This window comes from Cnephaeus nilssonii (genome assembly GCF_951640355.1).
Source record: "Cnephaeus nilssonii genome assembly, chromosome: 10".
Classification (NCBI taxonomy): Eukaryota; Metazoa; Chordata; class Mammalia; order Chiroptera; family Vespertilionidae; genus Cnephaeus; species Cnephaeus nilssonii.
In genome coordinates, this window is record NC_137081.1 from 82,863,569 (window position 1) to 83,007,747 (window position 144,179).

Consider the following 144,179-nt stretch of genomic DNA (forward strand, 5'->3'; position numbering starts at 1 on the left):
GGTTAGGAGCTTCCTGTGCTGTAGATCCCAGCGCCCGAGCCGCCTGTTGCAGGTTTACACAGATTCCTGGAAAGCAGAGCCCATCCGTCTGGGAGGGGGCCCGGCCCCTCTCTTTGCTGAGATCTAACCATGCCCCCAGGCGCCTCCGAGGGGCCCAGGGCGGGGGCCACTAGGGTTCCTATGAGCCTGTGAGCCTCCTCCGGAGACCACCGCCGTTAGGGTGTCCTCCGCACCGGAGGCGGGGAGGCCCGGCCGCAGGGCCCAGACCTGGCTTCTCTTGGCAGCTTCTCCAGACACCCCCACCTCCACCCCCGCGGCCCGCCACCCCCGGGGAGCGGCTGGGAGCACCCCTCCAGCGTGGACAGCGGCTGCGTCCCGGGGTCCCAGCATCTGGAACGTGCGGCCGCAGCCCGGACCCCTGGAGGGCAGTGCCCGCTGCGCACCCGCGGCCTCCGCGCTCCGGCTCGCGCTTGCGGGGCGCCGCTGCTCCTGGGCAGGGGCCAGGGCTCGGGGTGCCAGGTGAGCCAGGCACCCTCCCACGGCCTTCTCACCTGCGGGGCGTTCTACCTGCCGCTCGGAGCGGGGCTGTTGGTCTGCCGGAAGGTCTGAAGGCGGCCAGGCTTCCCTCGCCGCTGCGGGAAGGGGCGCCCTGGCGAGAGGGAGGCGGCGGCGGAGCTCGCGCACGCGGGGCGCGCGCAGGAAGGCGGCCCCCCACACCTGGGCGCAGCGGGGTGGCCGTCTTCCCCGGGAAGTGCCCCCGAGGGGCTCACCCCGCACAGCGCCCCGCACCCGGCGCCTCGGGAAGGGCCTTCAGCACCTGCACGGGCTGCTGCGGACGCCGGGAGCGCGCGGCGAGGGGGCTCGCGAGGGCGGCGTTTGCAGGTAGCGGTGTCTGGGCAGCTGTGGCCCTGCTTTTCCCCTGGAGCGAGCGATGGGGTCCGCGCGAATCCTGCTGCGGCCGCCCCCCAGGTCCCGGCTAACCGAGCGGCCCCGCGGGGCCTCGGAGTTCCTCCCGCGGGGAGTGGATCCTGCGACCATTCCCCCTTACTTTCTGTCCCCCCACGGCCCAGTCCATCTGCTGCAGCCGAGACCAATCATCGTGTGGCTTTCCTTTCACCTCCCCGACCTCGGCGCTCTCCTCGAGTGACTTTGGCAGGAAGTGGTGCCCTGCGGTCAAGTCCCAGCCGGGGACACTGAGGCAGCTGCCTCCTCTCTGTGGGCCTCTTTGGTTCCTCGTCTTCAAACAAGTTGATCTCTGCTCCACGGGGCCCTGGGGAGGATGCCAGGAGATGACAATGTGAAGCCCCTAGCACGGGGCCTGCACGCGGGGGCAGAGCTGGCTGGAGGAAGGAGGTCACAGCGCCGCCCGCATTCTGCACGGGGCCTGGCATTACCCTGGAGATGAATGGGATGGCGGAACCTGCATGTGGCAGAACTTCTCTGTTGTATTTAAGGTCCAGGCGTTTTGCCTCTTGGCCAGGCCCTCATAGATGTCCACTCCTCCCTCACCCCAGAAGACCCACATTTCCCTTTTGGGGCGGGGATGGAAGAGGCGGTGTGTCTCAGACGCACAGTTTTGCATAGTTAACAGGACTCACTGCCCCTTTCCAAATACAATATAGGGACCAGGGAAGGGGGAAAGGGAACGTGAGGGAGGAAAGGAAAAGGGTTTTTGTTAGTTTTGTTTTAATTTTGGAAAGTTAACTCAGAGACTTAGGCTACTCAAAGATCATGTGTTTTAAAGGGCAGGCTTCCCTCCTCTCCTCTCCCCATCATTAAGTGGCCGAGGGATCTTGTAGCATAAAATAGGAATGTCACATTATAACTGAAAGTGTTGCTAGGGGAGTGCTTTATTCAGAATTAACGATGCTCTTTGAAAGGCCCCTTGGAAATGCCTGGCGCGATGGTAGCTTTTCTGCCTGGCTGCCGAGGTGGGACTGACTGTTAAAAGCTACCTCAGTCCACGTGCACCCAGAGAAATCATGGACATGGCGTCCGAAAGGCCGGCCTTGGTCCATTTTTGACGGCCCCCATTCAGGCAGGTGATGCAAAGATGTGACTGAACAGGAGCCTGGCCAGTCCCAGGGGCGGGGGGGGGGGGGGGGGGGGGGGCATTGGCGGGGAGAAGGAGCCCTGGTAGGCGGGGCAGAGTTGGGGTTCAGCAACTCACGGGAGTGGACGTGGGCAAGCCCCTTCCCCACTGCGGGCTGCAGTCCTCTTCGCTAACCACAGTCATGGCCGAGTCTTGGCTCACACGATGCTGAGAGGGTAGGTGAGATGGTGCTCGTGCGCACCCTGCTTCGTTAGGCTCCGGCAGCTCTCACCCAAACTCTGGGCGACCTGCTGTTTATGTCCCTCCCACCGGGCTCAGTGAGGCCTGCTGGCCCTCCGCTCGGCTCTCCGCTAGGGGTAGCTCGTGGATCTGGGCCACCTGCCACTTCTTAGCTCTGCCGCTTTGAACATGTGGCTTCCATGACTGCTGTGGAGAGTCAATAGTCTCCTCTCAGCCACAGTTTTACGTACCTGTGGGGTTTCAGTCACCTGAGGTCAACCGCAGTCTGAAAATATTAAGTGGAAAATTCCAGAAAGAAGCAATTCCTAAGTTTTAAATTGTGTGCCGTTCTTAGTAGCGTGAGGAAGTCTCAGGAGTCTGCTCCATCCTGCCTGGCTGTGACTCATTCCACCACACACACACACACACACACGCACACACACACACACACACACACACACGCACACACACACGCGCGCGCACACACACACACACACACACGCACACACACACACACACACACGCACACACACACACACACACACACACACACGCACACACACCGTCCAGCGTCCCAGCAGTAGGTGCATCCGCCCCTTGGTCACCGAGGAGCCGGCTCTCCGTGGTCAGAGGGACGGTCGCAGCATCGCAGGGCCTGTGGTCAGTCACGTTGTTTCGCTTCACAGCGTCCCGAAGCGCAGGAGCAGTGATGCCGACAATTCCGCTTTGCCAGAGGTGCCATAAAGCGCTTCCTTCAGGCGAAAGGTGAGTACGTGCATCCTCACTCAACGTCCTCAACAGGTTCTACGACTTTCCGTGAAATGACGTTCAAGGAAATCAGTTTACCACAAGCTAATTTATACAAACAGCAGTTAAGTTCCTGCACCTTCTAGTCAACATTATGATGAGAGGACATTGAACGAAACAGTGTTATTCCTGGGCCTGCTGTGAGGAAGACACAGTACTGCAGGGTCTGGTAGAGGTTACAGTAGATGAAACCGAGGCACAGAGGCGGTCCATCCAAGGCCGCACACGGTTGTCCGCTGGAGAAGCTGACGTTTGTGCCAGACCTAGAGCCACTCGCTGCTCCTTTCATCCCTTTGCAGGAGTCCATGCCATCTCCAGCGACGCAACTTCTGAGCGCTATGCCGTGCTCACGGGATCCCAGACTAGGAATGAGGCAGTCAGATCCCTGTGTGTGTGTGTGGGGGGATGGGGTAGCGGGGGAGGTGGGGGTCACAGGGAGCGGGATCTCAAGACCAGGCAAGCGAGCTCTCCCCTCCAGGAGAGCTGGGCACAGCGGTGCACCCAGGAGACGGCTGACCCCGCCCTGCGTCCTTCACCCCTCCCAGCTGAGCACCACACAGGCCAGACAGTGCTTTCCGCTGCCTCCCCAAAGCCTCCCCACGGGCTACACTGCTTCCTACTGCCCTGTGTCCTTCCTGGTGAAAGAAAACAAAGCCAGGTCAGTAGAGCTTATTTATTTGACTTTTAAAACAGGACTTGAAACAGTTTTTTCTTTCAGTTGTTTATCTGATGGCTGTGCCCAAGTCGATACCAGAGCCCACGTATGCCAATATTAGGCACAGTGGGCCCACTACTCAGCCGCAGCACTATAGGGGTCCAGGGGAATGGTTTAGTTTTCATTTCTTTTAAGACTAGGAGAAAAATGAATGTAATACTAACGAATGCATAAAAATGACCCCGGCCTTGGTTATGTTCATCTTTATAATAACACGATCATAGAATGTAACTTTAAGAGGTTGTAGTGGAGGAAGGGGCCCACAGCGGCAAAGAGGCCTGGGGCTCGTGGCTATCGCCCTGCGGCCCTGGGTGACGGCCTCCGTCCACTCACTCAGCCAGGAAACGTGTTGGGAGACAGGGTGCGCAGGGGTTAAGAGCCTGGGAGGTGGAAACGAGGAGACCTGGATTCAGCTCTTTTCGTGCCACTCATTAGCACATTAGCCGAGTGACTTCATCTAAGCCTGCATTTCCCTCTCGGAAAGGAGGAAATACTGCCATCTGCCTCCTAATATGTCGTGAAGAGTAAATGAAATGACAGTGTATGTGGAGTAGCTGCTGTATTCTTTTCATTATTTTTTAAAATCCCAATGCATAAAGTATTATTGTATTCCTCTTACTGCTGTCACTCACATCATAGGCGGGTCAGCTATTTATTGCTGGTGCTCACAGCTTGCCCCAAAGCTTACTGGCTTAAAACAACCAGCAGGCCTTAGCTCACAGCTCTGTGGATCAGGCTGGGAACGCCCAGCCGGAGGTTTCTGGCCCAAGGCCTCCTGTGGTCGGGGGGCAGCAGTCATTCCGAGGCTGGCCGGGGACTAGACTGCTTCCAAGACATCTCACGCACGTGGGCTGGGCAGGAGGTCTCCGCGGCCTGCCTGAGCCCGCTGGCACCCCAAACCCGACAGTGAAGCGAGGAGGACCCTGCAGGGCTGCGAATGCCCTGGCCTCAGGCGTTGCCTACGATCACTTCCCCATATTGTGTTCATTGGAAGTGCCTCCAGCCCACACTCACAGGAAGGGGTGTGGGCGCCACCTTTGGGAGAAGTGCCAGTGAACTCGTGGACAGATTTTCACACCACAACAAGACACACAGATGGTGTTCAGAATTACTTGGTTGACTTTTACTGACCTATGTATCAGGCAATGTGGGAGCCTCAGGTTTTCAAAGAGTGAGCCAGCAAGGCCGGTGCTCTCCAGGGATTAACTTTAGTAGCTCACAATTACAGGATTACAAGTGCAATGAAGTCTTACAGGTGCTCGGCTACAAGTCTGCCCGGAGTACAGTGGGCTGGAAGACTGCACAGTGAGCAGAAAGCACTCTGTGAACTGTAAAAGGCAAAACAGATGTGCCGGATTGACATGCAGGGCTTGTGGCAACGTGGATCTGATGCCACAGTATAAACTATTTGCCTCTCTAAGCCAGTCCTCTATGCTCACGTTGGCAAGTGCTGCCAGCAAGCAGCACAGAAGCCCGGAGCAACCAGAAACCTGGACGGAGCCCTTTGTTTTTTGTCACTTGCCCAGATGAGGTTGCTCAGGGTTAGAGGTGTAGAAATGGGGGCTCCGCTCCGATGGGAATCCTGTCTAATCACTAACTTGATCTGAGCCTGGGTTCCCCATTTCTTCCTCACACGGTTGCTATTATAACTAAGTCAGGGTGTGAGCCACTGAGACTTATATCAAAGGAGGAACTACTCAGGCTGGCTCCAGAGCTGGCTGCTGGAGGCCCTAGAAGTTGCTCAGGAAGCTACAGACATCTCTTCCGAAGGCATCCCAAGCATAAACATGACCCTCACAGCAGGTTCTGTGGGAACCCATTCAGATGGATCACTTTTACTTACGGTGCAGAATAACATGCAGGGTCTAGTTTGACTTCCAGCTCTAACAATAAGCAAACCTTGACCTTGGATAAGGCATCCAACCTCTCAGAGTGTTTTCTTAACAGTGAAATGGAGAAAGCACCTCAAAGGTTTGGTGAGGATGAATCAGTCACCTATGACAAGTATTTAGCATAGAGGCTGGTTTACAGTAGCTTCTTGGGCCATTGTTCTTCATGTTTTTGGTTTCTTATTGGATCTTGCATTTCAAAAAAACAAAAGCCAAACGAGCCAGCCTCCTCACAAACCAGCATCATTCCTGATTGGTTGATTTGGAGTCTGTTTCTGGAGACATTCCATTGTCTTCCTGCATCACTGCAGAGGGCATGGCAGGCTCAGGCGAAGAGCTGTGAGCACAGCTCCAGCAGGCCCCGGTGGAGCCCCGGTGGAGCCCCGGTGGGTGGGCGCTCTAAAGGCTGCTCTGGTGGGGGCCAGTGCGTTTGGGACTAGACTTCCTGTCTCTCTTCCCCCAGGATCCTCTGAAATGAATTTACCCCATTTCTTCGCTTCAGTAACATAACAAGGATTTGGGGTTTGCATTACCCAGTAGGGGAAATCCGGTGGAAAAGTGCCCATAATGAGCTTAGTGAAAACAAACAAATTATCTGCCACCTCCTCTCACATTCCGATACTGTTTTTCCCTCCGGACATCAGATGGCTAAATAGTCACAGGCGATTGATTTCCCGATGCCGGGTTTGGTCACGCAGACTCCTTTGGTGACTTGATGATGGTCTGCTATGAGGGAACTGGTTGGTGTTGTTTGGAAAAGGGGAAGGTGACAAGCAGCTCCCACCTGCCTGTGGGACAGCTCATTAGAGAGGGCTCTGATGGCCCGAGGGTGTGTGTTTGCCAGGCCAGGCCTCGGAGGCGCAGAGGGCAGGAGGAGGGAATGTGCTGCTTGTTCTATTGCTGGAACCATTTGCCTTTTCCTTCTCTCTCCAAGTGGCAGGCGCAGGGCGCTGGGTGGACACATGCCAAGGGAAGGACTTCTTTGTCCACATCTTTGTGACCTGTTTGCAGGCCGATTTAGTGATTTTCCAATAAACAGAGCCGGGTGGCGGGGGAAGGGGCAGGAGACACCCAATCTGAAAGTAGTGTTGAGAGTGAGGAGTCCTGGTTGGCCTGGCAGGCCTCCTGAAAACTCCTCCACCCACTCAGCTTTTGCCACCATGACCAGCGTGAGAAAAGACAATGGATGTGCGTGGACATGGTAAAGTGCCCACGGTCGTGTGGCTGTCCTCACAGCTGCTAACCAGGTGCCCTGGAGCCTCTGGCCTTTGTGTGTTTGGCAGCATTTAAGGCCATGCCTGACCACATTCCGGGGGGAAAAAAGATAAATGCAGGCGTGGGCCTCCTATTGTAATGCTCAGTCATTAATTCAGCAGCCATTTCCTGGGTACCTGACAGGTGCCTCGGTGCTGTTGCCAGACAGGTAGCATGCAGCTTGGACCAGACATCACACCCATCATCACAAAAATAGCTGAAAAGAGGAGAACATGGCACCAAACAGGGAAATGTGAGAGTTAAGAGGGTCAGGAAGGCCACGCAGAGGGGTGGTGGCCCTTAAGCTGAGACCCGAGAGGTAAATAGGAGTTAACTGAAGGACGGGGGTGAGGGGTGGAGTGTGTGCTGGAGGCTCCTTGAATGGAAGCTAATTGTTACCAAAAAAGCATTTACAGATTTTTAAAAGCTAGGCAATACAGAATTATCCCATGATTTACTCTGAATCCATTTAGCACAATAATTATACAATTTTTTTTCAATATTAATGTTTACAGGCTGCCTCTCAGCTGTGAACTTTGTGAGGAGCAGGCCTGTGTCTGTTCTATTTGGGGTCCTAGTCCCAGCCCCCAGCCCACTTCATGAGTGGTGGATGGGTGAGTGCATGGGCCAGGGGTGTGTCTATACCCAGCACCCAGTCCCAGTTCATCTCCGCGACAGCCTAGGTCAGGGGAGGGGCTCTGGGCACCCGGCTTCATAGACGGGAAGCAGTCTGCGGAGCTGGGACCCAGCCTGGGTCTGACGCCATGGTGTTCCTGCCCTTAGCTGCCTTGCTTCTTTTTATATCACATTTGACATTGTGGGACTGCCACTCTCTCTCCCTAGAGAGCCTTCAGACCTGATCTGAAGCTACAGTTTTAGGAACCCTTTCACTTAAATGCGGCTTGAGTGAGGCTGTGGGGAGGTGGTGGCCATGACACTGTACTCACCCAGTCGCTGTACTCCACACCCAATGTTATATTTTTGTGTCATTTTAATTGTTGTTTTTTTTTTAGAAAGGAGGGGGGGAGGGAGAGATATCACTGAAACCCATATCTATTTGTTGTTCCACTTATTTATGCATTCATTGGCTGCTTCTTGCATTCATTGGCTGCTTCGAGCCCTGACCAGGGATCGAACCTGCACCCTTCGTATATAAGGACGATGCTCTAACCAACTGAGCTACTAGCCAGGGCTACACTTTAATTCTGTGTTTGCTTTACTCCAGGTGAAGAAGGTGCCTCAGGAGCTTGAGATGGTGTTCGCCATGCCTCGCCCAGCGGTGGCCTTTCTGGCGAGCTGGGACTTGTGGCGGGAGCAGAAGAGGGCGGCCCTGATGCTGGGCCCCGCATTGGCATGTTTGTGCTGTGCTGGATCCCTTCTTCCTGACTGAGCCCATCAGCCCCTCTGTGCCTGCAGCCTGCCCCCCACCTGGAAGAGCGCATTCCTGGGCTTGGCGGCTCCAATTCTTTCTTCACCCCCCTGATTTACGTAGCATTTAACAAGAACTACAACAACACCCTAAAAGCCTCTTCACCAAGCAGAGCTCAACTGAGTGCCAGGACAGACGGAGGCTGGGGGAGGGCGCGTGTGTCGCTCCCATCACCAGTCCTGCCGGAGCCTCCCCACAGCCGAGCACGAATGGAGTGAATGGAGACGGCACCTCACCCGCCTGGCTTGGAGGAAAGCAGAGGTGTGGCACGTGCGCAGTCACCCTGCTCCCGTGCATGTGGCAGACACTGAGAATGGGCATGGCCCGCTTCCCCACTGAGCAGGAACTCTGCCTCAGAGCCCTGTGCTAACTGCTGGAATAGGCAGAGGGCTCGCCTTTCCTTTTCTACACCACGTTCCTCAGCACAGGACCCGGGCTGGCGGGCTTGCCTTGTGGCCCACTCAGAAAACTGTCTCCTTAATGAAACAGCCCTTCCCGACCCTTTAACCCTCTATCCATCCAATTCAACTCCTGTTCCCCAACTTCCAAGGCCGTATATTCCTATTTGCAAGATGAGGATCATCTGAAGTTTTAGTATTAAGTGTGTTCACTGAAACCTGCATCTACTGAATCAGACTTTCAGAGGAGAGGGCTGGTGGTCCGTGAGCTCCGTAAGGTTGGCGACCGCTGCTCTAGAGACTATTTTTGTCAGCGAGAGATTGCTGGATGCTTAGGCTGCTCTTCAGACCAAATAACTTGGCATTTCTGGCAGAGGGAGAGTGTGTGTGTGTGTGTGTGTGTGTGTTGGGGGGGGGGATCTTTTCTCTGCTTCTGTACCATAAGGGAGAGCAGCTGTGAGAGTTTCCCATTACTTCATTGTACTGACTTGTATGTGTAATAAAAATATTTTTGGAGCATTCGTTTCCAGGTTCAGAATCATTCATATGTGTGTGTATATTCATGCAAATCAATAAACCACTCTACCTACCTACCTACCTATTCAAAACACACACACACACACACACACACTCACACACACACACACACACACACACACACACACACACACACCCTACAGATGGGGAAAATGCCTGTTGTGGAACTAAAGAAAATACCACCACCAACCCTGCCCGCCCCCCAAAAAAAACCTGTCATGGCGAACCTTGGCCTTCCTGTCTTTATTTTTTTTATTATTATTATTTTTTAAGATTTATAAGAAGAAAGCTTTATTTATTTATTTATTTTAATTTCTTTATTGATTAAGGTATCACATATTTGTCCTCGTCCCCCATTCCCATCCCACACCCCTCCCCACACATGCCCCCACCCCCCTGTTGTCCTTAACCGCTGGTTAGGCTCATATGCCTGCACGCAAGTCCTTTGGTTGATCTCCCCCTTTACCCCCACCCTTCCCTACCCTCCCCCTGAGGCCCGACAGTCTGATCCATGCCTCCTTGTTTCTGGGTCTGTTCTTGTTCATCAGTCTATGTTGTTCATTATTTCCCCTAGATGAGTGAGATCATGTGCTATTAGAAATACACTTATAAGAACCGAAAATGAGACAAGCAATAATGGTTATGGTGACAGGCAAATGAATCAGTGTGTAGTGAGTTTCTTTCTGGGCCTTCCTGTCTTTATTAAATATATGTATGTGTGTAAGAATTCAGGGGCCAGGGCGAGCGGGCACCTGGACTAAATCATCTTGGCCACAGTCTACCTGATTTTGCAAGTGGGCTGGATGCCTACTAATTAGGCTTTCTATTTAGCCATTCTCTAAGCTGACAACCCGGAGGCAGTGGGGCAGGTAGGTATGTACTTCTCAATCATATGACCTTCTTAGTCACCCGTTGTATTTTAAGGGCTATAGCTCAAGCTACTGGGGATTTTCCCTTCCAGGTATGCTACTGATCTTAGTCCCTATACCTCCTTTCCTAAAATACACAATCAGGAAAACATTTTAAGAGGAATATTTATTGGTCAACATGTGCAGCTATACCAGGTATTGGCCATAAGTGGGTTAGATACCCATGTGTAAACCAATTCCTGGCAAAGAGAAATAGGATTCCCAGGACTGTTTTAGAACAGCTGTCATGATTCCTCTCCTGGGGCCAGACACAGTCACCTGAGCTGGACAAAATCAGAGCTGCTGAGAAGAGTCACCCACAGAGGTCTCCAGGCAGGACAGGCACGGCTTCTGGAGCACATTAACAGCTCCCCTTGGGCCATGGCTCAAGGTACCATCTCCACTTTTTTTTTTAATAGTTTTAAAAATTATTTTAGAGAGTGGAAGGGAGAGGGAGAGAAACACCAGTGAGAGAGAAAGACTGATGGGTTGTCTCCTATATGCTCTCTACTGGGGATCAAGCCCGAAACCCAGGCATGTGCCCTGACTGGGAATCGAACCAGTGACTTCTCTGTGCATGGGACAACGCTCAACCACTTGAGCCACACCAGTCAGCCCCATCTCTACTTTTTGAACCCCAAAAGCCAGAACTGTGCTATTATCCTCCTGAGAGACAAACCCGTGGAGCCTTAGTCTGTTCTCCAAGCACAGCCACTTCACAATGCATTCCCCGCTTCCCCCCTCTCCCCCAGCACATTCCCACACCATCAGAGCAGAACCATCCTCACTGCTTGTCTCCCCAAAGCTGTCCCACCAGAAGAGGACAGCCCTCTTTTCACGACCCTATTTCCTCCAAGAGGCAAGAAAAGGCGAGCTTAACTACTATTGGTTCAAGGGCTCTCTTAAGGAAAGCAGATTTATTAAATGAGAATGTCCTTATTTCTATTTTTTAAAAAGTAAGCCAAAATTTAAAAACTTTATTTTTTCAGATGATACATGTACATAGTACAAAATTCAAAAGGTACAAAAGGTACACAGTGAAAAGTAATTCCCACCTTTCTTCCCAGAAGCAACCAAGGCCACCAGGTTCCTGTGTCTCCCCAGCAATCTCCTAGGCTTATGCACACAGGTGTGTTTGATACACATTTGTGTGTTGTGTGTGGATACCGATGCACACATACACCCACAGGCTTACATTTTTCTCCACCCCCTTCCTCTTTTTATAAACTAGCACGAGGGGGTGTACTATGCACTTCTTCCCTCCTCTTAACCAGGCATCCTGGGGCTCATTCCATGGCAGTACATAGAGTGGCACTGTTCCTTTAATATTCCATTGTGTAGAGTCACCATAATTTATTTATTTATGATGGTGGTAGATTCCAACTCTTTGCTATTAGAAGCAATGCTGCAATAAAAACCCCTGTACACAGGAAAAATTCTTGGAAGTAGCACTGCTGGCTGGAGAGGTTTGTGCACTTGCACTTTTGAGAGAGACTGTGACTTGCCCTCCCGAGGTGGTATAATTCCTGCTCCTGCCAACACGGTTTCTCAGTGCTGCTCCAAGGCTTGTTTTTTGTGGCTGAGTCAGTTCAACCAGACAAGTTACCTTTAGATCCATGACACACTTTGAGCCAGAACACACTCCTGGTCTAATCTCTGACATGAGTGTGCTCCCCTTCTCTCCGCCTCCCCTCCCCACTTGCATGGGTAGAAAAAACATCTGTAACAGGTAAATATGAAACCTCTGGCACCTTTTTCTTCCCAACCTTCAAGGCGAGAATAAAACAAATATACTCTGAGATTCTCTAAAGCAGCTCAGTAAGTTGTCTACCTGTTTTCAAACTAAGCATAAATTAGATGGAAGGTTAAAATCTAAACTTTGCTAATGCAGGGATGCCAAGATGCAATTTGAAGAAGCTATTTTATCCAACCAAAACTTCCTGACTCTCCAGACTGGCCAGATGCTGGAAGACTGCAATGAGTGACGCAGGCCAGGTCCCTGCTTGTGTGGCTCTTACCCTCCAGAGGGAGGGGAGGCAACAGCTCTTACAAAAAGGACTATGATGCAAACACTGCCAGCAAGTGCCACCTAGACAGACAGCAGGGAAAGGACAGAATGTGATCAGGCCTGCAGCCTGACACTGAATAGATTTGTATGAGCATCAGGTGGTCAGGAAAAGCCGCTGCCCACAGCTTTGGAGGGAGAGCAGTCCAGGTGTGGCAAAATCAAGGTCAATACCATGGACAGGAATGAGTTTGGCTTGTTTGAGGCACTGATGTAGGCTGGCATGGAGAACCCACAGTATCCCCACGTCCAACAGGCTGCAGACCAGCTACTAAACCTCTGCCAATGTTCTTACACGTTTATTGTTATTCTAAGGACAGACCATGGTAACATATTTCATGTAGTATTCTTAGCTTATCACCATGTGCTGTATGAAGGAACGCTCTGGACGGGGGGGATCAGGAGGTGCATCACACAAGGCACTTGCCTTGTAATTGTTAGAACCTGTTGCTAGTGCAAGGAGGCAGGCGGGCGGGGCACAGGCTGCTCACCAACAGACCAACGGACCAACAGACGTGACTGGCGGATGCCCAGGCTGCGGGCCCGAAAGTGGCGGAGGCTGTGGTGACTCAGGGTGAACAGACTCTTAGAGGACTTTTTAGCAACTTCCATTATGTGATACCCAAGTGGGACCAGAGGCTTCCTATTGTCCCTTCGTTTTAGCCTTGGAGCAAACACCAACTAATTTCTGAACATGAAGAAGAAAGGAAACCTAAAAAGACTTCTGAAAGCAGCAATCTTGTGGACAAGAGTTCTGAAGTAGACGTTTTAAGGAGGCTTCCCAGCATACACCTGGCAATGACGACTCATGGCCCACATCAGAAATGAAGATTTCAATTTTGATAGCAAGAATGCTGTGAAACCAAGCTTAGCAAAACTAACTGCTATTCAGCAATTCAAGAAAAACACAGAAGCAAAATATGGCATGTGAGACCAGAGAACAGGCCCTCATATGAGGACAACAATTTTCATAATGAAAATGAAGATGTGGTTGGCAATGTTCCCAACACATTAAAAAAAAGCCCAGGGCTCTTCTCATCCTGCCTTTCCATGACTTGAACCTCTTCTAAAAGCTTCTTTCACGTCTTTGGCAGTTGTTGGTCTTACAAAGAAAGACGCGACTTTTGAGGAGGAACCAAGATGATGGCGTAGGTAAACGCCAGTACTCACTGCCTCCCAGAGCCACATCAAAATTACAGCTAAAATACAGAACAACCATCATTCACAGAACCGCCTGAAAGCTGGCTGAATGGAAGTCCTACAACTAGAGAAGAAGAAAGCACACTGAGACTGGTAGGAGGGGCAGAGGCACAGAACGGGCTGGTCCAGCACCCATGTGTGCTGCTTTTTTAATTGGGAGGAACATGGTATCTGTGGAGGCCACCCGTGAGGAGCAAGGGGTTCCAACCCCAAACCAGACCCCCCAGTCCAGGGATCAAAAGCTGGAAAGAGAGGTCCCCGAAACTTCGGGCTGTAAAAATCAGCAGGGATTTTGGCTGAGGGACACGAAGGCTGCTGGAGACCCAGGTGTTCCTCTTAAAGGGCTGGCGCACGAACTTACTTCGACTCCCAGCACTGGGCAGCTTTGAGGGACCCAGACACATACGGTACGGGGAGGAGCAGGATTGTTTGGCATTGGGGCAGGAACTCGGGAGTGGCTTTCTCCCAAGACTGGGGTGCTCACAAGGGGTCATTGTTCCTGTGCTGGGACTTCCCCTGTTGCAGAGCTGACTGGCAGTTGTGTCTGAGTTTCCAACAGCATGGCCCACACTGTTCCCTCTGCCCTGATGATTCCCTGAGACCCCACCCTATCCAATTTGCAGCCCCACCCAAGCTGTTTGCAGCAGGTTTTCCATATGAATGGCCTGTCTTGGCTCAGGCTTCAGACTTTCCTAAAATCTCTCAAACAAGTTGCAGCTGGTGTCAGTGTGCCCCAAACCTATCAATAAAAGGCCCAAGACTGGGCACTAGCACCAGCCTGCCTTGCTTCACAGCTGGGCCTTGACGGGGTATTTCCAAACCTAATACAAGTAGCAGCCATCTGCAGATCTCTCCGTAGCTCCTGCCGGGTGGCCCCAGGCAGTGGCTGACTTTGCACCTCCCTGGACGCCCTAGAGCCAGTGCACCTGGTGGACAACTTCAGACCATACCAGATTACAACTCTAATATCCACAAGTGACACACTCAAGGGGCAGACTCAGTAAGCACCAAGGCCCCATTGAAGCAAGTCCTGCTCCACAGGGGTGTCTCCTGCACAGCAGCTCTTCTGCTGTAGTCACAACTGGTCCTCACATCCAATTGGCCTGGAAGTCAATTCCTCCCAGTGACACCAACAGCAATCAATGCACAATTACAGAAAGACTATGCACACAACCCACACAGGGGCTTACCTAGAGTGCCCAGCTCAGGTGACTGGGGAGGCTGAGCACCTGGGACCTATAGGACACCTAATACACAAGGCCACTCTAGCAACTCCAGGAGACATAGCAGCTCTACCCAATACATAGAAACAAACACAGGGAAAACAGCCAAAATGAAGAGACAAAGAAACATGTCACAAATCAAAGAAATGGAAGCAAGCAAACTACTGGATACATAGTTCAAAACCACAGTTGTAATGTTACTCAAGGGACTCAGTGAGATTTTCAAGGCAGGATCTTAGTGAGAATGTCAAAGACATGAAAAGGGGCAGTCAGAAATTAAGCATACACTAACTGAAATAAAGAATAAATTATAGTTATTCAACAGTACAGTAGAGGATCCCGAGAATAAAATAAATGGTTTGGAATATGAGGAAGAAAAAAAAGCAAAAAACACCCAATCAGAAGAGCAAAAAGAAAAAAGAATCCAAAAATATGAAGTTAGTGTAAGGAGCCGCTGGGACAACTTCAAGCATACCAACATTCACATTATGGGGGTGCCAGAAGGAGAAGAGAGAGAGCAAGATATTGAAAACCTATTTGAAGAAATAATGACGGGAAACTTTTCCTACCTGGTGAAAGAAATAGACTTACAAGTCCAGGAAACACAGAGTCCCCCACACAAGAGGAGCCTAAAGAGATGCACACCAAAACATTATAATTAAAATGCCAAAAGTTAAAGACAAAGAGAGAATCTTAAAAACACCAAGAGAAAAGCAGTTAGTTAATTACAAGGGAGTACCCCATATGACTATCAGCTGATTTCTCAACAGAAGCTTTGCAGGCCAGAAGGGAGTGGCAAGAAATATTCCAAGTGATAATAGCAAGGACCTACAACCAAGATTACTCTACCCAGCAAAGCTATCATTTAGAATTGAAGGTCAGATAAAGAGCTTCACAGACAAGAAAAAGCTAAAGGAGTTCATCATCACCAAACCAGTATTACATGAAATATTGAAGAATATTCTTTAAGAAGAAGAAAAAAGATAAAATATATTAACAATAAAAAGGCAATAAATACATATCAACAATTGAATCTAAAAATCAAAATAAATGAACAAGAAATCTAATGAACAAAATAAACTGATGAATAAAATCAAATCAGAGACATGGAAACATGGAACAGACTGACGAATCTCAGAGGGAAGGGGGGAGAGGAGATGGGAAGAGATTAACCAAAGAACTTATATACATACTAGAGGCCCAGTGCACGAATTTGTGCACGGGTGGTGCCTGACTGGCTGGTGCAGCCCAATTAGGGCGGATCCAAACTGGGCCCGTCGGGAGGAGATGGCGGGAGGTTGGCCGGCTGGCCCACCCCGACTGGGGCCCAATCAGGGCCGGGTCCGCTGGGGGAAGGGGCCGTGGGCTCTGCCCCCAATTGGGTTTGCGGGGTGCCGATCGATCGGGGGCCAGTGGCCTGGGGATGGGACCACGGGTGGTTGGCCAGCCGGCCCTGCCCCTGATCGGGGTGGGGGCGCCGATCTGGGGTGGGGCTGGGTGGGGGGAGGGGCTGTGGGCCGATTAGGGCGGTGGGGGCCCATAGGGGGTGTGGCCAGCCAGGGGGAGGGACTGCAGGAGGTTGGCCGGCCAGCCCCACCCCCTATTGGGGTGGGGGGGTGCGATCAGGGGCGGGCCTGCCAGGGGGAGGGGCTGCAGGCCCACTGTGTTGGGGTGGGCTGATTGGGAGCGGAGCTGGGTGGGGGAAGAGAGAGGGCGTTTGGCCGGCCTTGCTCTTGATCGGGGTGGGAGAGTCTGATCAGGGGCAGGCCGGCAGCGGGGAGGGGCTGCGAGGTTGGCCGGCTGGCCCCACCCCCTGATCGGGCCGGTTCGCTGGCCACAGTGGGCGTCATAGCGACCAGGCGTTAGGTCATTATGGATGCTACAGTAGCTGGCTTCTTATATATATATAGACTAGAGGCCCAATGCACAAAGATTTGTGCAAGAATGGGCCTTCCTTCCCCTGGCTGCCAGCACTGCCTTCGCTCCGGCCTGGAGCCACCTTTCCACCTTCCCACAGGCCCTGGCCGCTCAGTGCCTGCATATGCAAATTAACCCGCCATATTTGTTGGGTTAATTTGCATACTCACTCCTGATTGGCTGGTGGGAGTCGCGAAGGTACGTTCAATTTGCATCTTTCTCTTTTATTAGTGTAGACTAGAGGCCTGGTGCATGAAAATTCGTGCACTGGGGGGGGGGTTCCTCAGCCCAGCCTGCCCCCCTCTCACAGTCCAAGAGCCCTCAGGGGATGTCCTACTGATGGCTTAGGCCCGCTCCTCAGGGGGAGCAGGCCTAAGCTGCAGTCTCGCCACCCTCTGTGGGAGGCCACCAGGTTGATCAGGGGAAGGCGCTACCCCTATCACCCCGCTGCTGCTGCTGCCACTGCCACTGCCAGCCGCTGCAGCTGCCGGCCCTCGGACCTCGCAGCTGCCAAGGTGTTTTCATCAAGGTGGACTCCAGTCCCTTCACCCCCCAAAAATGACAACTTTCTTTAGGCATTTTCAAGATGTCTTTTTCATAGAATATGACATTTCTTTCTTTCTTTTTTTAAATCCTCCCTGAGGATATTTTCCCATTGATTTTTAGAGTGAGGGAAAGACAAAGAGAAAGATCAATGTGAGAGGAACACATTGATTGGTTGCCTCCTGCATGAGCCCTGACCTGGGCCCACGGTACAGCAGCCACGGGGGCTGCTGATCAGGCCCTGCCTCTCTCTCTGGGCCTCGCCGCAATGGCAGCTGCTTATCAGGCCCTGCCTCTCGATCCGACCCTTGCAGCAGCCACGGCGGCTGCTGATCAGGCCCTGCCTCTCTCTCCGGGCCTCGTAGCAGCCCCCATGGCTGCTGATCAGGCCCTATCTCTCTGGCCCTCGCAGCAGCTGCAGAGGCTGCTGATCAGGCCCTCCCCGGCGCAGGCACATGGAGGCCCCCGCCAAGGCCCTGACCCAGGCCAGGCCGCGGTGGAAGCCTGTGGACCTCCGCATGCCTCAGGACCCCCGGCGCAGGCATGGGGGCCCCGACCCCAATGCTGCAAGTCCCTGCCCACCCGCGCCTGCTGTGTGCTCAGCCTGATCGGTTGTTACTGTGACGGCATCCCAGACAATTTGCCTATTCCTCTATTATTAGTATAAATATGCATTACCTATGGACACAGACAATAGGGTGGTGAAGGCATGGGGTGGGGCAGGAACTGGGTGGAGGGGGACCATAGAAAAAAGAGGAACATCTGTAATACTCTCAAAATAAATATTTAAAAAAGAAAGGCAGGAAGGAAGGAAGGAAAAAGAAAGGAAGGAAGCAAGGAAGGGACAACAAAGCCAGCAACTGGAAAACAAGATGGTACTGATACTATTGAAAGTGCTCCAATCCCTAACTGGTTTGGCTCAGTGGATAGAGCGTCGGCCTGCGGACTGAAAGGTCACAGGTTCGATTCCGGTCAAGGGCACGTACCTTGGTTGCAGGCACATCCCCAGTAGGAGGTGTGCAAGAGACAGCTGATCGATGTTTCTCTCTTATCGATGTTTCTAACTCTCTATCCCTCTCCCTTCCTCTCTGTAAAAAAATCAATAAACTATATTAAAAAAAAAAAAGTGCTCCATAAGAGCAAATAAATAATGACAATTTGACTTACGTTGATGGAGCACACAAAAATAATAGAAGTTGTAAAATGTCAGCATTAAGATTAGAGGAAGACACAGAATCACCTTGGGATTCTGACAGTTTGCTGCAAGTCTTCCACAGAAGTATAGCATGTTCAGCATTTATCTAAAGCTGCAGATAAAAGAGAAAAATATATACTAAATGTACAAGTAGAAGATGTGTTTTATATACAGAACCTCAGTTCTTGAACTTAATTCATTCCGGAAGGCTATTTGAAAATCAAATCAATTTTTCCCCATTAGAAATAATGTAAATTGAATTAATATGTTCCAAACCCCCATAGGATTCCCTGTTTTAACCTTTCTTATGTATAGTACATATCTAATGTACTGTTTAATCTATAAACACTTTGAAAACAAAAAGAACATTAAATGTAAATAAAAATTTAACAAAAAGGAAATAAAATGTATAGTAAAAATAAAAATGTAGTAAAAATAAAAGCAAACCCCCCCAAAAAAACACAAAAAACAATAACACCACAAAAATATTCACAGCACAGTTTCTGAGATGTTAATGTGAGGTTTATCTGTAAACTAACTCATACTCATTCTTTCTTCCCTTTGTCACCTGAGAGACATGTAACTGATCATACAGGTATCAGCATGAAAGGGTGGTCAGGTTGAGAAGTGAACTGTCTGAGATAGGAGATGTTCGAGAACCAAGGTTTGACTGTACCTTCTTGCATGAGTGCATCAAGAAACTTTAAGATGGCTAAACTAGAGGATACAAGAAATCCCCACATTCATTCTCTTGAAAAATATCATCACCTGAAAACAAAGAAACATGCCCCAAATGAAACAACAGGGGAAATCTCCATTAAAAGAACTAAATGAAATAGAGGCAAGAAATCCATCAGAAATAGAGTTTAAAACAATGGTTATAAACATGTGCAAGGAACTTAGGGGAAGAGTGGATGATCTCATTAAGAATTCAAAGAGAAGTAAGCATTAAAAAAGGACATAGAAACCAAAAAACAAAAACAAAAACAAAAAGTCAGAAAGAAGAATACAATATCTGAAATGAAGAACACACTAGAAGGAATCCAACACCAGGTTAGATGAAGCAGAGGACTGAATCAGCAATTTAGAAGTCAAGGTAGTAGAAAATACCCAATCAGAGCAGCAAAGAGAAAAACAATATTTTTAAAAATGAGGGTAGTTTAAGGGACCTCTGGGAAAACAAGTGCAACAACATCCACATCACAGAAGTACCAGAAAAAGAAGGAGGAGAGCAAGGGATTGTGAACCTATTTGAAGAAATAATAATCGAAAACTTCCCTCATCTGGTGAAAGAAAAAGAAACGCAAGTTCAGAAGCACAGAGAGTCCCCCCCAAAAATGGAAAGGCAACCTACTGAATGGAAGAAGATATTTGCTAATGATACATCTGAAAATGAGTTAATATCCGAAAGTTATAAAGAACTCATACCACTCAATACACACACAAAAAAATCTAATTAAAGAATGGGCAGAGGGTCTGAACAGACACTTCTCCCCGGAGGACATACAGATAACCAACAGACACGAAAAAAATGCTTGATGTCTCTAATCATCAGAGGATTGCAAATTAAAACCACAATGAGATATCATCAATAAATCAATAAACAAGTGTTGGCAAGGATCTGGAGAAAAGGGAATACTGTTGTTGGAAGGCAGATTGGTGCAGCCACTGTGGAAAACAGTATGACGTTTCTTCAAAAAATTAAAAACAAAGCTGCCTTATGACCTAACAATACCTCTTCTGGGTATATATCCAAAAAAATCCAAAACATTAATTCGAAATATATGCACCTCTATATGCACTGTAACGCTATTTAAAATAGCCAAGATACGAAGCAACCTAAGTGCCCATCAATAGATGAGTAGATAAAGAAGTTGTGGTATATTTCCACATGGGATATTACTCAGCCATAAAAAAATAAAATAAAATCTTACCATTTTCGACAGCATGGTAAGATTTCTTGGATGGACCTAGAAGGTATTGTGTTAAGTGAAATGTGTGTCAGAGAAAGACAAATACCACATGATTTCATTTATGTGTGGAATCTAAAACAAAATAAACAAAATTGAAACAGACTCATAGATACAGAGAACAGATTGACAGTTGTCAGAGAGGGAAACTGGGTGAAAAAGGTGAAGGGGAATTAAGAAGTACAAATTGGTAGTTACAAAGTAGTCACAGGGATGTAAAGTACAGTCAATACTACTGTTATAACTGTTTATGGTGCCAGGTGGGTACTGGAAATATCAGGGAAAATACTTTAAAGTATATGGTTGTTTAACCACCATGCTGTATACATGAAACTAATACAAGATAACATAGAATGCAAACTGTAATTTAAAAATCCTATATAATAAAAGGCTAATATGCAAATAGACTGAATGGCAGAATGACTGGTTGCTATGATGCGCACTGACCACCAGGGGGCAGACATTCAATGCAGGAGCTGCCCCCTGGTGGTCAGTGTGCTCCCATAGGGGGAGTGCCGCTCAGCCAGAAGCCGGGCTCATGGTTGGTGAGCGCAGGGGTGGTGGTGGGAGCCTCACCCGCCTCTGCGGCAGGTGGACATCCCCTGAAGGCTCCCGGACTGTGAGAGGGCGCAGGCCGGGCTGAAGAACCCCCCCCACCCCCCACTCTAGTAAAATTATAAAGATTTGTTTCTAGAATATCTAGTTACCTCTTACACTGATCATTAGTCACCTGCAGAGAGGACAAGATGGCCAGCTGAGGTGACAGAAATCAAGAAGGAACAGGTTTACAGACCACTCCTTACTGTCCAAAGTGGCCTTTCAAGCAAGTTTGCCTTGGTCACTAAATAAGTGAGGGCCCATCGATGTTACAGCCAAAGGGCACTTTGTGAGGTAGTAAGAGGGCTGCCTGAGGCCTTCTCCCAGGCTGCTCCTGGTTTCAGGAGGTCCCAAGAGCTAAGGTCTTTGCTAGAGATAACTTCCTCAGCCTGGGCCAGTCCCTCTGCCTCCTGGTTCAGCTGGCAGGACCCAGGTACCCAGAGAACAGGGGCTACAAACCAGAACCCAGTTAAAACCACATGCTCCCGACTCTAACAAGAGCTTAGTCCCGACAATCTTGGACTCTACGCTCCCTGTAAAAAAGAAGACCATTCATGTGTAACTGTAGCAGCTGCTCTCTAACGCTGGGAACCTTCCTTGAGAGTGCTAGTAGCTGAACCCAGTGACCCATGGGAGACTGAACCCAGGCCAAGAACAATATGTCCCAAGTGTCTCCCCAGATGCCTCTTCTAGTTTGTCCTGCTCACAGCAGCTTCAATTCTGGTTTAAACCAAAGCAGCTACCTGTATTGCATGAGACACATGTGGGAGTAGGGGAGCGCCCAGCCCAGAGGCTGGCTGAGAACCCTAGGGCATGGGTGGCCAGCCGTGTGAAGTCTGCCCTGGACAGTGCATGCTTGCTGAGGAAATTTCATTCATCCAATGCACATCTTACCTAAGAATAGACAAACATGTAAAATGACCGTACCTTCACTACGACCACAGCCAATCAGAGTGAGTATGCAAATTAGAAGGCCAAAGATGGCGGCAGCCCAGCTGCTCTAGGCGTGGAGTGGCCAGGCGGGGCAGGATGCCTGCTATGAGAGGTAGGGCGGGGGGCGAAGGGATCTACAGGAGCAGAGTGCCAGAGCGAAGACAAGACTGCAGATGAAGACGAAGATGGCAGAATCCGGCCGGAGCAGTGAAGACGAAGATGGCAGACTCCGGCCTGAGTCTGCAGCAAAGACGAAGAAGGCCGGAGCGAAGGCCTGGGTCCTGGGTGCCAGAGGAAAACCGGTGCTGGAAGCCAAGGGAACGAAGGCCTACTGCACGAATCTCTTCATGCAACGGGCCTCTAGTGTTTCATAAAAGCCACTTAAGGATGCTTCCCCTCTTCTTTCTTATCTCTGGGAAGCATGTGGGCTTGGCAGAACCCCCAGCCATACAGGGAAGGATATGGTCCTGAAGGAAACCCCTGCTGGCTTCTGAAATCATGGGCCTGGGGCACCTCCTCAGCCTGTAAGGCCTGAGTGTAAAGCACACGTAATGTCCCGTTATTCACAAAGGTATCATCTACTCTGTAGGTCAACTGTAGCAAACATGGAATTTTCTAGACTGGCTTCTGCTGATTCAAAATGTGTTCAAGGACTGGAAACTAATTTATTATTTGTATTAGGCCTTGTAGGTGACAAAAAAAGGGAAAAGATTCTACTGAGACCTCCCTGCACCAAAACCAAACCAAACCAAATAAAACTCTTTAGAAACATAGACCAACATAAATGCCCCACTTTGGATAGGTCATGCCATACCTTTCCCAATAACACAGAGAGGTGGCCTATAGTAACCCCAGAATGTCACCCACTATTCTTCCCTACCACCTTTGGACAAATATCCAAATAATCTCCCAACTCCTCAAAAAGTTGTCAATTAGGGAGGTCTACAAGCTTCTCAACAAGAATAATGATGTTCTCCTGAACCTAAAATAATTTTCAAACTAACAGCTGTTTCCTTCCTCTGCCCTCAAGTGCCACCTGCTCTTCAGCAATTTCTTTAACTTCACGGATATTGAAGTCCACAATGACCATGTCCAGGGACCAGCCTAAGTGGAGATGTCCACAGTTCAACACATGGAATACCATTTCAAATACTGCTTTCCACCCAGCTCTGGGAGCAGCCATCCCTGCCATGCAGGCCTTGCTGACCCTGGCACAGAAACCAGTGGCTGCTGTTAATTCAGCATGAGATTTCCTTCAGTCTAGACACATCAGCCCTGCTTCATCACATACATGCAGGAACTAAAAATGAACATGACCTTCCTGTGACTGCTCTGTGACCCATCCATTTGTCCACCACCTTTAAGCTCTTATGTTTTATGGTCCAAACCTACTGACTGGTATGTGTGCAAGGTTTATGCAGAATGAAGTGCAAACCTCACACTGGGGCTTCCTGAACTTGACTGAGCTGCCGATCGCTGGGGCCAGGGCAGGAGCAGTGTTTGGTTTGGACCGCTCATTTCCAGAGGTTCAAACAACTCTTCAGCCTTCCTTCCAAGGCCCTCCAAAGTCTGGTCCTAGCCCATATTTCTGGACTGGTCTCTAAAGCCTCCTGCACAGACCAGCATTGCTCTTCCAGCATGCCTTGTACTCTCTCACACCCTCTGGAATGTTTGTCAGAATCGCATCTTTATCCAAAATGGCCTTCCCTCCTATTTGTGCCTATTAAATGCTGTGACCCATTCATATGTAGCCCAAAGCCTGGCTCCGCCACGAGCTCCTGGATCTCTGCACACCTCACTGCTCTTTCTCCTGACATCTGCTCATCGCCTGTCACTCTGCGATTTATCACGTCCTGCCCTGGACTGCAGCGAACGGTGTGTCTCCTCTCAGGGCTCAGACCATGGCCCTTCCGCAGTGTAAGGCACGAGGAATGAGGGGATGCACAAGGCCATCCACATGTTGCTATGACTGAAATGAGAACTAGAGCATGACGAGGTGTCATTTCTCATTTAAGTCCTCAATGTGAGGCTAGTTTTCAATGAAATGAACTTGAGTAGTATGTAAGGATTAAACCAATAGCAGACACTGAGTTTTCTTTCTAGTTAACACACCAGGAAGCCTGCTGGCTGGCAATTTGAGGATCCAGGAACAAAAGGCACCACGGGCAAGTGAAGGGCTCAAGTGACCAACACTCACATGGGTTGCTCCCTAAGCTGTAAAAGCCTTTGTTTACTCAAGAAAATCCAAGGTGGCCAAGCTCTGGGGTCATGTAGCTGTATCTGTTCTCTGGCCCACTGGCTGGGTGCCCAACTGCAGGGACTGTGTTTGATACTTCCATCTCCCTCAATGCTTACTTGTCAATGGTTGTTCAATTAATATTTGCTGAACAAATGAATTTCTCTTTATTCAGAGAGTCCATACAGGTACCTTCATATGTGCAAAGTTACTGGAGAAATACAAGTTGAATCGACACAGAGAACAAATACTGCCCATACTTCTGCAGAGGATGAGTGTTATCTAAGCCACAATGTTTACACGGTCTGATTCCATCAACGACCATCACAGGGTTGGAATGGAAGCCAACAGGAGAGAGAAAATATCCAGGGTGTGGAAATCATTACACCTGCATCTCTCTACCGTAGCGTTCAGAACCATCTCATGATCCTGTAGCTGATACATGGTGTTCACAATAAATCAATGACGTCCGATGATGGCTGGGAGTTTTCAGGAGGCCTTGGCTTTCATCTTGGACAGCAGCACCTCGTTCCTGCGGCCCTCCTGGAGGGGAAGCAGAGAGAGTGTGTACAGAGAAGCGGTGGCTACATTAGTATCCATATGAGGCCCAGATGGTCTTGCTGTCCTTCCCCCAGTCCCACGGGACATAACTGCTGACCAACTAAACCAGCCTCCTACCACATTGCCACCAGCGTGGTAAAATTTCCCAGCGACATGCTGACCTTCAATACCAAAATAGCTATGATGACAACCACTGTCTGCACTGTCAGACTGAAAACTGGATGATAAGACTACCAGGGACCTCAAACTTTTTAAACAGGGGGCCAGTTCACTGTCCCTCAGACCGTTCGAGGGCCGGACTATAGTTTAAAAAAAACTATGAACAAATTCCTATGCACACTGCACATATCTTATTTTGAAGTAAAAAAACAAAACGGCAAAAACACCCGCATGTGGCCCCCGGGCCGTAGTTTGAGGACGCCTGGACTAGGAACGGTCACTCCAAAAGACTTCCTGAAGCCTCTAAAACCTTCAAGGGGACAGAAGCTGAAAGCTGCCAATCCTGGATACTATAGGCAGCAAGGAGAGGAAGGGAGGTCCTTGGAGACAGACTAAGGAGCACAGCAGGTGAAGCAGTAGGCAAGTTCTTACTCTGACAATAGTGAAGGTTCAGAATATCCTTAACTTTAAGAAAGACAGAAACTTACAGAAGATGAGAAATATGCATCAGGGGACACCTTCCCCCTTAAGAATGAGCTGTGTGAGATCTATTACTGTATGTGCTGAGGGACATTACTGAGGTCGGTCACTGGCCCCATCCCCTGCCTGTGTAACTGACATATAGTGGTATAAGGTCATCTCTGCATTATTTTATATTCCATTTTTCAGACATCTTCAAAGGCTTCTCACTGTGTCCTTCTGCCCTCTTGTTCCCACTGGCTTTCATAGCTCAGGACACATCCATCTGCTAGCAAAAATCTCCACCCCTTGCCCTGGCCAGTGTTTCTCAATGGTTAGAGCACCGGATGCGCAGAGAAGGGTCTTGGGTTCGACTCCCCGTCAAGGGCACGTATGCTCCCTTGACACAGAAATAGAGAAAAATACTGTAAAAATATGACTATCTACATGTTCTATCTGTGGTTCGCTCCTGCCCCCAGTGGGGCCCTTTTGGGAGGCAATTGTCCATGCTTCTCTCTCACATCATGTCTCCTCCCAGCCCCCACCCCCCCCCCCCCCCCGCCACCTCCCCCGCCTCCCCTCCACTCTCTCTGAAAAGCAATGGGAAAAATACCCTCAGGAGATGCTTAACAGCAACAGCAACAAAATCTCCATCCCTTCCCTGGGCCATGTCACAAGGAATTCTGCTTTAAACTGAGGTGAACGTAGCAGTGGGAAAAGCTTGGAGAGGTTGAGCTTGAGGGCCAGGCCTCTAGCAGCCATGCTTCCCTGGAAACCCATCAATGTGGAAGAAAAACTTCATTTCACCCTTGAACCCTCTGCATACAAGACCCCAATGTCAGTGTTTCCATCTCCTCCCTGCGCCTAAGTGCTCCCAGCTCTCTGGAGGCCCTTTGCTCTTTCTGGCAGCATCATGACTCATGGCCGCAACAACGCTGGTTTTATTAAGACAAATACCAGCTCACTGTAAGGTGTACACTCATCTTGCACTCAGTGCCGAGGCCTAGCCAGGCTCTTGGACTGGGCTAAGGCTGAACTATTCTGTCAGAAGCAAGGTGCTCTGACACTTTTTGAGCACATACTTTTGGAGAGGGAGGCAGTTAATTTTTCTTGGGTGTGGGAAGAGAAAAATGGTGAAGTTTTAAGAAGAAAGTTTTCCTTTCAAAAATTAGTTACTGAAGTTTGCTTGGGAGAAAAACCTTCCAATCTCCCCACCTCCCAAAGTAGGGAGGGATAGAGCTGGAACAAGAACAAGTAGATCGTCGTATTTTTATAGTACTTTCCTCTACTTCTGTGTCTTTTTTAAAATTCTCACAAAAGAGAAAACAAAATAATGAATAAAGAAATCAGCTTTAATTTTCACCCACCTCACCTTCTAAAAATGAGGCAAAAACACAGAAGCCTGAACCCACTGCTGTGGCAGAATCCCAGTAGGGGCGATTCTGAGCGTCATCCCACACGGAGCGAAGCCTGAGCTGTCAGGAGGGCCATCCAGGCTGTCACCCGTGGGTGTGTGTACTGAGGAAGTCCCATGCAATCTACTAGGAGCCTTGTGGGAGACCACAGAATGATACTGTTTGAACACAGAAAGGGTCCTTTAGGCATTTTTTTTCTAGAATGAAAGGGAAAATGTCTCCTTGCCTCTGTTTCTTTCCTACTTAAAACCATAGGGGCCTGCTATGGTGCCAGACACAGCACATCTGCTCACTCAAGATTATGTGTGCAAAGCCAGCTTCAGGCTTCAATGCTGGGCTACAATTTAAACCTTGGTTTGGTGATCCTGTGAGAGATGTGGTTTAGCAACAGAATTAGTTGATGTAATACTGTGATTAAGGTGATTTGTGATTTCAGAGTATGTGCTGTTTCCTGGCAGACTTTCCCAGGGTGAGGGCATGAATTAATGTGCTCAATTAATGTGGAACAAAACACATGCAATAAAGAGAAGCGAGGTTCTGGACAATAATACTGTGCTCTGCATGACGAGTCATTATTGGTGCTGGGACCAGGATGTGGTGGGAATTCAGAATTCAGGAGTAGAAGACCAAGCATGTGGGCAAGAGGCAGGTAAAGAAAGCAGGACAGAGAAGGTTCTGGGAGAAGACTCCACCCTGGGATGAAAGTCCAACTTTCAAACTAGTTTTCTACCCCAAATGAGATCTTATTTGGAACTGCAGCATGTAAAATATCAGAATTACTCTGGCTGAAGGTCTGAGGAGCAGCAAGCAAGCCACCATCGCCACCTCCTCCTTAACTCCTATGGTGGCCCCAAGTCACCTCAGAGGAGCTTGTGGAAGAAACTTTAAGGTTTGGGAACACTGATATATGGTTGCTAAATTAAAATTTTTGTAACAACAACAACAAAAGAGCAATGCACTATCATCATTATTTTATAAGAGGAAGGTAATTTTAACATAAACAAGAGGCCATGCTATTTTTTAAAGAGGTGAGGTCGTTAAATAAAAAACATTTAGCTGAAGAACATACTACATTTCTCCTCCCTCTGTTTCTAACTTGCTTTGGACGGAAGGGCATTTAAGCATGGCAAGGACCTGGTCTAGGGGCCTTCCCTGGCTCTGAAGGTCCCACCCGTGTCTCTGCTGGGAGAGAACTGTCTCAGGAGGCAGGAACACAGACGTCTTGATGTTTAATACACCTGAAGGAACCTTTGGTAGGAAGGAACATATGTCTTTGGAGGTCACCCTAAGTCTTCAGCCCCGAGCCTGTGGTGCAAGAAGGAACTTTTCCATTTCACTTTTATTTGCTTTGACTTTGACAACACATACTTATCCTCCCCAACTTACTTGTTTTTTGTTTCTGTAGGGCAGTGCTGGCATGTGCAAGCAACATTTGAAACGTAATTCTTATCCCAGGCCTTCTCTCTTTGTTACTTGAATTAAAGGGAAAAGAGTCCCTGTTTATTCCCTGCCAGTCTCTGTTTATTCACTCACTGGCCCTTCCGCAACTGCAGCTCCAGCCTGACCTGGAACACCTTGCCAGGTCATGTCTGATGCTGCCCAGCCTTAGGCCTTTGCAGGGCTGCTCCCTGGCTGAAGGACTCTTGTTCTGCTCATGGCCACGTCCTTCCAAACTGAGAGAGACCTTTCCTGACCACAACATGTATGTTAGTTCCCCTTCGGCAAAGACTGAAATTACTTATTATTACTAGTTTATTACGGCTTGTTTCCTTGCTTGTCATGTCTCCCTGAGATCATGACATAAGCTTCTTGACCGAATCTGTTTTATAACCTGATATATCCCCCGGGGCATGCATGGTAGGAGCTGGAAGAACCTTTAGTGAAAAGATGAAAGATTCTGAAATGCCCATAGCCCCCGAAAGCTAAACTACAAAAAGGGGAAGGAGAAGTAGGGAAAGAAAAAAATGAGGAAGGAGGAAAGGAAGGAAGGTCTTAAAACTGTACAAGAACAAAATTATCACTATGGAAAGATTGTATTTTTTTATTCTGTAGACCAAACACCAGGATACAACTTATCATTAGTGCCTCTGTATTTTCAGCAACCTTTAAACTCATTCAAACCACATGGATTTAGGTTAGAATGGGGGTAGATATTCCTGGAAATAAAGCTGCTGAGATCTGGGAAGTGACAAAGTAGTCTCCTTTCTGGAAGATCTCTTAAGTAAAGGGCATACACTTTTCTTTCTGGAACAATGGAGAGTAACCCTGCCCAAATGCAGGGAAGAAAAGACTGGGACAAATGAAATTCAGCGACTGGTGGGTGTCACAGGTGCTAGATACAGTGCCAGATGCAATCGTCTCTCATCTGACCCAACAGAACCCACCAATGATGAAATTAAGGCTAAGTAACTGCCCAAGGGCACAGCTGGTAGTGATAAAGGAAGGATTCCAACCCAAGCCTGGCACACTTCAAAGTTCACTCGTCCTACACGGCTTCTCAAGGTGCCCCCCACATCCTAAGGTTGAGGGGAGAAAAGCTCTAGGTCTAAATCCATAACAAACATAGTTTCTAGGTGGCCTGTGAGGTGGGCTGATGCTACCATTTTATAAATTTAACTAGAGACCCGGTGCATGAAATTCGTGCACAGGGGGGTGGGGGTGGGGGGAAACCCTCAGCCCAACCTGCACCCTCTCCAATCTGGGACCCCTTGGGGGGTGTCTGACTGCCGGTTTAGGCCAGATCCCTGGACATCTCTCTCATAATCCGGAACCGCTGGCTCCTAACTGCTCACCTGCCTGATCGCCCCTAACTGTGCCCTGCCCCCCCCCCGCTGCCGGCCTGGTTGCCCCCAACTGCCCCCCCCACCGCTGGCCTGGTTGCTCCCAACTTCCCCTCCCTGCCAGCCGGGTTGCCCCCAACTGCACCCCCCCTGCCAGCCTGGTCGCCCCTCACTGTCCCCCCCGTTGCTGCCAACTGCCCCCCTGCTGGCCTAGTGACCACTCACTGCCCCCCTCTGCAGGCCTTGTTGCCCCATGCAGCCTGCTGTTCGGTCATTTGGTCGCCCCTCACTGCCCCTGCTGCTGGCCTGGTCACCCCACACAGCCTGTTGTTCAGTCGTTTGGTCATCCCTCACTAATCCCCCTGCCAGCCTGGTCACCCCACGCAGCCTGCTGTTCAGTCGTTTGGTCGTCCCTTGTCCCTCACTAACCCCCCTGCCAGCCTGGTCACCCCACACAGCCTGTTCAGTTGTCCGTCTGGTTGTCTTGGTTGTGACAGCCCCTGTTTTTGTTTTTGTTTTTCTTTTTAAATATATTTTATTGATTTCTTACAGAGAGGAAGAAGAGGGATACAGAGTTAGAAACATCGATGAGAGAGAAACATTGATCAGCTGCCTCCTGCACACCGCCTACTGGGGATGTGCCCGCAACCAAGGTACGTGCCCTTGACCGGAATTGAACCTGGGACCCTTCAGTCCGCAGGCTGATGCTCTATCCGCTGAGCCAAACCGGTTAGGGCGCCCCTGGCTTTTTATATATATGGATGGATGGATGTGCTTGTTAAGTGTTAGGAAAATGAAAAAAGATGTTAAGTCTCCTGGAACATTCAATTAGAGCCTCAGGATGGCTTCAGAACAAGGTGATCCCGACCTACCCAGATGCCACCCTTCATGGTCAGATCTCACTGCCACCTTCTCTTTCCCATCACAGACTAATAGAAAACCAAGGAAGTGCTCTGGTTTCTAAAGGCTCATGTGGAAGTGAACATAAATCTCCCTCCAGCTATACAAGCCCGGCCAATCTCCCTCTTACCTCCTTGAACTCTTTCACAGTCTTAAAATATAGCCTCTGTTTTTCCAACAGTTCCAAGTACTGGTCATTCAACTGGTCTCTTCTCATTTTGTTCTCTTGCTTCTTCTTTTCCATCTGTTGAAATATTTTGGGAAATGGTAATGAAAAGACATGTTCTGACCAAGGGCTATTGGCAACATCCAAAAGGCAACTATTACTAATATTTTTATAGATTTCCTTCCAGTATTTTCCTTCTTTATATAATTTTTTAGGTTGGTTTATTTCTTTACATGATATTGCATAGAGGTTCTATTTATTCCTATCACTTCTCCTATCACTGGGCACTAACTGCTCTATTTTAATTGTTTTTGGGTGTGACTAAAAACAATTCACAATCAACCAGGGGTTATTTTGCCCCCAGAGGGTAGTTGGCAATGTCTGGAGACAGTTTAGATTGCCACGTCTTGAGAAAGCGGTGCTACTGTTATCTACTGGTAGAAGCCAGGGATGCTGCTAAACATCCTGCAATACACAGACAGCCCCTATACACCAAGAAATTATCCAGCACTGAGGGGCCAACAGCATGAAGCCTGGAGGAGGGGGGAGAGAATGAGGGGTCAGGATATACCTTCCCTAGGAAGGCATTGCCTAGTAAATAGCAAGGAGAAACCAAAGGGAAAAATTCCAGTAAGTTTCTGTTGTTCTTTACTCTTAGCAAGAGCAGCTAAGGAGGAGCATGGGGAGGTGGGAAGGTCCACCACACTGAGATGTGGGTTGAGACAGGCTCATGGTTAGCCAGATTCTCTGCTCTCCACCTACCTCATACCACAGGCCATCAAAAAGGGACTCCATTCATTCTCTGCAAGAGAGCCCATCACCTTGGTTAAGTATCTGTGTACAGGCAAGCGCTGCCTCACATCAGCTCTCATTTTTGTGGATAAAAAGTCTTGTCACTAGTGACACCTTTTTTTCTCCTTTGAGATTAATATTTTTCTACAGGGAAAATGATACGGAGGGATTTTGCCCTCAGATACTTCATCACTTGTGAGATGAGCATAGGCAGCCTGATGTCTGTCTTTTGTAAGTGTGTTTTTATGATGACAGGTCCCACAGGCAACCCTTTCTTCCATTTGTTTACGCTCTGGCATCCCTCACTGGACTACTCTGCCCCAAGATCATTAGAGGAGATACCCTAAGTCCCCAGGAGGTTCTACAGCCTTGCCTGAGGATCATTCTGGTGTGATACATTTTTTTTTTTTTTTAAACAGGAAACTGCAGCTGTGTCTGGCTTTTAGACAGTCAGCGAATCTGCTTAGCTACTGACAAAAGGGCCCATATGCAGAGCCACAAGGAGGAAAACTCCGTGCTACTGGGTGATTATCTGAAAAGCAACCTCTGGAGCTCCCACCCTTTTCAGTTCCTCTACTTTCTATTCTGACTTCTGAGGCATTCAATAGCCTCTCACTTTAGTAGCATTCAGTTCAGCAATTATTTGCATTTTTTTAAATAGGAGGTTCCTGAAAACTACAATGTGCCTGAGATCCTAAGGAATCAATTTTTAATGGCAGAATGTCAGGAACCAAAGATGCAGTGAGGAAGTGATGCTGATGAAGTTGATTTCTCATCTGTAAATGGGTATGACACCACTCACTTAGGAGGGCTTTAAGAGGATTAGCACAGTCCTCAGCACAAAGCAGGTGGTCAATCGTGGGAGATATTCCTAAGAGCTGCCTTTGGACCAGCAGTGCAGGAGGCCCTAGGAGCCGGCCCTGCCCCTGCAGAGGCATGAAGATATGTCTTCAGGACTGAGGGCACATGACCAAGAACAGCCAGAAGAAGCCTATTCTTCCCAGGGCCTTCTCTTCTCCATCACCAGTGTAAAACCCGCCTTCTAACCTTCATTCTACTTTGCTTTATTCCTTCGACAATCTGTTCCATCTGACGTAAAAACTGGTCCCGGGCAGCAGGGGAAGCCATGGCTCTGAAAGAAAAACGAGCATAGGTATGACTAGCACACAGGGCTCTGAATAAGGGGGAGGTACCACAGAGTCAGCCTGGTACCCAGACAATGTCCCAAGAGGCAACTAGGCTTTTGCAAGTGGACCCGTGGGAAGCCCAGAAAGTTAAGAACTCTAAACTCTGAAGGCATAAAAATGAACCTGATTTTATAATTGAATATTAACCTTTTTTCATTTTTCCTACAATTTTCTTCAGTAACATGTATTTTCTTTAATTAAAATTCCACTAAAATTAACAAAAACTTTTTTACTTTGAATGATAGTAGGTACTGCTTAAGGAATAAATTTTGAAAGATAAATATCGCATGATCTCACTCATTTGTGAAATATAATGAACAATATAAACTGATGAACTAAAATAGATCCAGAGACATAGAAGCATTGAACAGACCATCCAACCTCAGAGGGAAGGCAGGAGGGGAATGGGGGCGGGGGGCGGCGGTGAGAGATCAACCAAAGGACTTGTATGCATGTATATAAGCATAACCCATGGACACAGACAGTAAGGGGTGAGGGCATGTCCTCAGGGATGGGAATGACTGGGGAGAGGTCAATGGGAGAAGAAGGAGACATATGTAATACTTTCAGCAATAAAGAATTTAAAAAAATGCAAAAAAGAAAAGAAAAAAAGAAATGAATTTCGCCTGGCCAGTGTGGTTCAATGGTTGAGCTTCACCCCATGCACAGGAGGTCACTATCAGGGCATATGCCTGGGTTGTGGGCTCGATCGCATAGATGATTCTAGCTCTCTCTCCCTCTCCCTTCCTCTCTCTGAAATTAATAAAAACATTTAAAAATTTCATTTATTAGTTCTTAAAAATCTGAGGATTTGAGACACTGCTCAAGATTAGTAGACATAGTCTGAGATTTTCTTAAAACCAGGCTGGGAAACCTGGTATTTCTAGAAGCAGCAGCTAAATGAGTAGATTCCCTGATGTCCTAAAACATTCCCCTTCGCCTCCAGTTCCAGAGAGGAAGTGACATCAGAGGAGTCAGAGCACATGCATACCAGGATTAGAAATTCTTCCAAAAAATGTCAACAGTCACAAAAACACCCAAACTGCAGGCTCTCTCAATGGCCAGAAAGGAAAGATGAAGGCATCATTTTTAGAAATGTCACACAGTTGCAAGTCACTAACTGAGTTTTTATCAGGGAGCTATGGGTGTTTTCAATTAGAAATTAAGCTTAAAATCTATAGCTTGTAATCTATTAAGATCATAAGTTACTAGTCACCTGTCAAGGGACAGTAGAGATTTGTGCTGGAAGGAAAGGAAGCCTGTTATACAGAGAGCAGGCCCTGGAGCTGCCTGGAGGTGGGTGGGCCAATGGGCATGCATGCTCAAGGCTGGTATGATTTCAATGTATCAGGTTTGGTACATCCAGTTTTTGGAGAAAAAATTCATATCTGAATAAAGTACTTTAGAGGATGCACATTAACTTAAAACAAAGTCAACCACAAGATTTCTAAAAATCTTTTAAAAATTATATAGATTATACTCCATCCGGGTGGCTCAGCTGGTTGGAGCATCATCCTGTACATCAAAAGGTTGCTGGTTAAATCCCCAGTTGGGACGTGTACAGGACGCAACCAATTGATGTTTTGCTCACATCGATGCCTCTCTCTCTCTCTTTCCCTTCTTTTTTCTCTAAAATCAATAAAAACATACCCTTGGGTAAGGATTAAAAATATTATATAATTCATTACCTAAATTTTAAAACATCTCTATGTCCTCAAGAACAATTGGTATTAATCTAATCATAGCAAGACAAAAGTAATATACAGAGATTATAGTAGTTGGGCACAGTCAACTAATTTGAAAGTTAACTTTTTCCTAAGCTATTCCTTGTTTTTAAAATTCACTCTAATATCACTGTGTTTTTGCAAGAACTCAAGGGCTGAGCACATTTGCACTTAGCAGCAGGGGAGAAGTATCAGCATCACCCATGAGCACTAAGTCTTGCTCAGTCGCACTACTGCAGCACTAAGGTGAGCTGAGAAAAGTGGAGGGCACACCAAGTCTGACAGTACTCACTGTGAGAAGTTCTCATGAATTGAGTTCAGCAGGCTAATCTGAGGAAGAAAGAAAAAAAGAAAAGAAAAAACTATAAGCAAAAGACTGAAAGATCCTTGTCCTGCCTCAACCCCTGAAAGCCTGTCCTACTCTGGACAGCACTTCTGAAAGAGCACACCTTGTTCATGGTGATTAAAGTCACATGAAAAAAAACACAAATAGCAACATGATCTTAGCCCTACAGTTTTCCCCCAGAAAATCTACCTGGACACCCTATGGCCACAGGAATGTAGGAAGAGGGCTCCTTGAAGAAACCTAAATCCCCACAGAGAAGTTGCTGAGCTAACATTAGGGCTCTTTGGGCAAACTGCCACCACTGCCCTTTCTGTCTTGCAAACTTTGCAATTTATTTTGAAGGCTATCAGTGGAGCACAGGGTTAATCAGGGTGGGGAGTGAGAACTCTGTTCATCCTATTCCTTCCCACAAAATCTTTTTGCCAATGTGGCCAGCTGCTGGGGGGCTCTGAGAGGCTCCACAGAGAGTGCATCATTCAAGGCCTCCATTCCCAAGGGAACTGCCTTCAGCCACACAGTATGCCTCTTTATCTACCCCAATGATACAGTCCAGGGGAGAGTTCTGAGTCCGGAGAAACTAGAAACCTAGTTCCTCCTTTTTGCCGTGTCACTAACTTAACTTGTAAGCTCAGGACTTAGCCCTTACTATACTTGGACCTCAGGTTCAGTCTGTAACATGGAAATTATATTCTTGTCCTTATGATTCTACTGGGATGTTTGAAAGCTAAAATATCACAGGCATAAATAGATTTGGAATAAAATACATAATTTATTCAAATGCAAAGTTCTGTAATAATATGGATTAAAATTAAAAAGTCCTCACTCCCCTATATACTCCTAGTTTTTAAAAGAATGCAACAACTTCAGATACTGCTAATGAAGGAAGGTCAATGGGTTCAAGGTTTTTTCAGGAGCTGGCCCATCCCTATGTTAGGACTGGCAAGTCTTTCCCACGTCACACAGAAGACTCCAAGACCAGGATGTGCAGCACAGCTATCTCACCAAAGGCAATCTACTCATCTATCCAAACATTTATCAAATGCCCATTATGTGTAAGGCCCTGGATACAGGGAAAATGAGAGCTCAGTCCTCCTCAAGGAGAGCCCCTCTAGAAGAGAGATTTATCGCATTTGATTAGCAACAGGCAATAAAGGTGATAATTATAAATGCCTCCATGTGGGCTCAGGTAAAAGATACATCTGTAATATTGTTCTTATTAAAGTGGCAATCAGTGCAGGCTGCAAGGAGATAACATGAAAACAAATTCTGTCAAAGTGAGGGGGTAAGCAGGAACTATATGTATTGAAAACCACCATGTGCAAGGAACATCACATTTCCCCCATTCTGTTCCCATCATAATCATACGAAAAGTTGTGCTCCCATTTTCCTGGTAAGAAAAATAAGGCCAGGCTACAACCCAAATCTGTCTGACTCCAAAGCTCATGCTCTCTCCACCACACTGTGCTGCTACTGTGAAGACCAGTACATATTGTTCTTTTATATACGTAGTTGCACACCCCACCCCACTCATTTGTCATCCGACTTTGGGGAGCCCTGAATTACGAATGGATTTACCTGACAGTAATAGTGAGAGGCTGTCAGTGCCATGTGAAGCCCCTTTCACACATTGATGATCCTTTTAGTTCGTGCCTCTGTCTGCTACTAATAATTAAACAGACATTTCCCCATGTAAACGATGACAAGCCCACCATCCCCATTTCATTTAGCTGGTTCCTTCCTTTAAAACTCTAAAGTTTCACCAACTCCAGGATCCCTCCATATGCACCTCCTGAGCGCCCGCTGTGTTTCTCTTAAGAGGCATGTCTCCCATGCACTATAAGACAGTTGTCCACCTGCCTCACTTCACCCCAAACAAGGTGAGCTCCATGGAATCTTGCACTTTCCGACTCTGCATCCCAGCATTGGGCATACACCAGGCACTCCTTCGGCTGAAACTGAATGCATCCCAGACACCAAGTTCATTTGAACTTCTTGGGGTCAACAGCACTGGTGGCTGCTCATCAAAGGTTCTTACCTCTTTTTCCAAATAAACCTTTTTATCATCCAGGGTATTATATAAAGTGAAGAATTGCTTGGTTTCTTTATGCACTGCTGAAACTGCAAATGCAAAGAAATCAGCACATGAATAAGAAAATGTATCAAAACAACCCTAAGCACCCGCTCCCCTTAAGGCACCCCAAGAGTGGGACCTGTCAGGCTGGTACTCTGGACCTGCAGGCTGGGCAGAAGCCCACAGGGCACACAAGCCTGTGCACAGCTGCTACAGGCTGATGGCACGCAGCCAGTCGAAACTGCTCTGGCCAAGAGCAGGGGCTGGAGAAATCTCCTGGTCAGATGTGGGTTTCTCAGAAGTCCCTCAGGTGAGAAGCCCTGGGAGGAAGGTGACAAGGATGATGAAACGCCAAGAAAACTCTTTCTGGTTGTGTGGCTTCCTCCCTTCCCACACCGACATAGCTCAGAGCGTAGGTGACCTCCTCAGGGGTCTAAATTCCCATAATATACAGCCACCCAGAGAGAGATAAAACCCCAAGACCTGGGTTCACAGCCAGGCTTTGAGCCCAAGCTGAGCACACCAGTGTAGCTGTAGCTAACGATCTGAAGCCGCATGGTTATCAGGCACAGCCAAGACTACGTGGGGTCTGTGCCATGGGCTCTGGGTCCCTGAAATCAGGTTGCCTCTGGAGCAGCACACTGGGAGAGGAGAGAAGAGAAGCAGAGCAGGCCTGGGCAATTCTGGTTTCCTTGGGCAACTACCATTAACATTAACATCCAATTCTTTAAACCAGTCAACTTTTAACTTTTATATCCAGTAAGAGCTGTATTTTCCTCCAGCAGTGCAGCTCAAAGACAGGGAAGGTCAGGGAAATTTGCTGAACATATCTGGTAACAGAAGTTAATAATCTGATATAAGTGCTTTGATGGAACAGGAAAAAAAATGTTTCCAACATCAAAATGTATAATTTGTATAAAAATCACACTATGAACCAGTCAATATAGAGTATTATTATTCTTGCTAAAAGCTTTAGAACAGTGGTACTCCATCCTGCTTGAAAAGGGGAATCACCCGAGGAGCTTTTAAAGTCCATGACCAATTAAATAAGATATTCTGGGGATGGGACCCAGGTGATTACAATGGGTGGCCAAAGTTAACAGTCACTGTTGTAAATGCACCAGTCAACTTTTAGCTTAATTGCTCAGGAATGTAGCTGGCACCATTACTCCATCCAGCTCAAGGACTGGTTGGAGGATGCAAGTATCTGATGATAATTTAAAAAAAATGATGTAAATATTCTGATATAACTGATTAAAAAGTCTTTGGTATAAACATGTCCTATCAGCCCTGACTGGTTTAGCTCAGTGGATAGAGTGTCGGCCTGTGGACTGAAGGGTCCCAGGTTCGATTCCGGTCAAGGGCATGTACCTTGGTTGCGGGCACATCCCCAGAAGGGGATGTCCAGGAGGCAGCTGATTGATGTTTCTCTCTCATCGATGTTTCTAACTCTTTATCCCCCTCCCTTCCTCTCTGCAAAAATCAATAAAATATATATATTTTAAAAATGTCCTATCAAAATGACCTTAACATGTGAAATTTACTCTGTGAGCTATACAGATACAAGGTATTATCTATATATATAAAAGGCTAATATGCTAAGTGTCCCCGCGCGAGTTCAACTGGAACTTCTATCGTTTGCTATGACGTGCGCAGACCACCAGGGGGTGGTGCGGAAAGAAAAAAGGCCCCAGCCAGCAGCCAGAAGGCCCCAATCGGCCCTGATCGCCGGCCAGGCCTAGGGACCCTACCCGTGCACAAATTTTATTCACCAGGCCTCTAGTTACTTAATATTTTTAAAAGCTTTAAAGTAGGCAGGGTAGAAAATTAAGGGAAAAGATTTAACTTAAAGGCAGAAGCTATTTTCTGCCGAGAAACTGCCGTTGCTGCTACCTGCAGCCGAGGACCTGGGTCAAAGATGAAGACTGTGACCTTCAGGATGGTGGGGTAGAAATGGGAAAGGAAGCACAAGTCTGGACTCCAGCAGGTACAGTGCTCTAGACCAGTGGTCGGCAAACCGCAGCTCGTGAGCCACATGCGGCTCTTTGGCCCCTTGAGTGTTCTAACGCCACTTCTTCAAAATAGACTCACCCAGGCTGAAAACCGCATGGGTCACGAAGTTTCAATCGCACTGTACGTGTGCGCCAGCACGTGGTATTTTTTGGAAGAGCCACACTCAAGGGGCCAAAGAGCCGCATGTGGCTCGCAAGCCGCGGTTTGCCGACCACTGCTCTAGACCAAACCAGGAAGACTCTTCAGAGGCCAAGTTCTCAAGGCAAAATATGAGGTGGATTTTAAAGAAGAGTTGAAGTTTGCCAGGATCTGCAGGGCAGTGGCAAACTTCAACTGGATCTGGGGACCAGCTCACTGGCCAAGACTCGGATATCCTTCTGAGAGGGGAGAGGCACTGAAGGACTGTAGGGAAAGCCAATCAGTGACTCTAGCCTGGACGATGGAGGACTTTATCAGGGCATTTAGGATTTTGAAGATTATCCAACAAGTTATGGCGAATTACTAAATGCTAGAGCTATTAAAGCAAGAATGTAAATGATCAAATTTATGTTTGAGAAAGGTCTCCCAGCTAGGAGTGCAGAGAAGGGGTCAGACTCTAAAAGTGATGAGAAGGTGGCTATAGCACAAGTCCCGAAGGAATGGACTTGACCATGACTCAGAAATGGAGCAGAGCAGCATGAATCAGAGTGGACTAAGGGGGCCCAGCTTGGCTGAACAGTGACCCCAGTGACCAAGAGGAAAACCAGGACCAAGAGGCTATAGAGCGTGAGATGTCCAGTGGGAGCCTAGAGGAAGGGGCAATGGTCCAGGAGTCTTGAAGGATTTTGTCAGACAGAGGAGGAAGGGTCTGAGTCAGGTACAGGAGTCGAGGCCTCAGGTGTCCAAATGCATGGTGTGTTCAGAGGCAGTGTGTAGACTGGTGAGGCCAACTGTGGACTTAGAGCAAGAAAGGGCCCCCCAGCAGCCACTTAGGCTGGGGAGAACCCCGAAAAGAATAAGGAGAGGCTTTATTTAGAAGGCTCTGGGGAGCTCCTGAAGATTTTTCAGCAGTGGGAGAAGTGACATAGTCAGATGTGTGGATGAGAGACTTGCAGAAGGGGCTGCAGACCAGCCAACAGTCATTCAGCTGAGCTGTGATGCAAATAAGAACAGCTATGGCAGTAGCTCAGAAAGGCAATGACAGCTTTGAGGGCCACTCTGAGCCTGAGATGTGGTCACTGATCAGGCCTGGATTACTGGGTGAATACGATGCTGTAAAAGGCATGGATCACATAAGCCAGAAAGTCTGGAGAGAAGAAGGACAAGGAGTGAGAACTGATCTAGAGATAATGAGGTCATGATGTTCTGTGCAATGCTGGAAAGTGGATGGGGAGCTCAGTGGAGCCAAATGGCTGATTGAGATGAGGGCTGGTTCAAAATATTCTAAGAACTCAACTAGAGTAACTGTTTGTTGAGAAGGCAGTAAGAGCACCTCCGTGCTGCTTCGGGACTGTCAGTTACCCACCAGGGCTCCGTGGAACGAGTGCTGAGTGGGCCTGACGATAAAACGGAGCCCTTTGCAGACTGGTTTCATAGACTGTGCTATGGTGCATGCTCCACTACCCTAAAGTGGGACACAGACCCTTGCCTCCTGGCCCTCCCAGGATCAGCCTCCTGAGCTCATCAGTGGTTGATGCACCTACTCTGGCGGTAGAGTTCAATAAATCTCTTCTGATATTGTATTAGCTCGGCTCGGCTGGGCACTTCATCAATCTTGCGATGCAGAATTGCTATTTCTCGATTTCTTCGAGCCTAAACGCAAAAGGGAGGGAGAGACAACACTATTTGATAAAAGGCCTTGTGTGTTCTCTAGGAAGCCAAAACATTGCCCACCACCCACCCAGAGCACAGCCACATGTCCTGGAATGCAGGCCCCAAATTCTACTGTTGGCTTGAGGTCCCTGTCTCAGATTCTGATTTTGCAATACACGGAGAAGGTGTGATTGCGATTGGAACCCCAGAGGCATCAAATTAATGGACAAGGAAGGAGGATAAGGAATGGGATGGGCTGTGTGGCCAGAGCACCCAGCCAGCCTACTAGGCCCTAAAGGACTCTAGGGTAGCCAATTCCACTAGGTGACAAGGAACTGATGCCACCTTGCTGCCTCCATATAAATTCTAAATCCCTTCATCTGACTGAAAAACTCCCGCAATTAAAACCTAAAATACCTCTCCAGTATTTTCTCTCTACCATGGACTGGGGGTATATTGGCCAAAGTGCCTCTCTGACTGCATCTGGGGAGACACAGCAGTGTGGTGTGGTGCAGGGGAGCTCACAGGCTCCTGAGGCAGGCAGCTCTGAGCACCACCTTCCCCAGCAGGGCAGCTGCCTGGAGGAAGTAGCTCAGCTCCCCCTCCACATTTCCAGTCTCAGGACTAAGTGGCTCTTGGGGCTGCCTTTCCTCTGTGCCAACCTGTCCTCCACTCCCCAGGCCTGCTTCACTCACAACGGCAGAGGTGGAGCTCTGTATCACTGGGGAAATACAAGCCTCCAAATGAGAAGCCCATCATCCATTCTGGTACGAGGGGAAGCTGTATTTCTCCTTCTGGCCAAGGCTACATCCCCCATGGGTGCTCAGGCTCTGACTCCTGTTTTTATTTTAGGAATCTAAAGATACTCTCCATTCTTTTTCATATATCTCTAACCTCTCCCTTTCTACTGCCTCCCTCTCACCAGTACTTAAATATGTTCAAGTATCTCACTCTTAAAAATAAAAAAAGCCCTTTCCTGCCCGACTGGCGTGGCTCAGTGGTTGAGCAGTGGTTAAGCGTCGACCTATGAACCAGGAGGTCACGGTTTGATTCCTGGTCAGGGCACATGCCCGGGTTGTGGGCTTGTTTCCCAGTGTGGGGCGTGTAGGAGGCAGCCAATCAATGATTCTCTCTCATCATTGATGTTTCTCTCTCGCTCTCTCTTTCCTCTCTGAAAATCAATACAAATATATTAAATACTATTTAAAAAGCCCTTCCTTAAACCCTAACCATGTTTCAGTTGCCAACCTTTCTCCTTTGAACAGCCAAACTTCTTGAGAGCCACATACCCTCTGTTCCTCTAACTCTCCACTTCCCTCCAGTCATCCTTCACCCCACACTCCAGCTAGCTTCTTCAAAGACCCCCCTGAAACTGTTCTTGCCAATGTCATCTTTTTTGCAATACAGCCAGCGGGCAATTCTCAGCTTCTAGCTTTCTTGACTTCTAGCAACATTTACCATTCTCTCTACTGAGCTCTCTGCTCAGCTCCCATGAGACCTTGCGCTCATGTTTTCCTTGCCTTGGGCTGCCCACATGGTCTGAACAGCTGCCTGGAGGAAGTCGCTCAGCCCCTCCTCCCCCCAACATTTCCAGTCTCAGGACTAAGTGGGTTCTTGCTTTATGACTCCTGCTTTCCCTTAGTCTCTTCTTGGCCTACATTTCACAGCCTCGATAATTACCTACACAGCTGACACCTGATCTCCAGTCCAGACTATGCTGAGCATCAGACCCAATACCCATCACTTCTTGGAGATTTCTATATAGTTGAGTACCCCAACCTTTAAAAAGCCTCAAACGAATCTCACTTAACACTTAGTCAGACTCCCACCCGCTTTAGCCCTATTCTTTCTCCTTTAATGCTTTTTCTCAATGAATAACACAGGTATCCACCCAACTGCCCAAGTCAGAAACCAGAGCACCATCCTTGACTCCTCTTTTTCTCTCACCCACCAATCAGTTCCATCGGATACAGCTCCCCAATCTCTCCCCTGTGGTTCATTTCTGTCCATCCCACCAATCCTGCCCTGGTTCAGGCCCTTATGATTTTACTGCAGCTTCCCTCTAGCCAGTCTGAAGCTGTACAGTTTGCAATTTGCATATAAGCTCCCTTGTACTTTGATGTATGGACATATCTTGGTCCAGATGTTGGTCCTCAAAGAACCAGCCAGCTCCCAAAAATTGGGCCATCCCATTTTCTATTCCTGGGACCGAATGCAACACTAAATATACAGAAACCACACAGTAAAAAAGATTCCAAATACACAGCTGTACTGTCCTGATTTTATTTCTTTGTTTCTTTAAAGATTAGTATAGTGCCCTTATATCAAGGACAAATTTGACTCACCTGAATTTAACCAAACAGTTCAGCAAATAAGCAAGAGCCAGAGATAGGAAAAACAAGGTCCCACTGGCCCCCATAGCCCTTTGGCCATTCCTCCCAGAACCTGCCTTCCCTTCCCAGAGAACAGAAAGAAGGCCTGGGCCAGAGTACAACACAACTTGATCCTTGGATTCTGAGCTACTGTAAGCCAGGTCTTGGCAATGTAAGGGATTATACAATGTGATTTTGACTCTATGTGAATTCGGCTTCAGAGTCAACTTTAAAACCTACATCCCCCATATCCGATGTCCTCACAAACCTCCAAGGTTACCAACTAAGACAGATAAGCGGGCACTGAGTTTTAGAGGAAACTATTAGACAAGAACACGGGAACTTGAATGCTGGCTCTGGCACTTAGCAGATGCTTGGTCACGGTCAAGTACTTAATGGATTTGAGTCAATTTCTTCACATAGAAAATGAGGATAATACCTCCTCTCCACCCAGGGTGAGGGTCAAATCAAACAAGATGATGGTGAAAGTAACATACTCACATAAGGCCTTATTATCAACACCTTAAACCACTGAGTTACCCTCCAGAGAGAAGGGTAGCAACAGCAGCCTTAGTACCGAGTCTCTCTGGTTCTCAGAGACTGAAACTTTCGAGTTTTGCTATGGGACATTTGTACCTAGCTAGATGCATTTATGTAATTCTGTGCTCTTGTTTTTACTCACCTGTAGTAAACGGATCTTATAAAGCTTCTCTTTCTCCATATTATATCGTCTGTCTAGGTCTTCCTAAAAATTGAAAGAGGACAGTTATCTGGGAATAGAGAACTTTCATTCCTTGATGAAGTCTTTTGAAGTTGAATGCTTTTAACCTTTTCTCCCCAATCCTGAGGCCCCAAATTTCTTTTCTCAAATGGCCAAGAGTCTGTATCCTATGTCATGTGAGGCCTTTGACACGCTTTAACATCACTTTATAACAATTCTTCCTTCTTCTGGGATCCAGGCGGAATCCAGTGTTCTTAAGAGAAATATCCCCCATATCCATGTGCCCTTCCCTCCCCCACACCAAAACCAAACTATGAGGAGAGGATCATGACTTGAAGAACCTCTTGTGTCTGGAGGTGATGCTGGCTTGCTTTCTATGTTTCTATTTGGAGCTGCACTGTTCAATATAATAGCCACCAGCCACATGTGGTTATTTAAATTAACTGAAATAAAAAGTCAGTTTTTCAATTGCACTAGCCACATTTCAAGTGCTCAGTAGCCACATGAAGCTAGTGGCTACTGTACTGGACAGTGCAGATACAGAATATTCCCACCACTGTGGACAGTTCTTTTGGATAACAATGGATTAAGAGAGAAACTAGACAGTTCACTGAACCCAATGAGGTAAGAGACATTGCTAGATGGTTTGCTGAGTTAGAGGAAGCTACAAGGGGGCCACAAGTATCCCCTACCAAATGCACACACAGGCACACAGATAGATAGATAGATAGATAGAGAGAGAGAGAGAGAGAGAGAGAAAGAGAGAGAGAGAACACAGTTTCCTCCACAGGGCTCAGCTGCAAGCAAACCCCACAGACTTCACAGGAGTCCTGAAGCTCATGCTCTAAGGGCACAAAGGGAAAAGAATCCCCAAAGAAGGAAAATGATTAGAGGTTTTCCTGCTTCTCTCTTCCTCCTCCTCTCCCTTTTCTCTTTCTCCTGAAGGTTTCCTGGCGTGCTGGAGTCCTGGAAGCATTAGTTTAACTCAGCACAGAGGTCAGCAAACTGTAGCCCAAGAGCCAAATCTGACAGCCCTTGGACCAAATCTGCCTCTGCCTATTTCTGTAAGTAAAGCTCTATTGGAACACAGTCTCATCCTTTGATTTACCTACTGACTATGACCACTACAGTGGAGTGGCCCACAAAGCTAAAAATATTTACTGGCCCTTTATGGTTAGCTGACCCTGGAATGTAGTACAATGAAGAGAGGTGTTCTTCCCTCTCACCAACCCACCCCTTAGAGCCTAGGGGTTGTGACCAGCATGTACGGCCAATGCAGGCTTCCCCTTTCTCAGCAGAGATGCCAGAGTAAAGACAGCACTCCTGCACAAGGTGTTAGGAGAAACCCTCCCTAGAATGGTGGCCTTCAAGGCCAGCCCTGGTGAGATCCTGCCTCTATCTGAGGGACCAGGTGTGCAAAATGGGGCAATGCTCCCAACATTCCAGATGAGGAGATGCCGTAGAGAAAATGAAAGCAGGCATGAGAAAGGGCCACAGGAGAGTATAAAGCTGGCCACCACACCTGCAGAGAACACTGGCAGTCCTGGTAACGGGAAGGTACTTACATTATGAGTCATCACGGGGGTGAGGGCATCATTCGGCTCTCCACTGGAGAGGGTCTGAAACAGTAAACAGTAAGAAACAACTCTGAGGAAGGCAAATGGATAGAAGCTGAGGGTCTAGATGTAGGAAGGAGTGGTGTGGGGGACAGTTCACCGACCATGTCTGGTCAGGGAACAGAAAGGGAATAGTGCTACATGAGCCCCAGATTTTAAACTGTTCTTAAATATCTGTCAGTTACAAATAAGCTAACTTTGTCTTTGAATGTAATAATCCTTCTAAGGAGATGTGATTGATGAGAAGAGAAACGGGATCCTAAGAGTATGTGATGTATGCAAACTCAGAAGCTGACCGAGCTGATGATTTGAGCCTCAAAGGTTCAAAACTTTAGTAACAACTGGAGAGGCGACCGTGTGATGATGGTCCCAGACACCACTGCCCAGCACGGCCACACTCTGGTATTTCCCCTTCTCACAGGTGCGGAGAGTAGTGTGGTCTGGCTGAAATGACATGCCAGGCAGGCGGCATCTCCCCACTGATATGCAGTGTCCCTCTCAGTCCCTAAGCAAAAGGGCTGGAGAGCACTCCTGCCAATTGGCTTGCACAAGTTTCTTCCCCTCCCTGAGCCTCAAGTTCCTTATTTTTATGAGGGAGATGGTGCAATTGATGAGTCTGAGATCATGTCCAACTCTCACACCCAAGCACAGGGGTGCTCAGGAAATAAGTCTTGAATCAAGTGTGAGAAGGGAAACAAACACAGCAGTGCTTATACTGGTGAGACTTTTTTCTGTCCTTGTGCTATGCTTGATGGAAACCCATACTAGATCCTCAGGAGACCTAGTCTTTGTTCAGAGAGCCAGGCAGGCCCCTCAGTGCAGGAAGCCTCTGCTGCCGGAGCTGATAGTAACCCAGCACTGTTCCCCTGCTTCCGCTCAGTGCTGCCTTCTAAGGGTGGGGCATGTCCCTAGCAGGAATGGAGGGTGAAAGGAGTAAAGTGGTCCCAAATTTAGAGAAGAATAGGTTGAGTGGGAAGCAGAGCTCAGGCAACTCCTGAAAACACCCCTTCCCTGAAGGAAGAAGAAGACTTATAATCTGGCCATTCTCGTTTGGAGTAGCTGCCGTCCACACCCACTGCTGTCTTTCACCCACCAGAAAGAAGAGAAAGGAGAGGGATAGAAATCTAAATAAATCATGTGATGAAAACAGCTGATAAATGTGTACTCAGAGGACCAAGTTAAGGAAACTCGTCTTTCCAGCCAGTCCTTTCGCTGGTTAGTCCTCCAGGAAACTTTTCAGTCTGAGTCATAACAGCGCCTCACAGTTCGAGCACTCCTGCAGGGCCTTTACCTTTACTTCTCCATCTGGAGCTCTCTCCGCTTTCAGGTTTTCAATATCCTGCTGTAGCCGCGTCATTTCCTCCTTCAAAAGTGATACAAATGTTTATGAAACTTGGACAAGCTAGAAACTGGATGCACTTTTTAACTTGACCCAGAGTCTTATTTTCATATTTTGTGAGTTTATGCTAAGACAAAAAGTCTATTAGGAACTAGCTGCCCTGATCTCCAACTGTCAGTCTGGGACAGTTTTTTCAGGAGGCTACACAGAGCTTGCGGGGCTGCATCTCTTGCCTCCTGCTGTGGTCATGGGCACTTGTGCACCCATCACCCCCACTACTAGACATCAAGTCCTCAGACGGCAGAAACAAGGACTTATACACAGGATGAACAGATATCCCAGGTTTTCAGGACATCCCTGCTTTTATATAATATTATTCCTTTATATTTGGTAAGACTTTTCTTTTAAATACATTTGTAAATTAGAAAACATTGTTTGTAAGACTGTTTGGCACAGCCGGTGTCCTCAGAGGGTACCTACCACAGTACTCTATTCATCTTACACAACTGTTTGAGGAATTTCTTTCTTTCTTTCTTTCTTTCTTTCTTTTTGTTGTTGTTAATCCTTACCCAAGGATATTTTTTCCACTGATTTTTACAGAGTGGAAGAGACAGGGAGAGACAAGAAAGAGAGCAACATCATCAATGTGAGAGATACACATTTTTGGTTGCCTCCTGCACATGCCCTGTCTGGGGCCGGGGATCAAGCCTGCAACCAAGGTACGTGCCCTTGACCGGAATCGAACCCATGACCCTTTAGTCTGAGGGCCGAAGCTCTAACTGAGGAGCCAAACCCCAAACCGGCTAGGACAGGAATCTCCTTTTCTGACTGCACCTGGATAGGATGCCACATCAGGACAAGGGGAGGGAAAGCAAGAGATTTTACAAGATTCCTGGTTTAATGTCTGCTGACACCAAGCAACACTTACTCGACAATGTGCTTTAAACTCCTGTTCCTGGCTTTTTAGGTTTTCATTCATGGCTACAAGAGCTCTCAAGTTCTGCAGAATACTGAAAAGACAAAAAATGACATATGGCAAGCTATTATGATTTTATGAATCACAGCTAAAACCAAGTCCCCAGCTAAAAAAGGACTCCCTTTTAATTTCCTTCGTCTCTCCCAAGTGTCTAATGGGTTCTCCACAAGTGATTAAGACTGACATTATTATTCATTTATATGCCAGAGTCCATTAGCTACATCTAAACAAACATTACAGAAACCAGAATTAAAATGTCAACTGCAGAAATATCAACTAATTTCAAAATACTGGATATACTTAACGATACCAATTACTCAATCGTATTCAAAGCATATGGAAAACCATTTTTAATATCCATTCTGAAAAGGAAACACGTTGCTTAAGGTCATTAAACACACTAATCCTATATAATAAAAGGTTAATATGCAAATCAACCAAATGACTGGTCGCTATGACGTGCACTTACCACCAGGGGGCAGACGCTCAATGCAGGAGATGCCCCCTGGTGGTCAGTGCACTCTTACAGGGGGAGCTCTGCTCAGCCAGAAGCCGGGCTCACAACTGGAGAGCCTCTCCCGCCTCCATGGCAGTTGGACATCCCCCCGAGGGGACCCAGACTATGAGAGGGCATGGCCCGCGCAGAAGGACCCCCCCACCCAGTGCATGAATGTCACGCACGAGGCCTCTCGTTTGAATATAAGAATGTCAAGTATCTAATAGTAGTTTTTCTCCATATCATGAGAGGGCTTTCTAATTATAAAGCCAAGTAAGCTGTGGGCACTTCCTTGCTAAAATGTCCATCGAACCTAGAACTGCTCAATCTGGGCCTGAAACTTAATGATTTAACTATCTCATTCAAGTGAGTGACAGACACTTCGGAGATTTCACTACCCAAACAGCTTGGTGACAAAAACATCAAATGTAAGTGCTTTATCTGTATAATTTAAATAGCCTAAAGACATTTAATTTAAAGTGGGGGGAAAAAACCCACAAAAAAAACAGAGGCTGATTTTTGGCAGAAAAAATTGCATCTTTACTCCCAAGGAGACACGGCTGAAGTGAGTGCTGTTAAAAACTGGTAACAATGGTTGACTCCTGGGAGAACTGGGTGTCTGGGGGATGGGTGGGAGAAAGACTTTTCACCATATGCCTTTTTGTACTGTGAATGTATTACTTAGTTTTTAAAAACAGAAAAATGAAAAAATAATTAAAACTCCAAACATATTGCTTCTGATCTCCAGGGCAATTGGGAAGAACAGGCAGCCCAAGCACATCTCAGCATGTGCCTGAGCGACAGGCACATTTTGGGTAGCACATGAAATTAACTGACCTGTACAAGGACAAAAGCATGACCCCTGGCTCCTTAGTCCTGTGAGCCAACCAATTAAGCCAACAGGTACTGGCGAAGTCCCTTTCTTCAAAGAGAAAATAAACACATGCTGAAACCTCTTACCTTGGATCAGCTTTGGATTCTATCTTCTCAAGGGCTGCCTGTTCCTTGTCCAGTTTCTCACTATGACTCTTCAACTGCAAGAGAGAATGGAGGCCTTGTTGCTAGAGATTTGGTAACACAGAAGAGGGAGCGCTGCCATTCTCCTTCCCCGTGGTTCCACCTGAACTCCACTTCTGACAGGTGGCTGAGCCCACAGGATTTAGCTGTACATTGAGAAAACAGGTGAACAAGAAAAATAGGATGGGGGTAGAGGGAAAACATGGGCAGGTCAAAACCAAACCCTTCTTGACACATATTGCTTGCTGGTTAACAAAACCTTGGCAACAACTTTCAATCAAGAAGCAAATGGTTGTAAAAAGTCAAAAGTAATGTTGATAGCAGGTGCCTTTCAGTAGGAAGGGGGGAATAAAACGAGTGGCTGTGAAAGGCAGACCTGGGTTTAAATTTCAGAATGTTAATTAACAGGGAACAGGGTTAAATCTCCTATCTTCTTGAATTATTTCACCTCCATTTTGAGTCAGATTGTGAGGTTTTTAAAAAAGAAAATTTGAAAAATAAACTAAAGTGTACAACTATCTATACTAATAATAGAGGAGTATGCAAATTGGCTGGGATGCCATCATGTAACAACCAATCAGGACAGGGCGGGGCCATGGCAGAGAGCTCTCAGCACGCCTGTGACGGGTGCGGAGAGGAAGGGCACGGAGAGGAAGGGAGAGCAGATAGGCAGTTAGGAGGATCAGGCCAGGAGGGGAGAACAGATAGGCAGTTAGGGGAATCAGGCTAGCAGGGGAGAGCAGTTAGGGCCATTAGGCCAGCAGGGGAGGGCAGTTGTGGGCGATCAGGACAGCAGGGAGGGAAGTTAGGGGTGACGGGGCCAGCAGAGTAGGGTACTACTATCCCTATTAGTATAGATAGTTGTACACAGCCACTCCTTTTATTCCCCCCTTCCTACTGAAAGGCACCTGCTATCAACATTACTTTTGACTTTTTACAACATTTGCTTCTTGATTGAAAGTTGTTGCCAAGGTTTTGTTAACCAGCAAGCTCCTGCACCAGGAAACGGCCTGGATCCCAGCAGCCAGCGGCCTGACCCGTGAGATCCCTAACCTGGCAGGCAGGGGGGATTGGAGACAGGCTGAGGGTTGGGGTGCGGGAGGAGCTGGGCCTTTGGGCTGCACTGGGGGGAGACTGGAGTAGAGATGGTGTCAGCAGGAAGCCCTTGGCCCTGGGTTTCCCAGGAGGACAGGCAGGTGAGCAGTTAGGAGCCAGTGGTTCAGGATTGCAAGAGGGATCCCAGATTGGAGAGGGTGCAGGCCAGGCTGAGGGCCCACCACGCCCCCCCACTGCACGAATTTCGTGCACTGGACCTCTAGTTATTATATAATAGAATACTAACATGCTATTAAAAAGAATGCAGTTTTTATAATGAACTCTAATATCTACTGTTAAGAAAACAAGGTACAAAACCCTAAGTATAATATGCTTCCAATTAGTATAAAGAATGTATATACATTAAATGTATACATGTATAAAAGAATGTGCAGGTTACTTATATATTCACTAGAGGCCTCGTGCATGAAATTCGTGCATGGTGGGGGGGGGGGTGTCCCTCAGCCCAGCCTGCACCCTCTCGAATCTGGGACCCCTTGAGGGATGTCCGACTGCCCGTTTAGGCCCAATCCCTCTCACAATCCAGGACTGCTGGCTCCCAACCGCTCGCCTGCCTCTGCCTGATTGCCCCTAACCACTTCTGCCTGCCAGCCTGATCACCCCCTAACCACTCCCCTGCCAGCATGGTCGATGCCTAACTGCTCCCCGGCCGGCCCGATTGCCCCTAACTGCCCTCCCCTGCCGGCCTGGCCACCCCTAACTGCCCTACTCTGCTGGCCCCGTCACCCCTAACTGCCCTCCCTGCTGGCCTGATCGCCCACAACTACCCTCCCCTGCCGGCCTGGTCTCCCCCAACTGCCCTCCCCTGCCGGCCTGGGTCCCCCCCAACTGCCCTCCTCTGCTGGCCTGGTCACCTCCAACTGCCCTCCTCTGCTGGCCTGGTCACCCACAACTGCCTTCCCCTGTAGACAATCTTGTGGCGGCCATCTTGTGTCCACATGGGGGTGGCCATCTTTGACCACATGGGGGCGGCCATCTTTTGTCTTGGAGTGATGGTCAATTTGCATATTACTCTTTTATTAGATAGGATACATTACTTCCAGAAAGATTCATAAGAAGTTGGTCACACTATAGTCACTTCTGGAGAAGGTAACTGTGTGGCTGAGTTCCTGGAGTGAACCCTTTGTACTTTTTGAATTTTGAACCATGTAAATGTGTTACTTATTCAAAAGAACAATTAAAAAAAAAGTTCCAAGGATTTTAGTTGAAAATGAAGGACCAAGTACAAGTTGCAGCAACCCCTTCTTGCCTCAGGTCCTAAAAATCCAGACTATTATGCTGGAACAAGGGACAAGAAAAATGGCCAAGAGACAGAGATGGACTGAGGCGGCCTACTGTGTGGAATTAGCAAACACAGAAGGACTAATATGCATCAGGAACAGCCAGCTGGGTCAAGCATCATGGCTCTCAACCCATGAGCTAATTCAAGAGCTGGTGCTTGAGTCACAGAGGCAGGGCAAGGTACCCAGGAGAAAGGGTGAGTTCTCCTACCCCGAATATTAGTTACCACTGGCTGATCCCACCGAAGAGTAGGACCCATCCTTCCAGAATAATCACATGAAGCAAGCTGCATAAAATAGATACAGAGCCCTAACCGGTTTGGCTCAGTGGATAGAGTGCTGGCCTGCGGACTCAAGGGTCCCAGGTTCGATTCCGGTCAAGGGCATGTACCTTGGTTGCAGGCACATATCCAGTGGGGAGTGTGCAGGAGGCGGCTGATCGATGTTTCTCTCTCATCGATGTTTCTAACTCTCTATCCCTCTCCCTTCCTCTCTGTGAAAAATCAATAAAATATATATATTTTAAAAAAAGATACAGAATCCACATGATTCGTAAAAGGAAATTTGAGAATCAAAGATAGACATACCATAAAAAATTATCAAACATCTGAAGAAAGATAATGCCATAAAAAAGATGTATCAACTCAACATGAATTTTGATCTGAAGAAATAGTTTATAAGAAAAACTTCAGACAATTAATACCCCTAGAGAGAGAGGACAAGATACTGCTTACATTAGAAAGGCTCAAGCTCACATATAGGAAATTAAAGTTAGGATTACTGAAATTAAAAAGTGGACAGGCTAGAATCTGGCAGCCAATTCAGGGGCCAGCCAGCCTCAGGTCTTCTTACAATGGTGTGCAGCCTCCCCCACAAATTTTATTTTTATTTTTTAAAAATATTTTTATTGATTTCAGAGAGGAAGGAGGGAGAGGGAGAGAGATGGAAACATAAATGATGAGAGAGAATCACTGATTGGCTGCTTCCTGCACACCCCCTACTGGGGATCGAGCATGCAATCTGGGTATGTACCCTCCCTTAACTGGAATCGAACCCAGGACCCTTCAGTCCACAGGCTCAGACTCTATCCACTGAGCCAAACCAGCTAGGGCCCCCACAAATTTTATATAGTCACCTGTTCTCTATCCATCATGCTTTGCTTTACTTTCTCTGATTTACTGGAAAGATGGGTCTCCCCGTTTTTTTAGTGCCACTAGGTTATCCCGGAAGGGTAGCTTTTGCTGAAAAGGTAATGCCTGGGAATACTGGTTAAAAGGGTACAGAGTATTCACTTTGCCAATCTTTGCCTAGAATAGATAAGGAGACTGAGGCCCAAACATGAAGCTCATTATTAATGCAGGGGCCTGGTCTTTAGTACTCTGACCAAATCAGGCTCCTTCTTATGTAGTTCAGAACTAGGTTTTGTAGAGCTTCCCATTTTTGTGGATGGGAATTAGTTTGACTGTCCCACTAGTCTCCGAGAGGTCTTTGGTACCAGACTGCCAGCTGGCCCTGTGCATGACCTTTCTGCCTTAGTTTCCCTATCTACAGAACAAGGATGATAACAGTGTGTTGTTAGGGCTGTTGGGAAGATAAAATGGACTAATAAAAGTGACGTGCCCAGAGCACACCCAGCACACACTAATGCTGGCTGCATTATTTGAGGGTAGGAAGACTATCTCTTATTATTGACTTAAATCACACGTCTATCTTTCTGAAAGGGGCTCAACAAATACTTGATTTAATATTTAGTACAAAAAGCCACTTTATAGCCACTTAGGATTTATATCCTAAGGCATATATGTGTTTTAGGAAATTGATATCAAGATGTTTTGTCTTTAATCTTTCCCAGATTATTACATAAAGACTGATCCATGACTTTGCAAACTTCACGTTAGGGACTTTGCAGCATTAAAGGACAGCAGTAGAAATTCCACCCCAGGAGTTTGCCATCTAATCCATAAGGAATGTAGTCACAGAACAGTGGAAAGAAAGCTGATCCTAATGCAATGCAGGCATCTTTAGAAATAATTTTAAACAATTTACTCTAACTTCCCTTTTTAAGCATTCTGACAATAATCAAAGAGTTGAGTCCAGGTCAGAATTAAAAAGCTTTGTCAGGTTTTCAGGCTTACAAGTGCTGCATACTGCTATCTATAAGAATTTAAATGGGTAAATTTCATGTAAAATTTAAAAAAATAGGGGCACTGGTTTGGTTTCAGAAATGTCTTTGAACATCAGTCCAGTTTCCACCAAGTCCAAAAAGTAGTACGTGGGGCACTTGCAGTGAGGCCCTGTGGAGTACAGCCACAGCCTGAGCTCCCAAGTCCCAATAAGAGCTTTTCTGATCCAGATGAGGGTAGTTCCATGGGTATGCAAGGACATAAATATCTCACTCCCCTCACGACAGAGCTGGTGTCAGAGGTATTTGTTTCCTAGGATATCAGACATGGAGGCAAGCAACACTCTAATGATGATGTGAGGTGGTACACTTGTAACCTGGATTAGAAAATGAATCACATGCTTCAAAATATGCCAAAACCCTCTCTTCCTCCTGAGACACCTCCCCAACCCCAACCACCCCACCTAGGCTTACTCAGAAATTTTGAACAGCAAATTATATCACTGTGATTCTCTCGTATTACAAACAGAAACCACCTCTCTCTCATGGAATTCAGTATTTGGAACTATTCTACAACTTGCAGCTTGAGGAGCAGGGGCCACTTACTGTGAATGACCCCTCATGTTTTTCTATGTGGCCTGTCCCCACCTATGTGGCCTGCCTTCCTCAGCAAGCCAACTCAGTGATCTCTCCCACTTAAATCGTGGATGGGCTAGAACATGGAAGCATGGATAAACTAGTGGCATGGGTCAGGCACTGTCATATGATTGTCCTATGCCCCCAAATGGACCTGAGCCCTGAGAAGGGAATCATGACTCCTCCACACAGACAGATGATACACGGCATTCCATTAATAATGCAGGTCAACATGATTCTTAAAATGGCCCACGGAGGAAGGAAAATCTGCTCACCTGTGTCAGTGTTTTCTTCGTTTCATCGTATCTGGCTTGTAGAGTGGTATGATTTGCCTGCAGCTGTAAATGAAAGATAGAAGACATTGGCTCTCATTTGATCCTTACAACACACATATGGATGAAATCCCCATTTCACAGATGAAAAAATGGAAGCTTAGAAAGATTTAAACTGAGCAAACATGGGAATTTTAGAAAGGTTGCCAAGAACAAATGAAGAGAAAACTCATATATAATTAGTATCAAGTACACTCATAAGATATGCTAGATATTCTGCATAAATCCTATCACTGAACCTAATATTCAATGGGAGAAGACATTATCCTTATCTTACAGATAAGGAAATAGAGACTCAGAAGGGTGAAGTGACTTGCTTTATAGCTGATAACTGATAAAGCCTGGATTTACATTCAGGTCTAATTTTTCTATCTGGCTACAAATGATTCAGTTAACCAACTTGCCCATCACAGAATACACACTGCATTTCAGCACTCATGATTCTAGCACAGAATATGACTGGCTGGCAAATAACGCAAGATAGAAGAAAGGACTTAGGACTTCAACACTAACAGAAAGAAAATCAATTACCTTTACGTTCAAAGTTACATAAATTGTAAACTTGAATCTCAAAAATGTCATTTCTCTTTTTCTTACTGAAAAGGTATAGCCTTGTGCTGTCTATGAACTTGTAGAAATCTGAAAACGTTCCATTAAAAGTTCAAAGGGTTTGTACGTTTCTACTTTTGAAAAGGGGAAGTAGCAGACTGTTACCTGTGTACAAATTAACAATGAGAAATTTTATCCTATAGCTCAAAAATTATGACAAAATAACTTGCCCATCCTTGAACCTGTAAGCAACTTATTGAAAACACTACCATCTTCAGAAATCATGACTCCTCAATCATACTTCTAATTACCAGTCTTCAGACTGATGAATGGTTACACTTCAACAAAGCCTACCAGGAAGCCAACTCAAGCAGAGAGCAGAAGTGATGAAGGAGGGAAGCAGGTTTGCTCTGGCTTCTTCCTTTTCAAAGGGAGCCACCTGTGTAATGAGAGCTTTTACTAACCTGTTTGTGTAACTGGCAGATGAGAATATTTCTGGAGAAAGTGTTTTGTTTTTGTTTTTTCTCTTGAAATCCTAGTGATTTAACTCTTGATATTCTTTGGGGCTCCAGGAAGGGATCCTGGCATTTTCCCCACCTCCTTCACCCACCATCCTGCCCTCCTCTAATCCCTGCACCCATACACCTGACATTTACCCAAAGCTCTGCTCAAATGAGGTGAGTGGGAGGAGACTTGGAACATGACACAGCCCTTGCCCTCAAGGAGCTGGACTAGTAAACTGAGAAGAGCAGCAGCAGACAGGCCCAGGAGATGGATGCCCAAGGAAACAGTCACCTTACTCATCTGGGAGTACAAAGACGGACTCACACAGGCTGGATCTTGGCAGGGAAGTAGACGTGTGCTAAGAATGGAAGACTCACCTCTCCTCCAATTAATTTAACTACCAAGAGTTTTCCTCGTCGCATCGGACCATATTTATTTAAAAAGGAAATGTCTCCATAGCTAGGCTTAGTTTTCACCTTGCTCTAATCCTCCATGATTCTCCTATCTCCATTTTCTTCTTCATTAACCTTCATTGCCCCCAAATTCAGCTGCTGCTTAATACTTTCATTTCGTTTTTAAAAATGTTTCTTTTTTAAATATGTGTTTATTGATTTTATAGAGAGAACAAGGGAGAGGGAGAGAGAGATAGAAACATCAATGAAAGAGAATCATTGATCAGCTGCCTCCTGCACGCCCCCAACTGGGGATCAAGCCAGCAACCCAGGCATATGCCCTGACCGGGAATCAAACTGGCAACCTTTCAGTGCATGGGGCGATGCTCAACCAACTGAGCAACACCAGCCAGGGCCAATATTTTCTTTCTTTTCTTTAAAAAAAAATATTTTTATTGATTTCAGAGAGGAAGGGAGAGAAAGAGAGAGATAGAAACATCAATGATGAGAGGGTATCATTAATCGGCTGCCTCCTGCATACCCCCAACTGAGGATCAAGCCCGCAACCCCAGCATGTGCCCTTGACTGGAATTGAACCCGGGACCCTTCAGTCCATAGGCCTACACTTTATCCACTGAGTCAAACGGGCTAGCGCAATATTTTCTTTCTTGATTCCTCTTTCTTTCCTCAATCTCTGGTGTCTTCTGAGTTATCTACCAGCTGCACTGCAGTTCTGTGCCACTGCAAAATATTCTCTTGTTGGACCCTGTGATGTCCTCTACTCCTTTCTCCTGCTTTTACTCCTCTCCATTTCTCTGTTGGGCTAAAACCTTCTCCACAGGTGCATCTTGGTTGCTTTCCCCCTATATTACCGTGTAGGAGAGGTTCTTAGATGTCAAGTTTTGATTCTCTCACATACTATTGTTAGAACTGCAAATTGGTAAGCTAATTTATGAATAATTTGACAGTTTTTAGCAAAATTGAAAAGGCACATAGTTTTTGATCCAGTAATTCCACTTCCTAACATTTATCTTAAAGAAATATTTACATATAGAGGTCTGGTGCATGAATTTGTGCACTGGTGGGGTCCAGCCAGCCCTCCTGATAGGGGTCATTGGGGGCAGGCCAGCTGGGGCGAGGGGCTGTGGGTGGTTTGCCAGCTGGTCCCACCCCCGCTCGGGGTGGGGGGCCCTGCTCAGGGGCAGGGCCAGCTGGGGCGAGAAGCTGGGGGCATTCCAGTCGTTCCACCATTTGGTCAATTTGCATATTACCCTTTTATTATATAGGATTTGTACAAAGATGATGGCATGAAGGTATTCAAGGTAACATAAATTTGCAATTGGGAAAAAAATCTTGGAAAAACCTACATATCCATAAATGGGGAACAAGTTAAATAAATTATGGTACATATATCCTATGTCACATTAAACAGGCATTATAAAGGATGAGGTAGATCTATATGTTCACATCTTAGTTGCATTGCTAATAAGCTGTGAGACCACGGCAAAATTACCTCACTTCTGTGTGTCCATTTCCTTATTTGTAAATTGAGGATAATCTAAAGTCATACCACCCTGAACATGTCTGATTTTGTCTGATCTCAGCAGCTAAGCAAGGTCAGGACTGGTTAATAATTGGATGGGAGAGGACAGTAGCAGTAACTTCTTCATAAGGATGTTGTATGAACTGAAGGAGTTAATTTAAAAACACACACCTTGTAATTACTCAGTAAAAATGTTATTAGCCATTATTATTACTGAAAAAGAGATATTTGTGATAGAAGAGGTTAAAAAAAAATTCAATCTTGTAACCAGACAACCCAGTGTCCCCAGGTAAACGGACATATATGAGTGCTTGCAAAGGCCTAGAAAATAAAGGCTGGGCTAAGAAGTGGAGCATTTTTATCATTTTTTAAAAACTGATTTTAGAGAGAGAAAGGTAGAGGGATAGAGAGATAGAAACATCGATGAGAGAGAAACATTGATCGACTGCTTCCTGCATGCCTCTACTGGGGATTGAGCCCACAATCTGGGCATGTGCCCTGAGCAGGAATTTAATCGTGACCTACTGGTTCATAGGTTGACACTCAACTACTGAACCACACCAGCCGGGGCAACATTTTTATTTTTATACTAGAGGCCGGTGCATGAAATTCATGAAGGGGGGGGGTCCCCCTCAGCCCAGCCTGCACCCTCTCCAATCTGGGACCCCTTGGGGGATGTCCGACTGCCAGTTTCAGCCCGATCCCAAGGATTGGACATCCCTCTCACAATCCAGGACCGCTGGATCCTAACTGCATACCTGCCTGCCTGCCTGATCATCCCTAACTGGCCCCCCTGCCAGCCTGATCACCCCTAACCTCCTCTGCCTGCCAGCCTGATCGCCCCTAATTGCCCCTCCTGCCGGCCTGGTTGCCCCATGCAGCCTGTTGGTCAGTTGTTTGGTCATCCCTCGCTAACCCCCCTGCCGGCCTGGTTGCTCCACGCAGCCTGCTGCTCAGTCGTTTGGTCGTCCCTTGCTAACTCCTGCTGGCCTGGTTGCCCCACGCAGCCTGCTGGTCAGTAGTTTGGTCGTCCCTCGCTACCCCCCCTGCCAGCCTTGTCACCCCACGCAGCCTGCTGTTCGGTTGTTACTGTGAGGGTGTTGTGTCCAATTTGCATATTACCCTTTTATTAGTATAGATAGTTCTATACTATTCGGTTTATTTACAGTAAGCTTGTATGATCCCTATAATTAAAAAAACACACAAAAATGTGTTGGAAGCATTTACAAATTGATGAGACAGAAAAAAAATGTGTTTGTGTTTAGCACATTTACGCATGTGTGTGCGTGCGACACACACACACACACACACACACACACACACACACACACACACAGTATATACTCCCTCACTGTGGCTCTCTATTCAGTGTGAACCAAGAAATAAGTGTAAGATGGAAGTACAAGGCCAAATGAGGTGGCCAGAGAAGCAGTTGAGGAGACAATGGAAGGAACTAGGGTTGAAGCTCTAAAGACCTGGATTCTTACACAAAAGGCTTGCTGTTAGGATTGTTGTTTGTTGCCCTGTGACTTCTGACAGATACAATTAGACACTATTAGAAGATTAAACAATTCTGTAGACCAGCTAGCCTAGAGGTGAGCAATCTTTTGTAGCAGGGCAAATTTAGGGGCAGTAACAAAGTTTAAAAGCTTCAGATTTTTTTGATAGAACATTCCAAATTAAAATGGGTTTATTTAGCAAGTAACCTAGAAAAAATGTATATTCTTATAGCTCAAATAATTTTTTGGGAAAAAATGTTTATGAAAATTTTGATGTTGAATCTTTATAAAACATTCACATCTAGGCTTATTTTGAAACATTCTCATCTTTGGTGTCTTACATTTGCATAAAGCTTTGGTTCATTAAAAAGTGCATGCCTGTTTATATTTTTCATTTTGTCCTTAAAGCAACCTCTCTAGGCACATGTTTATCATCATTTGAGACCCCCTAACCTCATAAGTGCTATGTGATCCCGATTAAATGTCTATGTCCCTGCCTCATTTTCCTCATCCAGTTGGCCTAGATACATAGGCAGGGGTTATTGCACATGCTGGGTTATCTTTAGTAACACTAGCCACTGCAATAATGATCACTGTCCTTTACTGACTACATGTTAGGAAGTATTCAAAAAAATACCAGGCTCTTGGGAAACAGGTTCAGAGATGCTGCCCTTTCACCTGGACTGAGAATGTGCCAGGACTGCCCTGAAGGGCGCACAGCACTCCTTCTCTCCAAGTTTAGACAGGAGTTGAAAGAAAACATCTACTCATGCTGAGATAATCTGGTTCATGGGGTCTGCAATATCCCCCAAATCGTCCTTCCTCAGAAGACAAAGACATTCTGATGGATAAAGCCTCATCCTTGATTCATGCTCATTCAATTCTGTGCTGAGTCCTTTTTGAACCAATCACTTTCAGGTTCTTTTCACTGGCAAGGGTCAGAGGTAAAGATAATACTTTCTGTACTGTGAATTAAAATGCCTAAACAAATTATCAAATGAAAACCAAATCACAGTCCACCTTGGAATCCTTGTTTGTTTATGATACAGAGCATTTGGTAAATCCAGCCTACTGTTTTTTCAGCTGTGGTCGAACAAATTCAATCAAAGAAATGACTGGGTAGGACCATTTGATATACTATGTGGGATTTGAAAAGATGAAAAATATACAAGTTCATAATGCAAACTGGCAGCCATTTTTGGAAAATCAATTGTTACAGAAACTACTGGTGAACTGTTCTTTAGAAAGCCATATTCATTTCCATCTTCTGCTACATGTATTTTCCTAATTAAATATTATTGCCAATGCAACTGAAGCATGTAACATTTGTCTTCTAATGACTGTTCCTGAGTCAAACTCCCCAGCTTCCTCTTATGCCTTCTTTTCAAGAATATGTGAAGGTCTTTCTAAAACAGTTCCATCTATCATCAAGTATTACAGAACACCATCTCCTAAAGCTCTCTCAAAAATGATCTGGTTTCCTCCATTTCCCCTATTACCACTAGTCAACGCCACCAAAAGCTCATGTCTGGACCACTGGATCAACCTCCTAATGGTTCTTCCTAAACCCCTTCTCACCCAAATCCAATGAACTCATGCTCCTACAGCAAACAGAATGGTCTTTGAAACATGCAAACTGATCCTGCTACTCTCCTACTTAAAACCTCCAATGGCTTCCACTGTCCTTAACTTCACCTCAGAGATCTTGTCTGATCATGTTCTGCCAACCAGATGCCTCACTCACAATTCTCCAGCCACAAAAGAGATATTGGCTAAGACCTATCCTTTTTCAGGTCTTAGTTCATGTTATTGCATAAGTCCTCACCCAAGCCCCACACCTCCCATGCAGACTTCCTGCCCAGCCAGCACCTACTCAACAGGTCTCCCCTCAGGTGCTCTCTCAGCTCTCTAGACGCCTCCTTCAAGCACTTACCACAGATGTAACTAAATGAGGTGTGTGAATGATGTAGTGTATGTATCTCATTATTACTTGAAGATCCTTGAAAGCAGGATCATAACTTGTTCTTCATTCATCCACATAGCCTAGTTTAGTTCCCAGCACACAGAGGTACTGAGTATGTATTTGTGAATAAATGCTACTCTTGCTCTGTGATCTTCTAGAATAGAGGTTGGCAAACTTCTTCTGTAAGGGGCCAGATAATCAATATTTTAGGCTTTGTAGGCCATGTGGTCTCTGCTGCACGTAGTCAACTCTGCCACTGGAGCTTGAAAGTAGCCACAGAAAACATACAAACGTATGGGTGTACATGTATTCCAATAAAACTTTACTTACAAAAAGAAGTGGAGGCTGGATTGGCATAAGGACTAGAGTATGCTGACCCCTGTCCTGGAACCTCCTTCGACCATTCTACCACAACAATCTTAACTCCTTCCCCAATTTTTACCTTCATGAAGAATAGTTTCATTTTACATAAGTAAAATTATAAAAGGAAAACACCAACTTCTTCCAGATGTTTGGTCTTCTGGAGAATCTGCTTGTTCAAGGAAATGACTTTCCGATGATGAAGTTGGGAGGTTCCTATTTTTTCTGGACTTCCTTCAGCTGATAGCTCAGACTGCTGTGGAAAACAGGGAGGGCAAATCCAGAAGATTTAATTAGTCCACCTGAGTTCATGTAAGACAGCTCCATCCCTGCTCAGTCGGGGCAGAGCACCCGTGCAAACCCCAGGTCCAGAGAAGAAGACTGGTACAATGATCCATCCCTATCAATGGGATCTGCATCCCTGGCAGAGGCAAGCATGTACAGAAGCACAAGAATATGTAACAGTGGTTTGTTGATAACATATAGGCAATGGGGCATCATCAAAGGGTCTTAGAGGAATAACATCATCACATTAACATCTTTAGAATACAATTCTGGAATTGTCAAGAATGATGAATTGATTTAATTTCATAATGTATTATAAGCATACTAGAGGCCCAGTGCACAAAATTCGTGCACTGGTAGGGTCCCTAGTGGCTGCCGGCTGCCAGCTGGGTATTCCCTCCTTTCCCCTGGCCACCGGTTAGCCTTGCCCCCTGGTCGAACTCCTGGACGACCTCACTGTTGAGGGGACAATTTGCATACTACACTTTTATTATAGAGGATGGTTAAAAAAGTATAATCAGTCAGAAACACTTGTAATGAAAAGCAACATTCTCCCAACTTATTTCTCCCCCACCCATGGGCACTTTTAACCATTTCTTATTTCTCTTTTTCTGGTGTTCACAGAGCATAGATTTGAGAGGGATAAAAGTTGGTGATAGACGTCAGTAGGAAATTCCAGAAATTATATAGGGAAGGAATGAAGAAGAAGGGTTGGACAGACACAGAGACTGTCATAAGGGAGAGATTTCTGGATCAAGTGAGATAAATGTAGCAACATTACTGAGAAATCACACAAACAAGGAAGCAGCCTGGTGTAGATTCTGAATACAAATACATGCCTCAAGATACCAAAGAGAAGCCCCCCAAAAAGAAACAAAAAAGCTGACCTTGTTGCAATAGGTATACTTAGAATACTTGTTGGATGATCATAGATAACTTTATTAAACAGTAAATGCCCATGGAAGCATCCCAATTCCAAGCGAATCACTGACTTTAAACCTAAGCGCAACAAAACAATTTGGGTATTTGATTTTTAACAGTGATCATGAGCTTGAAAGTCTGGAAGACTTACCCATGGGGAAGAGATGGGAGAGTGAGGAGGAAGAGAAATTAGATGTCATAGTCATCATTTATTTTGGCTAAGGACTTCCCTGAATTATTCAGTAGTATTATTAACAGATGATGAGGTGTTTTTTTTGTTTTGTTTTTTTTTTGCTTCTTAACAACTCTGGAGGTAGGAAACAATCAGCAGGATATGGTTGCATAAAATAGTAAGAAACATCATTTTCTATTTTGTGGGCAGGCCATAAACGAAGCATTTGGTTTTGCAATATATCTAGCCTTGAAACCTGGGATTTTGGAAAATGTCAAGTAACATATTCCAGCTTATCTGGATTTATTGGAATTGGAGTTACCTTTTAAAGATGCAATTGGGCACAACAAGATATCCACAACCTGGAGTCTGGGGAAAAAGAATTGTTTCGAAAATCATTTGAGTACAAAAAAGGGGGGTGGGGGAGAAAGAGGAAAGACCAACCCTTCTCAATTTTCAAATCACTTGTCAGAAACAGAATTATAGTTAAATAATTATATCTGCTCTACTTTGACTGCATCACCCTAAACTGGGTGTTATATATTTAGTTGCTTTTCTCTTGTAGATAATTTCAGATTTGGGTTTTAACACCCAATTAGATTCCTTGACCTTGATTTCTAAAGTGTCACTGGAATATCCTCAAGGCATTTTACCTTACTAGCAGAATTACATAAGCCTTCTATCTCATGATTTATTGACATTTGAAATAGAATTAATTCCCCATTCACAGGAACTATCCCATATGGTATGTCTCTGTTTGCTTTTCGGATCCTCTTGAGTACCCTGATCCATCCAGCTGCCTGCCTGGCTTTGGAGCAGACCAAGCTGTGGGCAGACAGGCTCTGGGGGATCAGTTCATGTAAGCTCCTGTCTGCAGGGGTGAGCACACATTCATTCAGCACATTCTGCACTTGGGCTTGGGCTGGATGATGTCTTCAACTCTTAGCAGGTTTACCTGCCCATTAACTGACTTTATGGCCTAGGTTCCAAGAGAATGAAAACTGCATTTTCCACCAGGTTCCACACCATCTTATCAAGTATACCTGGTACACACAGCTTTGTTTTAACCCGTTAACTGCCATTTGTCCCAAACGGAAATCATCCCCTTTTCTTTCAGGTGCACTGGAATATTTATGAATTTTAAGTTAGCATAATTTTCTTTACAAACCCAGAGATGTCACTGACAAGTCCGATTTAAAAATTGGGTGACCTGAGTTGATATGCAAGGTTTGCAGCTATAGACGGTTATGGTGTACAAAGTGTTAGAACTATGACCTTTGACTTCACTTCTAAGAACTCTTCATGGAGGAAAACCAGTAGCTATCTTTATACCTGAAAGATTTCCAGGCTGGCCTTTCTTTTTCTCTCTCTGGCTGGCTATTTTCTTTCCTTCCTCCCTTCCTTCCTTCCCCCCTCCCTCCATCCCTTCCTTCCTTCTCTCTTTATCTGTTTCTCTCTCTCTCTCTCTCTCTCTCTCTCTCTCTCTCATGATTTTACAGTGAAATTTTCATGACATGTGATATCATTGCTTTGATGTTAATATGTAATGTATTTTTTTATTGTCATTTGTAAATGAATTAATACATAAGCTATTGGGATCTCAGTAATTTTTAAGAGTTCTAAAGGGTCCTAAAACAAAATTTTGAGAATCACTACTTTAATCTAAGGGTCCTGACGTACTCAGGAGTAATGTATTGGTCCCAATCATAGGAGTGGGCCCACCATCATTTATACAACATTCAGAGGAGAAAGTTCTTTTCTGATTCTACTTTTTTTACTAGACAGGTGATTCAAAAAATCATACAAAGGGAAAATACTTGCAGTGCACAGAAAGACTTGAAGTCTCTGTCCAAATGTACTATTATATCTCCTGAATGATAATATACTAGTGGCCCAGTGCAAAAGGGGATTAGAGGAAATATTTTAATATTGCTATTTGTCCTTTCTCTATAACAGAAGTGTCAGAGATGAAAGAAAATTAGTAAAATGGATATGAAAATCTTCCTCCTGTCAGAGTCTGGGGCACACCACAGGACCCAGAGTCAAGTCCCCGCCCACCGACATGGGCCTCAAAATTGCGCAAGACCCAGACCCAACTGGCCCCCTCCCCCATTGGGCTAGATCCAGACCCAGCCGGTCCCACCCTTGTCAAGCCCCGCCGGGCGAGGGGCACAGCCTCAGGTCCCCTGGCCCAGCGCTGGGGAAGGGGGGGCGCAGCCTGAGGGCCCCCAGCCTGGGTCGGGGCAGGGGGCATGCCTTGAGGTCCCCTGTCAAGCCCTGCCAGTTGGGGGACGCGGCCTAAGATCCCCTGTCAAGCCCCGCCAGGCGGGGGCATGGCCTGAGGTCCCTCGTCAAGCCCCGCTGGGTGGGGGGCGCAGCCTCAGGTCCCCTGTCAAGCCCCATTGGGGGGGAGGCACGGACTGAGGTCCCCCGGCCTGGCGCCGGGGCTGGGAACACAGCCTGAGGTCCCCTGTCAAGCCCTGCCGGGTGGGGGGCATGGCCTGAGGTCCCCCGGCCTGAGGTCCCCTGTCAAGCCCCCTGGGCTGGGGGGCATGGCCTGAGGTCCCTGTTGATTGCTCGTTAAGGCTCGTTACAGGAACTCAGCTTCTGCTGTGGGTGCAGCCATCCTGTGTTATGGAAACCCCGCCTCCGCTGTGGGCGCCGCCATCTTTGTGGTGGAGTGACGGTCAATTTGCATATTCCCTCTTTATTATATAGGATGTTCTCAGCAAACACAGGCTTTCAAAATCCTTTCTCTTATTGCTAGGTAGTAATTCTCATTGCTCTGTGGAGTCCCTTAAATTTGCACCTGCAAAGCTTTAATGTACACTAGTATCAGAAAAGTAAGTGTCATTTCCATATCTGACATTTCTCAAGCCCAATTAAAATGAATAATGTGCAATGAACAGGTCCATAGTACATATAAATTTGTGAGTTCCTTCATGTGCTTTTGAGTCTACAGATGGTGCTATGCAGCCCTAGCTGGTTTGGCTCAATGGATAGAGCATTGGCCTGAGGGCCTAAGGGTCCCAGGTTCGATTCCGGTCAAGGACATGAACTGCAGTTGTAGGCTCCTCCCCAGCCTAGACTCTGGTCAGGGGGTGTGCAAGAGGTAACCAATGGATGTCTCTCTCTCTCTCAGATTGATGTTTCTCTCTGTCTTTCCCTCTCTCTTCTACTCGTCTCTAAAAATCAATGGAAAAATATCCTCAGATGAGGATAAAAAATAAAAAAAATTAGAGATGGTGCTATGCAAACTGCCTTGTTTAATGGGAAATTATTTTTGCACAGAATGTCATTTATTCCAGAGCTAAACTGCGAAGAGCTCTTAACCTAGTCAGGGAAAAGCTGATTGCTCAATTTTTCAAACATACCTTTAATTAAGCAATCTAAGTTTTCATTTCTTTCAATAACCTCTACGCAACTAAAAGCATCAGACTGATGAAGGCAGAAGCATGTTTTTAAAACAGTATGTCTCATCTGACATTCTGTTCACTGAGAGTCACACTGGGAAGAACACTGAAGATGACCAAGTTAGATCTTGAAAGATGACATAAAATTGTCCAGGTGGAGAATAGGAAAGGGGGCTTTTCAATAATTCCTTGACAGAAAAAAATTTAAGTCCTGGGGCATCTTAACTAATTTCTATTTGAAAAGTACATCTCTCAAAAAATACCAGCCATGTACAAATATTCCATTTGTGTTTACACTGGAGTGAGGGCTATAGAACCAATCTAATTTTGTTCAACCATTTCAGATTAAGAACGTGCTTTCAAAACTACAACATGGATTAGATGACTTCTAGTGCAGATTCAATGTTTTCTAATAACTGACACACATTCACAACTTTCATTCGAGTGGAATCAGATATAAATGTGATTCAACAATATTAACCCAGTTCAAAATAGTAAATTCCTCAGATAAACAAAAATTATTACTTTAGCTAAAACTACATACTTTGATAATGAAAGAGACCTAAAAGGTTATTTATATAACAACCTTCTTGTTAATACAGGAATCTCTCCTATGTCACCCCCCTCCCTCCTAAAAATATGGTTAGTAAGCTGTCAATAATAAAGATCCCTATCGCAGGAGGGTGCCCAAAGTTCTCTACTGAACAGATGAACTTCAGTTTCTGACACCTTGATGAACCCTCCTATTAAAAACAAGTTAAAATATTTATTTTTAATCTTTTAAAAAATCTAAAGCTAGCTAGAATGTATGAAATCCTGGATGGCCAAAAAAAACTAGTGAAAATGGAAATATAGGAAGGTATGTATACCCACTGAAATTGGCTTTTTTCTTGAGCGTATTTGCCAAAACCAGGTGATCTCAACATTTGATTTTTACAATTCAACACCTGCTATGCATAAACCTTGACACAGGTGTAAAAAGGAAAATATCTGCATTGAGATTTTGTAACAACAGACTGGCCCACATTTGGATCTGCAATCTAAATTTACACACTAACGGGATGGTCCAAAAACCCACAAGTCAATACTGTAAGTACAAGCTTGGGCTGGGTGTCCCTAGGTGTCTGTCAAAAACAAAAGCAAATCTTCTATAGAAGAACAAAGCTTCAATTCTAAGCCTCAAAGAATTTCTACAGGTAAATTTCCAAGGAATATGAATTCACAGTCAAAAATCAAAAGCACACACCAAGTCAAAGTATCATGAGCAAGAGCTAGCAAAAGACAATAAAATCAGATGTGTAAAGACTCAAACAAGTACCCACCCATTCTTCCCTGAAGCAATGGAGATTAAATGTAATCATTCTTTCACAGTTCAATTTATCTCATCTAGAAGCATCCACAGCTCTTTCCTTTCTCCTTTTTATAACAAGACTAGAGGCCCCGGGGATCGGGACTAAGCCAGCAGTCAGACATCCCTTTTGCAATCAGGGGCTCTCGCAGTCTGGGGCTCTTACAGTCCAGGACCGCTCGCTTCTTACCACGGCAGAGGCTCCACCACCACCGCTGCGCTCACCAGCCATGAGCCCGGCTTCTGGCTGAGTGGCGCTCCCCCTGTAGGAGTGCACTGACCACCAGGAGGTAGCTCCTGTGTTGGGCGTCTGCCCCATGGTGGTCAGTGCGCATCATAGCGACCGGTTGTTCTGGTCATTCCACCATAACAGTCACTTAGGCTTTTATTATACAGACTAGAGGCCCAGTGCACGAAATTCATGCGGGGGCCGGGGGGGCTGCCTCAGCCCGGCCTGCACCCTCTTGCAATCCGGGACCCCTTGGGGGATGTCCGACTGCAGGTTACCTAGTAGGCCTGATCAGTCGGACATCCCTCTTGCAATCTGGGACTGCTGGCTCCTAACCGCTCACCTGCCTGATCACCCCTAACCACTCTGCCTGCTTGTCTGATCGCCCCTAACTGCTCGCCTGCATGCCTGATCGCCTCTAACCGCCTCTGCCTCGGCCCCCGCCACTGTGGCTTTGTCCGGAAGGACGTTTGGAATAACGTCCGGAAGATTGTTTGGCTGTCTGGTCTAATTAGCATATTATACTTTTATTATCATAGATGTCAGTATCCTTTGCCATCTTGGCTGTTATCCTCTGCAAATACCCTAGCTCATAAGTGATCTTTCCAAGTACTCCAGATGGAATCAGAACTGCAGACAGAATGGGATCATCCATCCACTTTCCCTGATCTATACTCTGCTTTCCATTAATAAAACCGGATACATAAACATTCTTTTTAAGATTCTTGACTCCTCCTAATGCAATCCCATACATTTCAAAGCCACATTCATGTAACATTGATGAATCTAAGGCACAGCTCTGGCCATAGAGCATCCCTGCCAGAATGCACTTAACATTTAGGAAATGTGAAAAAATCCAAAACCTCTCACTTTTATCTCCAGGAGCTGCTGTCAGGTTAGATGGTATCTTCATCAAATCCTGAATTTATATGACTAGTTTTTCTGAAACTAAATAAAATAGTTCACATTACCTTCTTTAAACAATGAATTTATTGGTTTGAGCTCATAATTTCAATCTAAGATATATATATTTTTCATAGCAATTTTTTAAATAATATATTTTTATTGATTTCAGAGAGGAAGAGAGAAACATCAGTGATGATAATCATTGATGGGTTGCCTCTTGCACACCCCCTACTGGGGAATCGAGCCTGCAACCTGGACATGTGCCCTTGACCAGAATCGAACCTGGGGCCCTTCAAGTCCACAAGCCAACGCTCTATCCACTGAGCCAAACCATCTAAGGCCTAAGATATTTTTTAATATTGATTCTATTCTCCAGTGTACTAGCCACCTTTTCTTTTCCAGCTTTAAATGATGATCAAATCTGATAAAACTAAATCCTATGTCTTTATCCAAATTGATAAGACCCTGAAAGGTATAGGCTGTGACATAAAGCTTGAGACAATTCCATCAGGTTGACAATTCATTAGAAATACCATTCTCCTTGCTGTTAGTTACAGTGTATCTCATTGGTCACTCAGAATTTAGGAAATTTTTAAGCAGTTTGTTAATGCAAACACATTTAGCATGATTCTCTCCAGATTTACTGGGTTCCTTAATCTTTAAATTCTGATTATAGTTTTAAATATCTCTCCCTAGCTTCCTTGGTTTAGTTCAACTAACTTTTACTCAGAACCTATTATGTGTGGGGCACAGTGGTAGGCAGTGTGAATGTGGAAAGAGACACAGACCTTACCCCTGGACCTTCACAGTCTAGTCAGGAAAAACTGATTCATCCTATATAATAAAAGGCTAACATGCAAATCGACCAAACGTGACAACTGGTCACTATGACGCATACTGACCACCAGGGGGCAGACGCTCAACATAGGAGCTGTCCCCTGGTAGTCAGTGTGCTCCCACAGGGGGAGCGCCGCTCAGCCAGAAGCCGGGCTCACGGCTGACGAGCGCAGCGGCAGTGGCGGGAGCCTCTCCTGCCTCCGTGGCAGCACTAAGGAGCAGCCAGCAGGCAGGCGGACATCCCCCAAGAGCTCCCGGATTGCGAGAGGGCGCAGGCTGGGCTGAGGGACCCCCCCCACCCGAGTGCCCGAATTTCGTGCACTGGGCCTCTAGTTTATAAATAAAGGGGCTGTATCCTCTACCTTATTTCTCTCCAAGCCTAAATTGTGCCACAGAGAGAGCATTTTGAAAGCTCTTCTTTTTCCTTCTTCTCCCTTCAACAAATGTTTATGATCTACAAAGATCCCAGTCCTTGTTGACAACCAACATTCTAGTCCTGGGAGACAGGCAAAGACAAATTAAATGGTGCATTGTTAGCAGTGCTGTGAAGGAGACAACAAGGAGCTGAACCACACATCATCACAGAGGAGCCTATCTTAAAAAGGGAAGTCACCTTTCATGGCTATTGGGTGAGTCTACAGTCTTCTACAGAACACCGCTTATATATTAGGCAACAGAGATGAAAGATGAACTTCTGGCCCTCCAGAAGTATATGGACTTAGGATATGACTTGTGTATCCCTGTGGCCTTATGTAAAGAAACAGTCTAGAAGAAAGGGGCAAAAATTTACTCTTGCTCTCACCCTTCTGATCCCAACCTGGGTTTTTCCATCCGGGGCCAGAATAGGAGGTTCCCAAAAGGCTAACTCCTCCTTTTCCCCATTCTACTTCCCCCACTCCATATACCAGTCCTGCTAGAAAATGTTAAAATGATCTTTGTAGTCAGATGATGGGATTAGAAATATTCACATTAAGCTTATTAGAAACCATCCTGGTTTCAGCTCAGGCCTGATTCTCTAATTAAGTAGCCAAGCTTCCCATGACCTTCTGGTCCAGGCAAGGTCCCTGGGGGACGGTTATCTTTACTCAGTCCCTAGACCAGATGGCTGAGGCGACCGCATGTCGAGGATGAAACATTTGCTGCTCCTGAGGATGAAACATTTGCGAAATAATGTTTTTTCCTCAAAGTGACACACTACCCGAGTTATGCTCAGTTTTTTGGCGAAGTTTGACACACCAAACTCAAAATGTTGCCCATCACTGCCCTAGACCCTCTTAAACTATTCTCTCCCATTTCACTTCAAGTGGGTACAATTTTAAAAAGTCATCTATTCTACCTAATTATTAATAGGAAAAAAGTTCAATATCAACTATACCAAACACTTTCTTTGGGCACATACTGACATTTCAATTGACAACACACACCAAGTAGCAAGTGATGTCTACTTAGATCACACAAATGATATTATCCTGTAATTTATCTCCTTACAGGCTGACTGACTCCTAACTGGGAGCTCCTCAGGACAGCATGCATGTCTTAGAACTCTATCCCTGCCCCTATACCTGACACTGCCTGGGACAAAGCACATGCTCAATAGATGTTTGCTGAAAGAAGAAATCACCCCATCTAGAGGACCAATTCTGCCAGTTCTTTGGCAGAAAAGAAATCAAGCTGGAGCCTGGACCGAGTGGCTCCGTTGGCTGGAGCATTGTCCCATACACCAAAAGGTTGCAGATTTGTTTTCTGGTCAGGGCACATACCTAGGTTTCGTGTTTGATCCCCAATCGGGGCACGTACAGGAGCTGACCTGTCAATGTCCCTCTTTCATATCTCTCTCTCTCTCTCTCTCTCTCTCTCTCTCTCTCTCTCTCTCTCTCTCTCTCTCTCTGACCCTTTCTCTAAAAACAAAACAAAAAAACAACAGCAGATCCTCAGGTGAGGAAAAAAAAAAAAAAGACATCAAGTTGAAGACTTAAAACACCCCCAAATTACACTAACTCTCTTTTTAAATGTCTGAGCAGTCTTCATAACACTAATTCAAAAAATTAAAACCAGGATAGAGAAAAACAACAACAACAACAAGGCAGCTACCTCAAGAGGGCAGATGACAGTTCCTAGACCTCAGTGGATGCTGAAACCATAGATAGTACCAAATCCTATATAATCCATGTTTTTCCTATACATACATATGTTTTAAATGTATAAATTAGGCACAGTAAGAGGTTAACAACAATAACTAATAATAAAACAAAACAATTATGACCACACAGTTATAATACTGTTTCAGGTAACTGAAACTATGGAAAGAGAAACCTTATAAAACAATAGATTCTTTTGGGTCAGTTTCATCCAATTTGGTTAGACAAATCTCCTGAGGACCTACTATGAACAAAGGCTTATGGAGGTGCTAGCTGTCATGAGTGTCCAGAATCCTTTGGTTTCACAACAGCAACCCCTTCCTTTGGGGAACCATCATCTTACACTCTCTTCCATTTTAGAGGAGCTGCCAATCAGGAGGCTGGTCACCTGGTCCCAACAACTGCCCCAGGGATAAATATGTGACCTGAGCCATGTCAAACACAGGAAGAGTCCTTACGTAGGATTTTACACACGGATGCCAGGTGGGTGCCTTAAGACTGAAAAAGTCTGTGGTGAGACCTCCCAGGTGCTAATAGAAAGTGAAGCAAGGGCAAAGAGATATGACAAGGCTGTTGGAGCATCCATGCTACTTCCAGTAATGAGAGCTGATATAGGCTCCCTTCTGCTTACACCGCCCCTCATGGAAGAGTTTCTATAAAGTATACTGTCCAGGTCAGTGAATGACAGATCTCTGATGGTTGCATCATAAAGTATAATAAAAATTATCATGGACGACAAAATCTACTCTAATCAAATATGGTTGTCTGCATTCTCCAGAGACTTTCTTTCCTTTCTGCTTTTATATGCACACTAGAGGCCAGGTGCACAAAATTCGTGCATGGAGGGGGGTTGTCCCTCAGCCCAGCCTGTACCCTCTCCAATCTGGGACCCCTCAAGGGATGTCCGACTGCCTGTTTAGGCCCGATCACAATACAGGACTACTGGCTCCCAACTGCTTGATTGCCTGCCTTCCTGATTGACCCTAACCACTTCTGCCTGCCAGCCTGATCGCCCCCTAACCACTCCGCTGCCAGCCTGTTTGCCCCCAACTTCCCGCCTCTGCCGGCCTGGTCACCCCTAACTGCCCCCTCCTGCAGGGTTGATCACCTCCAACCGCCCTGCCTTGCAGGCCTGGTCCTTCTTCACTGCCCTCCCTTGCAGGCTGGGTGCCTCCCAACTGCCCTCTCCTGCTGGCCATCTTGTGGTGGCCATCTTGTGTCCACATGGGGGCAGGATCTTTGACCACATGGGGGCAGCTATATTGTGTGTTGCAGTGATGATCAATCTGCATATTACTCTTTTATTAGATAGGATAGAGGCCTGGTACAGGGGTAGGGGCCAGCTGGTTTGCCCTGAAGGGTGTCCCTGATCAGGGTGGGGTTCCCTTGGGGCGTGGGGCGGCCTGAGCGAGGGACCTGTGGTGGTTTGCAGGCTGGCCACGCCCCCTGGCAACCCAAGGGGAGGCCCTGGTATCTGGAATTTGTTCTCCTTCTACAATTGAAACTTTGTAGCCTGGAGCGGAGCCAAGCCTGGGGCTCCCTCCGAGACCGGCAGCCATTTCTGTTGGGGTTATAATTGAAACTTTGTAGCCTTAAGCGGGTGAGCCCGGCCAGAGTGTGCGGAAAGCTTTGCTTCCCGTGTTGCTGGGGAAAACCCTGGCCTGCTCTCTCAAGCTCCATTCTGCCGCCATTTCTGTTTGAATTTGTTTACCTTCTATAATTGAAACTTTGTAGCTTGAGTAGAGGCTTAGGCCTGTCAAGGGCAGGTGGAAAGCTTGGCTTCTTCTGTTACCTAGGAAACTTTGCTCTCTGTGGCTGTAGCCATCTTGGTTGGGTTAATTTGCATACTCTCTCTGATTGGATGGTGGGCGTGGCTTGTGGGTGTGTCGGAGGTATGGTCAATTTGCATATTTGTCTATTATTAGGTAGGATTCCTGACCACAACCTCTCTGTGGTACACACCCAGCTCTAATTACCTGAGATGACCCAGATGCACCTGAAAGATATTATTTCAAGGCAAAGTATGGGCTTCCAATGAATTGCCATAAAATGGTCCTTAGAATAAAAAGGTGAAAAACAATGGTGCCAAAATGTCTTAATTGCTGGACAAGAAAACTTGTAAAATCCCTAAGAAAAAACAATTCCTCTCTCAAGTCTCTTGATGACCCAAAATTCATTTCACTATGATCAAGATGTTGACAGTCTTTTGGCTAAGATGTGACACTCTAGTTGCATGAGAGTATTTTAATGTGGTATTTTCCAGATATAAAAGCCACTCACACACCCCACATAGAAACTTCCACAGTTTGCAACACTGTAAGTGTGACTGTGTTTAAGTGCCTGGGCTACACCATTTTCATTTTTATTTATTTCTGTAGTTAGTTCCCAACATGATCTGGCCTCTTCTCTCCACTTAGCCCAAGGTATGCAGTTGCATGGTGGGAGAATCTAAAGAGGCCCTGAAGAATGGCAAAGGAGGCCTTCCCTGCTTCCCCCTAAGGATGCTTACCTCCCCAAAATATAGGTTTTATGTCAGACAGTCCTGTCTGCAAACCTGAAACTATTAGCTACATGGTGCTGAATAAGTAACCTAACATCTCTGACCTTCAGTATCTTCATCTGCTTATGTACTGAGTACCAACACTGTCAAGCCCTCAGTAAGGCTCGAAGTTATGGAGAAATGTGGTCCACATTCACATAAACAGATGGTTTCAGTTGCATATGAGTCAGTGTAATGATAGAGAAATGCAGAGGATTATAAACAAGGAGGCCGCACACTGTTCTGAGAATTAAATGAGATAATGGTATATAAAGTATCAGGCACAGAGAACGCACTCAGGGTAAATTCTCCTGATTCCCCAAGATAGATCTGTGCCTCTGGATCAACAAAATGTTCTAAGATCCTGTCTCAGGGAGATGTTGACTAAAGAATGATTTGTTTAAAATCAAAATGGTATAAGGTTGGTTAGTATGTGGCATTAGGGAAAGTCCCTTCCTGCTCTTCTAGGGACCCTGAACCTTCCCTGGCTCACCTTCTTTCCTTTTCTTCTGGCTCAAGTTAGTGGGGGATAGCAGACTAGAAGTTTTTTGGTCAGCCTTTTTTAAAAAATATATATATTTTTACTGATTTCAGAGAGGAAGGGAGAGGGAGAGAGATAGAAACATAAATGATGAGAATCACTGACTGGCTGCATCCTGCACACTCCCTACTGGGAATTGAACCCACAACCCGGGCATCAGAATCGAACCCAGAACCTTTTAGTCTAAAGGCCAATGCTTTATCCACTGAGCCAAACCAGCTAGGGGCAGTCAGGCTTTTTAGTTTTCTGCCAATCACAGTAATAACACTCTCCTTCCCTATAAAAACGAACACTAGGATGCAGTCGGTACATTAGACATCAACACCAAAAGGCAGTGGTGCCTCATCTAGCACATTCTGGGAAGGGTGCTACCCTGTGGAAACAAAGGGAGACGGTGCTCCCTGGCCAAGAGCCTACTGACACTCATGAATTATGTATCTGGAAGCTTCTTCACATTCCTCTTCCCTGATGCTTTGCAGGAACCATATTAAATTGAGTTACATTTCTCAGAGACTTGCTGTGAAAAGTGTATTTATCATGTTACACTGTTCTAAGAAACTCTGAACTTTACAAATGAAAGAGAAGTCTGCACATATACACTGAGTGGCCAGATTATTATGATCTCAAAACGCATAATAATCTGGCCACACAGTGTATATCCTATATAATAAAAGGCTAATATGCAAATTGTCCCCTTGACCAGGAGTTCAACCAGCAGGCAGGCCAGCCAACCGCCCATGTCCCCTCCCGCTGGCCAGGTTGGCCGGACTCCACCCATGCACGAATTCATGCACCGGGCCTCTAAAATATACACACACATTATATATATATATATATATATATATATATATATATATATATATATGTATATATATATGTATATGTATATATCCTACATAATAATAGACAAATATGCAAATTGACCGTACCTTCACTATGCCTGTGATTGGCCAGGAGGCGTGGGGGGGCGGGACTCGGGGTGGCCAATTGGGCCGGCGGGACGCTGAGCTCGCGTCACCAGCAGCGGCTCGAGCTCAGCGTCTGCGCCATGGCTGTGCTGCGGCACAGAAGGGGCCTCTGGGGCAGCGAGCTCACGTCCCACCATGGACCATCAAAAGTGGGGGAGCTGGGTGCCTGTCCACTCAGGCACCAGGCCTTTCAGAAGCTTCCGGCGGGGCGGAGGCTTCTGAAAGGCCTGGTGCACCAGCGGACAGGCACCCAGCTCCCCCGTGATTGAAAGCGAAAGCGTGTAGGGGAGCCTACACGTGCATGATTCAATCATGCTCTGGGCCTCTAGTATGTATGTATGTATATATATATATATATATATATATATATATATATATATATATACACACACACACACACACACACACATACATTATATATATATATATATATATATATATATATATGTACTAGAAGCCCGGTGCACGAAATTCGTGCACGGTGGGGGGTTGTCCCTCAGCCCAGCCTGTACCCTCTCCAATCTGGGACTCCTGGAGGGATGTCCGACTGCCCGTTTAGGCCCGATCCCACCAGGATCGGGCCTAAACGGGCAGTCGGACATCCCTCTCACAATCCAGGACTGCTGGCTCCCAACTGCTTGCCTGCCTGCCTTCCTGATTGCCCCTAACCACTTCTGCCTGCCAGCCTGATCACCCCCTAACCACTCCGCTGCCAGCCTGGTTGATGCTTAACTGCTCCCCTGCCAGCCTGTTTGCCCCCAACTTCCATCCTCTGCCGGCCTGGTCACCCCTAACTGCCCTCTCCTGCAGGGTTGATCACCTCCAAATGCCCTCCCTTGCAGGCCGGGTGCCTCACAACTGCCCTCCCTTGCTGGCCATCTTGTGGTGGCCATCTTGTATCCACATGGGGGCAGGATCTTTGACCACATGGGGGCAGCTATAGTGTGTGTTGCAGTGATGATCAATCTGCATATTACTCTTTTATTAGATAGGATAGAGGCCTGGTACAGGGGTGGGGGCCAGCTGGTTTGCCCTGAAGGGTGTCACAGATAAGGGTGGGGGTTCCCTTGGGGTGTGGGGCAGCCTGAGCGAGGGGCCTGTGGTGGTTTGCAGGCCGGCCACGCCCCCTGGCAACCCAAGGGGTGGCCCTGGTATCTGGAATTTATTTTCCTTCTACAATTGAAACTTTGTAGCCTGGGGCGGAGCCAAGCCTGCTGTTCCCTCCAGGGTGGCAGCCATTTCTGTGGCAGTTAATTTACCTTCTACAATTGAAACTTTGTAGCCTTAAGCGGTTGAGCCCGGCCAGGGTGTGCAGAAAGCTTTGCTTCCCCTGTTGCCACCGGCAACCCTGGCCTGTTCTCTCAAGCTCCATTCTGCTGCCATTTGTTTGAATTTGTTTACCTTCTATAATTGAAACTTTGTAGCTTGAGTGGAGGCTTAGGCCTGCAACGGCTATGGAAAGCTTGGCTTCCTCTGTTACCTGGGGAACCTTGTTCTCTGTGGCTATAGCCATCTTGGATTGGGGTTAATTTGCATACTCGCCCTGACTGACTGGTGGGCGTGGCTTGGCTGATGGGTGTGGCTTATGTAGCGGAGTGATGGTTAATTTGCATATTACCATTTTATTAGAGAGGATACTAGAGGCCCAGTGCATGATCTAGCGAAAAGTGTGGAAGCTGGGTGCCTGTCCGCTCCGGCACCAGCGGACAGGCACCAAGCTCCCCCGCGATCGAAAGCGAAAGCGTGTAGGGGACCCTACACGTGCATGATTCAATCATGCACTGGGCCTCTAGTATATATATGTGTGTGTGTATATATATATGTGTGTGTGTGTATATATATATTTTTATATGTACTGAGTGGCCAAAAATTATTATGTGTTCAGAGATCATAATAATCTGGCCAGTCAGTGTATATATACACTAGAGGCCCGGTGCACAAAATTCATTTACGGGGGTGTGTGTCCCCCTCAGCCCAGCCTGCACCCTCTCCAATCTGGGACCCCTCTCACAATCCAGGACTGCTGGCTCCCAACCACTCGCCTGCCTGCCTGCCTGATTGCCTCTAGTGCTTCTGCCTGCCAGCCTGATCACCCCCTAACCACTCCCCTGCCAGCCTGATCGACGCCTAACTGCTCCCCTGCCGGCCCGATTGCCCCTAACTGCCCTCCCCTGCCAGCCTGGTCACCCCTAACTGCCCTCCCCTGCTGGCCTGATCGCCCCTAACTGTCCTCCCCTGCAGGTCTGGTTGCCCCCAACTGCCCTCCCCTGCAGGCCTGGTTCCCCCCAACTGTCCTTCCCTGGTGGCCTGGTCACTCCCAACTGCCCTCCCCTGCAGGCCTGGTTCCCCCCAAATGTCCTCCCCTGCTGGCCTGGCCACCCCCAACTGCTCTCCCCTGCAGGCCTAGTTCCCCCCAACTGCCCTCCCCTGCAGGCCTTGTCCCCCCCCCCCCAACTGCCCTCCCCTCCTGGCCTGATCACCCAGAACTGCCCTCCCCTGTTGGCCATCTTGTGGTGGCCATGTTGTGTCCACATGGGGGTGGCCATCTTTGACCACATGGGGGCAGCCATCTTGTGTGTTGGAGTGACAGTCAATTTGCATATTACCTCTTTATTATATAGGATTTTTTTACCTCATGTTTATATCCTAATGCCTGTTGACTTTCAATACACTTGTACCAGGCAAGCTGTTTGATTCATTCCTTGGTCACAAAATAATTTTCACACTTTCATCCTCCCAAAACTACCTTTTCCCTTTTCTTCACTGAACAAAAGTCTACCCTGATTTCAGCCTAATTTATATTTCTTTCAAGTACCACTGAAAGCTTCCCTCCCGGGCATTCCTCAATCTCATCTCTACTGCCAAGGGTTTCATGATTGAGACCCTGAAGGCAGGGGCATGGATTTTAGATAAACTACCAGGACCTGGTTTCAGACCAGTTTATGGCAGTTAAACTAAAGAGAAAAACTAATACATTGTGGTAGACAATCCTAAAATGGCCCCATAATCTCTGCCTCCTAGTATTCAGGTCTTTGTGTAATACCTCCCCCTGAATGTGGGTGGGACCTGTGACTTGTTTCTAACCAACAGAATACAGCAAAGGTGATGGATGGATGTGATTGCATGTATGTAACTGTGTTACATGAAATTGTAATGTGTCTTGTCAGGAAGGCTGTCCCTTGCTGGCTTTGATGAAACAAGTGACAATGTTGGGGAGGCCCTCATGGCAAGGAACTGAAGGCAACCTCCAGCTGACAGCCTGCAAGAATTGATGCTGCCAAAAACCATACCAGCTCAGAAGTGAATCCTTCCCAGCTGAGCCTCAGATGAGACTGCAGCCCTAGGCAGCACCTCCACTGCAACCTGGCAAGAGTCTAAAACAAAGAACCCTGCTAAGCTACCCAAGTGTTGACCCACACAAACTATAATAAATTTGTGTTGTTGTAAGCCACTACATTTGTGATAATATTGCTTTGTAAAAACAGGTAACTAAATAAACAAAAAATAGAGAAAGAGAAAAGCAGCCCCTGTTGTTTGAGAGCTAACCTTAGTAAGGCCTTGATGTTGCTGGAGCTGGCCTGTACTTATACTAGGCATTGGTGTTAAACATAAACAATCCCCCAAAACATCAACATCAGACAACGTCATGAAGATAGAGGCAAAACATGACCATTTTGTAATCATGTCTGAACACGGTCAAAAACCTGAACACTGTTCAAGACCAAACATCCCCCTATATTGGCTAATATAAGTACACAGCTTTAACCTTCATTCAATCCCCATCTTATATATTAGATTTATATAGCTGCCATTCATTGACTTGCCCATCTTTAAAACATTCAACACAGAGCAAAGCCCTACTTTCTTGAACTTTCCCCCAAATCAGGTCTAAATCCATAATGTCTTTTCTAATGCCTTCTTATTGAGATGCTGTATGATTCCCACCACTGTATGGTTCCCCCTGCTATAACCAGCAATAAACTTGCTCAATTTGTTCAATTACAGGTGTGTTCCTAGTGGTCTTTGCCCTTCATTACTGATAGTATTTTTATACTGTTACAACTTATTTGTAAGGCAACAGAGTCATAATCCAATCATCAACTCCTAGGAAGCCTTTTAGCAGAAACTATCTGCTCAGATTTTATAACACTACTAGAGGCCTGGTGCACAGATTCATGCACTGGTGGGGGGGCGTGGCCTGTGGGGATCGGTGCTCCATGCCGCTCATCCTGGTGGGCCGAGCAGCTGTAGACTTGCCCTCTGAGCAGCTGCTCCTGCCATGGGAGCACCGCTTATCCTGGTCAGTCGAGCAGCTGTGGACCTGACCTGAGTGGCTGCTCCTGCTGTGGGAGCACAATGATCACCAGGGGGCAGCTCCTGCATTGAGCATCTGCCCCCTGGTGGTCAGTGCGTGTCATAGCGACTGGTCGGTCTGGTCATTCTGCCGTTTGGTGGCTAGGCTTTTATATATATAGACTAGAGGCTCGGTGCACGAAATTCGTGATGGGGGGGGAGGAGTCCCCTCAGCCCAGCCTGCACCCTCTCCAATCCGGGATCCCTCTCACAATCCGGGACAGCTGGCTCCTAACTGCCACCCCTTACATTCACCCCCTCCCACCGGCCTGGTCACCCCCAACTGCCCCCCTGCCTGCGTTTGGTTGTCCCTCACTAACTCCCCTGCTGGCCTGGTTGCCCCACACAGCCTGCTGTTCAGTCATTTGGTTGTCCCTCACTAACCCCCTGCTGGCCTGGTTGCCCCACGCAGCCTGCTGTTCAGTCATTTGGTCATCCTTCACTAACCCCCCTGTTGGCCTGGTTGCCCCATGCAGCCTGTGTTCGGTCGTCTGTCCAGTTGTTTTGTCGTGATGGCCCCTGGCTTTTTATATATTAGGATTATCTACAATTACAACAGAAACAACTTAAAAGTCTGACAATCAGGAAATGTTTGATGAATTGTGTTGTATCAACACATGGATTATCTAGTATTAAAATAATCATGAAGGCTAAAAGAGAAAATGTTTAGGATTTGATATGACAAAAAAATACAGACTATAAAAATGCAAATAAAGGTTACCATTAGCTGAATAGTTTGAATATGCAAGGCACTATTTTAGGCATTTTGGTCACATTTCATATAATCTTCACAACACTCTGCCAGGAAAGTAATAATATTCCCATTTTGCAGATGAAGATACTAGAGCAAGGAGAGGTGAAATAAATTAGCCATTATCACATAACTGGGAGTAGAGGAGACAGATATAAACCAAGACATGACTCTATATGCTGTGTTTTTAGCTACAGTGTTCTATCTCTTTTAGACTTACATGATAACTGCAACTAGGTACAACTATGGTATCAGGGACAAACACTTGAAGTTAATATGCAAATCCTATCTAATAAAAGAGTAATATGCAAATTGACCATACCTCTGCTACATCCCCAAGCCATGCCCACTAGCCAATCAGGAGTGAGTATGCAAATTAACTGAACCAAGATGGCTGCAGCCAGAGAGAGAGCAGGAGGCTTGGGTTTCCCCGGCAATGGAGGAAGCCAAGCTTTCTGCCTGCCCTGGTGGGCCCAGGCCTCTGCTCAAGGCTACAAAGTTTCAATTATAGAAGATAAATAAATCCCACATATCAGGGCCTCTCTTGCCCACCCAGGGCCAGCCTGCAAACCACCACAGCCCCTCACCCAGGCTGACCCACACCCCAAGGGAACCACACCCTGATCCAGGGCACCCTTCAGGGCAAACCAGCTGGCCCCCACCCGTGCACCAGGCCTCTATCCTATCTAATCCTATATAATAAAAGAATAATATGCAAATTGACCATCATTCCAACACACAAGATGGCTGCCCCCATGTGGTCAAATATGACTGCCCCCATGTGGACACAAGATGGCTGCCACAAGATGGCCAGCAGGGGAGGGCAGCTGGGAGGGAGCAGGTTTGCAAGGGAGGGCAGTTGTGGGCGATCAGGGCAGCAGGGGAGGGCAGCTGGGAGGGACCAGGCCTGCAAGGGAGGGCAGTTGGGGGCGATCAAGCCTGCAGGGGAGGGCAGTTAGGGGTGACCAGACCAGCAGAGGAGGGAAGTTGGGGGCGACCGGGTCTGCAGGAAAGGGCAGTTGGGGGGGGGGGGGGACCCAGGCCTGCAGGGGAGAGCAGTTGGGGGACCAGGCCTGCAGGGGAGGGTAGTTAGGGGTGACCAGGCCTGCAGGGGAGGGCAGTTAGGGGCCAACAGGCTGGCAGGGGAGTGGTTAGGGGGTGATCAGGCTGGCAGGCAAAAGCGGTTAGGGGCAATCAGGAAGGCAGGCAGGCGAGCAGTTGGGAGCCAGCAGTCCTGGATTGTGAGAGGGATGTCCGACTGCCCATTTAGACCCGATCCTACCTGCATCGGGCCTAAACGGGCAGTCGGACATCCCTCGAGGGTTCCCTGATTCGAGAGGGTGCAAGCTGGGCTGAGGGACACCCCGCCCCCCCATGCACGAATTTCATGCACCGGGCCTCTAGTGTGAAATAAATGTGATATGGAATTAGGATTAACAGCAATTTAATTTTAAAAATCATCATCTTTAATGCTATATGATCTACTCAATGCAAACAACACAGATAAAGCAATGAACTCTTGTCCTACAATTCTAAGAAGTTAATTATATGTCTTTGGAAAGAGACCTGTCCAAAACGACTTCTAATTTCACTCTTTTCTGGCATTTTGAATAAGACAGCGAGTAAACAGGTTTCTACTATCTGGGGGCGGGGTTCTCTTGCCCCCCCCCCAGCCAATACTTCTTAACATTGGTTTTCTAATCCAACTTTCATAGAATCCAAAGTGACATCTATTTCAATTTACAACATAGGGAAGGTGACAGTGGTCAGAATGCCATCTATGGTTTGCCCAGAAAAGGACTTTAGGTTCTCCTAAAAGTACACAAGTATATCTTTATTAAGTCTTTTGAGTTTATTTGGTAGGAGATGACCATGTGCTGTGTTTATAGATTATATCTTCCAGATTACAGGTAGCATCCCTTCCCAATTACAACACCTGTGTAATCACTTCGGAAGAATATTGCACAGGGGTTGAAGCAGAGCTAATTTTTTGTCAAGCCTTCTAAGACAGGAAAGCAAAGCTGGACGCTGTAACAGACATGAACATTTTAGGGGGGCAGAATGAGTATGGTGGGGAAGGAAGGATGTGAAACAATGCCCTGTAAATCTGATTTCACTGATACTACATCTCAGCCAGACCAGATTCAGTATGTGCAAAATGATTAATCACTGTCTCCCTGAGATATTCAAGGTCCTGCTGCCTATTCTCAGCATGAAAAAAATCTAACACTGAAATAATGGCTTTCAGGCTTCTGCTCGTTCTATACCCTTTTAATAAAGTGGAACAAAAAATTTTGCCTTGGGCTTGGCTGAGTTATGGGGTTTATCTCCTCTGTGGCAAAGTTTCATTCCTCAGCCCAATCACCAAACGGAGCCCAAGTCATAAGAAGCCTGGTAGAGAAGGAAAAATGCCTGTGCTGTACCTCAGGCATCGATTTATCAGATACAATAATTGCTCCGAGAGACAGGTTTTCTCTTTATATTTATAGAAAAATAGGCACTGCAAAGAAAATTAATTTAGCTAATGGGCAAATGCTGATGGCTTTGTGTGACATATATGTTTCTGACAAATGTAACTAATGAATTATAACCTGCCTCCATCACTGCTGGGGGAGAGTGTAGAGAAAAAAGACAAATTCTTGGGGCATTACCTGAGGCAAAGACTCCAGCTGAGCCCCCACGTACCTTCTCTGCGTACTCGGACACAATCTGCTTGATCTCAGCTGAGCAGAGTCCCACGATCTGGCCCACAGAGCTTGCGGTGAGACGGCTCTACAATCACAGGGAGGGTGAGTTCTCAAGACCATACCTTATCTTTCACAGAATTGGAAAACCTAACGCTCTGAGTATTACAGTAAAATAGGTAATATTCCCAGGGGAGAAAATAGTTGGGCTTTTGTTTATGGATTCATCAACAAGATAGAAAACAAGCCTTGGGACAAATGTGAATCCACCTCTCTACTTCCTGAGTCACTCGGCTTACTGGGCCAGATTCTCTTCGGACCCTGGGTACCTCTGGGAAGTCATTCTTCTCCCTATATACCCTATCCTAAGGTCTCTCTTCCTAAAGGTCACTACACAGAACCTGCAGGGAACTAGCAGACTTAGGAACCAGGGAAAAAAGAAGTGCAAATGGGAGAAAAAGAGGACTCTCAGAACTCCTAAAATGTTCTATCACAGGCCTTTCCTGCTTCCAGATAAATAATCCTTTCAAAGCTCTTGGTTAAACCTTCTGGAGAGGCCTTCTGAGAAGACCAACTCTAAATCCGGTATTCCATTTTCTACCTAGATGGTACAGGAAGGGAACAGAAGACAATGTTCCTGTGGCATGGGATTAACTCATGGTTATGGAGAGGCTGAACCATGGCTCTTCCGCTGAGGACCATATGGTACTGTCTCAGCCCTCAAGTCTTCCTCCTAGAGGTCCCATGGACGGGAACACTGTAAAAGCTTCTCAAAAGAAAGATTCCTTAGGAAACAGGAAACACTTGAGTGCTGAAAAGACAAGGCTCCGAAGGTAGTCCCTCAGGGAAGAGGCCCCAGAGAGCCAAGCAGGTTGGTTCCAAGTTCCCATCTCCATACCATATCCTCCCCAAGGATCACTCCCACCTTACCTCCTCATTTGCCATGGCGGTCATCTTGGTCATCAGTGATTGAATACGCTGCTAAGAGAGAAATGGAGAGAAGTAGCAGTGAGCAGATTTGTTTATGTAAGACTTACACAATTATGTCTAAACAGGTCTTTGTGGTGGAATCTAAGGGTTATTTTATTGATCTCCTTTTATGGGTTTCCTCACGAGAGGTGATAAAAGGAAACTGGAAAGGTGTACAAGGCCAACTAACAGCAGCTGGCTGTGAGAAACACCTGGCCATTCTGGAAAGCTGAGGAGGAAAGTGAAGTTTCTCCCCAAATGATTTAAACAGAAACCTCAGGGGACCTACATGGGCCACATACCTCTTCAGCAGCTTGAAGCTCATCCTCCTCATGGGCATCAGCTTTTTCTGCAGCCGAGAGCCCTGTGGGAAGTGCCGTTTTCTTGTCCTCAGCCTGGAAAGGAAAATTCAAAAGCAGCTAAGCATCAGAGTTGGAGACTCAGTAGAGGAAAGAAAACATTGCAAAGAGGCATGAGTCTGTGAAAGAAAACACACAGATCTGGAGAGCTGAACCAGTCCCTGAGAAGAATGGAAAATCCAGACACCTGGGCTTCCATTCCAACTACAGAGCAAGCAGGTCCAGCTTCAGGCCCTGGCCAAAGCTTGTTCTCATTACTGAACTGCTTGCTGATTAATCCCTATCAGATTGTACATATTTGCCTGACTTATCCTTACATTTTGATGGGGGTCTTTCCCCTACTTTAATGCCTTCAAGAGCAGATCACCGCCTAAAGGAGTTTTTTTTTACAAACTGCCAGTTGAGACCTATTAGTGGGACATGAAAATAATTTAGGTACGACAAGCATCTAAACAGATTGAATAAAATTTACAGAAAAGAAGAGATCAGAGTGCTTTGCAGGTAATCAAAGGTTAAGTACTGCTTTGTGAAACTGAAAGTCAACAAAGTTTGAAAACCACTGGCCTAAAGGGTAAAATTCTAACCTGCTTCACCTGGTGATCATGCTCCATGTTCTGTATCCGGTCTCAGGCTTTAAATGGACCACACCACACTCAAGATACCTGGATTAACTACTGTTCCTCAAACATGGGCTGCAAGTCTTGAGTTCTTGGTTTTAATTCCATGTCTGTCATCCACCAGCTGGGTGACCTCAGGCTTACCTTCTCTGGATACCAGGGTCTTCTAGGGTTGAAAGGGAGGACTGGTCTCAAATACCCTTCTCAGATCATCCCAATTCTAGGATACTTTTCTATAACAAGTCTACAACTGTCCCTGGGGAACACCTTGAGCTCCCAACTACTGGGTATATCTACAGGGGACAAGACTTTCAGTTCAAATGTGTGCTATCTGACATAAGACTGACAAGACAAGCCAGATGGGAATGCTCATTTATGGGCATTTTATGATTTTTCCAATCATAATCAAATGGTCTTATTTCAGAATATAGTCATACGCATAAACATTCTTTTCAGACTTAAATTACATATCAAATTAAATGTATGCATTAAATTCTTATATACCAGATGCCACATGACATACTTAAATCCAGAAAACACCTTATTTTGGAGGAAATAACTGTTTAGTTGAGTGAAAAACACAAATGTGGAAAAAAATAACAAGAAAACCAAAAAAGATAAAATCAGTGCATGACTGATTACTAATGAAATAACTAGATGTTTACTCTGTATTGGATCATTCCATGTCCTTTACATTTTAATCTTTATAACAGTGCTGCCCCCATTTTATAGATGCTATGAATTAAGGCACAACAATTAAGCATATTGTCCAAAGTCACACAGAGAAGGGATGAAGTTAGCAGCAAATCCTGCTTTAGAACATATGCTCCTAGTCATTGTCAGGGCTCTTCATGACAGAGACAGCAATTACCACAGGAATAAGAGGGAGGCTAAGGTCAGGAAGGGCCTCCCAAAAGAAAAACTGAGAGATGCGAAAGCTAGATAGAGAATAATAGGTGTTTCATTAAAGATAATCTGGGGATTAGGTGAGAAATGAGAAAAAGGTTATTAATAGACCTCAAGCAGCAGGACTCTACTTTTTAAGAGGCCACTGACTTCCTTAGTTAGCACTTTATTCTTTTAATAGGCAGTGGTTAAAAGCACAGGCTTTGATGTCACACAGACCTGGATTCAGATTATTATTATGGTACTTAAGGAGCTGTGTGATCTTGGACAAATCACTGAGATTCTCTGGGCCTCAGTTTTCTGACCCGAAAAACAGGAATAAATATTTTCCTCATAGAGTTGTTCAGAGGAGTAAGTGAAAAAATACATATGTAGCTCTGAACAAAGGGCCTGGAGCACAGTAAAGGTTTGGCACTGTAAGATTTATATGCATGCCCTGCTGCTGGCATTAAGGATCATTAATACATAAATGACGAAAAATCTTTGCTGACTGCTTTGTGAAGTTAGAAAAACCCATTTTGACTTACCTGATTTTCCCACCTAGTTACCTTAATACAGGCAGGCCTGTAATTTATGGTTATGTTCTACCTCACTGCCAGCATCCTGCTTCCACCTGTCTAGGGTCACTCTCACCGGATGAGGAGTGCTAAGGTCACTGGTAGTAGAGTTCACCTTCACACTTTTAGAATTATTAGGGCCCACAGGATTGACCCAGGGGCCATGACTTTCAATTACCCTCCATTTCTAGCCCCAGATGAGGCTGTTGATTCAGCTCCCTGGCCTGGGAGGCATATCCTTGCAGCCCTGGGGTTTGCCCAAGGAACAGAGCCTGGTTGGCAGCAGCCCTGTCTTCTCACCCATGCTGGGCAGTCTGTTAGTATCGGACAGAGGCAAAAGGGTGGGTCACTTCCATCTCTCAAATTTTCTCTCCCATTATCTATGCTTTTCTTACCTTCTCTGTTTTGCTCTGGCGGCTAAATCCATATCTCCTGCAGGCCACAAAAAAGGGGAGTTCAATTACTATTCAAAAATCACATTAAGTCTGTCAAATGCAGTTTAGTTGAGTTTTTATATTAAAAGCCAATTTAGGCTATTTGGTGACTGGAGAAAATATTTTAAGTGCCCAAACCACAAATATATTCCACTGTTTTTGAATAAAGAGCCAGCTACCCTATTCACCATATAAATGCTTAAACGGGAACTCAGTACAGAGTACAACATTCCCTTTAAGTGCATTCTCTTTACTTTTTGAAGAAGGAACTATATTTCAGATTCACAATTTAAGCTAAATGTCTTGAAAATATCTATATAAACAAATGTGAATGTATTGCTCAAGCTAAACATACTCTCCAATGGTGACCTGCACAATCTCCAGTCCAGCCCATTTTTCCCTTTCAAGCATACAGAAGCATTTTGCCAGTAATATTGTGTTCCCATCACTCAACTTTAAATTCAAAGACATTCACAAATGCTCTTTAATTTAAATTAGTTTATTTTCTGGCTCTAATTAATATCTATTTTTTATAGCAAGTATAACAATGCAAAACCATTCAACCTAAAATAAAAAAGCATGATGAAAAATACCCAACCTCACTTACCTGTAAATAGTTTATAAGGACATAAAAATGACAAGCAACCATCAAAAACAAACAAACAAATTAAGGGCTCCTACTCTGCTCTCACACATGCCAGGCCTTACTTAACAGATCATTGTGCTGGCCTCTTACCTGGTCTCTGACCTCCAGCCTCACTCTACTCCCACTCCTCCTCCCCATTCTTATCCAACTTCCCATTGTCCCTCAGGACAAACTGGACCTCCTGGGCACTCTCATTAGGGTTTCCGTTCTATGGCCCTGCCTAACAACCATTTTGCTTCATTTCCTGCAGATCACCTTACATGCTCTTGTAAATCCATTGCCTGAACAGAGAACTTTGCACACACTGTGCTATCCTCTTCTCTCCTACTTTCCTACTCACTCCCCACACCTCAGCTCTAAAGCCACTTCTTCTCCAAAGCATCCTCATGCACAGACTCTCTGCCTTGGATCTGTACATGTTCCCCCACTTCCCGGATATTTGCATGTCTGCATCCTTCTCCTGGAGGCACTGATGCTACTTTTACATTTGGTATTTCCAATGTATGTTGAATAAACTAAAACAAGTGAAAGAAAACACTGAAAGCCAAAAGTATCACCTGACCATGCAATAAGATTGTCATACTATTGGAGAAACCACAAAGTCACTGCTGGGCACAACATTCCCATCCATTAGGCATAAATCTATAGACCCAAAGTGCAGCAGACCGAGATTAAAGGTGGATTAGGAACCATATTCTGTAAAGGACTTCATGGCAGATTCTGTGAATTGGCTTAGTCAATATCTATCGCATCTTTCTATAGTGGGGAGGCTGGAAAACAAAGAACTCTGTGTTCCATACTCCCTATAGTTAGCATGCTGAATACTGGTTGGCTCTACCAATTAGGTGCATTTGCTGGAGTTTTGAATGTGCAACTGTTAGATGAGGTGAGAGGAAGGTCATAAAGGATTCACTGTGTGGTGTGGATCACAGAAGCAACTTGGTTTGGGGGCCAGCAGCTGTCACAGTGGCTTCCTCATTTTGGCAGAAGTGGTGTGATATTTTTGTCAGCAGCTGCAGCACCAGCTTCCCAATTCCTCAGGCCTCTAGACAGCTTCCAATTCGTGGAGTACACACCAGCATCCTTGGAGGCCCAGTTCCAATGTGATGCTTGGGAAATTACCCTGGCTCAGTCAAGATTCTGTGTTTTAAGCCCATGGATCTCAGTAATCAATCCTTCAGCTGAAACTAGGGGGAGGGTTTTGTGTTCTCAACCAGGGTGCCTTGACCAATTGAGGATTTCACTAAGTCTCTGCTCCTAGCGGTGTCTTTGCACCTTGAGTATTTATTTGTTTTCCAGGTTTTAGTCTGTGGAGACCCTAAGGACAGAAGACATACCCTTAGTCAGACAGCCCTTATTTAAGGCCCAGGAACTCTGCGGATTTTCCAAATTAAAGCAGTCAGCTACTAAATCTGAGCAATTTAATTCCCAGGTAGAATTAATCTACTCTGTCCTTAAAGATGAAGAGTCTGGGAAGACTTCTCTAACCATCCAAAACGAGGTTAGGTCCCCAGCTATGTGTTTCTATGTTTACACCACTAGTGCACTTATCCCACAGTGCGCAGAATAACTATGTTATGTGGAATCTGCCTTTTGAGCTCCTGGAGGGGTGGAAATGCATTTGCTTCATTCACTTTCTTTTTACGTTTTTAAATTAAGGTATAATTCACATAACACAAAATTCACCATTGTAAAGTATATATACCTCAGCAGTTTTTTGTCTATTCACTATTTTGTACAACTATCACCACGAATTCAAGAATAGTTTCACTGTGCCCCAAAGAAATCTACACATATTAGCAGTCAGTGCCATTTCTCTCTCTCATCCCCTGGCAACCAGTAATCCTTCTGTTTCTGTGGATTTGCCAATTCTGGATGTTTCATATAAATGGAATCATACAACATGTGGCCTTTTATGCCTAACTTCTTTCACTTAGCATGTTTTTCAGGTTCATCCATAACGTAGCACAAATCAGTACTTAATTCCTTTTTATGACTAAACTAGAGGCCTGGTGCACGAAATTCATGCACACGGGGTGTGTGTGTGTGTGTGTGTGTGTGTGTGTCCTTCAACCCGACCTGTGCCCTCTCGCAATCTGGGACGCTGCATGCACCAGTGACTATACTTTTCATACAGGTGAAAGGCATCTTGCTGTTGTATGGGCAGCTACATTTTTTTGCCCTGATTATAAAAAGTAGTACATAACATGATCCTTCTGAGGCAGTAGTACCATTTTCCCCATCTTTTGGGTAGAAAAACTGAAGCAGAGAGAAGTTAAGTAATTGGCTTTGTCACACAGTTACTAGTATAAGCATCAGAATTAGGGCTGACCACAAAATGTGCAAGCCAGAGTCCATGCATGTCATCACTGCATCATCCTGCTTTTTCAGTGTTAGAGTAGCCTTGCCAGGTTTTAATTTTTAAATCTAAGAGACTGTTCCCAATATATAGGGTAAGGGTGCCCAGGCCTGGCAGGTGATCAGGGCCGAATTGTGGGGTGATCAGGGGCCCCCTGCTGGCACCCGCCTTGGCTGGTGTCCTGGTGCTGCCTGCTCACCGGCCCTGACTTGGGACGGCCCCTGCATTGAGCGTCTGCCCCCTGATGGTCAGTGGGCATCGTAGCAACTGGTCATTCCATCGTTCGGTCGATTTGCATATTAGGGTTTTATTATATAGGACTAGCGTTCCCGTTGCAGGAAAAATCCTGCAATAGGGTTTCCTGCTGCACTCTACCCCACCCTGCCTGGTCTCCTCCCTTGTCCCCCGCCCTGCGATCTCCGCCAGCACCCCTGCTTTTCTAACTTCTCCGCCAGCCCGCTCTCCTTCCTTCTTCCCTGGCCCCGCCTCCGCTCCTCCCTTCTCCCCCGGCCCGCCTTCTCTGCCAGCCCGCCTGCTTTTCCCTTCTCTCCCGGCCCCGCCTCCGCGCCTCCCTTCTCCCCCGCCCCGCCTTCTCCGCCAGCCCGCTCTCCTTCCTTCTCCCCCGGCCCCGCCTCCGCTCCTTCCTTCTCCCCTGGCCCCGCCTCTGCTCCTCCCTTCTCCCCTGGCCCCGCCTCCACTCCTCCCTTCTCCCCCGGCCCCGCCTCCGCTCCTCCCTTCTCCCCCGGCCTCGCCTCCGCTCCTCCCTTCTCCCCTGGCCCCGCCTCCACTCCTCCCTTCTCCCCCGGCCCCGCCCCTTCTCCCCTGGCCCCGCCTGCTCAACTTCCTTCTCCCCCGGCCCCGCCTGCTCAACTTCCTTCTCCCCCGGCCCCGCCTGCTCAACTTCCTTCTCTCCCAGCCCCGCCTCTGCTCCTCCCTTCTCCTCCCCCCGGCTTGCTTGCTTCTCTGCAGCTTTGCTCCCTTCTGCAGCTCTTGGCTTCTTTCTACGCTGTCGCGATATGCAAATTAGCCGCCATCTTTGTTGGGGTAATTTGCATATTCGTCCTGATTGGTTGGTGGGCGTGGCTTTGGCGTAGCAAAGGTGCGGTCAATTTGCATATTTGTCTATTATTAGATTAGATAATAGCCCATTATGGATAAACCACATTTTGTTTACTCATTCATCAGCTGATGGATATCTGTGTTGTTTTGACAACTGTGAATAGTGCTATTATGAATATCCATGTACTTTTGTATCCCCAGCACCTACTACAATGCCTGACACAATATAGGTACTCAATAAATGTTTGTTGAATGAAGAGTCCAGATGATTTTTCTAAAAGCTTCCTTCTCCATGTGACATTATGGCAATGCTTCCATTATGACAAAGAAGAGCTAGCTGCCTTCAGCTGTCTATTAATGAATGCTTCATTGTGTACACTAACTACTCTTCCAATGTTGTTTAAGCTTCACCAGAACATGATATTCCCTTTGTGGCCCATCATCCCTCACAAAGAGCAGGGGGGATTTCAATTTACTTCTACTACAGAAGCCTTTACTTCTCTTTATCCTCTCCCTAGGTATGCTGCTCTATCCTACAACCCCTCTTTCCTCTTGCCCAGTCAGGCCTACCCTTTCCTCTCTAGAGCCAACCCGAGTTGCAGTGCCATATGCTCAATCTGCTCCTGCCTTCCCCTTTGTTAGCTCTGACTTACCAACTTTGCTGATGTCCTACAATGTCAGCATCAACAGAGCTCCAGCCCTCTTACCTAAACCTAACAGTTGTCTTTAACATCAAGGATGTGTATCTTCTAGAATAGCACACTCCAAAAGAGGTATAATGAGAGCCACATATGTAACTTTAAATAAGTAGATTCAAAGACTCTGATAATAATGAAACATATTCTAATAACTAAGTCAAGCATGAATTTTAAAATTTAAAATGAAAATTCTGTTCATAAGGCACACTAATCACAAGTGCTCAATACCCACATGTGGCTAGTGGCTACCTTAACTGAATGTCACAGTTTTAGAAAACAAACTAACCTTCAAGAACAATTGCCCCAGGACAAATTAAGACATATCAATCTATCTGGAATCTGAACAAGTCAGGGGCATAAGAAAGCCTTATATACTAAGGACTGTGAACTCTGTTATTTGTTCATTCAACAAGCATTTACTATATACCTTCTATGAGCATACATAGGCCTCACTATCATATGGGATGCACTAAGTACAGAATGACTTCAAGGAAACTCAAAATTAAGCCTCAAATAGTGTGGAAGAGGCTAACTCTAGCATCATAGTGATTGGGCTTCAAATTTCCACTTGCAAGTCAAATATACTGCATATAAAATGCATTTCCCCACAGTGGCAGTTTTGTATTATGGTTAAGTATTTAAGCTAGCTTCTAAAAGTTGACTGGGACCATAATAAAATAAAAATATACAGTAGCAATTCTGTTTACGTCTAAAATAAAAACGATGAGTCTTGTTTTTCCAACACCATAACGTTTAAACAAATACAGCCAAACATCTTTTTAATAGACACACACTCCTTAAGGCCTTCAGTATGATTGACCAGACTCAAAGTCCAGCCTTATTTGAGCAATGAAAGTCAAAAAGTGGGAGGAAGAAGCTGGAATGCTGACCTCAAAGCCAGGTGCACTGTGGGCCTAGGCTGATGAGTGACAAGAATACTAATGAAAGATGAGGAATTTGTATTTCTAGGTGGGGATGAGCAATTAGGGGTGCACAACAGTGAGGGGTGAGGCAGGATGGAGCATGAGTCCCAGAACCAGCAAAGGGCCAGCCTGCTTGAATGGGAAAGGGAAGGAAGACTGTTGAGACTTCCCATAAAAGGGCTAGAGGGAGTCCTAGTCCTAGGAGTAATGAGTATGTAGAGACAAAGATAACTGAAAGGGAGGCTTAGGAATCTTCATTTGAATCTAAAGATCATATTTAAGGGAATTTTAGAACTGAAAACTGCTGCTGCTCCTGCTACTGTTGGGGCCTAATAGTTAACATCTACTGTTTGCTACAGAGGACAAACTGTTGAAAGCTCTTCATACAATTATGTAACCCTCATTTAGTGGTAAAGATCCCCATGCAGTGGGAAATACTGAACAGAACTGTGAGGAAAGAGACTCATAGCCAGAAAGGAGGGAAGGGGACTTCTCCAGAATGGGGAATAAAACACACACCTGTTGGGCCTTTAAGTTTTATCCAGTTTGCTCTTGTCAGTTTAGTAATCACTCTCTTCTTGTTTAGTCTCAAACCAAAAAACAAAGACTGGGCCTGTCCTTCTAAAACTAAGAGCCAAATTCTCATTGGAGGCTCAAGCAATAATACTGTGATAATGATAATGATAATGACATGTTTTTGGACTCCAAGAAACCTGATTTCAAGTCCTAGTTTAAGACTCTTAATAGTTAATAGTTGACCTCGGGAACATTATTTTTTAATCTTTCTGAATGCTGTCTTTATCATTCTCAGAAAGAAAAATAAACTAAATAAATTATAAAAATGTAGTCAGTATTTTCTTCCCCACCTCTCAAAAACTCACCATTCCTTACCAGCAAAGCTATAAAGAAAGCAAAATAATCCCTCTCCTAAAAAACAAAACCAACAAACCCTCCATCCTACCTACCTAGGCTTAGAAGGCATGGCCCCACCAACAGGAACTAAGAATGGTAGTATTGAGACACTTTGCTCTTTCTTACACTCCAAATTTGTGAGGAGTCACAAACAAAACCTTGCTCCCTTCCCTAAAGAAAGACAAGCTAGACTCTGCCTCACACTGGCCCAAACACTGCTGAGGATGAGCAGGAATGTCCTAAATTTACCCAGGATAACAACTATCATCTATGATATATGCAAAAGATCCAATGTGAAACTGAGATTTTCAAAACAAAATAGAATATTAAAAGTTGTCAGCATGGTCTCCATGAGGTGGACAATTCACTAAATCTCTGACTCCTTTTCAGCCCCAAGAACGTTGGCGTTTCCATGGTAATGGGCAAATTGGAAGTAAGAACAATACAAACTAACAAAAGCCACAACATTCCCTTGAGTACTCCTTGGCTCTGAACATGCTGCTACAAGCAGGTGCCTCTCCAGCTCTGGCTTTCCCTGAGCAGCGCAGCCTCACCTGCCCACCTGCAGCTGGGGCGTGGCTAGAAAGACCCATCATAGTGCCTAGGGCATGCAACCTGTCCAATCGCAAAGGGCACAACACTCAGAAGTGCCCCACATTTGTATTTTTGATCTCAAAATTCTTAATATTAATCATCTATATATATAAAAGCCTAAGTGATCAGACGATCAGACGACCGAACAACCGGTTGGTAGCTATGACACGCACTGACCACCAGGGGGCAGACGTTCAAAGTAGGAGCTGCCCCCTGGTGGTCAGTGCGCTCCCACAGCGGGAGTGGTGCTCAGCTGACAGGTGGGCACCAGACGCTGGGCTCACGGCTGGCGGCTGGCAAGCGCAGCTGCGATGTTGTGAGCCTCTCCCGCTGACACTCCCCCTGTGCGCCCGAGCAGTGGTAGCAGCAGGCACAGTGGGGCCAGGATGAGTGGGAGCAGCACAGTGCCCAGCCAGGGCTTGGGCTCCTCCCCAGCCGCCTGCCGCTTCCCACACTACTTCGTGCTGTGCAGGATCGATGCGGACAGCAGGCTGGAGCCAGACCAACTGGCAGGTAAAGCTGGGCTGCGGCGGCGCGGAGGTCCACTGATCCCTGCAGGCCAGGTGAGGGACCCCACCAGTGCACGAATCTGTGCACCAGGCCTCTAGTTATTAATAATTCTTTTTTTTAATATATATATTTTATTGATTTTTTACAGAGAGGAAGGGAGAGGCATAGAGAGCTAGAAACATGATGAGAGAGAAACATCGACCAGCTGCCTCCTGCACACCCCTTACCAGGGATGTGCCCGCAACCAATGTACATGCCCTTGACTGGAATCGAACCTGGGACCTTTCAGTCCACAGACCGACGCTCTATCCACTGAGCCAAACTGGTTTTGGCTAGTTATTAATATTTCTTAACAAAGGGCCCTGCATTTTCATTTTATACTGGGCCATGCAAATTATGTAGCTGGTCTGATGATGCCTCATTCAGAAGAGTTCAATTCACAGCAGCAACTGGTGAGCTGTGCAGGCAGCCATCACACCGGCTTAGGGCCAGAACTAACAGCTTCTTTTGAATGAAACAGACTAGCTTCATTCTCAGGAAGGAAGGACCTGAACCCACACAATCCCCTCAAAAAACAAAAACATAGCAATAGCAATTCCATTTGAAAGATGGAATACTTAAGCCAATTAAGCCTAGTATCCTTCTGGTTCTCTCCAGGACCTAGAAGAGGAAGCTATCAGAGGCTCACTCAGGGAGATGCTAGTGGCAGTGCTGTTAGTTCCAGCCACCCAGTGAGGGTTGGGTTACTCAGCAGAGCAGCACACAGCAAACACTCCCAGCATAAAGGAAAGAAACCAAGGAGATATACTCACATCAAGGAATCAGTTACCCTAAGTAGAAAATGCAGGACATAAATGAAGGTTAATATCCAGTGTCAACCAAAATATTCAATGGGGAGAAGTACTTCCTTATGTGCATGTGTCATTAGTAAAAACTGAAGATATAAAATTATTTTTTTTTAATAACTAGAATGTTTTTAAAAAGTGACAAAACTACTTCTAAATTCTTTATTTTCCTAGTCAGGACAATTCATCAAAGGAAACCAAAATTATTATTCTAACACTTAAAGTAAAACTGTTCAAAACTCTTTAGTTTACCTGAAGATTTTATCAAATGGCTGAGATCTGAAGGGCAGACCACCCTCAGCCTCCACAAATGCCCCAAACTCCCAACCCCCAAGGAGAGCAGAGCTAGGGCCCACAGTTACACACACTCCTAGAGAGGAGTTTCAAAGATTAGGCCTCTACCAAGATCAGGGAAGCAACCCCAGAAACTTGGGTAATTCAATACCAGAGAGAAAAGTTCCAGATGCTGGAAAACTTAGGCCCAAGATAGTAAATTCAATCAGGTAAAAGCCAACCAAGCTAATGCCAATGAAGAAATTCAAAATAGCTTTTCTTTTCAATGGTTTTATAAAATAGGCACCATTCATACCTGCCATATTCCAAAAGTGTAGCATGGATTCGAGATTCTTCATCGAGCAGCTCCTCTGCCCCTTGTTGCCGTTTGTATTTTCGACGGGGCTTGTAAATATCCTAAGAAGTATACAAGACAGAGGAATTACCAAGTGTGAGAAGTCTCACACTGAACTGGCTGCTGAATGTGAACATCCAGTCAGGGAATAGGTATTGTCCCCATCATAACAGCAGGCACTCAGGGGAGCCGCCTTCAAGGAGTCTGCTCCTTCAACGTTTATATAGGTAGCAAATATTTCCACCCAATCTATTGCTTGTCAACTTTGTTATAACTTGGTGTTTTTTGTCCTAAGACATTTTAATCTTTTATGTAGTCAAAATCATCAATCACTTTATATCTTACTTCCTATCCAGGGCTTGAAAAAAAGTTGTCTGTTACTTTTGTAGGTTATATTTAGCCTTTTTTATCTATTCATATTTTGAGTGGGAGTAGGCATAGTGAAAGGTAGGGATTTTTACACACACACACACACACACACACACACACACACTCACACACACACCTTCTAAACAAGTATATCGCATGTAGTAGTATGTACTCCTTTAATGTGGTTCTTCACCCCCAGATGACCTGGGTTGTCATTCTACCCCCAGATGACCTGGGTTGTCATTCTACCCTAAATGAATGTTCTTGACTGACAAGCTGGCAGTCAAATAATACCTTAACAATATTAGCTCAGACCTCTGGGTCCAGGTAGGTAGTTGTTTATACAAGCCAGGTATTCTAGTTGTGTGTCCCTGGATCTTGTTTCTCCACTGTGAGAGTTCACCACATCTAATTTCTACCTGGACATCATCAGGACAAGCAGTACTATCAGGTTTCTCCAGATAGTGACATTTTTATTCTAGTTAGAATTGTTTCCTCCTTGATATTATTTTTTTATTATGAAATATTTCACACAGAAAAAAGTTCTTTCTGTAACATATACTATATAATTTCAACAGTTTTGTGGAAAAGGAATGGAATAGGGTCTGAGATGATGCTAGAGCAGTGATGGCGAACCTATGACACGCGTGTCAGGGCCATTTCTGATGACACGTGGCTGCTGAGGTGGCCGCATGCCGAGGATGAAACATTTATGTTATTTAAACTATAAATATCGCGAAATAATGTTTTTTCCTCAAAGTAACACACTACCCGATTTATGCTCAGTTTTTTGGTGAAGTTTGACACACCAAGCTCAAAAGGTTGCCCATCACTGTGCTAGAGGGTTGTTCTTACAGCTTACGACCACAAATATTTCCTAGTTTGCTACTGGTGTCTACACGAACAGGAAGCTATAAATAATATAAAACAGATTTATGGGGAAATGAAAAATATAATGAACCAATATGATGTCAGTTACTGCGTATGCTTTAAATTTCCACTGAGCCCTATTATAGCTCTACTATTATAGCAGTACTATATAATTGGGCTTAACTGCTATCTTCCTTAGTTACCATTGAGAGTCAATGACCCAAGACAGGAAATTGAATTCTTTTGGAAAAAAAAAAAAGATTGATTCCAAAACAATATACTGAACCAACAGCTACTAGGACCTTTTATTTTTCCAAACAATGACAATGTTAGCTTCTATTTAATTATTCCTTTTACTTTAAAGCATCTCATAAATATTTTGCAAATTATAATTACCCTGAGATAGAGGCAAGGCAGATGCTAGTACCTCCACTTTACTTCTGAAGAAGCAGAGATTAAATAATGTTCAGGATTGATAGAATACTGGGCCTGGTTCTAGGTACTCTGCTGGCCCCAAGGTTTTCCCATTATACTAACTTGGTTCTGATGGGCATTCTAGTCACATATCTGCCATTTCAGCTGAGCCCTCTCATGGATTCCCTATACAATCTGATACTGCACATGAATCATTACAATGACTTGGACCTAATAATAATAGTAAAACTGACCTAAAAGCACAGGTTCCAGGCCAACCAAAAACTATTGCCAAGTCACCCTTTAAAGCAACAGGAGTCAGGAACACTGATGTCTAGTCCTGTCTCATACTAACTAGCTGCATGAACTTGGCAGTTCCCTCAGTGGGTCTGTTTTCTCATATATAAAATGAAGACTGGATTACTAGGTCTTGAAGGAGACTCTCAGTGTCTCAATCTTTATGTTATTTTAATCCTGTAAAGATAATGACTTGGGCCCTAGCTTGTTTGGCTCAGTGGATAGAGTGCTGGCTCAAGGACTGAGGGTCCCGGGTTCGATTCCGGTCAAGAGCACGAACCTTGGTTGCAGGTGCCAACCCTGGCCCTGGTCGGGGCACATGTGGGAGGCAAACAATCAATGTGTCTCTCTCACTTCAATGTTTCTCTCTCTCTCTGTCTCTAACCCTCCTTTCCACTCTCTCTAAAAATCAATGGGAAAATATCCTTGGGTGAGGATTAACAAACAAACAAAAAAGATACTGACTTGGTAACATAATCTCATCAATAATATAAAGTGAGATTAATTAAAAAAAAAACACCCATGCTTTACACAATTGTGCTCTTACAAAGGCATGCAAAATCAACTTCTCTTCTGCCATTATTGGAGTAACAACAGTAATGGCTATCACTTATTGAATGCTAAGTATGTGCCAGGCATTTAATACCTGCGTGTGCTATAGCCACCTCATGATCCTATCTTTTTACTTGATGAGCCCCTGATCTGTGGAATCCCTGACAACTGTAATGTCACTTTCACCTCAGCTCCTAGAGTTCAGTGTGGTTGGTTCATAGTGAATCCTCAATTAGTCTTACTAAATGAAGATATGGAGTCAGGCAGATGGGGCTTAGTCCTGACTCCATAATTTACTACCTGTCTGATTTGGGGCAAGTTACTTTAAACTCTGTGGCTTCCCATCTGTAAAATAAGTATAAGCAGAGGTTGTGAGGATTAATTAATTATTTAACAATACCTGACATACAATAAGGGCTAATATACATATTTTTACATACAAATGGATATTATTATTAATAAAATGAAGCATCATTTAAAATTAGGGAAAGCAACACAGCATATCCAACCAACTGGTTATTATTTGTCATGACAAATGCTGTTAGGAAAAATTTTTAATAGCTTAAAGACTGTGTTGATAAGTGAAAAGAAAAACCCTACAAAATTACATTTAAAGTATAATTCTAATTCAGTATAAAAATGCATATTAAAAACATGGAAGAAATACATGACCATCAAAAGTGGTTGCTTCTGTGTTGTGAAATCAAGATTGATTTTCTTCCCCTGCATCTATCAACCTTAAAAAAAAAACTTTAAAGAATTTCTAAACTGAACACTTATTTCATAACCAGGAAAAATTTACTATGTCATGTCATGTGCTCTTTTTCTTCTTATTACTTAATACTGCTACCCATTTTGAAAACAGTGTCTGGCTGCATTAAAGGTTTTCATTCCCTCCATTTCCAAAATGGAATTGATTAAAGATACAAATTACAACTATAAAGTGAGAGAGACTTTTTTTGTTCGTTTTAAACAAGTACTTCATGTCTTTCATCATCAAATGATTGTTCTTGGGAGACCACACACTTATTTATTTTTTACCATACTTATTCTTAAAGTGAAAAATGTGCAAAATAACACTCTACATTATTTTCAGAAGAGAATTTACACCCAGGCATTGAGGCTTCGTTCCCATCAGCTCAGGTAGGAAAGCTGAGGGTGAGGTTGGGGGTGGGCTGACAAGATTCTGCTGGACTCTGGCCCAGAGTGTTTTGAAAAGGCCCAAAGCTCTCCTCTGCCCCTTGCACGGGGGAAGTGGACACATGTATGCAGTCCTCCATGTCAAGAAACACTGTATGGTGACAAAGGACATTCCAGAGTTTCCTACGCAAAGCTCAGAAGCTATTGTGCCTCTCCAAAGCCACCAAAGGGGTGATAATCTCAGTTTACCATCTCCAGTTCATCATCTGCTTTTTTTGAGTTATGCAAAGTTTACATCTGCCACTGGCACAAATGAGGAAGGGCTTGGGATTTCGAAAATTTCTCCATTAAAATGGGAGCTAAGAAAAACAGAGGGTAGTGGCTGTGGCAAAGTCTACCTATGAATGGTGGTATCCAAATATGGAGCACATAGACAGGCAGGGCTTCCCTCACACCCACCAGAGGTTAATCAGCTCCTGGGCAACCCCAGCAGACAGAAACCTCAGGCAGCAGGGCTTGGTGATTTAAATCAAAGCCCTATTTGGAGGCTGTGAGCCTAAATGCTTCTTTTACAGATGGATCAGGGCAGGGGAACTTACTGAGAGGTCAACAACTGTCTTGATGGCCTTTTCTTTCCTCTTTATGAAGTCATCATCCTGTACAACAAAAAACAGGGATTAAACAAATCTTGTGTGAAGACTGAAACTCAACTGGACTGCTCAGAAATCTGTCTTATAAACTGACTTCACATAGTAACTTACCTGAAGAAGTCTCAACTTTCAAACAAATTGAAATATATTGTGTATGGGGAAATAGTTAGAGCCTCTGCAGGTCTTAAAACAGATTCCTATAACCAGTAAGAAAAAGGGGAACTGTAGGTGCAGACAAGTGTTCTCATTTCAAATCCTTATGAGCTCTGAAATCTCAGGCAAGTTACCTAATCTCTAAGACTCAGTTTCTCCATCTGTAAAATGGGACATCATCACCCATCTCAGGGAGCAGTTGAGAGGATTAAGGAGTAGAAGGTATGTGATATGCTTGGACTAGAATATAGTAAGGATATGATGGCTATCAGCTATTGTTGTTGTTGAGATTATTATTAAACTGTTAATACAGGAATGTCCTAGGCAGGTGGTCTCTCAACTATACAAAAATATACTCGTGTAATTTAAGAAAAGTTCTGGATCAAGTACCAAAATGTAAACAAAAGGACAAAACTGTAGGGCTTTATACTCAGTGCCCCAAAAAGAGACAGCTCAAATGAATCAGGAGGCCCCATTTCAATGCGGACCCAGTAGAGGCAGAGATGCCACGCAGCGGACGGGCAGGCAGGGCAGCCTGAGCTTACTGAGCTTCTTCCCAGGGAGGCTCTAAGTATGCACTCATGGTCTCAGCAGACAAGAAAAGTAAAAAACTAACCTCAGGGAGACTGTAGGTTTTCTGGAACTGGGAAATAGAGTAGGAGCGGATGTAGTCACCCATCTCTTCTTTTGTTTCTATAGCTCGCTTCACCAGCCACTGGGGGAAGAAAGTTAGAAATGTGAGTAAGGATGAAATACCACCATGGTGAAGGTCAACTCAGAGATGGCACAACTCGGGAATCCAAATCACCATATTTTAATGGACCAGGTGATGAGAAACTATCAACGTGTACTGTCCTAAAAAACCCATATGAGTGATGGAAATAAATGGAAACAAAGCCACCAACTGGGCATCTGGATGCTAAGACCCAGTGGGACCTAGAGCAGAGTAGCTGTGCAGGAGCTTTAAAGCCTCACCTCAGATCCTCAGGACTCAATTTCCCTCTCTGAATAAAGCAGAGGTGAAGCTGTGGGAACACATGAAATCAAGTACTAGAGTGCTCTTTAAGTACCTGAAGCACAACACAAACAGAGCTATTTCCCACAGCCAACTGGTTCTAGCAGATCTTAATGTAACTTTCTCCTGGGCTGCTTGCACCGCAGATCAGAGAATAGGGAAGAACCACAGAGAACACCTAGTGTAACTCCTCATTTGACAGATAAAAAAATCCCCCAAATATTCAGATTTGAGAAGAGGGTGTACTGAGTAATAGCCCTAGGCTTTGGGTTAGTTTGGTACTCACATTTTCTCTCTTAATCCACACATGATAAAGCAGTTGGTACTGGCTGCGTTTTACAAAACCTGAAGCTCTGAGGCCATGTAATTTGCCCACTGATCCATAGCTAGCAAGTCACAATGCTGTGAGTCACAACTGGGAGAGTCTTCCACATCGGAAGACTGGACATACAGATTTTTTTATAAACTAGAGGCCCAGTGCACGAAATTCATGCATGGAGCGGGGGTGGGGGTGGGAGTGTGTCCCTCAGTGCAGCCCGCACCCTCTCCAATCTTGGACCCCTCGAGTGATGTCCGCACCCTCTCCAATCTTGGACCCCTCGAGTGATGTCCGATCCCGGGCCTAAACGGGCAGTCGGACATCCCTCTCACAATCCAGGACTGATGGCTCTGAACCACTCGCCTGCCTGACTGCCCCTAACCGCTTCTGCCTGATCACCCCTTAACCACTCCCCTGCCAGCCTGATCGACGCCTAACTGCTCCCCTGCCGGCCCGATTGCCCCTAACTGCCCTCCCTTGCCAGCCAGGTTGCCCCTAAATGCCCTCCCCTGCCTGCCTGGTCGCCCCCAACTGCCTTCCCCTGCAGGCCTGGTCGCCCCCAACTGCCCTCTCCTGCAGACCTGGTCCCCCCCAACTGCCCTCCCCTGCAGGTCTGGTTGCCCCCAACTGCCCTCTTCTGCTGGCCCAGTCACCCCCAATTGCTCTCCCCTGCAGGCCGGGTCCTCCCCAACTGCCCTCCCTTGCAGGCCTGGTCCCCCCCCAACTGCCTTCCCCTGCAGGCCTGGTCACCCCTAACTGCCCTCCCCTGCAAACCTGGTTGCCTCCAACTGCCCGGGGTTGCCTCCAACTGCCCTCCCCTGCTGGCCCGGTCACCCCCAACTGCCCTCCCCTTCTGGCCCGGTCACCCCCAACTGCCCTCCCCTGCTGGCCTGGTCACCCCTAACTGCCCTCCCTTTCCAGCCTGGTCGCCCCCAACTGCCCTCCCCTACCAGCCTGGTTGCCCCCAACTGCCATCCCCTGCAGGCCTGGTCGCCCCCAACTGCCCTTTCCTGCAGGCCTGGTCGCCCCCAACTGCCCTCTCCTGCAGGCCTGGTCACCCCCAACTGCCCTCCCTTGCAGGCCTGGTCCCCCCCAACTGCCCTCTCCTGCAGGCCCGGTACCCCCCAACTGCCCTCCCCTGCCGGCCATCTTGTGTCCACACGGGGGTGGCCATCTTGTGTGTTGGAGTGATGGTCAATTTGCATATTACCTCTTTATTATATAGAATGTTTCCCAATTCTAATGAGCTTATATGCAGAAGTAGCTGCTCTTCATTTTGCTCTACTTAAAACTCCAGTTAATTAACACACACATGCACACACCCACACCCCATAACCTTCGGAAGATCCAGGTGCTCTTAGGTAAGAAGCGAAAGAGCAAAAAAGGGCCTTCTCTTCTCCTGCCCTGGCTCTTCATTCATTCTCTTTATTACTGAAGAATATTATGGAAAGGGATCCCATCTGTCAGGGTTGTCATTCTCTCTCCAGAGCAAGCTATTACATCTCAAAAGCAGTTTTTGGATAATAGTTGAGTTTTCCCAAGCGCGCAGCCAAACTTGGCAAAATTTAGATACCTAAGAAAGTAGAGACATGGCATATGACAAGCTGTTCCCACAGGGCTGGAAAGAATGCTTGCTCACTGAGGGGTCAGCTCAAGTAAAGGTCACATTTAGGAAGTAAATGTTTAGGAAGTTGCCCAGGATAGGGGTAGCTACAAGTAACTACATGAGGAATATTCTTTTGTTAATATCTTCCATTTATTTCCATTACTCCAAACAATGACCTCAGGTACTGACTAAAATCCAGAAGGAGGGCAGAAGGTCAGACAGCATTCAGAATTACTCTAGCCTCTTACCCGAATCCCATGCAACACCATGGCCCAGGATAACTAAGGAGGCTGACTCTTCCTCAACTCAATTTTGCTCTGCTTTCCTTCAGATGGGGAGAGCCAGTTTCTGGCCTTTCATACATGTTTCTTATTCAGATTTACCTCTATACTGGAGTTATTATGTGACTGAATCCTGGAGAGTGTGATCAGATAAGGAAAGTAAAGCCTGTTGAGTCATAGGATTCCCTGAGAGAATTGAATGCTCTGTTTTGGAGTTCCCATTATGAAGGATTATGGAGGGAACTTCTTAGACGACCAAGCTCCGCCACAGACCAACCATTAGAAAAAAATACCTACCCTCACAGGATTCACATGTTTTTATGAGATAAAAGATGTGACCTAGAACTAACAGTGGCTGGAAGTTAGATGGTTTTCCTCTTGGCTAGCATTCAGAATGCATTACTACTATAGCTTCGCTATGTGAATGTGGGGAGTGAGCCTCTAGAATCACAGACAATGAATTTAATGGTTCCCAATCGATGGTCTATGACTGTTCTTTCATTGGTCACCAGCGAAACAGGAAAAAACTATAGACATGTGGTGAGTTTTTCATAATGCTAAAGGTATTAAATTTGAAGACTTGTCCTTAGTCTGAGATTGGGGCTAAATGATATTTCTTTTAGGAAATGATAATGAAAGTAAGGCAGTTATTAGTTTAAAAAGCATCCTTGCCTACCCTAGCTGGTTTGGCTCAGTGGATAGAGTGTTGGCCTGCGGACTGAAGGGTCCCAGATTTGATTCCAGTCAAGGGCATGTACTTCAGTTGCAGGCTCCACACCAGCCTGGCCCCAGACCCTGGTCGGGCCTGTGCAGGAGGCAACCAATCATGTGTTCCTCTCAAATCGATGTTTCTCTCTGCCTTTCCCTCTCTCTAGAAATCAGTGAAAAAAATATCCTCGGGTGAGGATTAAAAAAAAGAAAAAAGCATACTTACCTGGAAAAATACAGGTGCAACTGTCAGTCAACCTCCATTTTTGCTTTTAAATTTTACAGGTCCATGAAATGAAGAAATCTAGTAATCACTAGCCTAGGCTCTCATATCAAGACAGAAAGCTCTCCAGCATTCTACTCACAAAACGGAACTGTTCATTCAGACACTCAAATGCCCAAACTAGAGAAGAGCACTTCCCTTTCATCCCTTCTCACATCTGGACTAGATTTTTTGCCCTCAAAGTTCCAGCAGAGGGTTGAGTAGGTCTAATCACTAGAGATCCAGGCTTCTGGGGGTGGGAAAAGCAACAACTTCACAGCGTAATAGTGTTTTAGTAACAATCAACACAGGGTCCTTACTTTGTTTTCACAAAAAGAATTAGGTATCCTTTCCTTGAATCAGAGAGACAAAAGTCTACCAAAGATACAAATCAAATTTTGAGTAAAAGTCTTAGGCTCAAATTTACAAATTTCATGGTATGTGATTTGAAGTCTAATGCAGGGAAGATTCCCAGTAACAGTAATAACAACAGAAACAACTATATAATACTTATTTAAAGCACTTACTAAATTGGGCCAGTCCTTCAGCCAAGTGCTTTACACAAAGTAACATAATTCTCATCCTATCAGGTAGGTATATTATTATTTCTACTTAACAAAGTTAAGTCTTTGCCTAAGATCACACATCAGAGCCAAGATTTGAACCCAGGAAATCTCCAGAGTCCACACACCTAAACTATAACCTTGACACAGACTTAGAAGATGTTTCTAGCCAAAGCTGCATGGCTTTCTCCTTGCCGGCTGCATGAATGGAGGAGTGGGAAAGTACAAGGCTTGGAGACAGAGCCTTTAGACTGGAACCTTTGCTTTGCTACTCTGCCTGTAGGCAAATCAATTACCCTTTCTGAGTCTCACTGTCCTCAAATGTTAGACTGGGATTATAACAGAAGCTTCAAAGACTCTATTAGGATCAGATGCAAAGCACTGTTCACAGCACAGGCAACAAAAGTGAGTCCCTTTGCTCCTCTTCTTTCCAAGCGCCTGGAGGGGAGGCACACAGAACTGCAGAGAATACAGGGAGCTGTACAGCATGAACCACTTAATCACAGAGTCCTGGGGTAAAACTGAGGTGGTCATTAAGCCTCCCGACAGACATTTAGTCATCAAGTAAGACTGAATGCCTACAAAGTCCCAGACAGTCCATGAGGTGCTGGAAGCACAACAGTGAGCAAGACAGCCATGGTGCCTGCCCTCATGAAGATTACAGTTGGATGGAGAGACAGATAAATAATCACACACTTAAATATACACGGTACAAACTACAGTAAGGGTTATTCCTGTGAAGAAAGGGAATGTGGCCATATGAATGGATATGGCAGGAACCTGTTCTAGACTATTGGGTCAGGGGTAGCTTTCTTGAGGAGGCTTGGTGGAACTGAGGTCTGAATAAGTATGAATTAAACAGAAAAGAAGAAAAGGGAACAGCTTTCCAACTTGGGGGAAAGGCCCGTGACAGGAGGAAGCATAATAACTATGAGAAAATCTGAAAGTCAGAGGAACTAAAAAAGAAAGAACAAAGGAAAGCAAGGAATAAGGCTGGGTAGATCGGAAGTGACCAGAGCATGGGGGCTGTGGAGTCTTATCTTTACCAAAAGGTCAATGAAAAGCAACTAATGGGGACATTCAGAGATCAGGTGACAGTGAGAAACTAGGGGAGGAGGAGTACCAGCGACCTTCTGAGGATGACATCAGGAAACATCATGTTCTGCTGCCACCAAATCCACACCACACCCATTAGATCCAGGATCTAGGCCAGGCAGCCTAGGAGTCAGACCTGTTACAGGAATTCAACGTTCAGAGGACAAGGAACCACACCGAGACTCTCACCTGAACAACGGGAAATATGTGAATAAAATCCATCCCCTGGATCTGGTGAGGCTCCAGCTGGTGTGGACACTTCATTCTTGGCAGAACAGAGACAATTTTTTCTGATAGAGCTCTATTTGGAAAAAACAACAAGCAAAGAGTGAGAACACACTAAGTGGCTCTTAAGACATCTCTCAAGTCTGGGCAGCATCCCAGAAAAATCTGAGGCTTCTCATTGCCAGACCATGACCAAGTTTCTCCTGGCTGACTGCAAAATTAGGAAAAATAAGCACAATTTAGATGTGTGCATGTAAGGCCACAAAACTGCCTTCATCCTTTATTCTAAGACTGTGTGCTTCCTACTTTTTTATATTAAAATATTTTGATTCTTTATGAAATCATGGTGATGTTTGAGGTAGTAGTTATTATTTTTTAACATCGTTACATGGTAAAATAAAAAGTTATCAGTACCCTATATTCTTTTACATTTCATTTTACTGACCTACTTTTTCCAAAAGTCTGGGAACCACTGGGTTACACATTTAAAAAATTGTTGTAAATGTCAGGCAATAAATAATTACTAGACTTGTGCCAGGTCCAGAATAAGATGAAACATGGTGCCACAAGCTCAAGAAAAAGTTGGAGTTCTCTACTCTGGTACAAAAGTATTTTTAAAATAAAAAGTAGCCTTTAATTTTTTGATACTCTAAAATCCATGGTAGATTTGAGAGAAGCATGCATCATCACTCTTTTTTTCCAGAGAGAAATTTCTGACTTCTCCTGAGGGACACTGATCTCTCTCTAACACCTTACTGTCAGTCTTCCTCCTAAGAGGCTCTGGGAATAGGAGGGGAGGAATCAGGCTCCCAGGTCTAGAAGCATTCTTGTCTGTCAGGAGGTAAACCTCCACCTGCTGGAGAGGTTTTTCCGTTCAAACAGGGCCTGGTTGGGACAGTTTTCTGGCAGGAGTGATAGAGGGACTTGTGTACAAGTCCATTTTACCACAGATTTAAGCCTCCTTAACTAATCAGACGATTTTTGATCTCCAACAATCTTTGTCTATCATAATTGAATCAGAGGAGTGAATAAAGGTTATTTAGTGGTTCTGCTAAACCCCAAAGCCATGGCACACAGATCAGGAAGCTTGAGAAACAGTTACAAGGCATGGGCCTGAAGGGACCATATGGAGAAATGGGGCTTTTGGCTCAGCCTACATGGATAGTTTAGGTTATATCCCCATTTAAGAACCTTAAAAAAATATTAGCCAGTTATAGCAAATATTGTAGCCTTGTCTACAAGTATAGGACTATTTGCTAATGGACAATGAGGTCACCAGGTCTTACTAGTTGCTTCAAATTCAGTAAGTTTTGGGTCCACCAGAAGTGTTCCCGGTTCAAATAAATCTTGTACAACTTTATCTTCCTGCAGTTCCATAATCCTTTCCAGGAGACAAACATTCTTAAGACCAAAATCTAGCTCAGGCCTGGGTGAGAGCAATTATTGTCTTACCTATGTTCCCTTAGTATGTTTCACCTCCTCAGTCTTGGTAGGAACTAAGTAATCTAGGGACAAAAGCTAAATGGCTCCCCAGGGAACGGTCCCTGGAGAACACACTACAAAAACATTTATATACAGAAAGTAGCTATACAAGGTGGGATCAAGGTTAAAACTGCAGAGGGAAATAGCCACATCCCAGTTCCACTGATCTGTAATAATGTCAAGCGCAATGTTAAGAGAAAAATATTAAGACTGATATTCTACTGACACATGCACAGAAGGTAAGGAATATTCACCTCACAGAATGGAATCATACAGGAGGTGTGATTTATCCAAAAGGTCTGAGATATGAAAGAAAATTGTCACATGGCCCAGCCACTCCTGTAGCCCCTCCTTTCTGAGCAGCTTATGGGTCACGTGCTTCCTTCTGCCATGAGATATGTGCCCTGCCCCAGTGGGGCAGCCCATGGTCCAGCTGTTCCTGGGGCTCAAACTGAATAATTTAGTAGGGAAATATTAACAAATCCACTTGGCAACATCTAAGGCTCTCTCTCTGATAAATTTTATTTTTATCTCCATAAGACTCCTATACCTTGAAACTTGAGAGGGGAAGAAATGGGTGCTTAATTGGCCCTGCTCCCCAAACTCCAAGCTTAGCAAATGAAAATGATTACCAACCTTGGCTCTGTCTCCTTGTCCAGGCAGGTTTTAACTATTTATACATGTGGGGGCCATCTTTCCTCTTATCTTTTGGTTCAGTAGGAGGAAAGCTCCCTCTAGTGGTACAGATTTATGCATTTGCATAAGGTTACTGATTGCCCTATAACCAGTCAAAATGTGGCTGGGACCCCAAACTACAACCAGTGTGGGGCATGCAGGAGGCAGCTGATCAATGATTCTCTCACATCATTGATGTTTCTATCTATTTCTCCCTCTCCCTTCCTCTCTGAAATCAATAAAAATATATTAAAAAGAAAAAAGGAAAGAGATAACAAGTGCTGGCAGGATGTGGGGAAAAAGGAAACTTTGTGTACTATTGGTGCGACTAGCCACTATGGAAAAACAATATGGAGGTTCCTCAAAAAATTAAAACGAGATCTATCATATGATCCAGCGATTCAATTTCTGGGCATATATTAGAAAGAAAATCACTATCTCGAAGAATTATGTGAACCCCCATATTCATTGCAGCATTATTTATAATAGCCAAGACATAGAAATAACCTAAGTAATCATCAACAGATGAATGGATAAAGAAAATGTAGTATATACATACAATGGAATGTTACTAAGCCATAAAAAAGACGGAAATCCTGCTATTTGCAACAATATGGATAGCCTTGAGGGCACTGTGCTAAGTGAAATAAGTAAAAGAATGGCAAATACTATGTGGTCTTTCTTAATCGATCTCATAGAAAGAGAGAACAGATTGGTGCTTAGCAGAGGTGGAGATGGATGAAATGGGTAAAGGTGGTCAAAAGACACAAAGTTCCATTATAAGATAAAATAATTTCTGGGGATGTAATGTATAGCATGCTATTTTATCAACACTACACTGTATATCTGAAAGTTGCTAAGAGAGTAGATCTTAAAAGTTCTTATCATAAGGAGGAAAAATTTATATCTATGTGAGATGATGGATGTTAACTTGTCGTGGTATTATTTTACAGTGTATATAAACTCAAAGCATTATGTTGTATACCTTAAGCTAATACAATGTGATGTGTCAATTATATCTCAATAAAACTGGAAAAAAGTTTTTAAAAAAGTGTTAGAAATAGCCTGAACACTGAAATGACTCTTACTAGGTGTACCAGTTAATAATGCGGATTTTTTTTTCAATAGATGGAGTTACACATATGTTGATATATATGTGATTTGATATGTATGCTATTTTGTTGTATTGATAGCCAGCTTCAAAACTTCATGTCAAATTTGCTGAAGGTGTTAACATCATAGATATTTTTATGCTTAAAAATGTCGAATTTCGTGCCAAAAAAAGAGCATTTGCGGGAAGTTTTAATTCATTACTTTATTTTGAAGAGAAAGTTATCGTATACTTTGGGAAGCTTACGGTGAACATGCTCCATCTCAAAATACTTGTGAACGTTGGTTTAAATGCTTTAAAAGTAATGATTTCAATGTGAAAGACAAAGAACGTCCAGGTCAACCGAAAATGTTTGAAGACCAACAATTACAGCATTATTGGATGAAGATGCGTGTCAAACTAAAAAACAACTTGCAGAAAGATTAAAAGTTGCTCAGCAAACAATTTCTGATCATTTACAAACAATTTTAAAGGAAAATGGGTGCCACATCAACCGAACGAAAGACAAATGGAAAACCAAAAAGTCATCAATAAAATGTTGCTTCAACGGCACGAAAGAAAGTCTTTTTTGCATCGAATTGTGACTGGTGATGAAAAGTGGATTTATTTTGAGAATTCCAAACTCACAAAATCATGGGTTGATCCAGGTCAACCAGCAACATCGACTTTAAAGCCAAATCGCTTCGGAAAGAAGAAAATGCTCTGCGTTTGGTGGGATCAGGAAGGTGTGGTGTATTATGAGCTTCTAAAACCAGGTGAAACCATTACTACTGATCACTACCGACAACAGATAATCAATTTGAACCACGCTTTGATTGTGAAACGACCAGAATGTGCCAGAAGACATGGCAAAGTAATTTTGCTTCATGATAATGCACCATCACACACTTCAAAACCAGTTAAAGACACGTTAAAAGATCTTGCCTGGGAAGTATTAACCCACCCGCTATATTCATCAGACCTTGCTCCTTCAGATTACCATTTGTTCCCATTGATGGCACACGCACTTTCTGAGTAGCACTTCAAAACGTACAAAGAAGTGGAAAATTGGGTCTCTGAATGGTGTGCCTCAAAACAAGAAAAGTTCTACTGGGACAGTATCCACAAATTACCTGAAAGATGGGAGAAATGTGTAGCTAGCGATGGACATTACTGTCAATAAAGCACTTTTGATGTTTCTTTTGAAATTATCGTGTTTTCTTTGATTACAAAATCCATCATTATTAACCAGTATACCTAGTATATGCTACCTGTGTGACCTTGGTTTATTTCAGTCCATTTTGTAATCTATAACTGCGATATTACCTGTTGTAATGAAAATTAAAACAAAATAGTACAGTGTCTAGCAGAACTTCTGGCACATAGTAGGCACTCAAAAGTTACTCTCTTCTCCTTTTTTTGGCTCTTCCATGGCAAACCCTAACAACTTACATTTTTTGACCTATTGTAGAGTTTTCTTGAAAGAGCAAATCAACATCTACATCAAAGTTGCAAGTGGTAATGCACCAAGTCATTCCTCCTACCACCTGCAAGACAAAGAAAATATGTGTTTTCTCTTTCTAGCTTGGGGAGAGGGGAAGAAGTCAAAGGTAGTCAAAATATAAATATATTTTACAGACTCAATAAACATACAAAATTATGTATTGTTAGAGAAAGTATGTATGTCCTGACATCATCAACTACAATTCATCTAAGATAGCACTGCTGGATGAAACTTGCTGCAATGATGGCAATGTTCTGAACCTGCACAGTCCAATACAGCAGCTGCTAGCCACATGTGGTTACTGAGCACTTGAAATGTGGCTAGTGTGACTGAGAAAGTGACTTTTATTATTAAATGGACATAGACTTACTTTATACTGAAGGAGACAGACATTAATTCTTAGGTGAGAGAAGTCTTAAACCAGTTTTGAGTAGTGCTAGATTCCAGAGAGATTATCTGTTTAATAGACCAGACACATGAGTAGCAAAACTGACATTTTGTGGCTCATTACTTTATTTTCATACCTCTAATTTTTTTTCATCTATCTAAAGGAGATGTGAATTCTTGCTCTACTTACCCCACGTGATTTCTTTGAAATGCAAATGAGACTAAGGCTAAAAATCCATTTTGAAATTTAAAGAAAATAATGAATCTTACTTCTGGCTGTGCTTAGACCCATGTGAGATGCCTAATAACATACAGATTCCAGGCCCCAGCCCAGACCTACATGACCAGAATTTCAATGGGTGAGGCCTAGACATCTGTGTGCTGACACAATGCAGTGATTCTGTTATGTGAAGGCAGAACTGTGGCCCACTGGAGCACTCAACACTTTTTTCCACCAGGAAGCTTTCCTGGCCTGTCCTGTCTGATCTGGATGCTTTATTTCTGTACTAGAATACAGTTCACTGCAGTAGTACTTACTGCATTGTGCCACTTATTCTATGCATGTTGGTATACTTGTCTCTTTTCCCTATGATATAAAAGTCGAGGCCTTTGAATACAGGGTGTCTGTCTTACCTCTGTGCCCTCAACACCTATTACTATGCATTGAGCATAATAATTGTTCAAGATTCTGCTGAATTAAACTTCACCCCATAGTGACTTCTCCCTCCTCCAAACTAAGCATTTACCATCCACCCACAGGAAACCTGACAATTGTCTGTGAACACACTGATTTGGGATGGCTCCTTATTAACTCAGATTATTTTATTTTACATAAGTTTTATCTTCCCACCCAAACTGTAAGTTCCTTGAAATGAAGAACTATTTCATTAGCTTATTTGCATTTCCCAAAGTTTCATGCATAGAAAAGGAATTCAAAGTGTGTCTACTGATATATTATTATTTTCTTTTAATAAGAAACACTTCCATAATAAATCTGAATAAGGAAGAAACGAAAACATGGACATGGAGAAAGGAAAAATACAATCTCTTCTTCCTTTCCATAGTTAACCATGCCATCCTGACAAAAAAAAGGACTAATAGTTAGAAAGATGTCCTCTTACCTTATCAAAAGGTGACAAGCCTTTAATTCTTGCCCTGAAATACCCAGCTGCAACCAAGAGCTCCAGAATTTCAGTTAACTTGACATTTTGTTCTTCATCTTCTCTTGTTTCTACCTAAAACAAAAGGTGAAAAGCTGTAAAAGCTACCTTGAATACAGAAACACCAGATATATCTCCTGATGCCACAACATTGTCAGGTGACATTGGCTATACCAGTGGTCGGCAAACTCTTTAGTCAACAGAGCCAAATATCAACAGTACAACGATTGAAATTTCTTTTGAGAGCCAAATTTTTTAAATTTAAACTTCTTCTAACGCCACTTCTTCAAAATAGACTCGCCCAGGCCGTGGTATTTTGTGGAAGAGCCACACGCAAGGGGCCAAAGAGCCGCATGTGGCTCGCGAGCTGCAGTTTGCCGACCACGGGGCTATACCATTGCAGTCATGAAGGCGCATGGCCCACAGTGCTGCCACCAGAGTTTCACAGAAGGGACTCCCCAGGTGTCTCTTCTAATCATCATAGGTGAGGGCAGAAGACACAGGTAGCATAGCCTATTTACCTGGTGCTGAAGGAATCCAGAGCAAGGAAGGTTAAGGCATGTTACCACTCTGTTCTCTAAGACATGGTGTACTTTACAGGTTTCTCAATCAGATTATAAATTCCTTACAGAGGAACAAGGTGTTTTTTTTTTTTTTTTTTTTAACTTCATACTCATTTTGGTCCATATTATTTTAAAGAGGGTCAAGAACAAAGAATTCAAATATGTATGCCTCTCCACACTTCTCTTTTTGTTCTCTAAGACAAACATAAAGAAGGCTTTCAACTCAGAAATACTAAAGGGTGATTATTGCCATATAACAGGATTGCCTTAAAAAAAATAAATTTACCTAATATCCTATATAATAAAAGCCCAGCAACCATAACGGTCGCTCGACCAGTCACTATGAGGTGCACTGACCACCTCTTGGTCCCTCCCCCCGGTCCACAGGCTCTGATTGCCTGATGGTGAACGGGGACCCGGGGGTGGGTGGCGGGGGATGCGGGCAGCGCCAGGCCAAGACCCCCACTCCGCCAGTCACCCTACACACAGAGGGCGACCTGTGGCTGGGGTGGGGCCGGCAGGCGGGTGGAAACAGCCAACCTCTTGGTCCCTTCCCCCGGCCGGCAGGCTCTGATCGCCTGATGGCGAACGGGGACCCTGGGGTGGGTGGCAGGAGATGTCGGCAGCGCCAGGCCAAGGCCCCTGCCCCACCGGTCGCCCCACACACAGAGGGGGTCACGAATGGGCGGGACTGGCCGACCTCTTGGTCCCTCGCCCCGGGGCAGTCAGGTTTCAATTGCCCAATGGCAAACTGAGAACCCGGGTGGGTGGCGGCGGGGGCAGGGCCGATTGCCGGCAGCTGGAGAAGATGGCCCTAATCGCGGGCTAGGCTTAGGGACCGGACCCATGCATGACTTTCGTGCGCCGAGCCTCTAGTACATGATATAATAAAAAATTGTTAAATTTACAGGGTGGGGCAAAAGTAGGTTTACAGTTGTTGGTATGGAAAAGAATACAATAAATAATAATACAAGAATAAACTCTGTGTTTCGTGTACTCACAGCTGTAAACTTACTTTTGCCCCACCTGGTATAGCCTATCTTCACTACCAGGTGTTTATTTACAAGTTAAATTTATCAAAATATTTTAATACTTTTGCCTCCATTTATTTTAATGAACGGTGTCCCTTTCGTCACTGCCGAAAAGAAAAAGCCAACCGTCTCTATAAAACACCACCAAAGTATTCTGGTTCAAATCTTTGTACCCACCACTTGGGACTACTCTCTTACTCAACAATGCCTGTTAAATCTTCTTTACTAAGCATCTCACATTAATCCTCCCTTCCTTTTTATTTATACTTCATGCCAGGACTATTGCAACTGCCTCTCAATCTTTCTTCTCTGGTAATCTGTCTTGTTCATTCATTCCTAAATCACAGCTTTTACATCATTACCTCTTTAGCTCATCCCCCAGCCCTCAACATTAATGCATCATACACTGTCTATAAAATAAACTCCAAATGTCTTAGTTTGGCATCCAGATTTTTGGCTACAACCTATCTTTTCAGCTTCATCCTTCACCTCCCCCCACGACAATCCTAACATGGCTATGGCCAACCTCCTTCTCTTAATACCCTCTGATCTCGGACAAATCATCAGCAAATTCTAGCTCCTATTTGTTGCCAAACCCGGCAAATACAGCCTGAAATACCCATTTCTCTGCATTTATATTTTATTTATAATCTGTCATTCACACAATTAAGTAACAGCCTCTTTTGAGTGACATGCCTGGTGTTAATGAACATGCCTATCTTTCCAAATAGACTATTATATTAGCTGTTTCAGGAAAGGACCCATATAATATCCACCCATGTTTACTCCTCTGTTATGAAACAGCATTTTGGCTTCAAAAACACACTTATTATAGAATGACATGCTCAATCATTACATAAAGTGCATGACCTAAGCCATTCACGTATGAGCAAAATGTTTTAATAGTCATGACACTGATGATGGAAAGTCAAGTTTATTTTGAAGTACAAACTGCTAAGAAAGGGAGTATACTTATTAACATACGCATATGGTTGAACAAGGAATTATTAAAGTGACTGTTAATCCCTTGAAATGGGGGTGGAGGTGACAACCATACACTAGTACTCATTTAACTTAACTCTCAGATGACCCTGGTCCAGCCTATCCAATATTTTGAAGATTAGCATTCACCAGCTATTAGTGGACATGTATAAATAAGGTAATATTAATTATTCACACCCTCTCTTCCTTGGCAACAAATCTGTGATGGGTGAAACTCAAATAGAAGAGAAGGTAAAGAGCAGTTATGGTTCACAAAGGTAGAGCAGGGGGGAAATGGGATGATACATACAAGTATTTTCTTCAAACTCCTGGGATGTAAGACAGGTAGCCTTCATTTGTTCAGTCATCATTTATCATAAAAACACTTCTAAGAAGAGGACAGAACATCATGGGACAATCATCCCTGCTTCAACTGCTACCTAAGGAGCACCCATGGAAGATGCATGGCCCATGCTTCCCAACCACTCACCCCAGAATAGAGAAGTACTTTTGCAATATAACCTGCGAACTAACTTTTTGGCACAAGACACTGAATGGATAATGCCAATAAGACTTCAAATTCATTTCAGAGATCAACACTGACACAAAATAGAAAAGAGCATGAAAGAATGCCCTCTGAAGCCATAAAAAGCCACCAGATTGGTTAATACATCCAATTGTTAAAAAAAACAAACACTTAAAATTCTGGTAAAGGTGAATGACTGTGAGCTCCTCAACCAGGCACATTAAATTTCCAATTGCCTTGCATTGCATTTCATGTAAGCTGGAGGGCAGGACCAAGTCCAGCTATCTGCATATCCTCCACACCATAAACGGTTTAAAAAACTGACGTTAATGAGTTAATAGGACTAGTAACAGCTTAATCACACAGAGTATATGCACTAGTCTTTGAACTAAATGATAACTTGATTTTATAGTCACCCTGTCTGCCTCCTAATTGCCAAGAACTGTCCTAGTCTCTTGGAAAAGTGACAAATAAGACCCTGCAGTTAGAGCAGGGTTAAACGAAGTTTATTTTAGAAAAATCCCCACTGATAGTGGAACACTGAATCAGAAGAATTTAAGATAGAACCAGGGAGATAAGACAGGAGTCTACAGCCAAAGGCCAGGCAAAAACTTGATGACATCCTGGAATAAAGAAGTGGCAAAAAAGAAATGTCAAATAACATATCACAGTACAGAACCCGATATTCACAAATTCCTGGCTCCATCAAAGCAACGCATGTGGAAGGTTTTACCTGATACAAGGGCTCCGACATTACACGTGTTAGGATTTCCTAAGACAACAACAAAACGGACTTGCACTCTGGGAACTCACACTGACAGCCAAGTCCATCCTCTCATCACGACATCCCCAGCTTTTATGCGCAATTAGTGGGTACTTGGGATATGAAAGGGCCTAGGGGCAGGGGAGCAGAGAAGCAAGAATGGGGGCAGCTAAGAGCGAAGGAGCCGCTCCTGTGTCCAGAAATCAGTCTCCTGCCAAAGGCCTGCTTCAGAACCTTAGGAGCGGACAGGGGGGCGGCGCGGACTCCATTTCTCTCAAGAATGTGATAAACTAGCTTTCGAGTAAACCAGCTGGAAGAGAAGGCAGATGTAAACCACCTAGCTCAGTGATATTTGCACCCCGAAGGAAATGCACTTCCCCTTTATTCCCAGCCAACGTGGAAATCCGGAAACCACTGGTTATCCTGCCCCCAGACTCAGTCCGTGCTCAGCAACAAACGCCTCTGGAAGGAAAGGCACCCGTTACCTTCCGCAGAAGCGGCACCGATCCCGCAGTGCCGGGTCCCCGCCACGCAGCAGACCCCGCCGGACAGGACCTACAGCGGGAACGGCTCCCAAAATGTCTCCGCGGGGGGCATCCCCCCACACACAGGGGGGTGGGTGGGCTGGCCTCCCGGCCCCCGCAAGGCGGCGGCAGGCCCCAGAAGGTCACCGCCCTTTGCACAACCCGAGCCCGGACCGTCCCAAAGCACATCTCGTGACTCATGGCGCAGCAGCCCCGGGCTCCGGGCGAGCCCTGCGGCGTCGAGGGTCCGGTAACTGCTACCCCGAGCGGGAGAGGCGGGGCCCGCCCCCGCGGGAGGACCAGATAGCGCCCCGCAGACGGGCCGGCGCTCCCCGCGGGGCGCACCTGAGGGAGGGGGCGGGGCGCCCGGCGCGGCCTGGCCCTCTCTCGGGCACCCGACGTGTCAGGAAGAGGGACTCCTTACCTCTGGGAGACCCTGGCCCTCCGGCCCCCTGGGCAGCCCCATAATCCGAGTGGACTGATGTGTGGAGGCACCAAAGTCCGCGGAGCGGCCGGAGGAGGCTGTCCCCCGCCGCGAAGCCGCTACCGGAGTGGAGTGCAAAGCGGCCACTTCCTCCGCCGTCGCCGCCGCCGCCGCCGCTGCCGCGGGTCTGGAGCGCCTTGCCGGTGAGCATGCGCGCTGGGGCGGGAACGCGGCGCGCTGCGTCTGCGCCTGCGCGAGGCGGCCCTGGTGGAGGCGGGACTGGGGGCAGCGGAGTTGAGTCCCGCGCGGCGGAGGCTGACCGCGCAACGGGGTTCTGCATTTCCCTCCAAGAAGCTTTATAAAAGGGCCTCTTCCCGCATCGGGGACACTTTTCATCCTGGGTCTCCTCTCTGCTTCTCAGGGGCATGAATCAAGCGGGTTCGGTTCTCTCCGAAAGCCCGACTTCGGGAGCCGCCTGGCTCGGGGTCAGAGTCCGAGCGTGAAGAGCGTGGGGTTCCACACCGCGCCCGGCTCTAGCTCAGCACCGGCTGCCGAATTAACAACAACAAGTCTGTCATCATCGCGCACTTGGACAGACTTCTCACATGCGGACCAGGAGCCGAGCCCCCGAAAACACTTTCCTCACGCCTGCTGCCTCCCTAACGCCTGAGCCAGTGCATCGTGCTCCCCAAGAAAAGTCGTCGGGGATAATGTACCCCCATCCCACTCCCCACCACCTCAGCTTCTGGTGAAGGTCTTCTCGAAAATGCGACTCCAGTGTTGAGGTCATTTTAGCTGCCACATCACTTACATGATGCACCCCTTGTGTATCCCAGAGGATGGCAGCTTTGTAAACGAGTTGTCTTCCTGGCTACAAGCCACTGCACCTGCTCCATAATGGTTTCTCCAGCGTTTTCTCCTCCCCCTCCTCCTTCTCCTCTTCCTCTTCTTCTTAGTGATGAAGAAAGCGATGGCATCTGAAAACGTTTTTAAAAATTGATTTTAGGGAGAGGGGGAAAAACATCATCGATGAGAGAGAAACATCGGCTGGCTGCCTCCCTTGTGCCTGCCATCCGACGGGAATTGAACCCCTGGCCTTTTGTTGTACAGGAGGAGCTCCAAGCAACTGAGCCACCCGGTCACGGCTGCACGTGAAAACTTTGGATGCTTCCCTGTGAGCCTTTGGGGAGGGGCAGGCGTGTGAGACTCTGAGCTTGAGATCAAAAAGGTTTGCGTGTGTGCGTCCTGTATGCTTTCCGAGTGGTTATTGGGTAAATGTTTGTCCTTGAAGAAATTCATGCCTTTTGTGCTCCTAGAGTTTATCCTGACCAAACAGAGATGTCTCTGGAACCTTATGCACGGCCATTTCCTTCTTAAATGTAGTTAGCAAATATTGCTGACAAAACTTTGTGCCACCAGCCCTGGCTGGGTGGCTCAGTGGGTTAGAATGTCCTCCTGATAACAGGTTTCGGGTTGGATCCCCAGTCAGGGCACATACAAGAACCATCCAATGAATGCATAAATAAGTGGAACAACAGATCGATATCTTGCTCGCTCTCTCAAATCAATACTCGCCCCCCCCCCCAAACTGTGTGCCACCTCCACCAGACACCAAGGGTTAAAAAAAATTGAATATGCAAATTAAGCTGTTGAGATGGGAACTCTGTTATGTTAGTTTTATGTGTGTTAAAAAATGATGAGCCCCAGCCAGTTTTGCTCAGTGGTTGGAGCGTTGGCCCGGGTTTGATTCCGTGCAGGGCCCATACCTCAGCTGCAGGCTTGATCTCTGGCCCTGGTTGGGGCATGTGCGGGAGGCAACCAATTGATGTTTCTCTCTGTCCCTCCTCCTCCCTTGCATACTGTCTAAAAAAAGAGTCAATGGAAAAATATCCTCAGGTGAGGATTAACAACAACAAAATGATGAAATAGAAATGACCTCTTGCTCCCACCCATTGTGAAGCCAATGAAACTCAATTTCTAAGGAATCCACTTTCATAACTCCCCAAATGTGTTATTTTTTGTAATATTAAAATTGTCCTTGCTTGAAATGGTATTGAATGAGGGAGAGTGGAGGGTGATAATTTGTAGACACTGTTGGATGACCAGACAGGTATTGATGCCTAGGGACAGGTAGCACAATCTCACATAGCAGGCAAGCCTAAATAGCTGTATATAAAGCAGCCCAGGGAATAGAGCTTAAAGAATAATAGGACTCGGTAGGCTACACAGGAGTCCCATATTGTAAATGCCTCTGCATTGTTTCAAAAACAAAAAAAACAAAAACATGAGCAGCTATCTTTCCCAATAAGAAACTGTCCCCTTAACTTTCTGTGTAAGGTCACAGTAGCAGACTTGAGTTGACAGCATGTTTTGTTTTGTTTTTTTTTTCCCTAAGATCCCAGCAAAACAACTCAAGAATGCTTGGGCAGCCCACTTTTGAGAGAGAAACCCCACACAACCTTGGAGACAATGTAGGTTTGTGAGGACTCTCTTAGATAAATGCATCTCTCTCCTTCTCTCCTGGCTCCGGGTGTCCATACACACACGTTGTCTCCCTGGTGAGATATTTGGGGATGAGGGATCCCCTGTCCCTCTGCACATCCAGCACAGAGGTATGTGTTGTTCTTCTAAGTGCAAGATTCTCAGGAACCTCACAGATGCTTTTCTTCCTGGGTAAAGGGTGCCATAGCTGTTAGAATCATCTTTATCCTGGAGGAAGTTTACTATAGTCTCAGTCATTCTCTCCTCATGTTTCTCTTGGTCCTTTCTTTCATTCTGGGCTCTTGCTGTGACTAAGGAGGGGAATCATGAGGTCTTGAAGCAGGAAAGGACTTTAGGAGACATGTAGTACAATTATGGGTGTTTGGAAAAGCGGAGTGACATAGTTTAGGTTACATATTATGTTAGTGGCAGTGCTGGGACTAGAGCCCCACATTTCTGATTTACAATGTCCTTTTATTCATCTATCATCCACCCACCCATTCATCCAACAGGTATTCTGAGATCCTTCTATGTCATTGGCTCTCAAGCTTGGCTGTATGTTAGAATCACCTGGGGAGCTTTAAAAGCTACCATTGCCTGAGTTCCACCCCCCAGAGATTCTGATTTAATTGATCTGGGGAGGAACATAAAATTTATTTTTTCTTTGAAATACATTGTTTTATACATAAGACAATATGTATTGTTTATATACACTGAGTGGCCAGATTATTATGATCTCTGAACACATTATAATCTGGCCACTCAGTGTGTGTGTGTGTGTGTGTGTGTGTGTGTGTGTGTGTATGAGGCCCGGTGCATGAATTCGTGCATGGGTGGCGTCCGGCCAGCCTGGCCATGGGGAGGGGACATGGGCAGTTGGCTGGCCTGCCTGCTAGTCGAACTCCTGGTCGAGGGGACAATTTGCATATTAGCCTTTTATTATACACTGAGTGGCCAGATTATTATGCGTTCAGAGATCATAATAATCTGGTCACTCAGTGTGTAAACCAATACGGGGGACATATACCCTGGGCAACGCAGTATGAACAGTAACCTCATTACTATAATGTTTCCTTATAGAGCACAGTGGCACACAAAATTTAAAATTCATAAACAAACTAAGAGTCCTTACGTTAAAAGAGTTCTTCCTGAAAATTCTTAATTGTATGCCAATCCATTCTCAAACAGTAAAAGTTTATGACACACTTTTTATTGAGAGGGAGTGAATATTAAAACTGCACAGGCGATTCCCCTGAGCAGCCAGTTTGAGAACCACACCTCTCTGCGCTGGAGATACTGCAGTCACCGAACCAGACAAGATAATTACTGATACAAATTAAACATGTAAATTAATAAGATAATGTTGGGTAGAAATAAGTGCTCTGTAGGAAAAAAACCAAACCAGTGTAATGTGATAGGGCGTAGCTGAAATCAGAGGCTCCTTTAGATGAAAGACTCTCAGGATTGAGGGGAGACCTAAATCCCAAGAAGGTGCCACGGGAGTGTCTCAGGGAAAAGCACTCCAGGCAGAAGGATGTCCGGATGTCTTCCCTCAGCCCCTCCAAATCCACTCTCATCCCTCTCACCCTGCCTGCTGCTATATAAGGCTGGCCAGGAAGGACCTCGTCAGCAGGGTGTGGAGTGTGGGCATCTAGGATGTGAAGATCCGGGTGTGGATCCTGGGGTGGAGAGATCTAGGCCATGGGGCCTGAAGAGGAGAATCTCTCTCTCTCTCTTTTTTTTTTTAATTTCTTTATTGATTAAGGTGTCACATATTTGTCCTCATCCCCCCATTCCCATCCCACACCCCTCCCCACGGATGCCCCAACCCCCTGTTGTCCTTAACCATTGGTTAGGCTCATATGCATGCACACATGTCCTTTGGTTGATCTCTCCCCCCTCCCCCCACCCTCCCCTATCCTCTCTCTGAGGCCCGATAGTCCGATCGATGCCTCCTTGTTTCTGGTTCTGTTCTTGTTCATCAGTCTATGTTGTTCATCATTTCCCCTAGATGAGCGAGATCATGTGTCACTAGAGATATACTTATAAGAATTGAATGTGCGACGAGCAATAATAGTTATGCTGACAGGCAAATGAATCAGTCTGTAGTGAGTTTCTTTCTGGACCAACAGTTCTTTTGAGACCCAATATCAATGTCCACCAGTTCCTTATGTGTACATGTCGGCACTGACCCCTCTGCTCTGGATGGTGGACAAATGGTGGTAATGCAGGTTCGATTCCCTCTGGTTGGGTCTCAGCCGGACCCAGGGGCACGGCTTCATCTGGACCCAGGGGCACGTGGCCTCACCCGGACCCAGGGGGTGCGTGGCTTCACCTGGACCCAGGTGCGCGCGGCTTCCCCCGGACCCGGGACCCAGCCTCACCCGGATCCAGGGGCACATGGCCTCACCTGGACCCGGGATCCAGCTTCACCCGGACCCAGGGGCGCATGGCCTCACCCAGACCCAGGGGCGCGTGGCCTCACCCGGACCCAGGGGCGCATGGCCTCTCCCAGACCCAGGGGCACATAGCCTCACCCAGACCCGGGATCTAGCTTCCCCCGGACCCAGGGGCGCATGGCCTCACCCGGACCTAGGTGTGTGCGGCCTCACCCGGACCCGGGACCCAGCCTCACCCGGATCCAGGGGCATATGGCCTCACCCGGACCCGGGACCCAGGGGCGCGTGGCCTTACCCGAACCCAGGGGCGCGTGGCCTCACCCAGGCCCGGGACCCAGCCTCACCCGGATCCAGGGGCACACGGCCTCACCTGGACCCGGGATCTAGCTTCACCCAGACCCAGGGGCGCGCGGCCTCTCCCAGACCCAGGGGCGCATGGCCTCACCCGGACCTAAGTGTGTGCAGCCTCACCCGGACCTGGGACCCAGCCTCACCCGGATCCAGGGGCATATGGCCTCACCCGGACCCGGGATCCAGCTTCACCCGGATCCAGGGGCACACGGCCTCACCTGGACCCGGGATCTAGCTTCCCCCGGACCCAGGGCGCGTGGCCTCACCCGGACCCAGGGCCGCGTGGCCTCTCCCAGACCCAGGGTCGCGTGGCCTCACCCGGGTCCAGGGGCCCACGGCCTCACCCGGACCCGGGACCCAGCCTCACCCGGATCCAGGGGCACACGGCCTCGCCCAGACCCAGGATTCAGCTTCCCCCAGACCCAGGGGCGCGTGGCCTCACCCGGACCCAGGGGCGCGTGGCCTCTCCCAGACCCAGGGTCGCGTGGCCTCACCCAGATCCAGGGGCCCACGGCCTGACCCGGACCCGTGACCCAGCCTCACCCGGATCCAGGGGCACACGGCCTCGCCCAGACCCAGGATTCAGCTTCACCCGGACCCAGGGGCGCATGGCCTCTCCTGGGCCCGGGACTGAAGAGGAGAATCTCAATCGTGATTTGGTTAAATGTATCAAGAATCTGAATGCTATCCCTGGATATGATAATTCCACTTTTAGTATTTATGTACAAAGATTTTCATCACAATGTTATCTAAGAGAGAAAAACCTGGAAACTATGTAAATAGCCCATAAAAAGGAAATAGTTAAATACATTATAGTACGTTACCGGCAAAATATTCACTGCAGCAGGCCATGAAAGAAAAGGAATAGAGATGAGGCTATCTAAATATTAGCAATGTTTGCCTGTCAAAAAGTCATTTAAAACATTTAAAAGACAAACTGGAAAAATATTCATTATCTGTGACGAGTTATTACAAATGAGAAAAAAATTAATAGAAACATGAGTACCATATTTTCTGGCGTATAAGACGACTGGGCGTATAGAAGATTTTCCTGGGTTTAAAAAGTCATCTTATATGCTGGAAAGTACGGTAAAAGACTTGAACAGAGAATACCTAAAAGAAATTGTCACTAAATATTTTTAAAAAGCAGATTCTCAGCCTTACATTAAAAAGTTAAAATTAGGTACCTTTTTACGTGGAAGAAGTAATGTTTTAAGAACATTGAATTAACACCATAGCACTCCTAGTCATTAAGTTTTTGCAAGGGTTCTGGAGGGCAAACAGGCAAAGTTAATTTTTCAGCAAATATTCATTGAGGGCCCACTGTGTGCCAGTCACTGAGAAGGGTTCTCATTGGGGGAGGGGGAGTGATGCAGCACCCAAGGGGCATTTGGAGTTTTCAGAGTGACTGGGAGGTATTACCAACATCTAGCACCCAACATTTGTTATGGATATCAAGTATCCTACATTGACTTTGAGTCATAAGAATTGCTCTGGCAAGAGGAATGTGGGAAGATATGATATTATACCAGTTTGGGGCAGAGATGTTAAGAGCCTTTTATTATGTTTCCTTCACTCTCTTACGTTCTTTCCATCCATCACAAGAACATACCCAAGCAACCACTACAACCTTGCTGAGGCCCTTGAATGAGAACCATATGTGAGAGAAAAGGCCCAAACCCAGCCAAGCCAGACTCATGAGTGGGATATCAGTGTTTATTGTGATCACTGAGATTTGGAGAGTGTTTGCTAAGCACTGTCATTACAACACAACCTAACTAATACACAGAACAAGAAAGAATTGTTCTCCAAATGCTTTAATCCTCTGCCTGAAAAGGGACAAAATGGAGCTGTGGATGAATGTGCACAGTTGATACCAAAATTTGTATGACTGTATGTTGAAATAAGTGCCATTAATGACAAGTTGAAACCTGGATGAGAGAGGAGCAGGAGCAATAATTTGAATGGGAAGTCAGTGACAGCTTCTACAAGGATATAAGACCTGGGGTCAAGGAAGAGTGAGGCTGTAAGTGGGGGAAGCGTTGCAGGCTGAAGGACCGGTGTGGGCAAAGCAGGAGGAGTGGGTGGGCCTGGGGGCTGGAGTGCAGAGAGCAGAGGTGGAGGGGCCGGGTCCAGGCAGGGACCATGGGAAGGGGCTTGGATTTCACCTAGGCACAGTGAGAGCAATAAGAGGGCTTACAGAAACATTATTTGTTAAACATGCTGTGCTATCACTGGAGTCAAGTCAGCCCTTGGTCTGTAGAAATTGTTCCACAGTGACAAGATTGCAACTCCTACTGCCGTACATATTATGGGGCTTGGTAAATGGCAACAATTGGAATCCAACCCTTCCACTGTCTGAAAATGGAGGGAAAGGAAGCAATGACTCAGGAAATGCACTTTGAAATAATCTACATTTATATAACACTAGAGGTCTGGTGCATGAAATTCGTGCACTGGGGGGGGGGTGTCCCCACAGCCCAGCCTGCCCCCTCTCACAGTCTGGGAGCCCTCAGGGGATGTCCTACTGATGGCTTAGGCCCGCTCCCCCCAGGGAGCGGGCCTAAGCCACAGTCTGGCCTCCCTCTGTGGGCTGATCTGGGGCTGCTGGGCCAGGCGGCGGCAGCGGCTTGGGCACAACCCCCTGCCTCCGCTCCAGGGCTGCTGGGGCTGGGCAGTGGCGGTGGCTTGGACATGCCCCCCTGCCTCTGCTCAGGGGCTGCTGGGGGCCGGGCCCCCCTACACGTTTGTGTCTGTTTTCACTCTGGGCCCCAGCAGACCCGGGCTGCGGCCGCAGGGCTGCTGGGGGCCAGGCTGCCCCCCTGCGTGTTGTTCTCTCAGGCTTGGGGCTGATCCTGGCCCCCCCTCCTGAGCTGGTTGTGACCATTACGGTGTCCAGGCCCAATTTGCATATTACTTCTTTATATATATAGTCTAGTGGCCTGGTGCACGAAATTCATTTACATTGAAAAGGAATTAATTAGAGGAAATATTTTAATATTCCTATTTGCCCTTTCTCTATAATAGAAGTGTCAGAGATGAAAGAAAATTAGTAAAATGTATATGAAAATCTCCCTCCTGTCAGAGTCTGGGGTACGCTGCGGGACCCAGAGTCAAGTCCCCACCCACCCATGCACGCCTTGAAATCACGTGAGACACAGACCCGGCCGGCCCCACCCCTGTCAAGCGCCACTGGGTAGGGGACGCACCCTCAGGTCACCTGGCCCGGCACTGGGCAGGGGCGCAGCCTCAGGGCCCCGTCAAGACCCACCGGGTGGGGGGCATAGCCTCAGGTCCCCTGGCACAGCCTCAGGTCCCCTGGCCCAGTGCCGGGGTGGGGGGCATGGACTGAGGTCCCCCAGCCTGACACCAGGGCAGGGGGCGTGTCTTGAGGTCCCCAGTCAAGCCCTGCTTGGCAGAGGGCGTGGCCTGAGGTCCCCCAGCCTGGGCCAGGGAGGGGTAATATGCAAATTGTCCCCTCGGGAATTTGACCAACCTGAGGTCCCCCATCAAGCCCCGCCAGGTGGGGGACATGGCCTGAGATCCCCAGTCAAGCCTTGCCGGGCAGAGGGGTGTGGCCTGAAGTCCCTCGTCAACCCTTACTGGGAGAGGGCTGCAGCCGCAGGTCCCCCGTCAAGCCCCGCTGGGTGGGGGGTGCAGCCTTGGGTCTCCCGGCCCAGCACCGGAACGGGGGGTGCACCTTGAGGTCCCCCGTCAAGCCCCGCCAGGCCGGGGCATGGCCTCAGGTCCTCTGGCCTGGCGCTGGGACGGGGGGTGTGGCCTCAGGTCCCCTGGCTCAGTGCTGGGGTGGGGGCGCGGTCTGAGGTCTTCTGGCCTGGTGCCAGGGCAGGTGGCATGGCCTGAGGTCCCCCAGCCTGGCGCTAGGGTGGGGGCGTGGCCTGAGGTCCCCTGCCCCAGCCCAGCACCAGGCAGCCTCAGGTCTCTGATGATTGCTACTTAAGGCTTGTTATGGAAACCCCACCTCTGCTGTGGGCGCAGCCATCTTGTGTTACAGAAACCCCACCTCCACTGTGGGCCGGCATATTTGTGATGGCATGATGGTCAATTTGCATATTCCCTCTTTATTAGATAGGACTAGAGGCCTGGTGCATGAAATTCATTCACTGGGGGTGGGAGGGTCCCTCAGCCCGGCCTGCACCCTCTCCAATCTGGGACCACTTGGAGGATGTCTGACTGCCAGTTTAGGCCCGATCCCTCAGTTGGACATCCCTCTCGCAATCCGGGACCGCTGGCTCCTAACTGCTCACCTGCCTGCCTGCCTGATCACCCCTAACCATTCTGCCTGCCTCCCTGATCACCCTAACCCCTCTGCCTGCCTGCCTGATCACCCCTAACGACCTCTGCCTGCCTGCCTGATCACCCCTAACTGCCTCTGCCTGCCTGCCTGATCACCCCTAACTGCCTCTGCCTGCCTGCCCGATTGCCCCTAACCCCTCTGCCTGCCTCCTGATCGACCCTAACTGCCTCTGCCTGCCTGCCTGCCTGCCTGATGCTCCTAACTGCTTTCCCTTGCCAGCCTGATCGCCCTTAACTGCTCTCCCCTGCTGGCCTGATCGCCCCTAACTGCTCTCTCCTGCTGGCCTGATTGCCCCTAACGGCCTCTGCCTTGGCCCCCGCCATCATGGCTTTGTCCAGAAGGATGTCCGGTCTATCCATTCTAATTAGCATATTACCCTTTTATTAGTATAGATTCTCCTAGGAATTACAGTTTCATCAAGTGTCCATGTGAAACTGAATGAGAGAAAATCCAAAATTACTTTAGAACAGAGACTGAAAAATGATCCATAGGAGAGACTTCTTAAATAGCAATGAAGACACATTATACTTTCAGTTCAAAATCAAATGATGAAATTAATTTACTAATAAGATTCATACATTTGTAGATTTTTTTAAATCTTCCCATTTCTTAGTAAAGACAAAAATTACTGCCATGTTTCTGGATTATTTTATCAGACATGTTAACATCAACAAAAATACTCTAATTACTCTCCCAACAAATAGAATAACATGGAAGTCATTAATTTATAAGATTGGCATTTAAATAATCTAAAATTATAAAAATCACCCTAAAAGTTATAATCTTAAAAGTATCTAGTTGAATCATTGTGTCATCTTTTAAGAGCAGTAAAAAGTAAGAGAAAAATAAATCATAATTACATTAGTAGAGAGAAAGAAAATGATCTTGTAGTTCTGGATCTTCAGAAGTGGACTCAATGCAAGGTGCAATCAACTTGGAAGGTGAATCCCCTCTGTTTTCAGGTTGTGTAGACCAAGGTCTGAATCCAGTGCTTGGTATAGCCACACTTCTTGTTGCCAGTGGAAGATGTGATGGGCCAGCAAAGACCCTCAGTGGAGAGAACTTGTAGGGAGGTTCTTACTTTCCAGAATGGGAGGAAGGACAGAGGGTCCTCTTCTCAAGAACTACACATGTGGACAAGGAGGTGTGCATGAGATTGTTCATGGCAAGCATTGTTAGAAAAATACTTAGAAAAATACTGAGTATAACCTAAATAGTCATCAAAAGAATAGACTTATAATTTGTGATATTGTTATACAGTGAATTAATATGCAATGGTGAAAGTGAACTAGAGTTACATGTTTGAACATGGATAAATATGAAAAAACTAGAGGCCCGGTGCATGAAAATTCATGCACTGGAGGGGGGGGACCCTCAGCCCAGCCTGCCCCCTCTCACAGTCCGGGAGCCCTCAGGGGCGGGAGGTGACCCAGCTATCAGGGAAAGGCAACGCCCCATCACACCTCTGCTGCTGCCACTGCCGGCAGTGCAAGCCTTGGCCGGCCCTGGTTACCTGAGCCTCGGGCAGCCCTGGGCAGCTGGGCAGCTGCCATCCGAGGCTTGCCTGCACCTCGGGCTGGCCCTGGGTGCCTGGGAAGCTGCCATCTGAGGCTTGCTTGCACCTTGGAGCGGCTGGGCAGCTGACATCTGAGGCTTGCCTGCGCCTCAGGCCAGCCCTGATGGGACTGGGGGACTCCGGAGGCAGGTGTGCAGAGCTGCCAGGCCCGCCTTTGGGCGGGCCTGGCCTTGCCACATGCCTGCTGCCCTGGCAGGGCTGAGGGGACTGGGCGCTGCCATCTTGTGGCTGTGGGTGCTGCCATCTTTGAGGGCGTGGCAGTCAGTTAGCATATTCCCTCCTTATTGGCTGTGGGCACTGCCATATTTGAGGGCGGGGCAGTCAATTAGCATTTTCCCTCTTTATTGACTGTGGGCTCCACCATCTTTGAGGGTGGGGCAGTCAATTAGCATATTCCCTCCTTATTGACTGTGGGTGCCGCCATATTTGCGATGGCATGAGGGTCAATTAGCATATTCCCTCCTTACTGGCTGTGGGTGCCACCATCTTTGAGGGTGGGGCAGTCAATTAGCATACTCCCTCCTTATTGACTGTGGGTGCCGCCATCTTTGCGATGGCATGAGGGTCAATTAGCATATTCCCTCTTTATTAGGTAAGATGTAAAGTTGAGTTTTTAAGAAAAGCAACTTTCATAATGATTTGCTAAATTTTCATTCAAAGCTTATCCTATCTAATAAAGACGGAATATGCAAATTGACCATCACTTCACAACAAAGATGGCGGCGATAAGGAGGGAATATGCAAATTGACGTGACAAAAATGGCAGTGGCCAGGCTGGGACACTTGTGTCGTCGCCACGGTGACAACGCAGGCGTTTCGCCCCGCCCCAGCCGCTCTGGGCCTCTGGGCAGCCCGCAAAGGTGGAAGGCGGCTCCAGGCAGGAGCGAAGGTGGAAGGGTCCCGGGTGCTGGCAGCCAGGGGAAGGAAGGCCTATTCTTGCACGAATCTTCGTGCATCGGGCCTCTAGTGGATGCATAAATGTGTAATGTGAAAGTGTGCCTGGAAATTATGCTCAAGATTCTGCTTTTCTCTGGGGAGGAAGGAGGAAGGAGAACCCAAGAGTAGCAACTCTATCTGTAATGTTTTATTTCTTGGGGAAAGACGATCTAAGGCAATTATGCTATAATGCCAATCTTACCTTATAATAGAGAAACATGCAAATTGACCGCACCTCCGCTATGCCCACGATTGGGCCGGCAGGAGACTGGGGGCGGGACTCTGGGTGGCATATCCGCCGTTGAGAAGATCAAGATGGCGGTGCCCAGTGGCCGGGCCCATGCCCCGCTCCCGGGGGTGCCTGGGGCGATCGGCACCCCAGGGGGCGTGGCCGGACCCATGCCGCCGCTCCCCGGGGTGCCTGGGGAGATTGGCACCCCGGGGGGGCGTGGCCGGGCCATTGGCACCCCGGGGGGGCGTGGCCGGACCCATGCCGCCGCTCCCCGGGGTGCCTGGGGCGATCGGCACCCCAGAGGGCGTGGCCGGGCCCATGCCGCCGCTCCCCGGGGTGCCTGGGGCGATCGGCACCCTGGGGGGGCGTGGCCGGGCCCATCGGCACCCCGGGGGGGGCGTGGCCGGGCCCATGCCGCCGCTCCCGGGGGTGCCTGGGGCGATCGGCACCCCGGGGGAGTGTGGCCCTGCCCATGCCGCCCCTCCCGGGGGTCCCGGGGCGATCAGCCACCCGGGGGGCGTGGCCGGGCCCCTCCCGCCCCTCCCGGGGGTCCCGGGGGGCGATAGGCCACCCGGGGCGGCGTGGCTGGGCCCCTCCTGCCCCTCCCGCCCCTCCCGGGGGTTCCGGGGGTCGATCGGCCACCTGGGGGGGCATGGCCGGGCCCCTCCCACCCCTCCCGGTGGTCCGGGGGTCGATAGGCCACTTGTTGGGCGTGGCCGGGCCCCTTCCGCCCCTCCCAGGGGTCCCGGGGGGCGATCGGCCACCTGTGGGGGCGTGGCTGGGCCCATCGCGCCCCTCCCGCCGCTCACTGGGGTCCCCGGGGTCGATCAGCCACCTGGGGGGGCTTGGCCATGCCCATCCCGCCCCTCCCGCCGCTCCCGGGGGTCCCGGGGGTCCCAGGGGCCGGGGCTTTCCGGGCCTTGGGCACCAGCGGGGAGCCTGCACCGATCGCAGGAAACCACTGGGGGTTGGCTCCTGTGATCGGTAGCAGGGATGCTGGGTGCGGCGAGCCCAAGGCCAGGAAAGCCTGGGGCGGAGGCTTTCCCGGCCTTGGGCACCAGTGGGCAGCCTTCATGGATCGCAGGAAACCACTGGGGGTCGGCTCCTGTGATCCTTAGCAAGGATGTTGGGTGCCGCTGAGCCCAAGGCCACCGCCCGGGGCCAAGCGCCGACCCTGAAAAATGCAGAAGGCGGTGGCCACAGCTAAGGCCTGGGTCCCTGGTGCCGGCAGAAAACTGGTGCAGGCAGCCAGGTGAATGAAGGTCTATTGCATGAATCTTTGTGCAAACGGGCTACTAGTATTTGATAAAGGTGGATTATTCATAGATGAGTATTATTTTCTGCATATTTTAATTATTTTATAATAAAGGTATGTTGAAAATGAGATAAACAAATCAACTACTAAAATGAATTAGAGGTAAAAAGAAGGAACAGAGGAGTTTGACTATGAATCAAAGAAAGAAGATGGTTGGGAACAGCATGATTGATGGAGAACTTTATCCTTTGGCAATTTTTGAAGATGGCAAAGACTTAAACATATTTTAAAAAATTAATTTACAGTATAGAAGCCAGTTGGGGGACAAAAAAAAAAGATTGAAAATGAGGACTTGAACCTTAGAGTGTGGCTCTTACAAATCTCCCTCAAAAAAACAAAACAAAACAAAACAAAAAACATGCCCTACCAGTGTGGCTCAGTGGTTGAGCATGGACCTATGAACCAGGAAGTCACAGTTGATTCCCAGTCAGGGCACATGCCTGGGTTGCACGCCCGCTCCCCAGTAGGAGGCATGTAGGAGGCAGCTGATCAATGATTCTCTCACATTATTGATGTTTCTATCTCTCCCTTTCTCTCTGAAATAAATAAAAAATATATATATTCTATCTAATAAAGAGCAAATATGCAAATTGACCATCACTTCATCACAAATATGGCGGCGCCCATAGCCACAAGATGGTGGCGCCCAGTCCCCTCAGCCCCACCGGAGTCATCCTTTTAGCCCTTGATGTGGTGAGGGGCAAGCAGGCCCCCGCAGAGAGCAGACAACAGGGCCCCTGTAGAGAGAAGATAGCAGGGCCCTGCTTGTCCCTCGCTACAGCAGAGAGGGGCAAGCAGGCCCCCGCAGAGAGCCCATCGTGCGATATCACGCACACTAGGCTGCCTGCCACTTCTGTGGGAGCCGGCGGGCACTGCAGCCCGCCGCCGGGAGCCGTGCTGCTTCCACGGGAGCCGGGAGGGTCCCACGCCGATTTCGCGGGAGGTGGGAGGGACCCGCACTGCTTCCGCGGGAGGCGGGCTCACCGTCTCCTCTCTGGGCCTGTGCTTGGCCGCGGAGGCTGTGGGCCGGCCCCCCTGTCCCTGTCCGTGTCCACTCTGGCTCCAGGGGGCCGGCCCGAGCCGGGCGCGGCGATTAAGCAAGCATTCTGCCAGGCCGCTCACGCTGCCCACTCTCAGCAGCTTATCCCCCGGGACTGGGGGACTCCGGCGGGGCTGAGAGGACTGGGCGTCGCCATCTTGTGGCTATAGGCGCCACCATCTTTGTGACAGAGTGACAGTTAATTTGCATATTACCCTTTTATTAGATAGGAGATATAAATAACAAAATATGTTTTTTCCCTATAGTTCCTCAAGAAAGGACAAGGGCCTTAACCGGTTTGGCTCAGTGGATAGAGCGTCGGCCTGCAGACTGAAGGGTCCCAGTTTCAATTCCAGTCAAAGGCATGTACCTTGGTTGCTGGCACATCCCCAGTAGGGGGCGTGCAGGAGGCAGCTGATCGATGTTTCTCTTTCATCGATGTTTCTAACTCTCTACCCCACTCCCTTCCTCTCTGTAAAAAAAAAAAAAAAAAAAAAAAAAATCAATAAAATATATATTAAAAAAAAAGAAAGGACAAGGACTGTGTGTGTTTTATCTGCATGCTCAGAGCCTGCCTTGCACAAATGCACCATGGATGGATGGGTGCATAGATGGCTGGATGGATGATGGCTGGATGGGTAAAGGGGTGAAAAGTGTAAAAGGTGGTAGTATTCAAACACTGTGTGCATCAGAGTGGCCACAAGGTGGCAGATGTGACAGTCAATGATTATCTTCAGAGAAGTTCAAATGGTAGCTACAAGTTCTAAGTTCTCTCCTAAGTAGGCTTATGTGAAGGGAATATGCTCAGTATTAAGTGGAAACTGTGACTATCCTGTCATCTACTAATTTTGCATTTTGAATATCACTAGGTCAACTTAGTCTTTCCTGGAAAAGGAGCTCTTGGTGCAAAAAAAGTTTCGTTGACTGAACATTTATGTCCATCCTGAAATCCAAATAAAATAATGGAAAACTGTGATTCTACAAGGACAAAGAGAATGGAAGAAAAAACACAAAAGTGCTATTATAACCAATTATATCCCTAAGGTAAAAGCAGGAAGCCACCTAGTTTTCTTCCTATCGATCTTCTTTAAAGTTGCTTTTTAAAGATTTTCTTTCTTCCCCACCTGGATGATATCTTGTGCAGATTATAAGTCTCTTCTGGGCACTTTTGTATATTAGAATAACCTCCTTTATAGATATTAAGAAGTTCAATCTAATCTATTCTTTAATATTTTATCCAATTTATACCTTATCCTCTTCCTTGCTTTGGTCTGACCTTGAATTTTGCAAAATGGAAATAAGGGTTCATGTCTATTTTTTTTCTATCACCCCACTTCTTCCTAATTTACTGATTAATGCTTTTGCCCCACCCCCAGTGTCATACCAAGGGAAACTGGAATTAGTAGAGAAGAGGAAAATTGTATTTGAGTGGCTGTTGGGCCTAGCGTCGAGGCCTCTGTGTGGCATGTGTGCCAAAGCTGTCCCTTTCTAACAGAGGTGCTTTTAGAGGGTATTTTTTTGTGCACTGTCTGTGGGACTCCTGGGCTTTCACTGTTCTCCCCACACTAACTGCGGGGAGCACCATGCAGCTGATGTCTCATGATGTTCCCTTAATCTTCCTTCCAACTACTCCTGATACAAGCTCATTCTGCTAATGCAAAACTCTTGGGTGGAGTCATTTCAAACTCACTTACACTTTGCTGGTTTCCCAGAGTTGTTGAAAAGACTCATGAATCTCTGTGCAATCTAATGATGGAAGTTCAGACCATTTCCACTCTAGTCCCTTCTTTGTTCTACACAGGCATCTCCAGACAGCCCCAGGTGATGAGAAAACACTAATCTAATGCCAGTGATCTTGATCTGGCTTCTAGAGGGGTTCAGGAACCTGGAGAAGGCACTGTGCGTAAATTAAATAAGAGTCCAGAGACGAAACATAATTTTGAAAGGCATCTTGGGGAGTCAGAGAAGACTTAGCTAAAGGAACTAAGTTCTCCTTTGTCTTAGGACCCCTTGCCTATTATTAACACAAATTGTCCTAAGGCAAGTAGATATACACTTCAAAGGCCAGGGTTTTAGTATACAGAATCCATTGTCAGATTAGAAGAATTATCTCCACTGTTCAGGTGTTTGGCCAGGAGGAGGCAATAACATGTAGATTGAAATTCCCTTAGCTATCTGGCAGCAAGCAATCATTTTATGCATCCTTTTCAGGTTTGGGGAAATGCCCTCAGCTGTTCCCAGATGATTCAGCCCTGCTGACATACTGCAATTGGCTTCTGGCACTAATCTCTCTGCCCCTCCACACTTTGTCCAGGTTGCAGTATAGATCAGGCCCACAGGCTTCTGCAGCTTGGCAGAAGCAGCCTGGGGCTGAGATGTTGGTCTCCATTCATGGCAGTGAATCTGGGATCTTGAGTGTGTCTTGAAACCTCTCCTTGTTTGGCCCAAGTGGTGGTGATAAGCATCCACTTTATTTATTCATTTTTAAAAAATATATTTTTATTGATTTCAGAGAGGAAGGGAGAGAGATAGAAATATCAATAATGAAAGAGAATCATTGATAGACTGCCCCTTGCACACCCCACATTGGGGATCGAGCCTGCGACCCAGGCATGTGCCGTGACCTCCTGATTCATAGGTCAACCACTGAGCCATGCCGGCCAGGCAAGTAACATCTATTTTAAATATTCACACTCTTATGTGTAACTCCTAAAAAAACCCCACAGACTCTGAAGAGTCTCTTGCCTTTTTATTTCTTTGTTTGTTTGTGTATTTATCTTTATGTATGGGCTAGAGATGGGAGGTGGGCTAAAGCTCAGGACTTGTCTTATGTCTCTTAATGAGTCCTGGTCTAGCATCTTCCTTTGAAATATGGGATTACATTTCATTCTGGGCTTTGAGCCCCAGCCAAAACTCCAAATTTATTTTTAAAACTTCACTTAACAGCCTTGTATACTCTAATTATATAATTATAGATAATTACTAATTATAATTAACTAGAAGCCTGGTGCATGAAATTTTGTGCACTGGGTTGGGGGTCCCTCAGCCTGGCCTGCACTCTCGCAGTCCGGGACCCCTTGCTCCTACTGTCCACCTGCAGGGGAGGCGGGAGAGCACCTGCCACTGCCACTGTGCCAGCGTGAGCCCGGCTTCTGGCTGAGTGGTGCTCCCCCTGTGGGAGCGCACTGACCACCAGGGGGCAAATCATGCATTTAGCATCTGCCTCCTGGTGGTCAGTGTGCATCATAGTGAAAGGTCGTTCTGCAATTTGCATATTAGGTTTTTATTATTTAGGATAATAATTAGAATTTTAAAATAAAGTTATTGGGAATTAAAAAATGATAACTGAAATTAAAAATTCAATAGCAGAATTGGAAGATAGAGCCAAAGAAATATCCAGGAGGTCAGGCATCCAATAGAATACAACAGGGGAAGGATTTTTCAAAGAAATAATAAAGGGGTGTCCAAATTGAAAGGACCCTCTAAATACCAAGCATAATGAATGGGAAAATGAACCACACCAAAGCACATTACAATGGCATTTTAGAACACTAGAGATGAAGGGAAGAGGCTAAGATTTTACAGAGAAACATCAGGTCACATAACAAAGAAATGAGAATCAGAATGGCATTTTTCAAGAGTAATATCAGAAGCTAGAACACAATGTATCAATGCATTCAAAATTCTAAAGAAAAAGTATTTTTAACCCACAATTATATCAACCAGGAGATAGAATAAAAGTATATTTAAACATGCAAAATGTACTTTCTAGTTGTCTATACACAACGTTCATTTTTCCTTGTTTTCTTTCTAGCAGAACTTGTTCGGCTTAAAAATGTGCTCAGTTAAATGCTCCATTTTCCAGTCTGCCATGCGGATCACCATAGACATGTGACCCAATTCTGAGAATAAAATGTAAGTGGATGTTTTCTAGGAAAAATCCTTCAAAATTGGTAAGACACAGCATACACATTGTTTGCCCTTTTCTGTTGTGCTCCTGCCTGGAAAAGTGACATGAAGCTGGAGTTGGAGCAGCATTTCCCCACATTTCTTTACAAGGTCTTGTTACCTGTACACATTATTCTGAATTCCATGACTTCCCACCTTCTAGTTGTGTTATCTAACTTTGAAACTTTCCCCTAAGTGAAGACAATATGTTCCCCCTTTGATCAAAGTTGTTGATTTAATGTGTCTTGTTGGTGTCTGTTTTCCCAGTACCCAGTGGAGTAGGTTTTGAATAAGTACTAGTTAATGAGCCAAAGAGTGAAGAAACAGCCTCCCCCTCTAGCTCCTTCCAAGACACTCTCACTCTTCTTTAAGACTTTAGCACTTAAATAATACTTTATTTTCATCACCATCACTTGCTCGCAACTTCCATACCATCAACACCCATAGATCCTTCCAACCTCTGACCCCAATGTGCCTTGACTTCCCATGGGATGACTAAATGATTCGCAAGTTCTGTTCACTTTCGCATCCTTATTTTCTTCTCCTACAATGTTTTATTGCCTCTCACCAGAAAAATTACAGTCCCATGCACTACCACCAGATTTATCCCATCTGAACAACACAACTTCTGACTTAAAAACCAGCTTATTAAAAATAGTCTGTGGACTTTAAGTTTCTCCCTCACAATCTAGTCTCAACACATCTTTCTCTCCTAACCTCTCACAGCCACTCTAGATTTCTCACTTCTGCTGAAACCCACCTGGATTTTTTTCTAGTTCTTTGTAATTGTTTATACTATTCTCGCTGCCTAGAATTGTGCTTAAATTGCCTCCAGCCCACAGCCCTTTCGTTCAGCCAATTGAAAATGTGCTCATTGTCCTAGAAGCAGTTCTAACGCCACTTTATCCTTATGAAGCATTCCCCAGCGATTCAAGCAGAGTGGATCCCTGGAGCCTCTCTGACAACGAAAACATTTTGCTATTATGTCTATTGCAGCATTTATTTAGGCAGTGAATAGTTACTTGACCATGTTCACCCATTGAGGATGCTCCATTTCTGTAATACTCACAGACTTAGCACACAGTGCCTGGCATGTATACATACTAAAAATTGTTAGATGAACTGAATTGAGATTCAAGGAGCTTTTCCTGACTGTGATTTAAGTCTAGTGACATATGGAAATAGGCAAGGGCAATGCATATCTACTCCCTGAGGAACACTGCCTCATAATTATTTTTAAAGTTTTCTATTTTATCAAAGAGCCTTAGAAAATGCTCCTTTTCAAAGCTCTATCAAAGTATTATTTTTCTAATTAATTATTGCAGAGGGATAACTATTGCATAAATCAATTTTCAACTTAGTTTGATCATGATCACTAATGAAATAAATTGAAGATCTGTAGCCCCAAAGAGAATGTTTTCAGATGAATAATATATTTTATTTGTCACCAGTCCTCAGGCTCAATTTATAGTGAAATTAACTGAAAGTGGATTGAAAATAATTGTCAGCTCATTGTCAGTCTGCATTTCTAAGGCCCTGAATAGATAGAATGACGAAAGGTAATTTCGTTTTTCTTCGTAATTGCTTCTGAATAATGCCAGAGCTTTTGAAAGAGCATGAGGCTGTGCAATTGAAAATTGCAAAGAAAATGCAAAGCTTGGGTTGAATACCAAAAATTCTCAATATGTCAGATGTAACAGAATTAACATTTCTAGGGTTCTTTGCAGTCTGTTCCACTAAAACTGTCTACAACAGATAACATGATTTTAGACTTGAGATATGAAAAACACTATTTTACATGTCAACACAGAGTTAGGATGGGATCTGAGTTCAATTACTTTTATGGGAATTTCTGAAAGGGGTTAGAATCCAATAAAGTTCTTTTCTTTATAAATTAAAAAAATTGTCAATTATTTATATTAATATCATGTGTTCAGCATAGTGGTTAGACATTTATATAACTTATGAGGTGATCCCCCAATAAGTCTGGTACCCACCTGACATCATACATAGTTATTACAATATTATTGACTATATTCCCTATGCTGTACTTTACATACTCATGATTATTTTGTATCTGCCAATTTATACTTCTTAAACCCTTCACCTTTTTTCACTCAGCCCCCGAACCTCATTTCTATTTGGCAACTATCAGTTTGTTCTCTGTATCTCTGAGTCTGTTTCTGTTTTGTTTTTTCATTTATTTTGTTTTTTAGATCCCACATATAAGTGAAATCATATGGTGCTTATTTGTCTTTCTCTGTTTGACTTATTCCGCTTAGCATAATACCCTCTGGGTCCATCCATGCTGTCACATATGGTAAGATCTTACTTTTTTTATGACTTAGTAATGTTCCATTATGTATGTACCACTTCTATTTGTCTATCAGTGGACACTTAGGCTTCTTCCATATCTTGGCTATTGTAAATAATGCTGCCATGAACATAGGGATGCATATATCTTTTCAAATTAGTGTTTTGGATTTCTTTGGATAACTACCCAGAAGTGGAATTTATGGTACTTATATTTTTAATATTTTTAGGAACCTCCATCCTATTTTCTGTAGTGGCTGCCCCAATTTGCAATCCCACCAACAGTGCATGAGGGTTCCTTCCCTTTTCTCCACACCTTCACCAACACTTGTTTGTTGATTTAATCATGATAACCATTTTGCATTTGTCTGATGATCAGTGACATTGAGCATCTTTTCATTTATATATTGGTCTTCTATATGTCCTCTTTGGAGAAATATCTATTCACTATGCCCATTTTTCATTAGATTATTTGGTGTGTTTTTTTGTGTGTGTTAAGTTATATGAGTTCTTTATGTGTTTTGGATATTAACCCCTTATTAGATGTATTATTTGTGACTATGTTCTCCCATTCAGTGGGTTATCTTTTCATTTTGTTAATGGTTTCCTTCTCTCTGACAAACGTTTTAGTTTGATATAGTCCCATTTATTTCTTTTTTCTTTTTTCCTTTGCCTAAGGAGACATACTCCCAAAAGTATTACTAAGAGTAATGTCAAAGAGTTTACTATCTATGTTTTCTTTTAGGAGTTTTATGGTTTTGGTCTTAAATTTAAATCTGTAATCCATTTTGAGTTTATTCTTGTATATGATATAAGAAAATGGTCTATTTTCATTTTTTATATGTATCTGTCCAGTTTTCTCAACACCAACACCATTTATTGAAGAAACTGTCTTTACCCATTGTATATTCTTGCCTCTTTTGTCATAGATTAATTGATCATATAGGTGTGGATTTACTTCTGGGCTCTCTATTCTGTTTCATTACTCTATGTATCTGTTTTTATGCTATTTTGATTAACTATAGCTTTGTAGTATAATTTGATGTCAGGTAGTGTGATGCCTCCAACTTTGTTCTTCTCAAGATTGCTTTGGATATTTGTTATTTTTTTGTGTGGTACTATATAAATTTTTGGATTATCTTTTCTAGTTTTGTGAAATACACTGTTGGTATTTTGACAGGAATTGCATTGACTCTATAGATTGCTTTGGGCAGTATGGACATTTTAACAATGTTAATTCTTCCTTTCCATGAGCACAATATATACTTCCATTTATTTGTGTTTTCTTTAATCACTTTCTTCAATGTCTTATGTTTACCTCTTTGGTTAAATTTATCACTATTTTTAATTTTTTGAATCACATATAAATGGGATTTTTAAAAGTTCTCTTCTGATTTTTTATTGGTGTATAAAAATCAATAGATTTCTAAATATTTATTTTATAATCTGATACTTTACTGAATTCATTAATTAGTTTTAGTAGTTTTTTGGTGGAATATTTACGGTTCTTTATACATAGTATCATGTCATCTGCAAATAATGACAGTTTTACATGTTCCGTTCCAAATTGGATTCCTTTTATTTCTTTTTCTTGTCTGATTACTGTGGCTAGACTTCCAATACTACATTGAATAAAAGTGGTGAAAGTAGACATCCTTGTCTTATTCTTGATCTTAAGGAAAACAGTTTTACTTATGGGTTTGGTATATATGGTCTTTATTATGTCAAGGTATATTCCCTCTGTTCCCACTTTGCTGAACATTTGCATCATAAATAAATGTTAGATTTTGTCAACTGCTTTCTCTGCATCTTTTGATATTATCATATGATTTTTATCCCTCGTGTTGTCTGGTTTTGTCATCAGGGTAAGCTGGCCTTATAAAATGAGCTTAGGAACCTTCCCTTTTCTTGAATTTCTTTGGAATAGTTTGAGAAGGATAGGTTTTAATTCTTTGACTATTTGGTAAAAAATCACTTGTGAAACCATCTGGTCCAGGAGTTTCGTTTGTTGAGAATTTTTATTATTATTACTGTCTCGATTTCATTAGTAGTTATTAGTCTGTTCAGATTTTCTGTTTCTTCTTGATTCAGTTTTGACACCTGTATACTTGCAGGAATTTATCCAATTGTTTGTACTATTTTCTCATAATTCTTTGTATTTCTGTGGTATCAGTTGTCACTCCTCCACTCTCACTTTTGATTTTATTTATTTGGATCCTCTCTCTCTTTTATCTTGAGGTTTAAGGTTTATCAATTTTGTTTATCTTTTCAAAGAACCAACTCTTGGTTTTATTGATCTTTTATATTTTTTTAGACTTTATTTTCTTTATTTCTACTCTGATATTTATTATTTCCTCCCTTGTACTCATTTAGTGCTTTTTTTTTCTTTTACTAGTTCCTTTAGGTGTAAGGTTAGGTTGTTTATTTGAAATTTTTCCTTTTTCTTGAGGTAGGCCTATATTGCTATGAATTTCTCTTTTAGAACTGCTTTGGCTGTGTCCCATAGGTTTTGGGTAGTAGGTTTCCATTTTCATTTGTCTGCAGCTATCTTTTTATTTCTTCCTTAATCTCATTGCTAACCCATTTATTGTATAATAGCATGTTATTTAGCCTCCACGTGTTTGTCTGTTTTTCAGCTTTTTTTCTTGTAGTTGATTTCTAGTTTCATACCATTGTGATCAAAGAAGATGCTTGATATGATTTCAACCTTCTTAAATTTATTGAGTCTTGTTTTGTGGCCTAACATGTGGCTTCTCCTGGGAAATGTTCCATGTGTGATTGAAAATAATGTATATTTTGCTGCTTTGGGGTGAAATGTTCTAAAAATATCAATTAAATGCTGCATATTGTTTCTACCTCCTAGAAAACTATAATGCACATTTACATAAGAAACACCTTGAGAAGTCCTGCTATAGAAAAAGTGTAACTTTGACTAAGTATTTCACCAAGGTATTTGATTATAAATACCATTTTGTACCTTGTGAAGTACTGTTGTTCCCAAGGAAGCCTGTCTGAACAGTGGTGTACTAGATGACTATGCTGGCTGGTTATGCAAAAGTGTCTTGATCTGTTCACTTAGACATAGTCTATCCCCTGGGTTATATCTGGGAGAGGAGTACATGCATGATCCTGTGTGTATGTTAGAAACTGACACAGTAGCAATGCTGTTTGGGGCAGAATTGGCAAGAAAAGTGAGGATCCCCTAAATGCAAATTGGAAAATAAAGTATTGCTACAGAGAGACCCTCAGTTGTCAACTCATCCAGCAGAAAAACTGAACAACCGCTCTTTTCTAAGTAATCTATAATGTGTTTCCTTCTTGAAGGCCCCTTGTAGGTCCCAGCCCAAGCCCACCTCCTCACGCTTGTCTCACACTGCTCCCTCTGGTACTTTTTGTGACCCAACCTTTTAATATTCTTTCAGATATTCCAGAGGTCAAGCTTTTCTCACCTCAGCACCTCCTACAGGCTCTTCTCTGTGACCCCTTCTTTTACACTTCTGACATTTTTGGGGATGTTGTCCTGTAGTTCACAGATCAGATCAGGTCCTCTTGTGGAACACTGTAGTTTTCCTTGGTAGCATTTATTACAAATGATTAATTATATGTGGGGATATTTGTTAACATCTATTGGGATATAGAATACACCCAGTAAAGTACCTGATCCTGAAGAATGTTTATATGTTTGTAAATCCAAGGAACCACTACCCAGATCAAGCTATAGAATGTTTTCAACATCCTAGAAGGCTGTGACCCTTCCCATGCAAATGATTACCTTTTCTAACTTTTATCATCCATCATAAGCTAGTTTTTTTAAAAAATATATTATTTATATCAGAGTGGAAGGGAGAGGGAGAGAAAGAAACATCAATGGTGAGAGAGAATCATTGATTGGCTGCCTCCTGCACAACCCACACTGGGTACTGAGCCCAGGACCAGGCATGTGCCCTGACCAGGAATCGAACTGTGACCTCCTGGTTCATAGGTCAATGCTCAACCACTGATACACGCCGGCGGGGCACCATAAGCTAGTTTTCCTGTTTTTGGCCTTCTTACAGATACTCTCATTTTGACTGTGGGATGGACCCAGATTATGTATGTAGCAGTATTTTATTTGGATTGTTGTAGCATTTAACTGTATGACTGTACTACAATTCATTTATTCTGAATATTTTTGACTCTCTTCTTGTCTATACTATAAACTTCAATGAAGCTGCAAAGAATATGTCTATGTTATTGACTGGAATGTCCTTGGGCCTTGTAAGGAAACTGGCAAAGAGAAGGAACCATACTTTGTGTTGAGAAATTGACTTTTGTGTGTTATTGTTATTGGTGTTAATCCTTTTTATCAGAATCAAGACCTGAAACATCACCCAAGGAACTCCTGCTTTGAGCCTGCACTGACTTCCTAACTGCCAGGTCAGTACACTCTTTTCAATCCTCATCTTTGGACCTCTCTTCACAACACTCTCACTATGGCTTCAATTACCATGTGTCTATGATGGTTCATGAATCTCTATCTTCATTTGTGTTAGGTCAGGCTTACTTGTTGCAAGTAACAAAAACCTGATTTAAGTTTGATTAAGACTAAAAGGAGGAATTATTAGCTCATTTGTGTAACTGGTGATTCAACCAAGGTGCTGAAAAGCTGTATTTTCTTAGGGGTTCTCTCTACATCTCTCAACTCTACTTTCCTCCACATTGACCTTGTTCTCAGACAGTCCCTCTCTACATGGTAACAAGTTGGCCATGGGATGCTCCATGATTTCACGCTCCCCAGTGCCTCAAGATTCCAGAGGAGGTGAGGTCCCCACAGCTGAGGTGAGGTCCTTGCAGAGCCTGCAGCTCTGCTAGGCCTGCCTAAGGCCTCTCTCTGGCCCCTGGTGGGGAGGGTGGGAGTCCACCTCACCTGAACCATAGGGAGTGAGCAGGATTGCTATGGCACAGGAAAGGAAGCGTGAGCAGCTAAAGGCTCGGTGGGCTGGGAAGGGGTGGTGAAGGGAAGGAAATATTGCGTTCCTGTTAATAGTTTGATTGAGGAGGTCTGGATCTAGGGCACCAGGGCTTTCATCCTGGCTCTTTAGGCTGCTTCTCCCTTGCCTGCAAAAACAGGAGCCTGGACTCATAAGGCCTTCAGGCTGCCACAGTCTTTATTTTAATTCTGTAGATAATGGACAGATAAAGTAGAACTTTTGAAAGTGTCTCTGGGCACAATCAGAGGGTCAGGAGAACCTGCTGCTTAAGCGCATGAGCTCTGGA

The 144,179-nt window shown here is 45.8% G+C and overlaps 1 protein-coding gene across 2 annotated transcripts; it reads right to left on the reverse strand.

Annotated features, from left to right (window-relative positions):
- Window positions 1-11,128: 11,128 nt before the first annotated feature.
- CCDC93 (CCC complex scaffolding subunit CCDC93) lies at window positions 11,129-118,199 on the reverse strand. 2 transcript variants are annotated; one of them, XM_079782225.1, is made up of 24 exons: window positions 118,016-118,199; window positions 113,165-113,278; window positions 111,605-111,699; window positions 106,870-106,981; window positions 101,448-101,546; window positions 100,628-100,684; window positions 96,348-96,448; window positions 87,174-87,210; window positions 84,642-84,734; window positions 84,301-84,348; window positions 83,372-83,458; window positions 61,425-61,541; window positions 54,419-54,481; window positions 48,933-49,006; window positions 47,429-47,510; window positions 46,453-46,524; window positions 45,111-45,164; window positions 43,507-43,569; window positions 40,344-40,452; window positions 36,613-36,695; window positions 34,524-34,561; window positions 32,368-32,452; window positions 30,493-30,606; window positions 11,129-24,631 (listed from the first exon to the last, which is right to left on the reverse strand). In XM_079782225.1, exons 1-24 carry the CDS (start codon window positions 118,055-118,057, stop codon window positions 24,578-24,580), a joined length of 1,893 nt encoding a protein of 630 aa, XP_079638351.1. In that variant the 5' UTR covers window positions 118,058-118,199; the 3' UTR covers window positions 11,129-24,577. The 2 variants fall into 2 exon arrangements, with proteins under 2 accessions (XP_079638351.1, XP_079638350.1); XM_079782224.1 differs by having other exon boundaries at window positions 84,301-84,351.
- Between the last annotated feature and the right edge of the window lie 25,980 nt (window positions 118,200-144,179).

Bases quoted from the DNA above. Each gene is read 5' to 3' on its own strand.
- CCDC93 (XM_079782224.1), bottom strand. From the start codon at position 118,057: ATGGGGCTGCCCAGGGGGCCGGAGGGCCAGGGTCTCCCAGAG. The intron at 96,449-100,627 runs GTAAGTTCCCCT...TATACTTCTTAG, and splicing joins AGACAGTTGTTGACCTCTCA to GATATTTACAAGCCCCGTCG. The intron at 84,352-84,641 runs GTATGTGGCCCA...TTTCTCTCTTAG, and splicing joins AGCTTCAAGCTGCTGAAGAG to CAGCGTATTCAATCACTGAT.